General features: G+C 43.2%; 2 protein-coding genes across 2 annotated transcripts; one reads left to right on the top strand and one right to left on the bottom strand.

Annotated features, from left to right (window-relative positions):
* Positions 1-5,301: 5,301 nt before the first annotated feature.
* On the bottom strand, positions 5,302-100,981 carry ZDHHC2 (zDHHC palmitoyltransferase 2). Its single transcript, XM_088478745.1, has 13 exons — positions 100,750-100,981; positions 74,505-74,531; positions 62,017-62,111; positions 55,489-55,609; positions 52,939-53,008; positions 51,916-51,948; positions 47,178-47,298; positions 36,782-36,914; positions 30,574-30,700; positions 24,099-24,191; positions 21,408-21,520; positions 7,779-7,850; positions 5,302-5,741 (listed from the first exon to the last, which is right to left on the bottom strand). The coding sequence occupies exons 1-12, from the start codon at positions 100,874-100,876 to the stop codon at positions 7,810-7,812; spliced, it is 1,101 nt and encodes a 366-aa protein (XP_088334871.1). The 5' UTR covers positions 100,877-100,981; the 3' UTR covers positions 5,302-5,741; positions 7,779-7,809.
* On the top strand, positions 10,752-11,810 carry LOC148517370 (lamina-associated polypeptide 2, isoforms alpha/zeta-like). Its single transcript, XM_088478781.1, has one exon. The coding sequence runs from the start codon at positions 10,752-10,754 to the stop codon at positions 11,808-11,810; it is 1,059 nt and encodes a 352-aa protein (XP_088334907.1).
* Positions 100,982-104,769: the final 3,788 nt, after the last annotated feature.

Below are 104,769 nucleotides of genomic sequence, written 5' to 3'. Positions count from 1 at the left end.
ATTTTTCTGTTCAGGAACACTGCATATCACCCATTTGTGGGCAGACTCATCACTAATTTAGAGTCCAGTTACTCAAACCCCAATACTCCAATGCGCAAGTACAGTTGCTAAACTTGTTCTATTTGTCTAAACCAGTGGTTCTCAAGCTTGGTCCTCAGGGCTTCACACAGTTCATGTTTTCCAGGTCACCCAGCAGGAGCACAGGTGTATTAATTACTCACTGACATATTTTAAAAGATCCACAGGTGGAACTAATTATTTCACTTGCGATTCTATGAGGAGACCTGGAAAACATGCACTGTTTGGGGTCCTGAGGACCGAGTTTGAGAACCTGTGGTCTAAACTAAATATTACTATTGGAAAGATGCCCAGATTAAAAAAAAATAAAAAAATCCTGTAACCAAACAAAAAGTCAGCAATGTTTTTGTTACACACGTCTCTTTGATTTACTTTTGCATGTTACGAATTATCAGTGACCCAGTATATTGAAATTGGCAAATTAGTCTCCGTATAGTAAGTCTCAGTCAGTATGCTAATCAATGTCCCAGCCGCTGATTGAGAGTAGGTTCACCATCTTCCTGCTTTCACAGCGCAACACCTGTATGCAGTGCAGAGGGGTCCTGCTCATGACAAACTTCCTGTGTGCTCATGGGAATTGTAGTTTTCTAGAGAGTAATTAATAGTAAAGAAGAGAGAAATGAATGCAGGAGTAGGAAACCATTAAGAGTCCTCTACAGGGGGTAAATTTACTAAGAATTGTGTCTGTCCGAGTTAGCATTCCCGTAGGAGTTTCCCTGAGTTTCAAACATGAAGATTTACTAAAGGCAAACACGGGTGTAAAAACACAAATCTATCTGCAAAACATGGCTGAACAAACAAATAGAAGTCAATACAAACTCCATAGACAGGAATAAAACACAGAGATTTGCCAAGAATCTGGTCTACAAACACGATCGTAAATGGTACGAACTCGGGCCAAACTAGAAGTTTAAAATAGACCCCCTCCTCAGCAGCGTGTTGAAAGCAGTGATCTGTGCAGTGCTCCTGTATTCTATACAGTAATTAAAGTGTTAAAAAAGGTGTGGGCCTCCGCACCACCCCCAAAACCATATCCAGTACTGGACCACTGAGCCTGTGCCGGTAGAGGAAATCGTGGGAGAAAACAACTAGGGTCCCCCTATTTTCCTATAACCACCCGTCAGGTTCAGCCTGGTGCTGGTAATTGCACAGCAGGGGGACACAAAGCGTTCTCCACCCCCTGGTTGCGGTGTGCAGGGGTATTGGTTTAAATCAAGTAATAACATTGTTCTTCACAGTGGGACTTCTAGTCCCAGCCAGACTGCCCTGCAGCACTTGTAGAACCACAAGTGCCAGAAGGCCGCTGGTTCCTGTATCCCCACTTTTTTTTTTTTAAACCACAATACACACACGCTAAATGTTTTGCTACCTACTCCATGGTGCTGGCCGGTCTTCTTCTACATGTAGGCATCTTGTGGCTTCGCCAGGTAGAAGTTCAAGGTCTTCTTAAAACAAAATAATGGAAATTTGCCCAGGCTGAAAGGTCCATGGCTAGCTATGAATTTAGTGGTGGACGCCACACATTTTTATTTACATATTAAGTATTTAATTGCTTTTTAGACTAAGAGCCTGATTTAGCTTTGGGAATAGAGTAAGATATAGCAAGTAACTGTGCATCTTGTTACATCTTCCCCACCTGCAGTGCAGCATGGTTTTACCATGTTCAGAGAGATTAGTTGTGGGAGGGACATGTCCAAACTGACATCTAAATTGCACTTAAAAATAAAGTTGTGCAGTATTGTGGGCTACATGTAAAAGCAGCCAGTATTTACCATACATGCACAAACAATGTATGTATGATTACGACATCGTAATCGTACCATCTTTCCCAATCCCCTGCAGTGCCTACACTGAACGATCATTCAGTGTAGGCACCATCCATCATCCCCGAACATGGTCAATCTGACGTTATCGCCAGATTGACCGGCATGTTCGGGCGATGACTGATGTTGGAAACGACCAGCAGGAGCGCACATCGTTGGTCGTTTCTGACATTTTGATGCCCGATTAGTGAACGATTGCACGATTACGATGTTGCAATCGCTCTGTGTAATCGGGTAGTGGATACCCGCCATAACTATATTCCCAAAGCTGAATCAGACTCTAAAGACCCCCATACATCTGCAATGGATCGCCGCAATATAGCGATAGTGCAACAGGGCATTGCAGGATCGCTGAAATCTAACAAGTTGGATTTCACAGATATGCCGATCGCGATCAAAAAATTAGTCATTGGCAGGTTGTGAAATTCAACATGTAGAATTTCACCGATGACGGATCGCGGAACATCAATGGTCGCCAGTCAGCGTTTCCGATCCCATCGCGACGATACGTCGCAGATGTATGGGGATCTTTAGATCATAGTGATCTGTGCAGTGCTTCTCCCAAACTCGCTTGCATCAGGCAGGTCTATTGTCTGGTCGCTTTTGTTTTTAATTTTTTCGTCGATTTCTAAAGGTGCATACACACACAACAATTTTTTGAACGATTATCGTTAACAATATCGTTTATCGTTCAAAAAATCGCTCACTTTCTGAGTTAAAATGATGAACGATTATCGTTCATGCACGTTCACATTTGTAGTTCAGTCAAACTGACCAACTCAACGATTTTCATAAAGGGAATATGCAAAAATTGTTTGTAGTTTAAAAAAATAGTTCATTACACTTTAAAAAATCTGACAGAAAATCGTTGGTAAAAAAATCGTTGTGTGTGTATGCAGCTTAACCGTTAGTATAACTCCGGTTTCTATTGTAGTCTACTGAATGTAAAAGCATTGATGGTTGTTCTAAAGTCGAATTTTTGGTCGATTTGATGTCGACTTTAATTTAAGCAGATTTGCAAAATCACAGAAAAATTATCAAAAATCAACCTTTATTGATTTATACTGATTGGAACTAATGCTTTGGAGACAGATGTATGTTTGTAGGTATGAATGTGTGCGGGTATGTGTGTTGAACATGGTAGCACAGGGCTAATTAGCAGGGGTAAGAGGCAAGTCTAGATTGGCAAGGTTTCATTAATGGCATTTGGAGGATCTATAAAAGGCGAGCCTGATGGTGTGTCACAGTACGAGGGCTGATTGAAAAGTAATGAGACTGCCTCTGTTTTTCTGTCCCATAGGTAGACGTGGCAACGCTATGCTGGTTATTTTGAAGCTCATACATCAATGTGTCTGAAACCTGTGGTTGGACTGCAGTAATCTTTGTTTGGTCACAGCAAGTGTAAGATTTTTGTACGTTTTGTCATGGCGGATGAGGAAGACGTGTCCGGGAGATTACCTCAGAGATGTGTGATTGAATTTTGTGTTAAACTTGGAAAAAGCGGAAATGAAACACATGAAATGTTACGGCAAGCATACGATGGGGAAACAATTAGCCGTGCTGCAATAGTTCGATGGTAGAAGCACTTCAAAGAGGGTTACTGACTGACTAAGCGCATTCTGGGAGACCATCCACCGAGGTTACAGATATCAACATTGGCAAAGCTGCGGAGATGTAGCAAAATGACAGAAGTTTAATGTTATGCAAACTTTTGGCTTCACTTGGCATCTCATTTGAATGGGTTCAGCATATTCTGACAAAGGAACTGAAAATGCATTGTGTATGTGCCAGGTGGGTACCCGGGAATCTCACAGTAGATCAGATGCGACGAGTTGAATCGTGCAAGAACACTGTTGGAATGTTGGAAAGGATACCGTATTCCTAACATTGATTGTGACGTGTGACAAATCATGGATTCATCATTATGATCTGGAATCCAAACAACAGTCCAGTGTATGGAAACGTGCAAATTCGCCTCTGCCAAAAACATTCTGTGTGATTCCTTTGGCGTGTAAAGTCATGCTTCTGCTGTTCTTTGATGTACACAGTATGATCCTACAGTACTGGGCTCCCCGTGGACAGACAATTAATGGTGACTACTATGCAAATGTCCTGAAAACCCATTTGTGTGGAGCCATGAGGAAGAAAAGACCACATTTGCTGGAGAAACAGAGTTTTTTGCACCAAGACAATGCTCAACCGCATGTTGCTGCTGTAGCACTGGCAGCACTGACTGAAATTAATGGGGCAGTACTGGAACACCCTCCATATAGCCCGGACCTAGCACCCTGTGATTTCTGGGTGTTCCCAAACCTGAAATAACAACTGCACGGAAAGAAATTCTCAACAGATGATGGGGTGAAAAATGTCACAGCTGCAACACTAACAGTGATGACACAACACAGTCTTCTGTACGTCTTTGAATCGTTGAAACGCTGCAAAAAATGTATAGAATGTGAAGGACGTTACTGTGAAAAAGAAAAATGCTCAGATCCTGTGGAGTCATCTGATTCTGAATAAAAAAAAAAGCAGTCTCATTACTTTTCAATCAGCCCACGTACGTACGTACGTACGTACGTACGTACGAATGTGTTGCTATGCTTAGCAGTAGGGAAACATTGGCACTTAGTGTGCACATTAGGTTCGTCATGCTGAAATTTTTATCAGCACTGTATTGGTTTAGTTTATAGATAAATGAACACAGGCAGTGGGACGATCATTCCCTAACTATTTTACTGAATTTGGAATGGTTTTAAAAAATATTAGTGCTCTAAACCCATTCGGACGTAACCTACAGCGGAGACGCATCACATTCATGGCTCCTTCCCTAGGATGAATCACATGAATAAGGCACAACTGCAGCTAATGATTACATCTCACCAGATTCTGGTTAGGGAACTATCCCCAGGGGCGTTGAGAGCCGTGCTGGGCCCGGGGCCTAATCGTGGGAGTATTGGCAACTCCCCCTTAGGATAAATTTTTGCAGTGCCACACTGCGGAGCTGTGAGCCCCTCAGCCCAGCGCAAAGCCATGGTGGGGTGTGCTCAATGTGATCACTCCCCCTCCCCCCACAGGCACAGGAGATGACCGAGCAGTCTCCCAATGCAGCCCAGTACACAGCAGCGTGTGCTGGGCTGCTGTGATGTAAGAGGGAGAGAGGGGGCGCCAGGCCCCTCTAGCAAGCTCGAGCCTGGGTAACTAGTACCCCCACCCCCTCTTGGCACCTCTGTCTCTCCCCACAGTCACACACTAGGGGAACACAATACAAACTTTTAGTTTCCGCAATGAACCATGTATATTTTGTGTTTGATGTTGTCTGAATCCTTCATGAAACGTCTTTAAACAAATAAATTCTGACAAACTTAAATAGGAAATAGAGAAAATAAACTTTCGAACTCAGTGGGTGTTAATGTTATTTAATGAGATCTTCAATAATATTTAATTGGCCTCATTAATTTATATACTGTTTGCTTTTACATACAAAATATGTTGCCATCAATCTGCTTTTCAAAAAGAAGTGATTTGCATTCAGGAATTATATAAGAATCTCTTCTGGGAAGAGGAATGATGATAATGCTTGTTTGTGCTATAATATCATAAAGACGGTCAAAGTACAACCTTACATTGCATACAACACAGGACTGCCAAGTGTTTACTACAAAGATTCCTCCTCCTTCCATTATGTCACATAAACACCACAGCCTCCTCGCACCCATTATGTCACATAAACACCACAGCCTCCTCGCACGGTCACATTCCCTGGTGTTGGTACAGATGTAAAGCTAGCCAATGAGAGCATGACTTCCTCTGCAGATGGACATCTGTACATGGACCTCGAGCCTGCAGCAGGAACAGAAGTAAGAGCACACTGATTGGTCAGTACTGCTTGTGATGAGGGTGTACTACAATTTATTATTACTATGCAAACACACTGTAACCATGTTTTATGCTAAACAGAGCACCCTAATTTCCATTACAGAATTGCTTACATGGAGTCCCACACCTAAGGGTGGGTACACACTTGCATCATATTGGCCCGATTTGCTGTACTGGAACGACAAATTGGGCAATTCGTGGAGTGTGTATGCCCGATTGCGCGCTCCCGCAGGTCGTATACGATATTGTGTGAGTGGCTGAGCTGTACGGCAAAGCACACGATATCGCATGCGGCGCAGGGCATATTAATGAGGGATGGAACGACACACATTCTTCTGTCATTCATTATATCTTCTAATGTGTGCCGGAAATCGCCCCCAACCAACAACTAAAGGCCACTATACACTACACGATATTGGTAACGATTTGGCTGATTCCGACGCATCGTTCATATCGTGCAGTGTGTATGCACTACATCGTGTAGTGCGCGCTCCCGTGGGGTTGTCAGCTGCATCGCCTGATCAGTTGCACATGCAGTAAAATCAGGCGTTGCAGCTGACAATCCCATGCAGCGGGGGCCGGTATGTCGGGCACCAGATCGTCCAGTGTGGACAGACGATATTTTGGCCCGTTGGCACTGGGGTCATGAGTCGCATCGCTGGGTACACAGTCGTTTAGTGTGTAACCAGCTTAAGAGGCTTGTTTCAAATTATTGCTAGTGATCCCACAGCCTTTTTCACTAACCGTTTACACATTACACAATTATAGATATAATAGTATTTGCAGAAAAGGTGATGCTTTACAGACATAGGGCCTGGCTCAGAGGTGCACACAAGGCGACATCTGTGGATCAGAGCGATTTGTAGTTATACTGTGTATGCGGAAAGTTACATTACAGATGGTGGCTGCAGTGAGGACTTGTGCGCAGTGTGATTGACAGTTGGAGCTTTTGCCGGAGGTAACCGGGGATGGGGATATCAAACACAGAAACTCTTTTGGGGGCGTGCCTGTGACTATTCGTACGCGGTGGGTGTGGCTTCAGTAGTTTACTTTTGCCGGACATTGTGAGTGATCATAGGTTTGCCCAGACTGATGATGCATCTTTGTATGAAAGCAGCGGATTTCAGAGGCCGCTAGTGGGCGTCTCAATACACATCCCAGTGGCTGCAACATTTGCATATGTGCGAACACCCGCTGTGTATAGGATCACAGACATGACGGTATTTGTGTGCACCTCTGAGTAAGGCCCATATTCAGTAATAAGGCGCCATCAGGACACTTCTGAGAGGTTATCAATTGATTGTTGAGGGTTACAGAGTATTTCAGCAAAACCTTATGATGTTGCATTCCACATTAATAGCATATTTTATTCATTAAACAGTTGCCAGTATATCACCCTGTGCATCATTATTAGTGTGTATCAGGTATACCCGGTCACATTACATAATTATCGATGTTTTCCATAGGTTGTGATACAGGTGAATATAATGTTATATTGTAAAGACAATATCATCACTTTATATACTTCAGCCCTTTATCAGCTACATACTAAGCACATTTTATAGTATAGTTAGTCACAAATAATTACATTAAACACATGCTAATAATTTCTGTAGGGGAAGTTCTGCCCTCATCACATTATGTATGGTCCTTTTAGGGAATTATGTGTCACCTCTTATATAGGACATTGTTGTCTGTGCCTGTGCCCTGCAATAATTGTAATGACCTCCAGGTTCCCAGGTAACCTAAAGCAACACATCTGTGCTATTGTTATCTCTCCTGTTACTGATATGTATCACACTGTACATGGCCTTTCTTCTACCAGACATGGACGGCTTCCATATAGAAGATGGTGAAAGACGTCCATACACACAAGCACATGTACAATGTTTCCTCAACTCGCAGCCTTGTGAGCTGTATGTGTTGGTTTAATATTTACTACAACTATCGAAAATCAAGGCTGATTGATGTGTAAAAAAAATAAATAAATGGTTATCTTACTTTCTTCACAATCTCCAACATTTCCAAACAGCTAGGTTTCCTTCTCTATAGTTAATGCTGGGTTACTCATACCTGCAGGAGAGGAGAGACAGAAAGACATTGGACCAGTAGACCAACGCCATGCACCACATGGATACAATAGTAAATACAGAACAATGATACACTAGAAGAGATAGTCACCAACATTAAATATTCAATGGTAACCTTCTGGCCAAATAGAAGAACAGTAGCAACTGCCAGCCTGACCCTGGTTGTGGAGACTCCAGCACCTGTATACTGGGTCATACAGGAGACTTGTGACTTTCCTTGCTGCTGATACCTGTGTAAGAGCGGCAGCTGGCTGTTGCCCGATCAGTGCTGCAGACACAAGGGGGCTGATGCAGAGTTGGAAGCAAAATGAGGGCAATTTACAAGTGAAGAAGTTGCCCACAAAATAGCATACAGTATTTCCCCCTGTAGCAGAGCTCAAGATGCCTTCCACCTGACATCAGCAGCATAGGCATCTCATTTACATCACGGACACTTATCTCCATTCATTTTATGTGCAACAATTAGGTATCAATTAAAACTACAAAAAATCTCTAACACAGCAGAAACAACCCTGCAGGAAATAAAATAGCTTAACCATGCACACAAGAGCATAATCTGTGTCTGAGAAAGCACCAAGCGGTGTTGGTGGAGCGTTTGCAAGTAGATTGCGAGTGATGACTGTCATCATTATCATCATCCATTATTTTCACCTTTCCCTAAGGACCCGCAAATAATACAGCTTTCCCCAGCATATAGATATCGTTTTCAGTCTGCATGTGTTCTCAATTGTATGAACACGTCCTCACTGTACTTGGCCTTTGTTATAATGTCCCTGTTCTACTCATCCAGGGGCACACAGGTGTAAGGGTATAATTATGGAAATCTGCATGGGCAGAAATGCACCCACTTTTCTCGGTATGCGCAGAATGAATTCACGCAATATACTCTATGCCAAGTGGTACCATACTCACTTTTACTGCCCACTGCGGTCAGAGGATGATCTGTTAAAGACTGCATACTGACCTCAACTATACGAGGATGAGACTGCATACTGACCTCAACTATACGAGGATGAGACTGCATACTGACCTCCACTATACTAGGATGAGACTGCATACTGACCTCCACTGTACTAGGATGAGACTGCATACTGACCTCCACTGTACTAGGATGAGACTGCATACTGACCTCCACTATACGAGGATGAGACTGCATACTGACCTCCACTATACGAGGATGAGACTGCATACTGACCTCCACTATACGAGGATGAGACTGCATACTGACCTCCACTGTACTAGGATGAGACTGCATACTGACCTCCACTATACGAGGATGAGACTGCATACTGACCTCCACTATACGAGGATGAGACTGCATACTGACCTCCACTATAGGAGGATGAGACTGCATACTGACCTCCACTATACGAGGATGAGACTGCATACTGACCTCCACTATACGAGGATGAGACTGCATACTGACCTCCACTATACGAGGATGAGACTGCATACTGACCTCAACTATACGAAGATGAGACTGCATACTGACCTCCACTATACTAGGAATGATACTGCATACTGACCTCCACTGTACTAGGATGAGACTGCATACTGACCTCCACTATACGAGGATGAGACTGCATACTGACCTCCACTATACGAGGATGAGACTGCATACTGACCTCCACTATACGAGGATGAGACTGCATACTGACCTCCACTATACGAGGATGAGACTGCATACTGACCTCCACTATACGAGGATGAGACTGCATACTGACCTCCACTATACGAGGATAATACTGCATGCTGACCTCCACTATACGAGGATGAGACTGCATACTGACCTCCACTATACGAGGATGAGACTGCATACTGACCTCCACTATACGAGGATAATACTGCATGCTGACCTCCACTATACGAGGATGAGACTGCATACTGACCTCCACTATACTGTATGTGGATGAGACTGCATACTAACCTCCACTAGACGAGTATGATCTGTTACAGACTGCATACTACCCTCCACTATTCCACTTTTCTCCTTCATCCACTAGGGGACACTGGAGTCTCAATACAATGAGGTATAGGAGTGGGTTAACTGGGATCTGGCACCTTAAAAAAAAAAAAAAAAAAACTAACAGTAGCTAGCTCCTCCCCCTCCATACCCCCCGCCCCCCCCCCCCCCCCCCCCCCCCCAGGCCAGTCTAAAAAAGTGTGCCCTGGGAGCTGGACGTTGATCTCCCGTTTAGGGCTTATTTTAATAGAAAGAATGACCTCCAATCAGCAGGAGGATGGACAGGCAGCCCACTGCCCCTGCCTGTCTACACCGATGGATGCTGCACAAAGGTTTGCGCTGAGGTCTCCTGCTACAGAGACCTCAGTCTCTGGGGAACCCAGATACGCGCTGGTTGCAGCGCTCGTAGCGGGTTCCCATAGCACATGCCCGCCGCCGGCAGCATAGGCAGGGTCAAGGTTAGTGTCATCTGGCTCCCTGGTTAGCAGAGGAGCCAGGACTTTATAATAGGCGGGCATTTCACAGTTGCCGCTCGCGCGGAAGGCGCCATAGCGGGGGGGCGGAGCCTAAGTTTTTTCTTATGCTTCTGCCTCCCATCAGCCTCAGCGCTTCTAAAGAACGCTGAGGGGCCATTTTGGAGCACTACTAAGTGAAGGAGCAGGCTGTGTCTGGAGTCAGGCTAGTACTCAGTTATCAGCCCTTGCTATTATTGTTGCAGCGTTATTCAACTAGCGCTGTACAGGCTCCTTCTCAGTCAGTCATAGGTGCGATTGTGATTACTGCTGTCGTTTTTTTCTGTGTGTGTGTGGTAACAGTAATGTCTACCAAGGGGTCTAAGGCAGCCCAAAATGCCTTTTCCTGCAAGACTTGTGGGGAAAAATTCACACAGGGACAGCCTAATGCTTACTGTGTGATAATTGCATGTCTCAGCCTCAGGACTCTGTTAGTGTGAGCCAGCCTATGTGGTCGGATCAATTAACATCAGTTATATCCAACCTGTCATCTGAGTTGGAAGTAGCTCGCAGAGACAGGGAGAGGCTGAATCAGACAGCAGCTGAACCAGATTGGGCCCGATCTCTAGCAAGATCGGTAGAGGGTCTTACAAAAGCAATGTCCCAGGCTCCCTCTGCATCTACTCAGGTCCTTAGTAAAAGGTTGATTCATAATCCCCTACATTGGGATGAATCAGATGAAGAGGATGTTCAGGACCAAGAGGAGGGGGAAGTGCAGGAGGAAGAGGTTCAGATTACTGAGGAAATTGAACCTGCTTCACAAGGGGTAGAGGCCTTGATTACAGCAGTACGACAGGTGTTACATGTGGAGGAGGTAGAGGTAACTGCAAAACCGTCTATTTTTGGTAAAAGGGTTAAGCAGTCCGTTACCTTTCCAGCATCGGAGGAGCTGGATGATATTCTCTCTATTGCATGGAAACACCCAGATAAGAGATTTCAAATGAACAAGAAATATCTCTCTTATTACCCCTTTCCGCAGGACAGTAGGAGATTGTGTGAAACTCCTCCTGTGGTAGACCCATCAGTAGCCCGTCTTTCTAAAAAGACAGTACTTCCAGTGCCGGGTGCTGTTGCTTTAAAAGAGACCTCGGACAGGAAGCTGGAACAGACATTAAAATCTCTATACACTGTAGCAGGGGTTTTGATGCGTCCGGCTCAAGTCTACTGTTGGGTGAACAAAGCCATTGAAAATTGGGCTTTGCAGCTAGCGGAAGGGATTCGGTCCGGTGCACAACCCGATGACCTCATTCAGTTAGCTGAGCAGATTGCAGAGTCAGCTGCATTCCTGGGGGAAGCGTCAAAGGACATTTGCAGTTTATCCGCCAGATCTTCAGCATTGGCTGTGTCAGCTAGAAGGGCTCTGTGGTTGCGTCAGTGGCAAGCAGACGCAGAGTCTAAGAGAGCAGTCGAGGCTCTTCCTTTTACAGGGGAGGTTCTTTTCGGCTCGGAATTAGATAAGTGGATCTAACAAGCTACAGGTGGAAAGTCCACTTATTTACCATCTGCTACCCCTCCTACCAAAAGACCCTCGGCAAGTCCGTCCTTTCGGTACTTTCATGCCCCTGGGAGATTTAGAGGGCGTGCCAGAGGAGGCCCAGCGTTCTCCAGGGGTACCAGAGGCCTGGGTAGAGCATTGTCTGCAGCTGCCTCCAGCTCACTGCAGGATAAAGCAGCTGCAAAGCCTACCGCATGACGTTCTCCCTTCTCATTTGGGGGACCCCAGAGTAGGGGTTCGGTTCCTACGTTTCAAGGACATTTGGAACCAGTCTTGTCAGGACGCCTGGGTTCGGGATGTCATTGTTCAGGGACTAAAGCTGGATTTCAGAATACAGCCTCCCTCTCGTTTTTTCAAGACAGGTTTACATCAGGTTACGGAAAAACGTGTAGCTATCCAGGAGGCAATAGAAAAACTGTTATTGTCTCAGGTAATAGTGAAGGTTCCATCCCACCAGAAATGTCAAGGGTTTTATTCCAGTTTGTTCGTTGTGCCCAAGCCGGACGGCTCCATGGGGCCCATCCTCAATCTCAAGGAATTAAACCCTTATCTGTGAGTCTTCAGATTCAAAATGGAATCTCTCCAATCCGTGATTGCGAGTCTCGAGAAAGACGAGTTTTTAGTGTCCCTCGACATAAAGGATGCTTATCTCCATATACCGATATGGCCCCCTCATCAGGTTTATCTTCGTTTTGCAATACTAGACTCGCATTTTCAATTTCAGGCCCTGCCTTTCGGTCTTTTGTCAGCACCAAGGGTGTTTAAAAAGATTATGGCAGAAATGATGGCCCTGCTGCATCGTCAAGGTATTGTCATTGTTCCGTATTTGGCCAATCTCTTGATAAAGGCCTCGTCACGGGATCGCCTGTTAAAGGACATTCATTTAACGCAGAGTGTTCTCTTACAACACGGATGGATCCTAAATTTCAAGAAATCCTCCCTGATCCCCACCCAACGCCTGCTTTTTCTGGGAATGATACTAGACACAAGGGAATAAAAAGTATTTTTGTCCCAGACCAAGGTTGCCCCCATTCAGCACCTGGTGCGCATGGTTTTACAGCATCGCTGGGTGTCGGTACATCTCTGTATCCGTCTTCTCGGGAAAATGGTAGCATCTTTCGAGGCGATACAATACGCAAGATTTCACGCCCGAACCTTTTCAGTTAGATCTTCTTTCCCAGTGGTCAGGGTCCCACCTGTTTCTACTCAGAGGGTTCTTTTGGCGCCGCAAACACGAACATCCCTCATATGGTGGATGAATCCCTCTCACCTGTTGGCGGGAAGATTTGCGAGGTGGGATTGGATACTCCTCACCACGGACGCAAGCCTAAGAGGGTGGGGAGCAGTGACCCTGGGAAAGCATTTTCAGGGGCTCTGGACTCAACGGGAAGCAAGTCTATCCATAAATGTGCTGGAGTTGAGAGCAGTGTTTTATGCCGTTCAGAAGGCGCAGCCCATATTGAGGGGTCAGGCGATCCGAGTTCAGTCAGACAATGCCACGGCGGTGGCCTATATAAACAAACAAGGCGGCACAAAAAGCAGAGCCGCTATGAGGGAGGTAAGCAGGATTTTGATATGGGCAGAGGAATTTGCAGTAGCAATTTCTGCAATATTCATACCGGGAGTAGAGAACTGGGAGGCCGACTATCTCAGTCGGCAGAACATCCATCCGGGGGAATGGTCCCTGAAGCCTCAGGTGTTCCATCAACTGACTCTGAGGTGGGGCTGTCCGCAAGCCGATCTCATGGCGTCAAGAGTAAATCACCAGTTACCAGTCTTCTACTCCAGGACAAACGATCCTCAAGCTGCGGCGGTGGACGCACAGTCAGCTCCGTGGCCCTTCCATTACATCTACGTCTTCCCTCCGTTTCCTCTCATTCCACGCTTGCTCCAGAGAATCAAGCGAGAAAGAGTCAAGGTACTACTAGTAACACCAGATTGGCCCAGGCGAGCGTGGTACTCGCAAATACAAAATCTGTTAATAGACGAACCTTGGCCCCTACCCCTTCAGGAGGATTTTCTTCTGCAGGGGCCCTTCGTTTATCAGAGCTTACGGCGGCTTCGTTTAATGGCTTGGCTACTGAAAGGGCCGTCCTCAGAAGCAAGGGGATCCTGTCCAGCATGATTCACACTATGCTGCGGGCCAGGAAGGTTGTCACCTCTCAGCATTACGATCGCATATGGAAGGCTTATGTTGTTTGGTGCGAGAGACGGAATTACCCTCCAGCAGTTTTTAGGACATCACGTCTCCTCCTTTTATCTTCAGGCCGGTCTAACAGCGGGCCTTCGTCTAGGTTCCTTAAAGGTACAGATATCTGCATTGTCAATTTTCTTTCAGAGGAAATTGGCCTTGCTTCCAGATGTTCAGACCTTTTTACAAGGAGTCATCAGAATTCAACCTCCTTTCGTACCGCCCACTGCACCTTGGGATTTGGATTTAGTTTTAACGTTCCTTCAGTCTGAAACCTTTGAGCCTTTACACAGGGTAGAAATGAAGTATTTAACCCGGAAGGTGGTTCTGCTGTTGGCGCTCGCCTCAGCAAGTCGAGTGTCGGAGCTCAGTGCCTTATCCTGTCGTCCCCCCTTCCTCATTTTTCATGAGGATAGGGCGGAGTTGCGCACGCAGAAATCCTTTCTTCCCAAGGTAGTGACTGCTTTTCATATAGTGGTCCCGGTTTTCAAAGAAGATTCTCCAAATTCAAAGTTATTGGATGTAGTCAGGGCTCTTAAGATTTACGTGGACCGGACGGCTTCCTTCCGTAAATCTGACGCTTTATTAGGTTTGATTTGGCCCGTCCAGGTTGGCCGGCGTCCAAACAAACCATTTCAAGATGAATTCGCCTGGCTATCAGACAGGCTTATGTGGTGGCTTCCAGACAACCACCTAGTACCATAACCGCTCATTCAACACGCTCGGTAGGTCCTTCATGGGCGGCTGCTCGGGAGGTTTCATTAAATCAACTTTGCAGAGCAGCTACTTGGTCGGGAAAGCATACTTTCCTTAAGTTTTATCGATTTGATACTTTTGCGGCCTCCGCTTCTGAGTTTGGTCGTGCAGTACTGCAGGGTTCTCAGCGCTCTCTCACCCGGGATGTAAGCTCTGGGACGTCCCCATTGTATTGAGACTCCAGTGTCCCCTAGTGGATGAAGGAGAAAATAGGATTTTGGTACTTACCGATAAATCCCTTTCTCCGATTCCACAGGAGACAGTGGACGCCCTCCCTGCGCTGTTCTTTTCTGCAAGATGCTACAGTTGTTGCATTAGGTCGTTTGATTGGTCCGTTACCGTTTTTCTGTCTCCTTCTCCTTACTTCCAGCTCTCCTCGGGCACAGTTATTTTTAGACTGGCTTGGGGGGGTATAGAGGGGGAGGAGCTAGCTAGTTAGTTTTTTTTTTTTTTAAGGTGCCAGCTCCCAGTTAACCCACTCCTATACCCCATTGTATTGAGACTCCAGTGTCCTCTGTGGAATCGGAGAAAGAGATTTATTGGTAAGTACCAAAATCCTATTTTTGGAGTTTACCATTAAATATTTAGTATAATTGGACATCTTTAAAGACTGTAACATTCATCACGACATAAACAGAAATGTGTAATTCTTGTTACAAAGGAATGCATTTACATTTGTGAGGAAAAGTATGACTAAAAAACCAATGACACATATATAAAGCTTTATAACTGCAAAACAAACACAAATAGGTGACATAAATATGTGAAATATATTGTTAAACATATAATTAATTACTAAGATAGAAGGAAAGTGTGGAAGTTCTGACATTAAAGTTGGGAACCAGTATATAACAAGTAAAAAATACATATTTGTGTGTATATTACTCTATACACTTTCACAAATATTAGTGTATTGGATGAGAGAGATGTAAAAACTATTCTCCTGGCACCATTTGCTATCTCCCCAGTACCCTGTCTCCTGACATCTTCCACTTGCCCTTTATACGCTGCCCCCGACACTCTCCCCCCCTCACCTTTTAAAAGAATAAATAAGATATATTATATGGGAGAAACAATAAAACACAGGTCCAGCCAAAACCAGGACAGCTGGAGACCAAAGAGTTCAGATAACACAATTTATTTGTATGAGGGGATCATATCCAGTTGTGTTTTACCTTTACTGAACGTTATACAATTCATTACACAATGTATGGAGGTATTATCAGACAGGTGAGTGCTTAGTTTGAGTATATGGATAGAATTTTAAACTATATTTTAAAGATAAATCTAAATAAAATCTAAAAGCTAAATAAATAAAATAGATTAAATTCCAACCCTAAAACCCAGTATTGCAAAATTGACAACAGTGTAACATTGCCCTTTAAAATGCTCTTAATTACTGCTAAACATACACAATTCATGTATAATATGAATGGTATCCGGATGCTGACTTCACCCTGAATACCAATAAAATGATAATAACAAATTGGTTGTACAGTGTAAGCTAGAAGAACACCATAGGTTTTACTGCCTGTCAGACAAGGAAATGTGTAATTTGGGTGTAAGTGTCCCTTGACTGCAGGACGTCAGTGCTCACCACATGTATTCATTTGTGTGCAGCACAGAGCCGCTAACAATTTCTTCTAGATATCTGATTTTCACACAGAGGCACAAATCATTCTGTGTAAGGTTATTATTAATGCCAGCAGGGACATTAACCACTTCTAGGGCATCCAGGTAACCACTTACTTCCATCCTGATAGACACAGACTAAATACCAGTCTATGACATGTAAAGTACTTGTGCCATTTGGGATGTGCTTTATATTTTAAACAGTAGACACCTACATAAAGTCACATCTTATACCCCTTTTACACCGTAGCTAAAACCCGGGTTATTGCAGGGTTAACCCGGGCAGCTCCCTGGTGTAAAAGGGGAGAGGATTGGATCGCTGGGTTGAGTGACCCGGCAATCCAACCCAGGCAACTAGCAGGGTTTAACATGGGCGTAGCCCGTGAAACCCTGCTGTGAGAACAGCGCACTCCGGGTCACGATGACCTGGAGTGCACTGCTAGCCGGACGATTGGACCGGCTTCAGTGGCGCTTGGTTATGACGTCATCTCCAAGCGACCACTTTCACTCCGGAAAAGCCGGGTCTATGCAGACCCGACTGCGGTGTGAGCGGCGCCGACTCGGGAATATCCCGAGTCGGCGCCGCCAAAATTCCGGGTCTGATCCGGATAGGAACTTTGATCCAGCTCCGGGTCAGACCCGGAATTTAGGTGGAAAAGGGGTATAAGATAGAATAGCATAGCTATTTTAGGATACTGCAGAATATTTTTTTAAATTAAAACTTTTTTTTTGAAATGATACAAAATGACGACTAAATTCTATATAAATGGGTAGTGTTGCTTGTGTGTGACTAGCCATGAGTGACCATCATGAAGTATGGGTGCACAAGCTAAACCTGTGAATTTATTTACAACTGAAACATGATGCAGAATGAAGGTGTTTCCAATGATTTGCTTAGCAAAGCGCTGGCCGGTTGTTTTTGTTTAGCCAGCATAGAAAAGACATGGGCTGGGAGACTGAATAAGTAGCACAATACAGACTGCAGAGCTCTGCACTGCGGAGGTTAAGGTTACACACACGGAAACTAATTAGAGCGCCACAATACTGACATCATGGTATGGCATTACATGCACCCATGACCTTCTGACCCTCTTGCTAGCAACTAAATCCATGACCCAATTTAATAATGGTAGAATTAGAAATAATCAGCCTTTTTATGTTTTACAACTCCACTAATTCAATCAATTAAACATCATGGGAATGATGTCTGTGAGACATACCAATCTCTCCTTCACTGAACAAATGCCTCAATTACAGTTTATCACCTCCCACATAATAATACAGATAATGAGATATTAAACATAAATGATACAAGGTGACTTTATGGGGATATTTCTATCACAGTATATCCTTCCTCTGGCACTGTTGCAGCAGAAATACTCAAAAGTTATAATATGCCCCTAAATATTATGGCATGTGCACCTAAATAATGCCAGTACTACTGCACTTTATCATTTGCTTTATTGTTTTAAATTCCTTAAGCTTATTTCATATGTAAAGTAACAGAGTAATACCACTTTCAGACCAGCCGGGGCTTTGAACCCTGCTTTTTGCTGGATCATTTAGCACAGGTTGGACCCGGATCACAGCGCCAACACCCATTTCACACTGCACCTTGGTCTCGGGTTATTCCCGGGTCGACCCCTTTCACACAGAACCCGTGTCAGCCCTGCCAAATGTGTGAGTCATTAGAAGTGGACGTTTTGTTACAGGCTCACAAAGATGAGTCATGAAAAGTAGGTGTCAGCACTCCTGAACCACCAATGAGATACTTCTACTTTAACCCGAGTTGAATAACTCTGAAATGGGCACCCGAGGCCTGGCGTACCTGAAGATATCTGTAAAATATCTGTAAACTGTACAGTGAGGAAAATAATTTTCCAGTTTCAGTTGTTAAATGTTTTAAGTTAGTTATATTGATAAATCTGACAGGGTACTAACAGCAAAAGTTCAACCAGAACATGGCGCATTGAAATTTTCCCATCTAAACTAGTCTACTATTACCCCATAATGGAGTGTCCCGATTGTACTCCTGGCCCACTAAGAAACCATGCATCAATGACCAAATTTCTGCTGCCTGATTGAGAAAGGTATGATTATCCGGGCTTTTTACCCACAAGGAGGAACTACCTCATTGTACATCCCGTTTGTTCACCCAGAAAGCCGGCCAGGGTTACCCCTTGGGAACTAGTCATCCATTCAATCACATGCGACAATTGTGTTGCCAAGTATAGTAGTATGATCGCAAATTGGGAAGGCAACCTACCATTCTCTTTGGTCTCCATAATGTGCCTAATTTGACTCTGGCTCTCATATCATTCCAAACAAAAGAAAAATAATTTTATTGTTAATTTGAAATATATGACTGGGAATATATACCGGAGAGTGCTGTAAAATATCGAGGTATTTGGGTTGTAGGATCATTTTAAAACAAAGTTATCCTGCCATTTACTGTGAGCTACAATTTCTTCCACAAATGTGGTCTAATAAGTATTTAAAACGACCAGACCAACCTGACCTCTTAGCTTCATATGCATCGCATTGCGAGTGCGCGAACCAGTGCAAAAGATCGGGAAGCGTTCGCTCATTGCGCATAGACTGCCCAGCTGAATGAGTGACAGGAGAAGCCGTTTGTGGGTGGTGACGGGCAGGCCGCTAGAAACGGGGGAGTGGAGGTGCGAACGCAGGCGTGCCTGAGTGTCTCAATGCCATTTCAGAGGCGTGCATAATTAAAAGGAAGCGTCATAGTACTCGTCACCTGGCTGTTTTTTACACTCATGTGATCGCAGTGCTTGCGGTAGGGTATAGTCAACCTCAAGCGCTGCATTCGCTTCTGATGGTACCCGATGTACCGATGATTGCATACTCTTCCTGGAGATGACGTGCGCTAGTGGGCGTCTTAAGACAGGCTGGTGGGTGTCTGCATACACAAAGTGACCGCACACCAAGACATAGTGGGCGTGCTTATGCCTTGCCGTCACTTAGTCAAATTTGCATACGCTGGGTGCGAAAGAACGCATCTAGCGAGCGGGTCTGAATGAGCTCCTCTGTTCTATTTTTTCAAATTTGAGAAAAATTTTATTATAGTATGTACCATATTGGTATACTCCTTTTTCTATTATCTGCTTATTTGTTTACTAACTGGGTCGTGTTCTTTCCCTATAATGAGACTTATTTTGAAACATTTACCATATTTTGTGTATTTTCCTTTTGTTGTATGATGTTGGGTATGACAGCCAGCGGTTGAAATACCGACGCCGGCATCTCGATCGTACAGAATCCCGACAGAGTGAAGTAAGTACCTTAACCCACTCCCCCCCTAACCCTCCTTTGGTGGTGCCTAACCCTAACCCACCCTCCCCGCAGCCTAACCCTAACCCTTCCCAGGGAATGCCAAACCCTAAACCTAACCCTCCCCCCATCCCCGGGCTAAGTGTAATACTTACCTGCAGCCTTGCTGTCGGGATGCCAGACGTCGGTATCCTTATATGTTTGGCATTGCGGCACTGGCATTATGCCGGGCATCGGGATCCCGTCTGCCGGCATCTTAAACGTATCCCGTTGTATGATGTCTTCATTTTTGTTATTGAAATTTTTAATAAAAACACTTGATTTAGTCAAATTAGATCAACCCAATTTTTCCAGTTTTATTAAAATTTAAGCAATTCAAGTCCAGTGAATAACACGAGATGGTAAACAGGTAATAGAGAAACTGCTGGAGGTTAAGAAAAAGTTTAGGTTCGCAAAACCTGAAAAATAGTGTAAGTGTCAGAGTTATAAAAAAAAAGGCCTCCTTCAGGGAGCATGTAATGGGTTAAGAATTTACAGCTGTTCTGCAGTCATGAAAATAAATATTTGGTTCATCAAGCCGGGTTTTTGCACGCCATCGTGTAGGCGAAAGGATCCTTCTCAGTGTTTGAGGTTTATTTACTAAGAACTTCCCCGAACAGTATTTGATTTCTATTGTAGAAAGAATGCCAGAAGTGTGTTTGGTGGTTATAACTGGAAAAGATTGCTAGTTTGATGGGTCACAACTGTAGATTATATTTTGTTAAACAAGATAATTTTATGATTACTTTTTTTTTTATCTCCAACTGTTTGTTTGTTCTATGCTTTTATTTCAGAGTACATTGAAACACTAAACTGGAATAAAAACTGGAAAAATCAGGGTGTTCTAAAACTATGTACGAGTAGTGTAGGTCCAGATAAAGATGTTAAGTTGCAAGAAAAAGGACTTCCCTGTGTATGCACGGTAAGGATCTGCCTTGCCATTCAGGCATAATATATTATCATTCAGTCTTGGAGCATTCTGTTGTTTTGGTTGTCAGAATGTACAGTACACAGCCAGCATATTAATAAAGTGAACACCCTGCCCATGTTTCATGTGTTATGTACACATGTTACCTTGGAGCTCCAGTGGCGGAAGTATAAATTTTGCTCTCCCCTGTCAAAACAGTTTCTGGTGATTTTTGTACCCTCTTTGCTATATAATGAATACAATACTGTATGTATTTATTAATTAGTGAAGAGAGAAACTAGACCCTGGTTTTGTAATCAATCCCTTCCTAAGGGCAAGGAGACATTGGTGATTTTTGTACCCTCTTTATTTTTACCATACAGCCAGCCAGAGTCATTCTCTGCTAAACAGCACTGCAGCCCAGCACCCGCCCACGGTCTGCCCGTCCCCGCAGCAGTCCGCCCGAGGTCCTCACCTCTCGCTGATTTAATCGGCACACTGTTGACGGATCTGGTCTTAGCAGTCAGCACCCATGCCGCCGGCCGGTCCTCACAGCAGTCTGTGCGTGACCCGCAGCCTCACCTCACCGCAGGGGCTGCAGGGACTATTGTTACACCTCTGTGTAGCTCTATGTTGTCTCAGTATTATATGTATATTTCATTGATTTTCTTTTCCAATTGTTTTCCATATAATTACAGTTTTAATGTGACGTTATTTCAGGGACATGAATAGTATCCACAAACGGACAGCTTACCAAGTTTCCCCTTGTCACCATTACAGCTGCTCTCAGTCCAGGACTGGGTGTCAGTCAGGAGATGGCTCTTAGACTCACGGAGAGGTTTAGCTGGGAATGGATGGTTCTCAATACTGATAAGGCAAAGGTTAAACTTAAATGTCATGTCACCAAGTATAATGCAATAAGTACATAATAAAATACACATTGAACAGCAGATTTCCAAACGTTGTACATATACAGACATCAAAAGGTAAAATGTACAATATATAATTATCTCCATATGCAGTTAGTTCTACTGTCATAGTAGTGCGCCATTTGGGTCAGTGGTACGCTTTAAGTGCTCGATTCAGACCCGCTTGCTAGATGCGTTCACTCGCTCGTCAGCTAACTAACAGCAAGGCAGGCGATCACACGGCAAGGCATTAGCACGCCCACTAGGTCTTAGCATGCAATCGCATTGTGTATGCAGACGCCCACCAGCCTGTCTTAAGATGCCCACTTGCACACGTCATCTCCAGGAAGTGTATGCAACCATTGGTAACATCGAGTACCATCGGATGCATACGCCGCACCTGTGGTTGACCATACCCTACCGCAAGCACTGCGAGTGATTTAGTGTAAAATTCTGCCAAGTGACGTGTACTATGACGCTGCCTCTTACTTATGCACGCCTCCGAAACTACGTTAAGACGCTCAGGCACGACTGCGTTCACACCTCCACTCCCCCGTTTCATCGGCCAGCCCCTGTCACCACCCACAAACGGCTTCTCCTGTCACTCATTCAGCCAGGCTGTCTATGGGCAGCGAGCGAACGCTTCCCGATCGCTCGGTCTGGTTCGCGCACATGCACTGCGATACACATGCGCAGATTGCAAACATCGGCTGGCTGCGTGTGAACGCATCCTAGCGAGCTTGTCTGAATCGGGCCCTAAGTTCAATTAACTATATTCAAAATATGAGTATTCCTGCCATGGAAATAACTTCATAATCATACATTGCATGTTCACCCCTCTGTAACTGTCTTAAGACCAGTCAGGTAGCTTATCCTCATGTTAGTGCCTGCTGGCACATGTACAATATCTCTGTTCGGCACATGGCATTGCTTGGTGCAGGGCAGGGAGGAGCAGATGCGTAGCTTCATCTTAGCATGACCAGGTATTGAGCTGGACTGGAGCGGTTTCTGGTAGTGGCAGCAGTGGTGCTTTGAGCACCAGCTAGCCAACAGGCATATCCAAATCTGGTGTGACAGCTTGGGGGAGGGGGTGGGGGATTAGCACCATCCCACCAGTCACTGTATTGGGCTACACACAAAAATCCCCACTCACCCCTAAATAAACTGACCCCAATAAGTCTGCATTCCATTATCAGTTGGGGGCTGGGAGCACTTATAGAAAAGTCCACAGCAAACAAACTTTCATACATTTAAAAAATTCGGCATCCAATGAATAAAGCATCTTTTTTTAAAAATTAACCGGTTACATCATTGGATAGATAACAGGAGAGGTATTGCAGTGTTACTAATAGATTTGGAAACTCCCTCTAGCAATCCTGTGTTTGCCCCTGCACATAAAGTAATGGCTGGCATATATCATGCAATGGTACTGTATGGATGCAGTGTAGCATGTGATAGTATAGGTTTCAGAGAGAGGCACAAAAATCACTTTTAAAGCAAAGTCTAATTTGTCCTAAAACATTTCTTCTTTACATACTGGCAATTGGACAGTTCCCTAGATAAGAGGTGGCCAACACGGTCCTCAGGGTTTACATTTTCCATACAATCAAGCTGGTGCACATTCATTACCAAATGTCACAATTTAAAAGATGTGGCACCTTCGTTCATTAGTGACACATTCTAAAGATCCACGGGTGGCTTGGAAAACACGATCTTCAGGCCGCTTGGCCACCCCTGCCCTAGATCATCAACTATATTGTGTTGTTAATGTCTTTTACCCTGTATATTCTGTTTTGTAAGGAAAACATAGAATCCTTTCCTAATGTATGCTTTCTTTATGCTTTTGTTTTGTTGCTTGGTCCAACACGTGGGTTGAAAAAAATGGGTCTTCAGATCCGGTCCCGGTGATTCTCGAGTCCCGGTAATTCTTGGGTCCTAGCATTTTAGCAAACTTACTGCAATTACAATCTTCTAATCTAATTGTTAATCATAACATACAAATTATATTTTAATAAAGATAATGATAAAAATAGTGATAACTTAGCGGGGAATTCAATTAGCCCCGTTAATTTAACAGGGATGAAAAATGGAGATTAACACCCAGAACAATTCAACTCCAGACCTGTTTTTCACACAAGATCCTTTGTAACAGCTGTTAAAAGGGACAAATCATAGAATCCATGACAAGTTCACAGATCTATGCATTAACAGGCTAGTTAACAGGGATTTATTTTCGAGTCTTATCAGACAAAAAAAAAAAAAATCACAGATAAGGGCAGCCTTCGGGGCTAACTGAATAGCCCTGGGGGATCAATTGGCTTGCGGTAAATGACAGCGGTTAATTGAATTCCCCCTTTAATCTGACATAAATAAACAAGTTATCTGCGCAGTTGCTTCTCAAGGAGACAGTGACACTATTGGCTAACCCTATACACTGGGTGTTGTGGCGTTTAAGCGGCACTGTTTTAGTACATGGCTATTTCACGACTACTAAACAAGAAAAGATTAATTTCATGAGAAATAAAAAAAATCCCTACCTTTTTGTTGCTATATTGGTTCCTGTTGGTGTAGATGCTTGTTCTAGATCCTGGTTCACAAGACATGTAGGGAACGAGCAGCCATCACCTAGGCTTCAATTTAAAGAAAAACGTACTTAATAGATCTGTATAAAAAAAGATAACAATATAAACTCTTTATATAACAATGCGCCTAAAAAAAAGCATAAAAGTGAAACGTGATATAAAATCATTAGTGTACTACTGCATCCGGTTTATAGGTAATTATTCTAACCATAAATTCACCCATGAATGCTAGGTATTAAAATATGTACGCAAATATATAAAAACCCTATTATATTAAGTGTTAATAATCTCTAAAGTTTATAGATTCAGGAGACCAGAATAGTTTAAAGATGTAAATATTTGTATAAATCAGAAATATATAACTTAATTTATCTAGCTTACTATAAGTAAAACATCTAACCCAGAAAATCATGAAGCCTGCACTTGATTTTATTATTTCATTACTAATTGTATATTTCTAAATATGTGCACGCTCCTCAATAAAGAAAAAATAAACAAAAAAATAAATCCAACTCACCAAAACTATTGGATTTGAAAAGAATTCTCTGCATGAGTTCTGAACGACTGAACTTATTTAAAACTGAAAAGTTTTATAACCATGAAAAACATCGATCATATTTAAGTAAAAGATAATTAATGTTACACTACCAGCTCAGCCTGTGGGGTTACAACTGCTATAAAATATATTTCTGTTGTGAGAATGTGACTGAATTACAAGTTTAGTAGACACAGTGTTGATTAATAGAACCATACATCCACAGACAATTCTATGGGGGAGATTTATCAAAGCTTGGAGTGGAGAGAGATAAGATAAAGAAGTAACCAATCCACTCATAACTGTCACCTTACAGGCGATGGCCGGGATGCACTAAAGGAAAAATGCGGTAAAAAAAACATTTGCAGGGTTTTTACCGCATTTTCATATGTACTAAACCCCCCCGCCCGATTTTCAATGTGGAGGGTAACACCAGGTTTTTCTGGCGTTACCTTATGTGGAGGGTAACACCAGCCTATGGGCTTCTTACCGTATCCTGCTCCTTTGTCGTCTCTAAGCACCACCTCAACCTCACCTCATCATCGGCGGCTACTTCAGATGAAAATTTGCGTTCAATCATAAGAAGCCGCCGATGTTTGGCCTATATAGGTGGGAAAACGCGTTACAAAGGAGATCTGAATAGCCAGCCGGGTTCATGATAAGCTCTTCATTTTATACAGACTATTTCCAGTGGAGATCCGAACTGCATTGTGGAGATAGTGGCAGTGAGAGATAAGAGGATTAAACGTCTATTACTCCAGACCAGTGGAGGATCTGGAACAGCTATCGCACTATAGAAACCGCTGTGACTGCCAATAAATGTAAGGTATCTTAAAGGAATAATTTTTAATATTGGACTGACAATACTAACCCATATGAGCTGGATATGCTTCACTAAGTGCTGTTATAAGGTAATCATATGAGCTGGATATGATATACTAATCAAATGCCAATATATTATAAGATACCTTAAAGGAGCATTGACAATGCTAACCCATATAAGCTGGATACGTATCACTGATCAAGTGCTATACTAACAAACTTTGTTCATATATTATAACTAGAGGACTTAAATAATGTTCTATTTAGAATAAATTGCCAAATACTCTTATAGCGGTTCTATTCAAATGGACTCTTATATATATATATATATATATATATATATATACACACACACACTGTATATATGTATATATATATATATATATATATATATATATATATGTGTGTGTATTTTTATTGATTTTAGTTATAAGGATAATTCTATATTCTACAGCCAGGTGCATAAATATTGGGACATTGACAGAATTTTCATATTTTGGCCTCTATTCACCACCACAATGGCTTTGAAATGTAACAAACAAGATGTGCTTTAACTGCAGACTTTCAGATTTAATTTGAGGGTAATTACATCCAAATCAGGTGAACGGTGTAGGAATTACAACGGTTTCTATATGTGCCTCCCACTTTTTAAGGGGCCAAAAGTAATGGGACAAACTAAACAATCCTAAATCTAACTTTCACTTTTTAATACTTTGTTGCAAATCCTTTGCTGGCAATTACAGCCTGAAGTCTGGAACGCATAGACATCACCAGACGCTGGGTTTCATCCCTGGTGATGCTCTGTCAGGCCTCTACTGCAAATGTCTTCAGTTCCTGCTTGTTCTTGGGGCATTTTCCCTTCAGTTTTGTCTTCATCAAGTGAAATGCATGCTCAATCGGATTCAGGTCAGGGGATTGACTTGGCCATTGCATAACATTCCACTTTTTAGCCTTAAAAAACTCTTTGGTTGCTTTTGCAGTATGCTTCGGGTCATTGTCCATCTGTACTGTGAAGCGCCGTTCAATGAATTCTGAAGCATTTGACTGAATATGAGCATATAATATTGCCCAAAACACTTCAGAATTCATTGTGCTGCTTTTGTCAGCAGTCACATCATCAATAAATACAAGGGAACCAGTTCCATTGGCAGCCATACATGCCCACACCATGACACTACCACCACCATGCTTCACTGATGAGGTGGTATGTTTTGGATCATGAGCAGTTCCTTTCCTTCTCCATACTCTTCTCTTCCCATCTCCCTGGTACAAGTTGATCTTTGTCTCATCTGTCCATAGGATGTTGTTCCAGAACTGTAATGGCTTTTTTAGATGTTGTTTGGCAAACTCTAATCTGGTCTTCCTGTTTTTGAGGCTCACCAATGGTTTACATCTTGTGGTGAACCCTCTATATTCACTCTTGTGAAGTCTTCTCTTGATTGTTGACTTTGACACATATACACCTACCTCCTGGAGAGTGTTCTTGATTTGGCCAAATGTTGTGAAGGGGTTTTTCTTCACCAGGGAAATAATTCTTCTGTCATCCTCCACAGTTGTTTTCCATGGTCTTCCGGGTGTTTTGGTGTTCCTAAGCTCTCCGATGCGTTCTTTCTTTTTAAGAATGTTCCAAACAGTTGATTTGGCCACACCTAATGTTTTTGCTATTTCTCTGATGGGTTTGTTTTGATTTTTCAGCCTAATGATGGCTTGCTTCACTGATAGTGACAGCTCTTTGGATCTCATATTGAGAGTCGACAGCAACTGATTCCAAATGCAAATGTCACACCTAGAATCAACTCCAGACCATTTACCTGCTTAATTGATAATGAAATAATGAGGGAATAGCCCACACCTGTCCATGAAATAGCTTTTGAGTTGATAGTCCCATTACTTAAGGCCCCTTAAAAAGTGGGAGGCACATATAGAAACTGTTGTAATTCCTACACCGTTCACCTGATTGGGATGTAATTACCCTCAAATTAAATCTGAAAGTCTGCAGTTAAAGCACATCTTGTTTGTTTCATTTCAAAGCCATTGTGGTGGTGTCCCAATATTTTTGCACCTGACTGTATGTGTGCATCTTAATAAATTGTCTGTTATTAATTTGTGTTTGAGCAGCGCTTATTTTAAAATAATTTGTTTAAATTTTTTGGGGTACATTTTGAGCAGGTACCCTATAATAGAAGCTGCAGCTCAATGAGAGGTGCAGTCTATGAATTAAGGGCTGGGTAACAATTTATTATAGGAGGAGGAGCCCAGGACTTCCTGCAGAGGTCACCAGCAGGAAGCTCCCGGGGCTAGGAGGGGGAGGAGACCCGCGGAGACCCCCTCACCCGGCGTAAGCAGCTTCGCAAAGGGCAGCTCTTATCGCAAGAGCTGTCCTTTGTGATACTAATCGCATATATTAGTACATACAAGTTTAGTATCGGTGTACTAACCCGCAAGGCTAGTACATCCTGGCCTTTATCTGAAAACTGAAAGTTAGGAGCTGATGGATTGCTACATTTTCTTACTCTATTTTATCTCTCTCCAAGTTTTGCTCGATCTGCTCCTATTTTAAGAATACTCTCCCAGAGAATAATGGTAATTCACATAAGTGTACCTCATGCAATGCTTATGTACTTTGGGCCTGATTCAAACCCGGATGCTATTTCAGCCGCTCGCTGACTAAAATAAAAAATTTAATCATGCGCTTACACTGCGTCGCGTAAAGCCACCCACTAAGTAATAGCGAGCGGCCGCGCTGTGCGCTCGCACCTGTATAAAGACGCCTCTTTGCCACTTGCAACACACGTCATCTCCGGCAGTTGTAGGATTAATCGGGAACATCGAGAGCCATCGGAGCTGCTCGCAGTGCTTGTGGTAGACTTTTCCCACCACAACATTACGAGCAGTTCAGGCTAAAATACAACCCAGTCACGTGTGTAATAACGCTACTTTGCTAATTATGCACACCCATTAAACGCCGTTCTGACGGTTGGGCACGCCTGCGTTCGCACATCCACACCCCAATTTACAAGCACCATCCCCTGTTACCACCCACAAACGGCATTATCTGTCGCTCAAAATAGCGGCCCAACTGCGGGCTACGGGCGAGCAGTTTCCCATCGCAATGACTGATTCGTGCACGCGCATTGCAAATCATACGCATGTGCAGATTGCGAAAAATTGCTCAATGCGAGCGAGCGCAGCATAGCATCCAGGTCTGAATCAGGCCCTTTGTATCTATATTTCAATAGTACAGACACTTTAACAACAACATTGATTTACAGGCCAAAGTAGCAGTCTGAGAGGTAGATGGGAGTAGTTCGGTAGTTCAGGTGTGCTCCTTGATGGGCTATACACCGATATGGAAGATTTTGTTTATGGGTTGGAATCATTTAATTGGGAAGAGGAGCAAAAAGCACAGATGGGATGGGAATGCCCCTTAGTAAGCATTTTTCCACATCAATTTAATGATAACTTGATTCCTACTCATTATCATTGTTAATTAGAAGATTAAAAAAAAAACACTTTTTGCTTTAATATATATCATAGAATGTAATTTTAATAATATAATTGAAATAACGGGAGTATAACTAAATTAAGTCTACAATGTTCTCTTTCGCTCCTCTGTAGTAGGTTGCCATGATTGGAGGGAGGTGTTTCTCTAACATACTGTAGCAGACAGAGAGTGATTGACAGCTAGGCAGACCTTGCCATGTAGAAATGTTCTGTGTAGATAGGTGATTTCATAGACAGGGTCATGGACAGAGCTGTCACAGCAGCTGAAAACATTGTTGTCTCAGCTTAATAACTTGCATCAGATTCCAGTAGGGCATTGTCCTACAGGCGCGGGAGAAATTTCAGCTGTCTATAATTGGAAAGAAAATGCTCTCTAATATTCAATGGCATTCTGTTGACTAGTAGAGCAAGTGCTGACATTGATGACTGTACACCGGAATTTTGCACCACTGTGTACGGCCTGTATCACCGTAAAGCTTGATCTGTGCAAAGTATCACAGAATATTGCTTGTCCCTAGTGTATATTCCAACAATAATATTCTTTTCTTTCTTTCTTTCTTTCTTTCTTTCTTTCTTTCTTTCTTTCTTTCTTTCTTTCTTTCTCTACTATTCTTTTATTCATTTTTATCTTAACTCATGGTGACCATCCGCACCCATGCCCTTGGGTTGAGGAGGTTTTGTTTTATCTAGCCCCACTGCTGCTTAAAATGAAGCTGCAAGGCAAAATCCCCCCAGCAGGAGCTTGTGACTAGAGTCCCAGCACTAGGCTCGTATCTTTCCTATTTCTCCTATTTATTTTTTAGTCATTTTGGTATTTTTACTGGATGTCACTTTAGTAACTACCATTGTGACATGTGGCGGTTATGAGCAGAAGTCAAACACATAGTTTAGTAAAAGTAAACTTTACAACATTACAACATACAATCATTATGTTTAAAGAAGTGCCCAACAAAACAAATGAGGCTTTCTGGTGTCTTTAGGCAATAGGAATCTGCTGCAAACACCTTCTTGGGGACACAATGGCAATGGAGACAACAATGGATGTAATTTTACTGAAAAAAAACCCAAACAAGTAGGGCTCCACAATTGTAAGACAGGATACTTGGAGGCCCATGATAAGCTTCCTTTGGTCATACAAGTCATTAATATTTGCTTTAGAATGTGAAAGGTATTATAACATAGTTTAAATGCTTAAGTTCGCAGGAAAAGTGCTTACGACATCAGCCGCTAAGCATCCGAGCCTCAAGGAGTGTGTGTGGAGCCTCTACACTATACAAGGTACACATAGAGGTGGCCCAGTGATAAACAGGGGTGAGTGATTATAGACAGGAGCCTGCAATGCATTTTTTGGGGATTGGATTTCAAACCCAGTTTCCATAGTCATTGGATCAGCATTTGAAATGGTTGTATTGATAAGTTAAACAAACACAACAGATTTGCCAATGATGAGTTGTGCTCTCATAGAACAAACCATCAGAACATTTTGGATAATTCATTACAAAAAAGCAGATTAGATTTGACTTCTGTAAGGTGGAAATACATTTAAGGTCTAATTCTAAATTACTGTACCTCGTAAACACAGGCAGCAGCCAATATTTTTTCTCATCCCCAAATACCTGTCGCAGGTTTTTGCTAAACCCAAGGCTGAAGCCATTTTTGTCTGTTCCATGTCTGAATATCGGTGATCTGAAAGCCTCTAGTACAAACAGGAGACATGTAGAAAGTTACAATAGTACAACCATTACATGGTACAATGCAGAACTGAAATGAGACACTATGGGGGGAATTCCATTCAGCGTGATAGACGTGATGTGCCGTTCCGCAATGACACATCGCGCCAGCTGGCATTGTAAGTTTTCTTTCTATGGGGTTCGAGGGAATCCTTGCGATGCCCTACCATATGGGCCAATATGTGCCCAGCTGGCAGCACATCACACTTAAATGAATTTCCCCCTATACATGGTAAATAAAATTAGATCAATAAAGACATGCTGCCATATATCTTCAACTTACTTTGTGGACAGTGATAAACAGATAATTTTGCTAATTGTTTAAAAAAAAAGTGACTTATGCATTTTCCCCCATTCGCTGCCTCCCTCTTACTTGTGACAGGCCAATGTTATTACATGCACGTAAGACAATAAGGTTCAGTATTTGTACAGATCTCACTGCTTCAGAAGTCCCAAGAAAACTTTTTTTTGGGATGGGCTTCAAATAGTAAGGTAGGACAGATTGGGACATGTCACAAATAGTCATTTTGGTGTATAAAATAAATATACACGATTAACGGAAAAGTACACCTATCGCCTACACACACTGAAATCAGCCATTATGCTGGCAGAGGCAAGATAATTATATCAACTTTGTGTCACAGGTTCCACAAATCCAGTTCCACTAAACCCAGAATGCTGCAGCAGTCAGCGACTACAGAGATAGCAGCATCTAGGATGCAACAGCTGTAAGTCTCCATCTAGCATGACCTTAACAGCTGACGTTGAAATGTGATGTGTCAAAACTGTTTAAAAGTAAAATAAAAGTTGATCACACATGCAAAATCATCTTGAACAATCTAAAAATAAATATTACAATGGTTTCCAAAACAAAACTCTAAAAAGGTGGATCTCCAGTCATAGACCACCCCCTCAAGTAAGGTAGAGACTTTCCTTCCGTCTTTCCTTACACCATCCTTCCTTAGATCCCTTTTAGGATGAAAGGTTTTTAGTAAGGAGTCTTGTAACTTACGAGTTTAAAATATTTCCTTTTTTATTTAATGTAATACGTAATATTGTCTTACACAAACGTCTCTTCCTTTGAATTTCAGCAGTCTTAGAAATTTTACTGTGCACAGAAAAGTATCCGCACCCTTATCCAAACTACCTTCGCTTCTAACTAATCCTTTCAATGTTACATGCACATAACTTTGTGAACTTTAATTTAAAGCAATTTGTATAGCAGGTTCCTTGGTCCTTAAAGTGTAAATGGAAACAAAAACATTAACAGGCAGATTCAATTAGCTACGAGCTGCCATCGGGGGCCCGCGTTTCGCATTTATTTATGCATTATGGTAAGTAGATTGTGTTCGCACCTTTATCAGGTGCAAGCAGATTCTGCCTTCAGAAGTTACCGCGCCGAAGCTTCCGCAGCTAACTGAATCGGCAAAGGAAAAAGAGGTAACACTTTTAGATATGTTTAGTAACACGTTGGTGCACATGTAATTTAACCCATATACTCAATATTATAAACTGCTGGAAAAAAACTGATCTCTACTAAATTTCCACCTTTTATTTTTAACAGAATCATTCAGCTCCAGAGTCTTATGTGCCAAGAGCAAACCAGTCAGATGTCCGCTAATTTTTTATCATATAGTATCTTATTTTTATGTATACTATACATTTCCCACAAGAGACATTATATATTATTCCTCAGATTATTATGGAACTAACCCCTGATTCAGAGCCGGACGCTCTGACCAGAGCGCTCGCTCTGAATCAGGGCCCACCTCCATAACTATGGAGCGTCCTCCTGGACGCTCATATAGCTGTGGGTCACCACCCACAGCCTATACGAGCGTGCAGGATGATGGTCGCGATAGTCTTGACCATCGCGACCATCGCCAGTGCGAGCAGAAGCCTGCGGTTGAGTTTCTCAACCGCAAGGCCAGGAGTGATTTTGGCTCTATCAGAGCATGCCCCCGGCACGCCCACCAAAGGGGGCGTGCTGTCAATCAACATCGACAGCACGCCCCTTTTGATCTGACACAACGAGCGAAGGAAAGTCCTTCGCTCGTCGCGTCTCGCGCATGCGCACAACGGAGCTCCCTCCGTCGTGCGCATGCGCAGTGCACACCATCGACCCACTTGCGAGCGGACAGCCGCTCGCGAGTGGGTCTGAATCAGGCCCTAAGTTTCATTTATCATAAAAAGTACAAAAACGTAACATACAGTATAACTATGATTACCACTGACTTCCGGGTTACATTGTATTTGGAGCAATGTCAGGCCTTTCAACGAGGAAGAATGGTTTAAAACCACTGCTGAAGCCAAATGACTAACATTGATTCTGCATTATGGGGCTGATTCAGTGTCGAACGCATATGCGACCGTGTCTGTGTCATTCGCCGCTGTAACATTGGCGACTTTATACTATTGCCGCTACTAAGCCCTCACCCGGTGTACAGACGTGCGTCTGAATGTGCAAGGACTGAGACACCCACTTTGAGCCTCTTAAGAGGCTCAAATATCGATTGGTGCCTCTTTAGACACCATCATCGGTTGCACCACCGAAACTTACACCAGCCTTATGTCAGGTGCAGATGAAGCATCTTTGTATGCAACCACTTTTAACAACACTCCCATAAGATGCAGCTTATCCATGAGTCTGAATAGCCCCCCTCCCCCGCTTAATATATTTCAAATAAATTTCAGACACGCTGCTTCTGAATCAGTACTGCGACTGTGTGCTGACAATCAGGACGCATGCAGAGCCATCGAGACAGCCACGTGGCCTGGATATTGAAGGGTGTGTGGCCAAATACGGGAAGCATGGCAACGCCCTCTCCATGAAGAAGTCATGGAAAACACTGACATGAAGCGGTGCTCTGCTCTAAAGGGGCACATTTGACTCCCTCAGAAGCTGGCCTGGGCCCCTGCCGGGCCTCTCCATTACGCCTGAGCCTGGGTAATTAGTGCCAATTCCCCCTTCCCCCCAAGCGCCCCCGGTCGCATGTGCGGTGTAACTTAGAAGCATGCACAGAAGAGAAACATTGCAATACTGTATCCGACTCGGCAGTGCACGTGACTCCGACTCGGCAGTGCACGTGACTCCGACTCGGCAGTGCACGTGACTCCGACTCGGCAGTGCACGTGACTCCGACTCGGCAGTGCACGTGACTCAGACTCGGCAGTGCACGTGACTCAGACTCGGCAGTGCACGTGACTCAGACTCGGCAGTGCACGTGTGCATGTGACTCAGAATCAATACTTGTGTGTTTTTACAGATATTGGTAGGGAGTTATCTACTAAAGATTTATTTTCCCACCTTTTTAAATCAAACAAAATCACTAGAAATGGCCAAAGTAAAAAAATAACAAAAACAGAAATTCATCAGCTCTACTCGCTGTTAAGTGGCAATTTTCTTTAGATTCATGTGGATTGTAGGAATGTCCATTGATTTAAATAAATGTGATTTCGCTAACAATGTTTAAAAAAATCCATTAGTTTCAATGTCACATTAATTTCAATGGAGTTTCAAGTGTGTGTTCTATACGTAGAAATTAAATTGAAATTAATAATAATAAAAAAACATCTTCGGGCTGGCGCTGTGTAAATTAATTAAAAAAGAGCAAAAACAGGTACTGTGGTTGATTGCCAGTAATTCAAGCCTGATAGCTGATCGGAACAGATTCCTTGGAGCGTGGAGATGGACGTGCAAGGACTATCAAACAATCGGATCATCTGGCAATCATCTTGCTACATTATGTGCCTATTTATACAAGGATAATGCTTGCGGCTAACAAGGCTTGATTGGCATAACAACCAATTGGCATCCTGTATGGACTTGAATATTAATTGTTACACTGCATTAATATATGAAAAGAAACTAACCTGCATACTAACTAGCTTGTGGCTAATTCTGACTGCCCTAATCCTACTAATACACAGAGGGCCTGATTCAGACCCGCTCGCAAGCGCTGAGCGCTCACAAGCGGGTCGATGTTGGCCCAGTGCGCATGCGCACGACTGAGCCGGCTCCGTCGTGCGCATGCGCGAGACCCAGATAGAGATGGGCAAGCCGTCGCTCCGGGTCTCGTACGAAAGGGGGCGTGCTGTCGATGGTGAGTGACAGCAAGCCCCCTTTGGTGGGCGTGCCTGCCCAGACGGAGGCGTTCCCATGGGGCCCGCCCCACTGACATCACAAGTCTGATAGAGCCGAAAGCACTCCAGGGCTTGCGGCAACGAGACCCTACCACAAGGGTCTCATCGCAAGCCCGATGGTCGCTATGGTTTTGACCATCGCGACCATCTTCCTGGCCGCTCGCTATAGCTGTGAGTGGTCACCCACAGCTATACGAGCGGCCAAGAGGCCGCTCTAAAAATTAAGAAGGATGGCCCTGACTCAGAGCGAGCGCTCTGTCAGAGCGTCCGGCTCTGAATCAGGGCCAGAAATCCAAGTATACACTGGGAAACGGAATGAAACCTTTTCAGTATTTTTGTGTATTCACAGCCTAATAAATGGTTATTTCTATATACAGATGTATCCACATACATCTATCATCACTACAAGCTTTTCTTTTCGTGCAACTTTTTCTCTTAAAATGCATTTTATTCGCAAAGTCGTGCAAACAGGACGCACAAGCAGCTTCTGCTGATTAAAATTATATGCAGCATGTCTATATTCCGTGTACGACTGCGGTTATATCTGCATGCGAAATGCTACATTACACAGCTACATAACATAGCATTTCGCAAGCAGATCCAGCCGTATTCGCACCACTTTGTGAATAAGATGCATTTAAGGGAAAACGTTGTGCGAAAAGAAGCTTGGCGCTACCGAGCCTCGTAACGGCATGGGGCACCTAGAAGGGATGTAGTTATTATGACGGCGGACGGGTTGCCCGCAGTCGAAATACCGACACCGCAATCCCGCAATGCGGACATAATGCCGATATCCCGATGGACATCAGGATACCGGCGTCGGCATCCCGAGTGCCGGAATCCCGTACGTCCAGACGACGGGTAAGTGTAAAGGTAAGCCGGGGATGGGGGTGATTAATATTAGGCACCCCCAGGGGGATTTAGGATTAGGCACCCGCTCGAAGCTAGTGTTAGCATGCGGGGAGGGGGGGTTAGAGATAGGCACCCCCGGGGGAGGTTAAGGTTTGGCATTTCCCCCCCGGGAGACTTAGATATAGGGTGCCAGAAGGGTTAGATACTTATCTAGTCGTGTTGGGATCTCCTGCTCTCGGGCTTCTGGAGGTGGTATTTGACCGGCGGCTAAAGAGCAGTCAGTATTTCAATACCATTTCCAACTAGAAGGGCTGTCTAACACGCAAGGAGGCTAGATGTATGTGGATATATCTGTATTAATGCAAAATTGTAAACAAATGGATCAATATGATGATATTTTGGGGTTTATATGCACAGCTGTTTTTAATGTGATTCATTGTTTGTTCTTTTTTATATGCTTTAATAATAAATCTCGCTGTTAATTTTGTTGTCAGTCAGTTCTTTCATTACACAATTACTCTACCTATAAAATCAGAATATACAAAGTATATTTACTAATACTGAACAGTACAGAGACTCCTTGTGCATCTCACCTTTCCTTTCCCTATATAACTCTTTGTGACGTGGCATTACATCACTGAGTGGCCGCATACAGTTCTTATAATTGCAAAACACCTGATTATTCTTTTTTTATTATTAAAAAAAGGGGGGAAGTCGGCCACCTAAAATCCTCTTCTAGCCCCAGTGCTATTTTGCAAATTAAAACCTAAGGCTATTTCCTAGGGTCGGTCCTGTTTTCTTTGTGCCACTATTCTTGCTGATTTTGCAGCAATCACCAGTGTCTGACATCAATGAATATATTTTAACGATGACTTCCACAGCGATCTTTCATCGATTGCCAATATATCCATACCTAACACTGAGTATTCCGTCAGTGCAGTGATTCTGCGATGTCTGCCAATTTTGGGGGCAGATTTGAGCAACCTGATTTATAGTCAATTTGCCGCGACTTGTAAGTCCATCGTGTAGAGCCCCCCCCCACTGTGACTTACCTAACGTTGACCGGTTCTTACAGACAAGCCAGCAGTGATAACCAAACAGGGAGGACAAGCTGACAGAGAACATGGCAGCGGCAAAAAATAAAAACATAATGTGGAACTTGGCTTGTGTGTCAGGCAGACCGTTCTGTAATAGGAAGGAGAAGGATGATCAGGCATAGAGAGGGCAGAATAGAAACACATTATCTATTCAGGAATTATGACCTTTTAGACACCGCAGTGAACAAAGGGGAAGCTGCTGAGCAACTAAAGGTCAACATTAGCAAATGTAACATTCCATTGAAGCAGGCAATTAGGACATTAGTTTTAATATTCTGAAAGCAGGTGGTAAATTAGATAAAAATGAAATATAAAATGTGCATTTATAAGAAATCAAGAGAACTTACTGAATTAATTATTCTAAATAATGGATCTCAGTTACAAAGTGCATTATATATATATATATATATATACGCACTGCAAAACACCCTAGTTTTGCTCTTGAGTGCCTGTGGCCGCACTGCACACATCAAGATGCATGCTTCGTATTTAGATATAAGCGCTCAGGTGTGCGGAGAGTCGCGCAGAGATGCACCGATGTCTCCAGGGACATACTACAAAAGTTCAACCTCCTACCAGCTTTAGAACCATAGCTTTCACTGCGTTAAGCTTTTGTGTTTCTCTGGGTTTAGCCTCATGTATTGCTCACATTGATCCTGACACTGAGGGATGAGAGTCTTTATTACTCATTCATGTATTTGCAGCTTTGTATTACACTGGCTAAAGTGGGCCCAGAAAAAGTGTTCATAGGACATTTTAAAAGAAGCACAGTTCAAAAGTAAAGTACTCCGGCAAGAAGAACCTGACAGAGGCTAAATGTACGATGTGATCTTCAATGTTTTTGCTGTTTGCAAAAGAATAATAAAACACTTACGGAGTGTTTATATTGGGCCTGATTCCAAGATTTACGCTATTGCAATCGCAACTACATTCTCTACCGGATCCCATTTGATAAAATTTGCTAATGCCTTCCAAAGCACAGCCGATCATAGGGACGCCCACTGCTGCCTTCTCATATCCATCCGATGACGTACAACCCTGCAAACATCGGGAACATCGGGCAGTCACGCAGCATGTAAGGCAGGTCTGACCAGCCACAAACACTGCAGCTCTCCTGACACGCAGAGAGCTCTCTTGCTGTGAAGGAGATCACAATGGCTAATTTATGCACGCACATGAAATGGCGCTTAAACGGCCCGACACACCTGCGTTTTTCTTACCTCCCCTCCGTTACCACCCCCAAACGCTAACTACCTGTTACTCACTTTGCGAGTGGTTTCTCTGTATGAGCATAATTGCAATGCAATAGCTACGCGCACAAAGCAAACAATCGCTCAATCAGCGTAACTATCGGCTTTGCGAATATCTCTGAATCAGGCCCATAGCTTGATTTAATATAATGTCTCTATTTACTTGGAAGATCAGCCACATGAAAAAAACTATATTTCAATAACACAGTATAATTTCTAAAATATTCTCAAGCTATATAACATTGGGGTGTAGCCCACCTTCGTTTTACTTCCCACAGAGCGTATCCAAATTTTTTTGTACAATAATATAAGAGAGGTAAACCACAGAAGACAGGGCACCTCTTGCTATGATAAGGGGGGCAAGCAGGGCCGGATTATAGGAGGGGCAGACGGGTTAGTCGCCCAGGGGCCTCCACATGTTGCTCCTACCCAGCCCACTCTGAACTCTCCCTGGCCTGGACGGCTCTGTGCAGCATAGCAGTCTCTCTAACGGCAAAAGCCCTCCCACCTACAAACCAGTCCACTGTCTCCGTCTTGCTGTCTGCGAGGGTGGAATGTGATCGGCGCTCAGCTCGCTTGTCTGGCCCCCTGTTCTCCTAGCGTAGGCTGCTGCTGCGTCTGCTAGGTTTCGGCGGCGATAGCCTCTCGGCAGAAGGAAGGTGGCGACCTGGTGCATGATTCTCACAAATCAAGACCACCAGGGTCCTAACAGGTAAAAGCACCGGTGCCCGATTCTTGGCCCTCTCCTGTCTGCGTGTGTCTGCCCTCTGGCCTCCCCCTGCCCATTGCAAGGGCAGCGGCTGTCCAGCCATCAACCTGGCACTGTAAGGTGGCACCTGGCACTATAAGGTGGCACCTAGCTGTCCAGACACCACCCTCCCCGATGGTCTCACTCGCAGTATGCCGATAAAAAAAACTGCTTTACTAAGTACCTGCCTGTCGCGAGTCCTTATTTTTACACCCGTGTTACATCTGATGGCCCGTACAGGGACCTGCACTGCTGTGTCACAGCGCAAACGCCAGACGCCTCCGGCATGGCAAAAAATCTGACAGGGCAGAACATTCGGTATATGTGAGTATTGTTGGTGAACCAGAAAAAACGTGGTTATATTAAGGTCACTGTGTAACTTGCTGTACAAAAACTGTTGTGTGTGTGTATTGAAAAAAAAAGTTACTTTCCTTTTTTTTTTCTACTGAGGTGCTAAAGACATGTCAAATGCTCCAGGTGTTGATTGCATGCTGTGTAATTAAAGCAGCAGCCGGAGCAGTCTCCTATGCCTATGTGGGGAGCGATCACGCTGATCGCGCCCCCCATTGGCTGTGCACCGGGTTGAAGGGCACACAACGCCCTCTTCCCCAGCACGCAGCGGCGCTTCGTGGCACTTCAAAAGATGATTTTATGTCATTTTTCTAAGGGGGCGTGTCCACGTCTCCCTCGATTAGGCCATGCCCCCTGTCACCTGGGCGGCTGTCGGCGGTCGTGACCACAGCTGCTGGACAGCTAAAGAAAATGTCTACCCTACCCAGAGGCGTATACCCGCGTATACCCTACCCAGACGTATACCCTACCCAGAAGCGTATTTACTGATATTTGAGAAGGTGGCACAGTGCTTAAAGTGGCCAGCGGATACTTGGGCTGATAGACTTGCCCCTATCTCACTGGTGAGACTCAGAAAGCCTATGCTGATTTGTCCTCTGCTGATGCGGAGAAATTACCTAGTCAAAAGTGCCATTCTGGTCAGGACTCACTCCTGCTGGGAAAGTGTAGCACTTCCATGAATGGGCCCTATTATCAGGGGTCCTGATTCGGAAGCAGGTTGCAGAACTTGCCATACAGGGGCGGAGTTGGCTCCACCTGGCGGTCTGCACTTCCGCTCAGATTGTGTAGACGGTAGTTATCGACCAGTGCATAAAGAGTATGCAGCGCTGGGTCATACACGCCGATCCTCAGAATCTAGAGGAGTTAGTTATAGTGTTGGAGCGGTATGAGACCGCAAGAAATATGGCATAAAATGCCGAAAAGGAAACCAGGGGATGGGCGTCCCGTTAAATTGGCACCCCACTGGCCTGTGTCCCTGTCTGCCACCCCTACAAGGAAACACCACTGGAGATTCCATGGTCGTCCGCTATGAATGCGGAGAGCCAGGTCATGTAAGGCAGGACTGTCCAAAGAAAACAAAGTATGGTATTGCCAGCATGGGCGCTATATATCCAACTTTCTATACTATGGTACCCCTGGATTCCAGACCCCCATTAATGTGGGAGACTGTTTTGCTGAATGGCCAAGAACTACCGGCAATTATAGCGATAGGGAGTGAGCTAACCCTGATCTCTGAGGCTGTCCTACCCAGGCCAGTAGAGAAAATGCCAGTGGTAGTTAAGGTACTCTGTGTACATGGTTCCACAGAAAACTTCTCCTTTGTGCGAGTGAGCTTCACCATAAAAGGGGGTGCATTTATGAGGCGGTAGCCGCGGTTGGACCTAAGCTCCTTTATCCACTCATATTGGGACGCAATTTCCCAGGATTTGCTTAGCTTTTAAAGGAACCTCAGAGACAAAGCAAGTGTAAAGTCCTTACCTCATAAAGGCCTTACCTCATAAAGTGGAGAAGAGTGGAAGAGCATGACCAGTCCTCTTTGGAGAGGGAATCTCTGGGCAATTCATATCAGAAGAGGATACTTTTACTCCAGACTGGGGTACTTTACCCGAGGAGAGAGATCTGCAACACTTTGCCCGGGTACAGCAAGATAAAAGTACCTTCAAGAATGTTATACCAAATACGGATGACGCCAAGAGTATGCTGGAAACCGCCTTTCCCCAGGTACCAGGGCACCTTTTTAGTTCGCCTGGACCTTCAGATGTCCCGCTGTTGTTAGCAGAACAATGAAAGAAAGCAGAGGTCTTGGTCCACAACAATCAAGATTTGTTTTCTTCCCTGCCGGGACACACTACTTTGGTGGAGCACGACATAAATATACCTGAAGGGGTGGTCTTAAAGCAGCGACCGTATCGCATTCCTGAGGCGCAGTGACAAGCTGTCCAGCAAGAAGTGAAAGAGATGCTTTGACTTGGGTTCATTGAGCAGTCCAGAAGTAGCTGGTCAAGTCCCTTGTCTTGGTTCCAAAGCTGTCAGGAGCAATACATTTTTGTAACCACTTTAGGAGTCTAAATCAAGTTTCCCGATTTGACGCATACCTGCTTCCACGAAAGGCTTAGTAGCTGTTTTATCACAGTCCATTGCGGGCGAGGAAAAGCCGATCCTCTACTTAAGTAGGAAGTTACTACCACAAGAAACAAGATACGCCATAGTTGAGCTAGAATTTTTGACAATAAAGTGGTCAGTAGAAGTCCTGAAGTACTATCTCCTGGGAAGAGAATTTGTCTTGGTCACGGATCATGCACTTCTAATGTGGATGTACCTCAACAAGCCCAGAATGACGCACTGGTTCCTGACCATTCAGCCAGGGCCGGCGCTAGGTGTCTCTGCACCCAGCGCCATCCCGTGCTTCCCCTCTGCCCGCTGCTTCCCTGCGTCCTTCCCTTGACCATAAAATTATACCTACAGAGGGTGGGTGGAGGGCGGGGATTTTCTTGCGATGAACCAGGCACCCCTGTGCGGCTGCACTGACAGAATGTGTCAGGAGCCGGGCCTGCATCCAGCAGTATAAGTTTGTCGTACAGCATCAGCCAGGAGCTCAACATAGAAATGTGGACGCGTTGTCCCGGAAGTTTGAGAAAGCTGAATGGAGACGGCCATCGCGAAAGATGTGCGCTACCCCAGGCATGGAAAGGCGAAAAGGGGGGATGTGTGGTGAGAGGGGTTATCTTTCACCTGAATTGCCCACATTCCTGTGAAGCCTGTGCAGTTTGCAGCAGCAAGGGAGATTTGATACTCCGGGTTTTCACAGTTACACAGGCCCAGCTGCAGTTCATCACTTAGACAGAAAGGGTTTAAAACTCTCATACACCCACTGCTCTGGGCACTGACGCTGACAAGCTCCCAGTTAGTAGGCCAAAATTCTGTAGTGCCAGGGACTGATGGTTTTGGCTATGCTGGAAGAGCATGGCAGACTGTGGCTGCAGGTCATTGCAGCGGACTAATCATTTAGCACTGGGAGTGCTGGGACGTTTACTTTTATTTGTTTATTTATGTTATGTGCCTGTGTGTCCAGGCCAAAGCCTATGTATGCAAAAGTGCAGTGTCTGCTGCCATTGAAGACACTGCTTTACCAAGTACCTGCCTGTCGTGAGTCCTTATTTTCACACCCTGTGTTACATTATATATAATAGCAGCATTGTTCTTTTTTTCATGATCTAGTGTTGCATTTATGACACCTGTTCATTACGTGATTACAGTCTGCTTTTAATTTTCCCATTTATTTTACAATTGTGATAACCTGAGCCTATGATGTTAATTCATTATTATTGAAGTTGAGACACTAGTGGGAAAAGCACAGCCAGCATGGTGAAAGGAGTCAGGCAGGCAGTTACTGTATGGTGTTGTTTTAAATATTCCTTTACAAACACGAGAGGCCCTAAACTGTCAGTCCCACCCACTAACACCCACAAACAGTTAGGACCCTCATTCCTCAGCCACCCTTCCAATAACCATACTTTAAAAGTAATGCATTAACAGCCTCCTCTCCTTTACACATGCTCCTCCTCCCAAATTATATCATTTTCATGAAATCCATCTTTAAAACTTCAAAACACATAGCAGCAGATGGAAGCAGTCACCCTTCTCCCCCTGCTCCTAAATCCATCCACGAGAGTCATGCCAAATTCAGCTTTAATCCTCACCAAATACACAGTAGACAGCAACTGCTGCTGTCACATTACCCCTGATTCATGCACCGCCATGCTACAGGTCAAACAGCTACCAGCATCATGTACTTAACTAATGCCAAATAGTACAGAGCAAGAACAGCCCTATCTGCTATAGCTACTGTTATTGGGACCTGGCACCAGTGCTTGATAGTGAAAAAGCAGGGACAGCACAGTGTGTAAATCAGTTTGGCACTAGACATAACTCCAGACATTATTTTTGGCACCACGCATGGCTTCCATTGGAGCCTGCCCTGCTAGCTGTTTACTGACCTGGAGCTGAACCAAAAAGCTGCCGCATTGGCACATGCAGTCGGACCCAGTTTAGTGAATATACTGCTGGGCATCATCTATGATTATGGTTATGAATTTTGTGACTCTTACCATGTGCCTGCTGGCAACACATTTGTAGGTTTTGGAACAATGCTGGGTAATAATAAGAGAACAATGTATTATTTCTACTAATGCATCTAACATTTTCCCCATAGAGTTTAAATCATATTGGGATCTTCCTGCAAAAAATAAAATAGTTGTTGATTTCACTATGTGCAGTACTGGTCAAAAGTTTTTCAACACCCCCATTTTCCTAGGTTTTATTGAAATGTATGAAGTTTAGTGTCTCAATGTACTCTGAAATTAAAGCATAGAACAAATAAACAATTGGAGGTAAAAAAAGGAAATCACAGAATTATTTTGTTTAACAAAATGTAATCTACTTTTTTGACTCATCAAAGTAACCATCTTTTGCAGATATAATGTCCGAACACACCGGTGGCATTCTTTCTACAATTGAAATCAAATATTGTTCTGGAAGTTCTTCCCAGCACCGATGCAGAAGTCCTTACAAATGTGATGCACTTGTAGGTTGCTTTGCTTTCACCCTTAAGTCGAGTTCATCCCATATCAGCTTGATGGGGTGTAAGTCTGGAGACTATGCTGGCCATTCCATGATTTGGAGCCTACTGTCTTCTTCTTTTCCTCAAAAATAGTTCTAACTTAGCCTGGAGGTTAGTTTTGTGTCTTTATCCTGCTGTAGAATGGACCCTACTAGGTAAAAAACAAAGGGTATTGCATGGAGCTACGGTAAAAATGCAAAAGAGCCCCAGACCACTTCGCTTCCTCCTCCATGTCTGAAACTTGGTGACACAGGGGTTTATTTACGGATTCGGTATGATACACCGCCGGCCGCATGGCCGGCAGTTCAAATCCCGGCAGCGCCAGCCCGACATGGAAGGAAATCCCGACAGTCTAGAAGGAAAGTACTTACTAACCTAACTGTACCCCCTAACCCTCCTTTAGGGTGCCTTTCCCTAACCTCCCCCCTGTGCCTAAACCTAACCCCCCCTTTCCCCGCCGCCTAAACCTAAGTCCCCGGGGGGGGTGCCTAACCCTAACCTTCCCCCGGGGGTGCCTAACCCTAACCCTCCCTCCCCCAGCCTAAACCTAACCTCCCGGGGGGGTGCCTAACCCTAAGTTCCCCCCGGGAACCCTGAACCTAACCCTCCCCCACGGCTGTCCGTGCTCAGCGCCCAGCATCCCTTCAATCGGGATGCCGGGCGCCGGTCTCCCGATGTAGGTTAGTTAACCCTCGCCGGGATTCTGTAGTCTAGATGACGGCGGTCGGCATTGTGACCGCCAGCATCATAAACGTATACCTTATTTACTAAGTAACGACTTTTATAAGCCACTGCCTCCTGGAGTGTTTAACCCAAAAGGGCAATGCTTTTACAAGCAGCATCTTAGTAAATAAACACACTGAGGCACCATCCTTTCTACTCAAGGATGTACAACATTTCTTCGTGGTGAACCAAAGATTTCACATTTTGATGTATCGGTCCATAAGGTCTTCTTCCTATCTTCAGTAGTCCATTGGCAGGGTCTTCATTGCTTGGACAAGTCTTTTTTATTGTTGCAGAACAGCTGTAAGATCTGAATAAGGCCTTTTTTATAACTCTCAAATTTACAGTTTTTGCTAAACTTTTTTTCTTAAATCTGAATTTTAATCATATTTAAGTTTTAAAAATATGAAATAGAGAAGTGGAAGTCACCAGATAAAGAAAATGTTTACGATTGTGGATAAGTAAAAACACAGGAACATATGGTAGTCACACCTCCCAGAGTGGGTAAACTGTGTAATACATTGACTCAATTGCAAACCAAACAAATATATGGCAGGTATGTTCAGAAGTGTGCCTATGAAAGGGGCAACAAAGAATGGCATATAGGGAACATAAAGAAGGGGACAGGATCGCTCTGAGCTGAGAAATAAGGATCCAATTTGGTTTGAGACAAAACGCTGTCTAGAATTAAGTGTGTGACTTGCAGATATCTATGTTACCGGTGAGTTTAAAACAAGAGGTCTGAAAGCCCCTGGGAGGGACCTAGACAGGGTGGTTTACTGAATGCATACCAGGTGTGAGGAGGCAAGGGAAAAGGACTTCTAGGACTTGCCTGCATGTTGAAAAGAGTAAACCCCATGACCCATTTCTGTGTTCATAAATTGAAGCCCTCAGTCTGCATAAGTCTCATACAGGAAGTTTGTCAGCAGCATACAGCAAGGGAGTGTTTCTGTTACAAAGCCCTCGTCCTTCCTCTCTAGAAAGACTGACACCAGGGCCCACCAATGAGAGAGATAGAGGGAAGTAGGGTGGTGCAGCAAGGGGAATTGTGGGAAGTGTGTGAGTACAGTGTGACTCTGGAGGTTGGGGTGGTCTCCTCTCAGTGTCTTTAGACATATAGCAGCTCCGTGTGCCCAGCTACAGCTGTCATTGCTGGCCAGGTAGGGAGAAGACATACAGCAACTCTGTGTGCTCTGCTACAGCTGCCATTGCTGGCCAGGTAGGGAGGAGATATAGAGCAGCTGGAAAAGACTTTACTGAACTCTGAGTGGACTGTATTGATTTAACCCTGCTTACTGTTTGCTGGATTTCTGTGTCTCCATAAATAAAGTTCATCTTGTCTTCATTATAACCTGCTCCACTGTGTGATCTCTGAACCCCAGGATACCCAGGTCACCCGGTATCCTCACACCAGGAACATCACGTCTGGAAAAAAACCTGTGCAATCTGGTATGAATGGATGCTATGATTTTTTCCATTGTGGCCAAATGGCAAACTCTTTTGATAACCATTTGCAGGGATAGAGGATCGGGGGAGCTTCCATTGAGAGCCAATAAGGCATAGAGTATCTGAGTAACTAACTTATCTGTCGGCTTGTCTATGGACACTATTGGGAGCCCCAGGAGGAAGGACCACAAATCTTTAGTGATTGCAACATTGGCGACCTTGCTTACAAGGGTTGCAGTGTCATCCCAGCAGCCAGTGATCTTAGGGCACATCAACCAAATATCGAGGAAATAGCCCACTTCACCACAGCCACTCCAAACATAGAGCAGATGAAGACCCCAATATTTTATGCAATCTGGTAAACACCAGATACCATCTATAATAAACCTTTTTTTTTTAGCTCTAGAAGTGTCTCACTTATCTCTGTACCATTTCAGTTTATTCATTAGACTTGAATTGCTTAAATTTGAATACACACTTGTAATATGAGGGTGTTCTAAAACTTTGCATGTGTAATTGTATTTTGTTAGTTCTTACTTTAAAAGTTAGCAATTGCTATACTGAAATCTCTGAGTTTACCCCCAAAATAACCATAGAAATTGGTGGAACGGCCAGTTCTGCTAAAAGTTACTGTTAAAATAATGGGCGGAAGAATAAGCAAAACAGATTATCTGTAGCTAGATGGAGCTTTATATTAATCGTACAATTAGGCCAGTATATTAACATCTGCTTAAAAACATCTTAATTCTGTTTAATAATTGAGGCTTCATCCTATGTTATCATATAATAATAGTCTGCGTTTTCTAGATAAGTCTTTTTTAGTTCTGCTGTGTGGGAGTTCTGCACTAAGAAGAGAGTTACTGATATAGGACATGACTACTTGATTGCTTTTTGTTACTTTGTTGTAGGGACTGACCTAGCCAAGGGAAAAGTCCGATCCTATGGCAGTGACACAGTCATTGTACCGCAGGGAATGCCTTACTGGAATCATACGTACTTATGCACATTATTTCTATACTCCATTTTCTCTATACACAGTTATTCTGTTTCAGTCCAACAGAGCATTATGAATCAGTCTGGCGAATAATCCAATTTCTTACAAGTCAGTGACGCTCACACAGCCACCGCTGACATGGCACTGCTACACAGAATGGTCTATTGGAAAGCGGAATCAGGATTGGGCAGTTGTTTTATATACTACAAATTACTTACTGTCCAAAACTTGATGAAATACTGTAGATCTGTGGCAACAATAAAAAGGCAGTACAGTAACGAATAGGCCAGGAAGAGTAGGAAAAACTTATAGTTGGAGAAACCAACACAATTGTTCACCCTAAAAAGTAAAATAATTTGATGTAAATATTAGTTAGAAACAGCTGTAAAATGAAAAACAAATATAACCATTCACAGCATATGGCATTGAACACATATATATGTGTTTGGTGGGCACTTTATTACGTACATCTACCTACAGTCTGTCAGTGGAAATAAGATGATAAAATGTAGAACAGCGATCAATTCACAGTTGCTGCACAAAAGCGGCTGTTGGATCTTTTATTTTCCTTGAACCATACCAGGGCTGAAACTAGGATTTTTGTCACCCAGACCAAGGGCAAGACAGCAATTTGACGCCCCCAAAAGTAAAAAAACAAAAAGGGCATTCCCGAAAAGAGTGTGTGGTTTCGTGACATATTATGCCACACAGTAATGCCCTTGCACATTATGCCACACAGTATAATGCCCCTTGCACATTATGCCACACAGTAATGCCCCTTACACTTTATGCCACACAGTAATGTCCCTTTCACATTATGCCACACATTAATGCCCCTTACACATTATGCCACACAGTAATGCCCCTTATAATACATTATGCCACACAGTAATGCCCCTTATAATACATTATGCCACACAGTAATGCCCCTTATAATACATTATATCACACAGTAATGCCCCTTATACATTAGGCCACACAGTAATGCCCCTTACACATTAGGCCCATCCAGAGCAGCCTCTCACACCTCTAGCAGCCTCTTACTCTTCCCTCTCCTCCTCCACCAGTCTCTTACCTTGCCCCATGATGTGCCTGCATCAGCAGATGTTGGTTTGGAGCCGCAGTGGCAGGCAGCTATCTGTAGCCCTTGAGAGACACAGCACTGCAGTCACTCTAACATGGCACCAGTCGCGAGCAATCGGAACTCGCAGACCGGCAGCTGCTGCTGACAGGCTGCTGGTCCGTGAGCTCCTATTAGCTCTAGATCGGCGCCACCTTAGATTGACTGCAGCACTGTGTCACTCTCTCAAGGGCTGCTGCGGGCAGCTCCAAATCAACACCTACAGCCAACCCGGACCCCCTGTCTCCTCGGCACCCCCATCAAGTCTGGCACACAGTGCATGTGCCCCCCTAGCCCCCTCTCCCCCTAGTTGCAGCCCTGATCATACTAGGATTTTCTTATACTTGTGGCTAGGAGTTAAATCTTCCTGAAACTGGTTATTTGCTCTACTGCACTGCTTCCATAAAGGGATATGCCTGATCTGCAGTCATTTTCAGATATCCTGTAGCATTCAAAGGCTATACTATGTGTAGCAAGAACCCTAATGTGTGCCCAGTACTGCCACTACCTGGATGTTATTCGGGTGGTGGCCCAAACTTAAAACCTTACCCTCTCTTCCTCTTGATACTCAGGGCCAGCTTAATGGCGGGTTGAAAAGAGCAGTCACCCTGGCGCCCCCACACATAAGGGGTCCCCACACCGTCTCGGACTTACCAACCAATTAGCTGGTCCCTAACAGCGCTGCTTCTGAATGCACAGCGCATACAGAGCAGCTCTTGAGTCCCTTAAGTGTCAGGTAAAAATGAATGTAAGGGCGACGCCAACAGGTGACCAATCTCTGCGACCAAAGGACAACTAGAGGAGAACTATCTCCAGCGCTGAGAATGGCACTTTCTAGATCAGAACTTCGTTGTGTTTCATGCACATCTTGTCAATGACTCTCCAGAAATGGGAGGTGAGCAATATAGGGCTCTAGAGGAAGTGTCAGCACTTAAGATATAAGTGGTCAAACACCCTCTTACCCAAACAGGAAATATGCGCTGCAATTGGCCAATACGGGATAACCCAACAAAAATAATCAATAATCAAACGATTTATTCGCTAGATTAATGGCCTCATAATACAACTCAATATTGTCAAGGATGAATGAAATTAAAAAAATGTAGACAACAATGGTTAGAGGAATAATTAAAAATACAAACAATTGAAAAATAATTTAAAAACACAATATCATAAAATCAGGCTTAAAAAATAAAGCATATCTCCTTTCTTGGTTATTTCATCAGTTCATTTTTCACATAACTTTCATTTGGGACCCTACGAATTCATTTGTTATTTACGTTTTGCTAATTTTGATTTAAATGCCTTTCAATCTGTACTACCAAATAAAATTTACTTGTGTACAATCCAACCTATGACAACTCAAATAAAATAAAATAAAATCTCCAGGGTGAGTACAAAATCATGGAACGTTCCCATGGTGACAGACTAGAAAAAGATTATGGACTATGAACCATGAGTGCGGCATCACAACCCCATAACTCAACCTGGGACGCACCAACCAAGGGCATGTCATTAGAGCAGGGGTAGTCAATCTCGGTTCTCGAGAGCTACTAACAGTTCATGTTTTCCAGACCACCTAGCTAGTGCACAGGTGTATTCATTAATCACTAACACATTTGAAAAGATCCACAGGTGGAGCTAATTATTTATCTTATGATTCTGTGAGGTGACCTGGAAAACGTGCACTGCTGGTAGCTCTCGAGGACCAGGGTTGGCTACCCCTGTATTAGAGGGATAGCAGGAGTGGCTTACAGTTACCTGAACAAGTCTCTATAGGAAATAACTCCTAACACCCATTGAGGCTTTTAAAAACTGCAAGGGAGGTGGAGGGACTCACAATGGCCATCTTTTTGCCAAAATGAAATAAATAAAATGATCCTGTAAATGTCACAGGCATTATCTGTTGCCCATCAAATAACTTAAGACACATACAAGCATTTTGTTTAATATCATCATTAAGCTGCCAAGTCCATTACTCAATAATATATACAATCATTATTCAGATGACAAGTTTGGATTTCACAATTTGATAAACAGTTCGCATAGCAAGTGTTTTTGCATTGAAAGAAGCATTACAAATATTTCTTCTCAGGGTTACTTTTATGTTCTTTATGTATAGGCAAAAAGCGCTTAATGCTACCACAGATACACTGCTGCACAATCAATCAGCGGGCAGTCAGCTCCATATCACTGATGCTCCTTATGTTTTCAACTTGATGATAATTGCCACAGATGCCTCCTTCACAAATAAACATAAGCGAGTGTGTCTGGCTCTGAATAACAGACATTATTTCCCTCATGACTCACATGATAGAAGTCATGTACCATCGTGCTGTGAGAATCACACAAATAGCAATGTTGCATTCAACAGACATAAAGAGCTCTTTATACTCATCATTGTTTCATCACCATTTCTATAAATGTTATACGCAGCCACAGCATTCTCACATCTTTCCAAATTAGGTGAACGCACATTTCTGTTGCTACAATTGAAACTTGAAGAGAACCTAAGCACCCAGCATCAGTGAAAATGAATCAGCAAAGAATGGCATTGGTATCCACAGCGGTAATACAGGAGTGACTGCTGAGGCTTTGACATGCCTGGCTAAGGTTCTCTACATAAAAAGGTTATGTAAGGGCCCTTGCTCCTGCATTTGCTGACCAAGATGAAGGATTGTAAGACAAACACAAACACAGTCCTGATTTTTACCCTTTAATAGTTTCTCCCATCAGTAAAAGGGTCTCATAGACTGACCTCTGCTGGATTAGCCATACTGTACACATGTGAGACTAAACCTAAAAGATCAGGCTGCTCAGCGCTCAGGTTGCATGGCCAGATATAACAGCGGCACACTTAGGGCCTGATTTAGAGATGTACACTAATACCGCCGCAGCTGCAAAATTGTACACAGCGAAAATCTGCAAATATCGCAGCCGCCGGGATCCATATTAAGACGTCCACCAGCGGTTTCACAAATCCAAGCGAATGTGTACCAAAACGCAGCATCGGGCACAGATCATACGGTCACGCAGAATGGTTTACAGAACTGCGCATGGCAGGGATGGGAAACCTTTTTTCTGCCGAGGGCCATTTTGATAAAAATCACATTATTTATGGGCCCAGTGCAGGCCACGCCCCCTCCGCGCATTGTAATATGGGGCAGGAGCCACAATCTATGGTGATTACAGCAATGTCCGGAGCATCCTGAGGATGCTCCAGGGAGCTGTAAGGGGAGCGGTGTGACACTCTGAGACGTCCTAAGGAGGCTCCTGGCGGCACTGCTGCATAGATTCTGGCTGCAGGGTGCCATTCTAGGCACCCTGCTAGACAAATGAGGCTAGCAGAAAAAGCTCCAAGGACCAGACCAAATGATTCCGAGGGCCCAAAAACGGTTGCGAAACGCCTGCCTTTGGGTTGCCACCTCCCCGTTGCTGCCCACAAACAGGCCCTGCCTACAAATCACTTTGTGAATAAATTGTCACTGCGAGCATCATGGGTAATGGAACCTGACGCAAGCGCATTGTGACATTTGCAGATCACCGATAATGGCTCAGCTGCGTATACATTGGCATTGCGTCCATCTCTGAATCAGTCATGTAGTACAATGAGCCAATGGTAGCATGTAATATCTTACTAAGAGATCCTGATCAGAAATTGATTGGGATCAGCTTTATTTTGGGCCCACACTTAATTTTCAAGCAATTACTGTAGGTGTAAAATAAACCAAGTGACTGTTGCAATTGCTCGGGTGCCTTGAAACTAATTAGCATTGTTAAAGCTATTTAACCATACTTATAATAAACAACAGCAAGTATTTTATGTTGGTACATACCACGGACAATGATGGTCCATTTTCAGTATACACCTACAAGGAACAAAAATGACGCACAATTGACAAAACATTGTGAGAGGGAACTCGTACAGGCAAAATAAATCTAATAGAAGTTGCATTCTCAGATGTAAAAGATAAAACGCAATGGAAATCTCCCTGGAAGAAAACCTAGGTGTCGATACACACAAGTATATGTTTATCATTAACAATAAAATATTACTTCATTTGCACATGACACAATATGGGATCGTGTACCCAACCCCAATATAGTACTACCAGAATTCTGGCCCTTTATATGTAATCACTTTACCAATTACTTGTATTTTCTTCAAAAGAGTTGCAAATATGTTTTTTCTACCTTGTTACTTTTAAAAAGACTCATTTACATATATAAGTGTGAGCAGTATTTTGTCTTGTTGAAAGATAATTTGTGTAGTGCATAGAAGTATATTATAGATTTTCCTTTAGTGAAACTCAATAGCACTTCAGTGTTCCCCTCTAGGTCTTGTCAAGCACACTCAGGCTGGAGGTACAGCTAGGTTTCCTCTCCTGTACAACCCAATTATTTATTGTGACTAATTATGGCGTTCTGGCTTCTGTTTGATTCAAGGAAATCGTCACCAATGAAAGCTGTTAATATGCACACCAGCCAATATACATAACACCATAATATGCACACCAACCGATATACATAACACCATAATATGCACACCAGCCGATATACATAACACCATAATATGCACACCAGCCGATATACATAACACCATAATATGCACACCAGCCGATATACATAACACCATAATATACACACCAGCCGATATACATAACACTATAATATGCACACCAGCCGATATACATAACACCATAATATGCACACCAGCCGATATACATAACACCATAATATGCACACCAGCCGATATACATAACACCATTTACAGAGGCAGATACTGACAGCCTCAGTTCTGCTACCATCTCTCCGGCTTCTAATCTTGTACAAATGATCACAGGAGAAGGGGTTCATACTTATCACAGACAGAGCAGTGATGACAGCGGTCAGGCTTCACAAGCTGGCATCTGTCACAGTATCTGATGGCTGTAAAGAAAAGTCTGTAGTTAAAGTTCATTTGGCAGCAAATTCAATATAAAGATTTTAAAGATTTAAATAGCTTTTGTCACTGTTCAGGATCTTATTATATCCCCACTATCTTTGTTCTGGCAAGTGCTGCCACTGTTTTATGGCAGTATGTTACTAAGTGACAAGGACAGCAGCTCAGAATTCAGAGCATATTATCACTACAAAGTCGCAGTCTTTCATAGGCACTAAAACATTGAAATGGTGCCTGCCCTAAAGTGGGAAATAAAAGATGCTTTGGAAGAACAAAGTATAAAATCCCCTCCCGCCGCCCCCAAAAAAACCAAATGACACATATTAGATTTCAAAAACCTGACACAATTAGTTACCTAAATAAATGTGCTATATGTGAAGGGAAATATATCAGTATGTAAATACTGTCCTCAATTAGATTGATACTGTTTCAGGGGGATCGGTATGAAATACCGCCTGACGCATGTCCGGTGGTGCGAATGCGACACTGGAAGACCAGCAGTGAAGATCCTGACAGGTAAGTATTTTTACTATTCACTAACCTAACCCCACCCCCTAACCCTCCCTTAGGGGTGCCTAACCCTAACCTTCGCCCCCAAGTGCCTAACCCCAACCTCCCCTGTAAGTGCCTAAACCTAACCCCCCCTTCCCCACAGCCTAAACCTAAGTCTTCCGGCGGGGGTGCCTAACCCTAACCCCCCTTCTCCTAGCTTATCCCTAACCCTCCCAGGGGGGGGGGTGCCTAATCCTTAGACCCCCCCCCGGGAGTCCCTAACCCTCACCCCCCCCGCAGCTGTCCGCGCCCGGCTTACCTACGATCAATATGCCGGGCGTCGGGTGCACGGCATAGGGAAAATGACAGACGCCTGTCATTAGACCCTTGCCGAGATTAGACAGTCGGGATGCCAACGGTCGGCATTTAGACGGTCGGCATCCCCACTGCATACCATTTCAGGCACATTGGGGCTGATGGAGAGTGTAAAAGTCACCTATTTGCCTGAAAGCGACTGTGCATGCTCCAGTAATGCTTTTCAATTGCACGTCCAAGGTAGCAGAGACAATCTGCAGGCCCAGTAGAGACAGGGGCGTGGACATATTTAGGGAGGCGCAGCCATGTCCCTTCAAAAAAAAACATTTACAAAAAAACTATGCGTGCTGCCACAAAGCAGCGACATGTGCTGAGGTGGGGGACATTTCTCCTCCTGCATAATTTGCTGTGCCCCTCAGACAATGCTGAGCTTGTGTAATTAGTACCCGCCCTCTCATGGCGCCCCTTCAGTATCTCCAATTACAACTTAAAAGGTGTAACTAGGTTGTAAAGGGGCCTTCTCATGTATGAAAAGTTCAGTGAGGTCCTATTGACACAGCTGCGGGCTAGGGAAAGCTGGATGCAGGTGAAAAGATGCCAGTTTGGAGGCGTATAGGTTGGTTCAAATGCGCAGTGATGGTGGTGACTGGTAGAAAACCAGGCGTATGGATAGATGAAGTAGCATTGCAGGATGCGAATAGCTCTGCATATAGACAAACATTTATTTCATCCAAGCCCCTTTGGAGCAAAGTAACTTACTTGTAACTCTGTATCAGTGCAAATGGAGATGGATCCCTCAGATATCTGCATGCTGAGCATGTGCAGCAGATAACAATCGCACAATGCGCATGCACCATACCACGTACTCAGACATGGGCGGAGACTGAGAGTGCGGATGGGCTGATCTATCCATTGACAGATCTCTCTTTGCAGGAAATAGGTGGTTCTGGGTGGTTACCCTAGAGGAGCACATAACAGAGCCATCTTATGGGAGTGCCGTGGTAGTGCTGTAGGCGTGTAAGCAAACTTCCGAGCTCATTTGGCGTGTGCGGATAGACGGAGATGGGAATCCCGTTTCTGATGGATCATTTGCACCCAGCATGGGGCGGGTGTACGTCTCAATACTACTGATGACAGCTGCAGACAGAAAACAGTGAGCGGAGTGCCCTTCCACATGAAGACGGGAATGTAATTGGCATAGATAGGTGGATACTGGCATTTGCATTAGGTAGTAAGCAGGCTGTGGCAGACATACGGACCAGCAGCCGCAGATGCGTCTGACTCAGGACCACTTTTTGCTCTATGAGGGAAATATTTCAGTGTGCAAAAACTGCCCTCAAGTAGATAAATATAATATAATTACAAACACATTAGGGCTGGCGCAGAGTTGATCATGCGCCCATTTGCGTGAAAGCGCACTGCTTCAGCACTCACAGGTATGGGCGATGCAGAGTCATATACGTTTCAATCCATAACTGCCCTACATATTGGCTATTTAATCTTTATTCCCTGCAAGAGGATCAGAGGCTCTGTAACGCGACTACATTCAGCTTCATCAGATGAAGGGGAATACTGACAACAGGTATCAGATCAGGGAGCCGTCTTACAGCGAGGGGAACATTGATAGCAATTACTAATGAGCTGCAACAACAACATTTACCTCCTGACATTGTCCTGGTATAGACGGGGAGGTCCTTGGCCAGTCTTCTGAGAACTTCCTGCTGTGATTCCCCTCTGGGTTCTCGTTCTATAATCTCTTTGTCAGAATATGAAAGATGAAACTAAAACACAAAAATTAGGTTATTAAAAATATTTCTACTTGTTTAGTAAGGAATCTGATAAAATTATGGTAGCAATTTAGTTGCTGAAAACCTGTCACTGGTACTTAAAGCAGCGATGCAGTGCAGCACCGTTATCTGTTCCGTATATGTTAGATATCGCTGTAATGATTGGTACTGTGCTGTACTGAATGTGTTTTATACAGTGCCGAACTCCACTGACTTCTATGCTAATGATTACAGCAAGGATGTGAGATCTGCATGTTAGAGGGCCATTGCTACACTCTTACTAGGAACTGAACACTTTACTTTGTGACTAGGGACAGATTAATACAAGGTTGCTTGGTAACAGGCAAAGACGCAGAACATTTTGTGTGTCAGAGGCATCAGAAAGTGTCATCTGACAACTATGCTCCATGACCACATTTATTTATACAAGCCGGTGATCACATTACATCTGCTGGCACCACAGAGTACTTCCTACCACTGGGACACAGATCTATATGAACCTAATACACAACAAACATTTTAAATACATTTCATTCACTCAATACATGAATAACTTGTGCACAAGAACAATGAATTGCTACAGTAATTTCTTTAATGCAGTATGGCACACGGGTTATAATATGTGTCTTCCTTCTGGCAGATAGAGCCAGCAAAAGTGAAGGCTTGAAAGCTCAGCGGTTTCTGTTTCTGGCATCTGATTTCCATTTAACAGGCAGAGTAAATATTTAATGCTGCAAGAGCTTTACTAGGCATCTATTTCATTCAACGGGGGATAACTACTCTCAGTATCAATATTCACACTACAGCTTGCCACAGACCTCAGGACACGTCAGGACACTCAGCTCAAAAGTAAACATGTTTCTGTCTTATTTTTTATTATAGCCCTGAAAAAAGTGGCCCAAAAAGAAAAGAGCAAGAACATTGAGAATCACAGCAGAGTGACTCCGTATGGTTATATATGGTTAGGAAATGTCCACAATTCGCTGCATCTTTGTTACGTTACTGCTAGAGGTAAAGCGTAAAGGAGATGGTATAGGCCAACAAGTCGTTGGGAGATATTGTGGCATCCGCCAATTCAGATACGTTGTTGTGATTAGTCTATGTAGTTATATCTTCCCAAACGCTAGTATTGTAATTTGCTGTATCTGCTACAAAAGCAGAACCTCTCTAGATAGGACAAGCAAGGGAAAGGCATTAGACAGTGCCAAATAGGGAAATCTTAGACATATTGTAATGGATCCTTCTATAATTGCCACTACAATGAGATTGCAGTTTCATTAAAATGCTTTATTTAGTACAAATATACCATGCTGGTCTCACTTTGAGACTCTCAAAGAATGGAAGATATGCAGGTGTATTATATGCCCCTATGTTCTGCTAATGTCTAGTTTGCTACCAGCCTGGTACACAGTATTATTTCTTGTATCTCCCCATAGCAGTGGGACAGTAAAAAATTAATTCCCTTGCCGACAGCATGAAGTTACTGTCCAGCACAGTCAGCGCCTCGGCCATGAGCTGAGGTCCATCATGTGCACATATTTGGAACGGCTACAAAGGTCTCCATTTGTGTGTTGCCGAGATGCCATTTCCACTGGTTTTAGACATTGCAGCCAACATTGTATGCAATGCATGCCCAGCAAGCCACTCTCTGCTGATGAACTGACAATAAAAGGTGGCAAAGATCCATTCAGGTATGTCAGTCTGGTAGTGTCTTTCTGCCTGCTTTATGAGTAGACTCTAATCCTGTGTTGACAATGTTGGAACCCTAAAATATTAGACTAAAACATATTTTGACAGATAACTATACACTCATTAAAGACATTAAGGGGTATATTTACTAAAGTGCAGGTTTTTAATAATAGTTAGCATCTGATTGGTTGCTATGGGTAACATCTCCACTTCTAAGAACCCGCACGTTAGTAAATTTACCCCTAAGAGTTCATCCTGACATAGGGCCTGATTCAGCAGCGTACACAATTGCGATCGCAGCTGCGATTTCATATCGAACACAGCTGCGAAAATATGGTAATGCTTGCTAAAGCACAGCCGGCATAGGGACGCTCACTGCTGCCCTCTCATATACGTCCAACCCTCGCTTTTCTGCATATACATCGGTACCATCGACGCACATCGGCCCGTCACGCAGCATTTACACCAGGTCTGACCAGCCGCAGAAACTGCCAGACTCGTCACACACAGTGAGTACTCAAGCTGCGTAGGCAATCTCAGTGGTTAATTTATGCACGCCCATCAAATGGTGTTTAAATGGACAGGCACGCCTACGTTTTTGTGATCACTCCCCTGTCACCACCCCCAAACACTGACAGCCTGTCACTCACTTTGCAATGGGTTGCTTTGTGCGTCCGTAATTGCAATGTGATCACTGATGTTTTTGTTCTGATGGTAGTGTTTTTACCAATTGATGGTGGAGGTCTGATGTTTGCCACCATCTAATGAAAACCATTTGATGGTGTTCCGATGGTTTTTTGTTTTTTAATTTCTGATAGCTGTGCCTCCCCTAGCTCCTTCCTAGCTACTGTGTCTGCATCAGGGCATCTTCCTGGGTTCATTGGAGGCTGTCTCTCACTCTCTGCCTCAGACATGACCCTGACTCCCTCCCCTCCCCTTGCTGCTAAGCAACAGGGCACATTGATATTTCTGATTGGCTCTCACTGATTCAGAGAGCCAATCAGTGTGCAGCTCTCAGCCGTGCAGCAGTAGTCAGTCACTCACACACACGCGACCATCGGGGCTTACGACGAGACCATTGTGGTAGGGTCTCATTCCCGCAAGCCCCAGTGAGCTTCCTGCTCTAAATAGAGCAGGAAGCTGTCCACTAACATCACTGGTGGAGTCAGTGGTGCCTCCCACAAACGGCAGGCGTTCCTTCGGGAATGCCTCCGTTTGTGTAGCCACCCCCCCTGCCCGCCTCCAAAACGGGGAGAGCTGTCAATCACAATCGACAGCCGCCCCGTTTTAGTGCGAGACCCGTAGCGACGGAGCGCCTGTCGCTGGCCGGGTCTCGCGCATGCGCACGCCAGAGGCGGCACATGCGCAGGGGGCAAACATCGACCCGCTCGCGAGCTCATAGCGCTTGCGAGCGGGTCTGAATCAGCCCCTCAGTTCCAGACGCTCTCTTGCTGTTTCAGCACCCTGGATAGCTCCTGTACAGCAGCTTGGTTCAAGATTTTTTTCTGTCACTTGCTTCACTAAAAACGTCACTGCTCGGCTCCCTTTTGTCCCAGATGAGAGGTTCATACACCTAAACCTTCCTCGACCAATGCCATATAGAGTAGTGAAAACCCCATCAAAACCCATCCAGTGGTTCAAGAGATTAGCCCGAACGAACAGGCAGATCCCTAAACAGGGAACTTTATTTTAAATATATATAGAGATTTTATGGGATATATTTACTAAAGTGCAGGTTCTTAGAAGTGGAGATGTTGGTCATAGCAACCAATCAGATTCTAGTTATTATCTTCTAGAAGGTGCTAGATAAATTATAAATACAATCTGATTGGTTGCTATGGGCAATATCTCTACTTCTAAAAACCTGCACTTTAGTAAATATAGCCCTATGTATTTTTACTGTACAATTTTCAGATAAATGGAATATAAGCACCAACATAAGAAGTCAGGAATGGAGTGCTTTGGGTATGACAATTATGCAGCTAGTAATAAGAGGCCCTGCCCAGATTGATTGGAACTGATGTTATCCTCTTCACTGTCTGATCAGCCTTCAGTTTTGATGGACTGGATGATAATTCTTTTAACGAGGGGAGATGCTGTGACTACACGGCACCCAGTCATAAGTATCTTTAAGGTAACAACAGAGATCATTTGCTGGTGGAAAAAGATTGGGCCCTAAATGGTATCATCTGGAATTGAAGTCAAGTTTTCTTCAACCTGATGCTCTTTACTACCCATACAGGGAAGATTTGTGAAGTGACTTGGCTGCTGTTTCTCCCATCTGGAAGATTGTTAAGCTGGGTACACACCTAAGCGATATGTCTGCAGGTGATGGTCGTTCTTACACACTGAACAACCATCATCTGCATGCTGCAGTGGGTCCCGGCGGCCAGGGGATGGGTCGGGGGGCGTGTCCCAGCGGGTGGTGGGCGTGTTCTGCCCCCCTCCCCACTGCTGCCGCTGTGTGTGTACGGGCAGTCTGCAGACCACTCGTACACACCTGCCGATGGACAGATATGTCTGCAGACATATCTGTCCATCGGCTGTGCAGCGCAGCCAATGCGATATGTCGGTGAACGACGTCGTTCAGACATATCGTGGGTACACACTGGCCGACGGGCTGCAGATATATCGGCCGATCAATTGATCGTCCAATATATCGGTCAGTGTGCACCCAGCATTACTCTCCAAGTTGTCACAGACGTCTTTAAGGCCTCACTAATAAGTGTACTTCTCACATGGATGCTCTGTTTTAGAATAAAGCCAGGAATACAAATTCAGTTGCACCAATTCTCCCAGCCATGTCCAGTTTCACCTCATTGTCACGCACACATTTCCTTATGGAAAGTAGCCCGTCCCAGCGATGTGCTCGTAGTGAAGTAGCCGCATCAGCAATCTCTTCACCCCTCTAACGAAACTGCTGCACATGCACGGTCCCCTGGCCACGTATGTGAGGCGGCCATTGCCCGGGAGTGTTCCTCCGGTAAATTTTGCATGGCCCATAGGCTCCAGCGGCTATCGCCATCTTCTAGCTGCCAGGGCCAAACTAGCTTGGTAAATCTGACAACTTCACAAGCCCCATAGAAACTATAGGGGCTGCGGCTGCTGTCGGAAATGGAGGAACTGCAGCAGATATGGGAGATAGCTGCTTCTGTCCCTCCTTCATATATTCAGCTGATACTTAATATTTTAGGGTATCCCCTGAAAACTGGTGTATAATATGCTGCAAATAATTAATGATAAATTGGCCCCATAGACTTTACACTGTATAAAATGCATACATCACCTGTCTGTCTCTCATTCAACAGCTGCATGACAGGCCAACAGCTTCCCATTCTCTCATTATCCATATACATATACATTTAAACAAACAAATTGGGCAGAAATGGCTCTTTAGGGTAATTCCATCTTTAGAAATGCTTAAATTGGAATTGCTTAACATACTGTATTTTGACAGCCGTACGGCGATGTATGATATTGAAAAAGGTGTTGTTAGATTCTATAACAAATGGGAAACTTCCCTCAACTATCTGCCCACTCAGACTTATGAGCAGATTACAAAGGTGTTTGAAAACACCACATGGTCGCTATCATGAAATATATCCTGAACGCACTATAAATGTGGATGACTCCTCCCCTCCCCCCCTTCCCTTCTCCTTTTCCTTCTTTTTCTTTCTTTTCTTTTCACCAATTTCTTTAATTGGACTCAGTTACATGGTGTTTAGTTAAACTGTATAAATTTTGAATAAAATAAAATTTAAATTCATGAGGAACAGGGCAAATATACAATCTTGACTGTATAACCCACTTGTATTGTATTAGCCAACCATATTTATTGCTGTGAATGTAATACTATATATTATTGTCCTTGTCTTGACCTCTCTGAATTCAATAAAAATAGTTTTTAAAAAAAAAACAATTTGGAGCCCTGTGATCTGCAGAAAACCACTTGGCCTTGTTCTTTTATGTGGTTAGGAAACACCTCAATGTCTTCTCATTTAACAGCAGTCGGTGTATTATTGTATATATATCATTTATGAATAATGATTTAATCACATATCCTTCCCAGTAGGTAGTAAGAACAGTCGCAGTTGCCTTGGGAATCAATATTTATAAACATATATACTTAAAATCCATCTATGTAATACTTGATAAATGATTACCCTGCCATTTGTGTTAAATAGAACAGTATTGTACAAATATACAAATACTTTTTCTTTACGTTTAAGCCGAGTGGTTTTGAATACATTTTTATACGTTTTAAAAGAGGAAATGTTTAGAGATTGCTGCCTATCATGCCGTGATGCCTAAAAAACAGAGTTACAAGAAGCTGTAGACAGTTTGCTGTTTACGAGAGAAGCAATCTTTTCTTGCTACATGAAAGGAAACAGATATACAGTACATGCATTGCCTAGGGAAAGGAGAGCTTATATAGGACGTGCAGACAGGGGAAGTGCTTATACAAACAGCAGCCTCAGTGTCATTTCTTCATCAGAGAAGACAAAGCGGATCTGTGCAATACACAGACATGGCTACAGTAAAACGACATTGCAAAAACTGACAAAATGATAAAGTACTTTATTTTCTTAGAAAAAAAATGCAAAATGAAATAAAAACAAACACATCCAGCAACAATGACAATGGCAGATTAACATGTACAACACCCATGTTCATATATAAAATGCTTCAATGTCCCTCATGACCTAACTTACCTCTTTAGCTGGGTTCATTGGCAATGTGAAGATGGTCTTCCAGTAGGACCACACAAACAGAATGACAAAGAAGTGATAAGCTATCAGGCAGAGAACTGAAGAAATACAAAAAAGTTACTTTAGTACAAATGTAAAATTAACTTTTACCACATGCATCTAAGAGGAAATCATCACAACAAATAAACAAACAAATATGTGAATTTCTGTGTGACAATACATAGATACCTGGGGAGATATCTACTAAGATTCGTTTTTGGCAGATTTGGTGTTTTTCTGCGATATTCCCGTGAATTTGTAAATCGGAGATTTACTAAAGTCCAAATCGATGGTAAATCGCAGGTGAAACACAACTTAACACACCGATTCGGCACAATAAACAACTTTCAAAATCATACAACTGTCGATATCTTACTGCTCTCCAACTCCAGTGCAAATTGCCTACAACCAAATCCCCCACAATGAACATGTTTTGTCGGTTTGGGGAATTATTTGTGATGACACCAATCATAAAAACATAGGACATGAATTCCAATTTTGATCGTGTTTAATCAACCACTATTAATTACTGTAATAAAAACACAAATTGGAGGCGCTGTAGCACTGAGCTGAGAATAGGACAATCTATGGCAGCTCAACCACAAGAGAGGTGGCTAGCCTCTATAAATTACCACAGGAAAAAACAAATAAGTGGGAGCGCAATGTGTCAATTAAATAAATAAATAAACCCAGATAGTGAGAATAATAAAAGAGTATAGGGCTCAACTGAATGAAAAAATTCCGCTAAAACTAGTGTAGATAGATGTAATTAACATTTAATAAACATATGACATGTGGACCATATTGGTCAGTAATAAAATAAAAAAGAATGAGTTACTGGAACTCTCGAATTAATGTTCAAAGACATATAAAGCAGATAACACCATATTAAATTCACAATATAATATAAAGACAAAACACACATAGAAACACTTATATATAAAATTGTGGGATGATTCAATCAGTAGATAGACGGCTTCCAGGTAAATGGGAGCAGGATCAACAAACAGAATTGTAGTAGTAAGTCAGGCTCCTTTGAATGTCATATGAGATGAAATAAACACGTATAGAATGTCATAATAGACTCATGTGGATAAAGACACACGTTGAGTGTGTGATTGATATGGCATAGATGAAAGTTTTTGGAGCAAATATTGAATGTACCTGCGCCGGTATGGCGATGAGCATGTAGCGTGGTCAGAGGGCAGTGTCCGGAATGCCGCTCTGCAAATCTGTGCTGTCCGCTTGAAGGATTAAATCCCGTCTAGTGATAGTCAGGCTCTAGCTGCATGCTGACAGTCACAGTGTGGTTATACGATACTGATCTCTGGCTGTGCCGGTCTCTGGTTGTTGCAGATCAGGCTCTGTATTGCCTTTGTGATAGCCGGTCTTGGCTCTCACAACTCCCGTTGTAAAGTGAGCTCACTCAGGGGTATTGGCCCGATGGTGGATGTATGGTACATCTGTTGGTATGTATTAAAAAGGATTCTTGGATATCCACCAGTAAGGTAACTTGTAACCTAACGCGTTTCTCAGCCCAAGTGGGTCTGGCTGTTTCCTCAGAGGTGATAAACCTTACTCCAGAGAACGGGATTGTATAGTGTAGGCAATAAATGTAATTAATATTATTAAAGACAGGTGTGTCTTTGTATTCGTCTCCGCTTGTTAGAGAACCTGGCAGCATTCTTAAAACAACTTAGCACAAATAAAGAAAAGAAAGGAAATGTTTCTTTTAAAAAATAAATTGTTTCTTTTAAAAAAAAGTAATAGATTGTTGCAAAATACAAAGTAACCAAACCTTTTGTATACACATATACCATTTTACACATAAAAAATAGTAAATAATAATTAATAAAATCTAAATCACTTATCATTATTTGTAGAATCATATACCAAGTTCATATATGCTTCGTTATTAATTGAACTGATATAGGTAACAAATAATTAATATGTTTAAATCAAAATTGATAAAATATAAATATAAGATTATATGAAGAATCCTGTTCATATCAGAAATAATTACATGTCACATATGGATCTCAATAATAATAATATTAGTTTGTATAATATAATATTGTAAATCATAGTATATTAATGTACCTATTTTAGTTTTACACGGAACTTCAGTATAGGTGTCTCATATTACACAGAGATCAGATAAATAATATTAAAGATAATAATAATACATAGTTGGAAAAAATGACATATATAAATGAAAATGAAAAGACGTAATTAACGCAGAAGGGCGCGGGCACACCCACCGTGTTGAGATATATTTAAACTCAGCACCGAGGGGATGCCAGCATCGATCTGCGTCTACATATTCGAAAGTAAAAAATCCCTCCTTCATGTTATATCTTCAGATTTGAACTCGATCCATCCGCAGGGATCTGGGGTCTAGATCGAGAAGAAATTCATCAGACATTATTAAGTTCTACAGCGTCATTGAGGCCAGACGGAGTAAGGGTGTTTAGTTTAAATATCCAATATGCTTCTCGTTTGCATAGGGATTTGTATCTATCTCCGCCTCTTGGAGTTGGATTTATTTTTTCAAAGGCCCTTACTTTAACACTTTTATTATCAAAGTTTTTTGAACAGTTATTTACATGTTGTGAGAGACTATGTAACTTGAAACCTTTTAGAATATTACGTCTATGCTCTAGAAACTTTGTGTTAAACTCCGGGTAGTTCTACCGATATATTGAATCCCACATTTACACTGTATCATATATATCACATATTGTGATCTACAATTCAGAAAACCGGTAACATCAAAGCTCTCATGTGTATTGAAGGAAGTGAATTTCGTGCAGTTTTCCGTATATTGACATGTGATGCATTTATCGTGACCACACTTAAAAAAACCTTTTGGTTTAGATGGTAGCCAATTTGAACAAATTGTAGTGTCCTTGCTGGTAAACAGACTTGGGGCTAGTTTTTGTTTAAGATTCATAGCTTTCCTAAAAATGAATTTACTTTTCTGTGGAAGTGAGGAGTTTAAAAATTTATCATGTAACAGAATGTGTGAGTTTTTTTTAATAATATCAGTTATTTTATTCGCAGCTGAATTATATAGTGTAATGAAAGATAACGTTTTGTCTGTTACTTGTAAATCGTTTGTTCTGGTCCTTCCAGTTGATTTGGGATTTGTTTTATGTAAAAGTGTAGATCTCTTAGAGTTCTGTGCCTCATTTAAGGCTTTATCTAAAATATGTTTAGGGTAACCTTTATTGATGAAAGCTAGATACATATCTTTACTTTGTTGAATGAATGTTAAATCATTTGAACAGTTTCTCCTCAGCCTAAGAAATTGATCTTTGGGTATATTATTTTTCCATGGTCTATAATGGCTACTGTTATAATGAAGATAATTTTGACAATCCACTTTTTTAATGTAAGTGGATGATTGGAGTTTACCAGCAGAGACACATATATTAATATCTAGAAAATTGATGGTTTCGAAATCATAATTGTGAGTAAACTTTAACCCAAAAGTATTCTTATTCAAATATGTAACAAAGTCAATCAGTGCATTAACAGTGCCGTCCCAAACAATAAAAATATCGTCAATGTATCTTCCATAAAGGACCAAGTTCGCTCCGAAACGTCCAGTCCACACATGGTGCTCTTCGAAGAGGCCCATGTATAGATTGGCGTAACTCGGAGCGAACTTGGTCCCCATGGCTGTACCCCGTGTTTGTAAATAAAATTGGGCATCAAATGAAAAGAAATTGTGTTCTAAAATAAACCTTATAGAAGATAGTAAGAAATTACGTGTTTCCTCCTTCAATCCTGTATCTACACTTAAATAGTGATTAATAGCAAGCAATCCAAACTCATGTGGTATATTTGTGTATAGTGATTCAACATCACATGTTAATAGAATGTAAGTGTCTTTCCATATAATAGTATCTATAATTTGTAGAAATTGAGTAGTATCTTTTATATAGGATGGAAGGAAGGAAACATATTTTTGTAGATGTGTGTCTACATAGGAAGATAGATTAGTTGTAAGAGAGCCAATGCCCGAAATAATGGGGCGTCCTGGTGGGGTGTCCACTGGATACAGGATTGAAGGAGGAAACACGTAATTTCTTATACATTGATGATATTTGTATTATTTGGGATGGCACTGTAATGCACTGATTGACTATATAATTCAGCTGCGAATAAAATAACTGATATTATTCAAAAAAACTCACACATTCTGTTACATGATAAAATTTTAAACTCCTCACTTCCACAGAAAAGTCATTTTTAGGAAAGCTATGAATCTTAAACAAAAACTAGCCCCAAATCTGTTTACCAGCAAGGACACTACAATTTGTTCAAATTGGCTACCATCTAAACCAAAAGGTTTTTTAAGTGTGGTCACGATAAATGCATCACATGTCAATATACGGAAAACTGCACGAAATTCACTTCCTTCAATACACATGAGAGCTTTGATGTTACCGGTTTTCTGAATTGTAGATCACAATATGTGATATATATGATACAGTGTAAATGTGGGATTCAATATATCGGTAGAACTACCCGGAGTTTACACACAAGGTTTCTAGAGCATAGACGTAATATTCTAAAAGGTTTCAAGTTACATAGTCTCTCACAACATGTAAATAACTGTTCAAAAAACTTTAATAATAAAAGTGTTAAAGTAATGGCCATTGAAAAAATTAATCCAACTCCAAGAGGCGGAGATAGATACAAATCCCTATGCAGACAAGAAGCATATTGGATATTTAAACTAAACACCCTTACTCCGTCAATGACACTGTAGAACTTAATAATATCTGATGAATTTCTTCTCGATCTAGACCGCAGATCCCTGCGGATGGATCGAGTTCAAATCTGAAGATATAACATGAAGGAGGGATTTTTTACTTTCGAATATGTAGACGCAGATCGATGCTGGCATCCCCTCGGTGCTGAGTTTAAATATATCTCAACACGGTGGGTGTGCCTGCGCCCTTCTGCGTTAATTACGTCTTTTCATTTTCATTTATATATGTCATTTTTTCCAACTATGTATTATTATTATCTTTAATATTATTTATCTGATCTCTGTGTAATATGAGACACCTATACTGAAGTTCCGTGTAAAACTAAAATAGGTACATTAATATACTATGATTTACAATATTATATTATACAAACTGATATTATTATTATTGAGATCCATATGTGACATGTAAATATTTCTGATATGAACAGGATTCTTCATATAATCTTATATTTATATTTTATCATGTTTGATTTAAACATATTAATTATTTGTTACCTATATCAGTTCAATTAATAACGAAGCATATATGAACTTGGTATATGATTCTACAAATAATGATAAGTGATTTAGATTTTATTAATTATTATTTACTATTTTTTATGTGTAAAATGGTATATGTGTATACAAAAGGTTTTGTTACTTTGTATTTTGCAACAATCTATTACTTTTTTTTTAAAAGAAACAATTTATTTTTTAAAAGAAACATTTCCTTTCTTTTCTTTATTTGTGCTAAGTTGTTTTAAGAATGCTGCCAGGTTCTCTAACAAGCGGAGACGAATACAAAGACACACCTGTCTTTAATTACATTAATTACATTTATTGCCTACACTATAAAATCCCATTCTCTGGAGTAAGGTTTATCACCTCTGAGGAAACAGCCAGACACACTTAGGCTGAGAAACGCGTTAGTTTACAAGTTACCTTACTGGTGGATATCCAAGAATCCTTTTTAATACATACCAACAGATGTACCATACATCCACCATCGGGCCAATACCCCTGAGTGAGCTCACTTTACAACGGGAGTTGTGAGAGCCAAGACCGGCTATCACTAAGGCAATACAGAGCCTGATCTGCAACAACCAGAGACCGGCACAGCCAGAGATAAGTATCGTATAACCACACTGTGACTGTCAGCATGCAGCTAGAGCATGACTATCACTAGACGGGATTTAATACTTCAAGCGGACAGCACAGATTTGCAGAGCGGCATTCCAGACACTGCCCTCTGACCACGCTACATGCTCATCGCCATACCGGCGCAGGTACATTCAATATTTGCTCCCAAAACTTTCATCTATGCCGTATCAATCACACACTCAACGTGTGTCTTTATCCACATGAGTCTACTATGACATTCTATACATGTTTATTTCATCTCATATGACATTCAAAGGAGCCTGACTTACTACTACAATTCTGTTTGTTGATCCTGCTCCCATTTACCTGGAAGCTGTCTATCTACTGATTGAATCATCCCACAATTTTATATATAAGTGTTTCTATGTGTGTTTTGTCTTTATATTATATTGTGAATTTAATATGGTGTTATCTGCTTTATATGTCTTTGAACATTAATTCGAGAATTCCAGTAACTCATTCTTTTTTATTTTATTACTGACCAATATGGTCCACATGTCATATGTCTATTAAATGTTAATTACATCTATCTACACTAGTTTTAGCGGAATTTTTTCATTCAGTTGAGCCTTATACTCTTTTATTATTCTCACTATCTGGGTTTATTTATTTATTTAATTGACACATTGCGCTCCCACTTATTTGTTTTTTCACTATTAATTACATTCGTCTTCCAATATATCTATGGTTTGTGAAGTCCATCAAATTGTTCCTTTGTCTACTGAATTCAACTGAACTCGAACATGAACTAAATCGATGAGTATCACAATCGGTTTAAAAACGACAGTCAAACACGCTGCTTAGTAAATTTGTGGTTTTGATCTATAAACGTTCCAGTAATGTCCAGCAATGCAGGTTTGACGGCAAACGTGAAGTAGAAATGTAATAGTTCTGGTATGGAAAATGTAATTGAATGAAATTTGATAGTATTGTAATTGAAGCAGCCCCATCTATACCCTGAGAACTGCTATAACCAATCTTACTACATCAGTGTTGGTATGTAATGTGCATTCTGGTGCCAAACATGAGGCTCACCACACAACAAACATGGAGCAAATTATGAGATAAAATGTGTAGGTAGTCATTGGTGCTGTCCATCGGCTGAAGATGGTACAGAATGTCGACATGGTCAGAATGTCGACATGGATGTTATGTCGCCATGTCAAATGTCATAACGGTTTTAGATGATTCGAGCACTACCCTAACCCTAACATGACTGTCGACACTGTCTGTCGATATTCGCAATGTTGAAATTATGTCCATTTCGACAAATGTCGACATACTGAATGTGGACAGTGAGACCATGCTGACATTCTAATGACAACATTGTGAATGTCGCCATTATGACTACATACATACCTTTGCAGATTCATCAGACTGTGGCTTATTTGGAGGGAATTTATAACACTGAAAACCCTGCTAATGTGTAAGCTACCAAGCTGCTTCTGCTAGATAATGTCATGCTGTTCAGCCCATCTGAACTTACAGTGGTCGGCTGCTTTCAGATGACATTATTTACTGCCATTTATAAGCTCTTCTGTAACTGTAGCCAAACAGACTGCTTTATCTTACTATATTTTTATGTGTCTTTATGGCGGTAGGCATTATGGGCCTGATTCAGACATGCTCGCATGTTGCTGCCGCTCGCATCCTGCGTTTGCTAATTTTTAAAATTGCCGTCATGGGATGCGATCACTCGACAAGACAAAAGCACACCCACTTTGGCTGTGCGGGCGATCGCTCTCCGTATGCAGCCGCCCATCAGAGTATGCAGAGCCGCCCACTAGCGCATGTCATCTCCTGGAAGTGTCTTAAAACATTTGGTACATCGAGCACCATCGAAAGCTAACGCAGCACTTGCGGTTGCCTTACCCTACCGCAATCACTGCGAGGACGTCAGTGTAAAAAACAGCCATGTGACGTGAACTATGACGCTGCCTGTTAATTATGCACGCCTTAAAAACGACGTTGAAACACTTAGGCACACCTGCGTTCGCACCTCCACTCTCCCATTTTTAATGGACTGCCCATGTTACCACCCACAAACGGCCTCTCCTGTCACTCACTCTGCTGGGCTGTCTTTGCTGGGCGAGCGTGCAGTATGAGATCGCAATGTGTAGTTCGCGTGTATCTGCTATAGCTAGGTAGTTGTATAGTACAGCATGTTTTTATGTTAACTTTCTGGTTGCAGTTGAAATGAACGTATGACTCCTGTGCTCTAAATAAAAGAAGTGATTCCCAACAGCTGATGATTTTTAATTAATAAGTGAGCATGGGAATTGTATGTATAAGTGAGCATGGGAATTGTATGTATAAGTGAGCATGGGAATTGTATGTATAAGTGAGCATGGGAATTGTATGTATAAGTGAGCATGGGAATTGTATGTATAAGTGAGCATGGGAATTGTATGTATAAGTGAGCATGGGAATTGTATGTATAAGTGAGCATGGGAATTGTATGTGGGCATTCTCCCAAAGTGTTGCTTATTCTTAAGTATTGTTGAATTGCTAGGTTCCCTGGGACCTACAATTGGAGCAGAGCTACTGCAGCTGTGCAAGAAATTGTTGTAAACATCCCAAGTGGCAGCTCCTGTGTGCAACAGTCATCACTAGGATGCAACAGAAGGCACCAGCACTGGAACGTATATGTTAATGTCAACCTTTCACTTGTAACAGGGTATCTAAATACCATTCATTTCAGGCCTACAAGGGTATTTATGCTAGTCTATGTTTTACTCAAAGGGAATCTAAACCTAATACAGAAGTGAACTTGAATGTGAGATTATTGCCTTTGTATTCATTTATTTTTCTATGCAGCCAAGTGCCATTTATTCTTCATCAGGTCTACAGCGTACTGTGTACTTCAGGCTAGTAAGCGTGTACATTTTATTGCATTTGGACAGCTTGCCATTGAATGTTCATCAAGGAATACAATGCATCGTGCTTTTCCTTGGCAGCTTTTCTGTTGGCTCTGATTTGTTTCTAGTTGATATGGGAGACAGGTCCAAGAATTTAAATGTCTTCTATTAAAGTAGATTGCTAAATTAAGTCTATAACAGTTCACCAGGACTGAAAATGCCTTTTCAAAAAATAAAGTGTTAAAATGCCATCATCACAATAAAACTGATGACTGAATTGTAAATCACATTATATGACACAGTATTAAATGATCAACATTATGGAGAGGACACGTATTACCCACTGTTATCATGTATTTACTGTTCTCCCCCATAATCCCAATCCTTGTACAGCGCAGAAGTCCTGGTCCCCGATAACTTCTGTATGCAGCAGTTTTGCACCACATGAGAATACAGCATTTTGCATCTAATACCTAGAATGACTCATTTATCTCAGCATTTCAGCATCTTACCAAATGAAGTGTCAAAATAGCAGAAATATGTTTCACAGTCAATTGAAAAACAAGAACCTGCAAGACAGCTGTTACCCATGCTTTAAGTGTTATACCCAGATTCACAAGAACCATCCTGTAGTAAGTAATAATTCTGCAGCATCTGGTCATGGACATTACAGAATCTCACTTAATAGCCTGCAGGCAGGGAAATCACCAGAGCTGTTCATAGTGAGATGGTTAGACACATCCGTCCATTTGGAAGACAGAAAAGGAAATGTGAATGTATGAAACTGCAAAACTGCAACCTCACACTGCAAATGTTATGCTCATACTGTATAAAGCATGCCCATTTATGTGCAAATGCCCCCATTTGTATGTGTACTGTAATTGTATGGTCTTAGCTTGTTAAAGTGTCAGCGACTGGAGAAGTGCATAGTGTCAGCGTTTCTCGCATAAAGCAGGCTAAGCGCCAGAAAGTGCCTTATTAATAATCCGTAAAGTGAGACTACGTATTACGGGGAAACTATGCATACTAGGATTACTAGGTGGCAATTACAGTACCTGCTTTTACACAACCATGGAGGTGCTGTCCTGCACTTTCAAAAGAATTCTGTGTTCACAAATCAGATACACTTTATATGCAAAAGCTGTTTCCGCATGGTTTAGGCATATTTTAGTATCGGGACTATTTAAGAAAATAGAATGTAAGAGATATATCCTAGGTTAGGAAAACTGACACAGAATACAGCAGTCCTCCTAATTCTAATGCTCGACCAGGATGAGCCCAATTTTGACTCAGGCGTGAACAGAACAATCTGTAGCTAATGAGATTGCCAGCCCAGGGACTATGGACCTCATTCAGAGTCGGTCGTAAGCATCCGATGTTTCCAAACAACGCATGCATACGGTTAGTTGTGCGCATGTGCGTACGAGGCTTTGCGATCCAAAATGCTGTCGAAATGCACGGCTTACGAGCAGGAAGTGGCTTCCGAGAGTTGATTGACATGAAAGGCCGTTTGTGGGTGTTGATGGGGGTGGTGGTCTAAAAACGCAGGCGTTCCTCACCGTTTTCAGGGCGTTTTAGGGGCGTACATAAATTACCTGCTACGACCGACATAGAAAGCCGGAAGTAGTAAAACGTCACTCTGCAAGCAGGTTAGAGGCCTGGCTGATCGTGAGGTTGGGTATGTGCTCTCTCAAGCCCCAGAGTACAAATTGATACTATCAAATGTGACTGATGTTATGTTTGATCTTTCTATTTTGTGCCACACGATGCAATCAGCTAATAATCGATTGTTGTAGCTATTAACCCTGCTAATTGGCTTGTAATTGATTCAGTTGCGTTTGCATTAGCGAATAATAAGAATAAATAAATTTATAAATAAAAGCTGGTAACAAGCTGATCGAAAGAGCATGGAAACATGACATGTGGGCATCAACACAACACAAGCGGCTGCAACCATCAGAAGAAAATTAACATACAGTGACTGACAAAGATTGACTCGATCGCTAGCTGCTATAACTCGCTAGCTAGAGGAGGTGCAAATTCCCATATGTGCTCGCCGTCTCGCAAAGTATCTGCACAGACACTGAGGTATGTACTGTGATGCTGCATTTCTTGTTGTCTCATAAACTCTCATAGGCAACCAAAACTAAAATGTCTGCACCTTCAGTAAAGTAACAGAGAAGACAATAGGACTGAACAGCAAACTCAGGGGCTCATTAGAGTTGGGCATTAGTCAATGTTGTTTACATAAATTACACATTTCCATATTGCCTGTACGCACAATAATGCACACATATATACATATCTAGCTATTATGCGTATTGCTGACTTGTGCAGCATGGACTCAAGAGGAAATAACAAAATAGTCAGGTGACAACAAGATTGTGTTAACAAAATTCACTATATATACATATTATATTCAAATATTTACTCAATAGCAGCTATAATTACTTAGTCTAATACTTTGTATCACTCTGACTGATTAGGTACAATCTCAGACCAATACTTCTCTCATCAGTTGTCCGATGCCTAGAGCATGACATCAGAAAGCAGAAAGGAACATCTGAGTAACGTATCACTCACTCTTTATTTTCAGAGGGTATAACTGTCCCCCCATGTCACACCTCTCATCAATGGCCTTTGGACTAAATAAGTAGTGGTAGAACTGGGAGTATCGGTTCTTTTCCCTCGCTTTTCTGATATTTCTTCTCTATTTGGTTGACACAAATTTGTTATTACGAATTTGCACATAATGTAATATATTGCCATCTTTGGATGTTCAATAAATACTCTCACACTATTGTATTTTTCTCATTGAGTGGTGACTAGCTCAGATAACCGGTCCTTTCACTGCACGTTCTATGCACAAGTAAGACGTCCGGGGATTTGAGACTTATTCTGAGAAACGTACCATTCACTCTTTATATTCCAAGGGTCAACGCATGTTACTAGCTCTTATGTTCTCACAGATGACCTAGGCCAAGTGGTAGCTATTTGAGTTATTGGCAGCAATCTTGTTGTCACCTGACTATTTTGTTATTTCCTCTTGAGGTTATCAAGGAATGCCATGTGATGCTTCTATATATTGAATACTGACTGTATATACCATTATGACATTATGATTGGTTTGGATATGGTATGAATATTATTCCACTTGATATTTCGCCAGGTGCTGATTTAACAAATCTATATACTCTATCAACTTTGAATTGTTAGAAATTAGAGCTTATTGCTCTGCTCACGCAGCTATTTGCTCTTTACTGGTAACTGATTATATATCCATAAGGAGTTGTCCATCTTGTCTTACTGTATGTATGTACCCAATATATGTGTATGTCTAGTTATACCTTGTGGTATATCATAAGCATTTTTTCTATTTACATTTATCGACACTGGATCTTCCCATCAAGTTCAGATCTCAGAACGAGTTGTCCGTGAAAGATCCGCGAAAGATGGCGTTTTACGTCGTTCTGAGATCAAGCAAAAACCGAACCGCTCATCTCTAATATAAAGCATGTAAACAATGAGTAATAACAATAATCTGAAATGTCCAGAAGGGGAATAATATAAAATCAGTAATATATGTAGTAAAAAGGCAGATATAGGCAGATGTGACTTAAAGGGATAATAATAATAACAATAATAATAATAATAATAATAAAACTCACCTTTCTCTCCGAGATTTCCCATGGACACTGTAAAGATAAAAAAATAAACAGCGTCTGCGTCAGTCCCTGGATAAAAATATTCATTTACTTTGCCAAAACATATTTGCCAGCATTTGAAACCAATATACAGGCACTCTTTATGTTGTATATAGACTATTCCCATACAGACGCATGACATTAGGGGGCTGATTCTTTGTTGGAAGCAAAGTAAAAAAAAAATAAAAGGAGTAACTTTACACCTTGGCAAAACCACGTTCCACTACAACGGGGGCAGATATACATTTTCAGAGAGAGGTGTGTGTTCAAATCTAAATTGCAGTATAAATATAAAGCTGTCCAGCATTTGTGGGCTACAGATGTGTCCTAACTGTATCCTCAAACCCAGCCAAATAGCCCTGTGCCTTGTCCCTCAGTATATTTTACAGAATTTGCATCTGTTTCATACTGCTAATGTGATAACTGCACAAAGTACACATACACTGTACACACATAAATAATGCGATAACTGCACAAAGTACACATACACTGTACACACTGCTAATACGATAACTGATGGCTTAATTAGTACCTCAGTCAATTTGATTTAACCACCTGTGCTCAACCATGAAAAAACAAACATTTAAGGCAACATTTATGTGTCAGTAATCTAAGTAGGTCATCACGGAACCCTAACATTGCATGTTTTCAAAGTATCCTCGGGAATAATTAGTATCACCTTTACATCTATTGTGTTAGTCAATTAACACACCTGTGTTCCAGTTAGAAGATCTGAAAAACATGCACTGTTGGGGTTCAACAAGGACCGGATTTGAGAAACACTGGACTAGTCGAGTGATCATATTCTAAACCGGAAATACTTCTGCGGAATTCCACCAAATATGCTTAAAAGGTGTCATTCTCTCCTACACAATTGTGAAGTCTGGAATGTAATATCAATAAGTAATAATATGTTTTTTATATCTTTAGATATATCCTGTTACTAATTTATTAATTTTATAATTCTTTGCAGACAAAGAAGATATGGGGGCAGAGCTGCACGCAGGTCTGTTTAGTGGATAGATCCTGCAATTTTACAGTGAATGTACCAGAGCCGAACACACGCACCTGTGGGTGGTACAGAGATGTACACAACTCAGTAGTTTCTCCGCTGGTGGCTGTATGGCCATAACTGGGAGACAGAGGGGCGTTAGTACACAGGTGAAAGTTTAGTGAGGATGTGCTGTCGGAATTGCCGGCCATGTAGAGATCTAACTGTTATTAGATGGATCACTTGCACCAAGGATAGGACTGATGCAAGTGCATGCTGATAATGATGACATCTATGTAACCTAGCACATGGTAGGGAAGCTGCAGTCACAGAGATGCACAGAACTTGGCAAATGGGCGAATATCTGCATTTTTCTCAGTACTTGTGGGATTAAGGAGCTCATTCAGACCCGCTCGCTAGATGCTATCGCTCAATGGCAAAAAGGGGCCGGATATTTAAATTAAGCGCTCACACTGCGTCGCGTAAGGGCTCCCACTGTGTGTTAGCAAGCTACGGCAAAGTGCACTCGCAAGTGTCTGAAGACGTCCCCTTGCCACTGGCAACACACGTCATCTCCAGGAAATTTATGATTAATCGGGACCAACGTGAGCCATCGGAGCTGCTCGCAGCCCTTGTGGTTGCCTTTCCCCGCCGCAAGCACTGCGATCAGTGTGTGCTGAAATACATGCAGGTGACGTGTTCAATGACGCTACTTGGCTAATTATGCACGCCCTTTAAATGGCATTTTGGCGGACTGACACACCTGCGTTCGCACATCCATTCCCCCAATCACAAGCACCTTCCTCTGTTACCACCCACAAACGGCACTATCTGACTATCTGTCACTCTAAGCAGCGACCTGATAGTGGCTTACGAGCAACCAAAATCATATCGCAACGAATGGCTTGCACACACGCACTGCGAATTTTATGCATGCGCTGATGGGCGAAAATCGCTCAGAGCGAGTGATCACGCATTAGCGGGAGGCTCTGAATCAGGCCCCAAGTCAGGGCAACTTGCATTGAACTCTGCAACATTCCCATAATTTGTACCATATTTGCCGATACTTTGCTAAATTGGGAAGTGCAGAGGGCCTGGCATGGTGGATTACATCATAGTAACTCTGCCACTCGCTGGTCAATGCAGAATTGAGCATGGGGGGGGCATGGGCACTATAGCGTGATTCACTGCCCACTTCAGCCCTGGCGAGCTCCCCAAAATTTGTGAGACTCCCATACATTTCTGGGAAAATAGGTAACACTCGGGGAGAGATGTACCAAAGCTTCAAAAGATTGGAGAAGAGGACAGGTGAAGAATATGCCTGTTCCAACCAATCAACTTCTACATATCATTTTAAAGAAATAACTTGATAAATGCTAGTTAGTTGGTTGCTATGGGCAACTGCACCACGTCCACTCTTTAGAAGGTTTAATACATCTCCTTGTGCGATCTGTACGCTAATGAAAAGTAAACTTGTCCCCATCTCACACACCTACTTGTCTTCTCCCTATTTAGATTGTATGACTAATTTGAGACAGAGAAACATTAAATACATCAAATTAAACATGCTGTTCCAAATGTGCATAACATTTACTAAACGTAACGTACCCATCTGCAGTATGTAAATATTATTTATTCTATACAGGAGTATAATGACGATGCTCAGGGCCGGATTAAGGCTTGTGTGGGACCCTGGGGCAACCAAGTTGTGGGGACCCCTTCCAAGCAACACGAAGCCTTCCCCCCCATATCCAGATAAGAAGCCAATCCCCCCAAGCCACATAAAGCCTACTCCCTCTCACCCTAGAAAGCTCCACATGGTGCCCGCCCCCCCAAGCCACATGGAGCCATTCCCGCCGCTGATAACTCGCCAGAGCTGCTCCTGAGTCCCCTCCTCAATGTCACGGACATGTGTCATGTGACACTGATGAGGGGACTCAGGAGCCACTCTGCGCTGCATGCAGCAGACCAGCCGCGGCCTGCCTGTTCTCAGCAAAGTCACAACGTCCCTATGTGGGGGTCCCTCTGTGTGTGGGGGCCCCGGGGTGACCATCCCTGATGACCCCCCCTTAATATGGCCCTGACGGTGCTGACAAATGGAACCCATCATGTACTTGTTGTTGCTGGTGAAGCAATTGCGCTCGTATGAGGTACAGTAAACCTTAGTGACTATTTTTCTTCCTGGATACCAAATACACCACCTGATTAACCCATTTTTGTCCATCTAATGCTGCTAATCCAAACCTATCTAAAATCAGAGTAGAATAAACCCACTTATTTATTTTAACAGTTTACATTTAGGAGGTTGTTTTCTAATTTTTTTAAAATAAAATTCTCACATATAGGGGCTGATTCTGAGTCGGGCGCTTCTGCAGCGGACTTTCCGTACAGCTACGTCAGTCTGCTTACTAGTTTATGCTAATGTAAGAATCCGCCTTTGTGTACTATGGGGCATATTCAATAGGCTGCGAGAATAGCAAAAAATCCGCACCTGCGAGGTTTTTCCTGCAGGTGCGGGTTTTTTGCTATTCTATTAGGTGCGTGGTTTTTAATTAAATACGCACCGGGAGGTTTTTTCCACGCACCTCCTGAGCAAGCATGATTTTTCCTAAAATTGTTGCTTTTAGGTAAAATCACCAACTCTTGCTCAGACACCCCCGCAGCGCCCCCCTGAGGTCTAATTAAGCAATTGGAAGTATCCAATTAGCTCAATTAGTCCTTAATTATTTATCTCCTGCAGCGCTGTCTTCTTCATCCTGCGTCGGGAAGCGGCTCTTCTGCAGCAGTGGTGAGTATGTCAGTGCATGTGGTGTATGTAAGTATGTGTGTGTGTATATGAGAGTGTGTGCGTGTGTCCCACTGTCACTGTGCCCCTGCAGTGCTAGTGTGGCCCCCCCGGAATGGGCGCTGGGAGAACTACATCTCCCAGCAGCCCTTGCTCCTCCCACCAGCCCTTGGAACTCCTAGCAGCCCCCTCTCCAGTAAGAAGAGAGAGGGGAGGCAGCAGTGAGCCGCGGAGACTACTGGAGATCCCCGGTAAGGTGAGTGTTTTTTTTTTTTTCAGTTATAAATACGCGCCACAGGGTTTTCAGAACTGAAAACCCCGCGACCAGTATTTTTGGAACTGAATACCGCGGGTATCGGCAGCACGCATACCCGCGGTATTTCTAAATTGGGCTCAAGGTATTTACCTCGTGCCCCTATATATCAGTGTGACACTATGTAGAAGCCTAACCTGCGCACTGTTATTGCATCAGGCGTCATCATGGTATGGGGTTAAGATCTTTGCACCCAGCATACACCAGCCCCATGCTGGGTGCAAAGATCCAGCTGAAGCAGATATCCCATTTCCATCCGCTCGCTACGATCGCACAAGGAAGTTGGCTTATAAAATCATGACACCACCGTGACACAGAAGAGTTCTATGCGATTGCATGGTCACCGCCCAGAACCACTCATTTAATAGAGAGTGTGGCCCATCGCCAGACAGATCAATCTGTACACACAAACAATTATTCAAAAATACAAAGGGAGCCACAAGTGACAAATTAATGGCTTTTTCTATGTTTAAATGAAAGGAAAACAACTGCAATCAAAATAAATGTATTTAATGATTTTTGCTAGACAATGTAACTACTCATTGATACATTGTGTTCTGGTCTTTGACTAATGCGCTCCAACACAAGGATACACAATCTACTGAAGTATTATAAATGATACAAGATTAACTTGGCTATCTCTCTATGTAAAAAAAAAATGGATTGTATATACATATATAAATATATATACACTGTATGTACTTTGTGTGTGTATATATATATAAAATGTGTGATCATACAAGACAAATTTATTCTAAGACACATGCACATACATTATCTTTAATATATCCACAGGCACTAAAAAATAAAATAAAACTTAACACATATTAGTCTGCCATCACACAGGTCTGCGAAAATTAAGGTATTGAAAGCTTTTTAATAATACTTTTATATTCTTAATTATAGTCCTGTGTACATCAAGAAATAGTATATTAAAAAAAATTACCACATCACATTTACCTATAAGGGGTTAGAAGTTTGACATATTTATTGTGAAATACGAAGAAGTGTAGATGATATCACTGTGATTTTTTTCTTAATTCCATAATAAAATAACACTAAAATCAAACAATAATAGAAACAAAACCATAATTATTGAAAAAAATTGTTAATATCTTGGGGTTTTTTTTCTTCAAACTTCGTTTTGTTGCTTTTTGCTTATAAGCTTTTTCTGTGTCGTCTCTGTGTACCATCCAGCAGTGGTCAGTCAGCCATCATGCTGATGTCCCAACAACCCCTATATCTTCTTTCTACATCTTTAACGTCTTGGTGGAACCATTCACCCTGTTCTTCACTGTAGTCTCCGAGATTATTCGGGAAATGCTAAATATGCGAATTCAAAAAATGTACCTTTAAACTTCTGTAACTATTAAGCATTTCCCTGACAATTTCTTTGTAGTTTGAATCCTTGACATTGCCTAAAAATTTTTAAATCATTTGAACTGTATGAGTGGTGTGTACTGTATATGTACTGTGTGTGTAGTGTGTACTGTGTGTGTATGTGTTGGTAGGCAGGGGTTAAAATAAGCCGGCACAGGGCAAAACTGTGTTGCATCTGTTGTATTTGGTTCCACCTTCGCCACCTCACCTTGTAGTTGTTGTGTATGTGCAATGTTCCTTTAGACAGTATGGGGTTTAGGCCCCTTGTAAATTTCAACTCCAGGACCATGTGGACCTTAATCTGGCACTGGGCGGGGGGAAGTTTTATGACGAGAACTGAATTGCAATGTTCTATACTACCGACTGAATTAATTTAAGACAATGTTTTAGAATAAATGTAGGCAGAATATATTTATTACTTTAAAGAATATGGAAAAAATAACTTATTCATAAATACACCTTTTGCAGAAAAACGTGATGTGATATGCAAAATCGGGAGTCATTTTCATGTTCAGAAGCCAAAAATCTATAAGTATCACATAAATTAATTAAAAAAGCTTTTTCATCGCAGACCTGTGTTATTAAAAAATAAAAATAACTACCTAAAATATAAATGTAGGGTAAAACATTTAAAGAATGATAAACAAAATCTTATGAAATAAACATATACATATAATAACCACATTTAAAATTCTAAAAAAATGTAGTGCATTAATATGTTCAAACTACTAAACCAATTTGTAGTCATTCACAGCATTAACAAGACTGCTGCACAGGTGTGTCTATGTGTGCACCACCAAATGAAGCAATGTTTGTACAGTCATCTAATTTTTTTCTATGTGTTTGGATTGTAAGGAAATGTCATAAGCAGAGACGCATATCTTGTGAATGTACATAAATCTTTGAAGACACACAAGAATTTACATTGATTTTAGAGTCCTTGGCCCAGAAAAATATGTCAGGATTGCAAACTGGTATCAGGAACGCAGGGTAATGCACAGGCATAGGTAACAGACTGTCATAATTGCACTTGGATTGCAGAGTGTCAGGAACTCGAGAATACTCACAGTCAGCAGTTTCAGAACTCAGGATTTCACACTGATAGCAGCATGCTAAGAACTCAGAATTGCACACTGGCAGCAACATGCCTGGATCTCAGTATGACATTTTTGATTGCAAAGTTGCAGGAACACAAGTTATCATGAACAGGACTGAGGGCTTTATTCAGAGGCGGCCGTACGGTCTACGACCGCACGGCCGCTTCGATGTTTGTCTATTGCGCATGCGCACGAGGGAGCCGGCTCCTTTGTGCGCATGCGTGAGACCCGCTACGACCGACAGCGCCGGTCGTAGCGGGTCTCTTTCCAAAGGGGGCGAGCTGTCGATGTTGATTGACAGCTCGCCCCGTTTGGAAGGCGGCCCGGGGGGGTGGCAGCCCAAACGGAGGCGTTCCCATGGGAACGCCTGCCGTTTGGGGGAGGCCCCACTGACATCACTAGTGATGTCAGTGGAGAGCTTCCGGCTCTGACAGAGCCAGAAGCTCTCCGGGCTTACGACAAATGAGACCCTGCCCTAGGGTCTCGTCGTAAGCCACGATGGTCGCGATGGTCAATAACCATCGCGACCATCACCCTAGCAGTCGTTAGAGCTGTGGGTGTTAACCCACAGCCTAACGACCGAAACAGAGGCGGCCGGTCAGGATGCAAGCGGCCGCCCAGTTTCTGAGCGACCGCTTGCATCCTCCGACCGCCTCTGAATGAGGGCCTGAATCACCAGAACAACTGAAGTCCTGTAGCATAAGCTCAACAATGATCTGGCTAAACTTTTAAAGTCAAGCACCAGGTGAAGCTTATTATCTGGTGAGGAATGCAGCAGGTTTGGTCAACTGCTGCATAGCTGGAACAGCAGAAATCCATAATAAAGTAAATTCTGGTTGAAATTCGGTATTACAATGACAATCTCCACAGTCAGCAGGGACAAGAGTTTCAATCCTTGACATATTAGGACTTCTGTAATCAACCTCATTTACCCATAACAGTCAATTAAATTAGATATGCAGTTAAATCCCAATTTTAAGAATTTGCTTGCACAACAAAATGTATTAAAGTGTATCTGTCACTAGTTTGAGGATAGTTGTTTATTAAATTGTGTGTTCTATATTAAAGGTGCTCTCCAGGCAAAATGGAGACAGATGGGTAATATTTTTCTAAGACATTTAAAAGGCATTATGTAATATATTTAAAAAAAAAAAAACTAATTCCCATGCAGAACTTCAGAACTTTCTGAATTCATGCCAAGAAAACAGCTTTAATGTAATATATTGTATAATGTAATCTATCTCCTTGTGACACTTCTCTCAAAATTAAATACTAGGAAAAGGTGGTTTGCAGCAAATTTTTGGGTGAAAAATTAGATTGCGTTATATTATTATGTCAGTGTTTAGTTCAGAATTTTTTTTAATTGAAAATTAGCAGATAAACCTCAAAAGGTGAGATGCCAGAGGTGCCCAGTCGTGATATCCAATGAATAGCTAAAATTGACTTGCAGCACAATGGGGCTGATGCCGAGTTTGAACGCATTTGAATTCAAAATGCAGATGTAAAATATAGTCACAAAAAAGTAGGGGTGTCCTTGGGTCCTCCCTCCCAAACACCCTTATGTTGTATAAACAGGACATGCACACTTTAACAAACCAATCATTTCAGCGCCAGGGTCTGCCACACGACTGTGGCTGAAATGATTGGTTCGTTTGGGCCCCCACAAAACAAGCTGGCAATTAATCTGTCCCTGCACAAACTGGTTCTACGGAGGCAAGATGTCGTCCTCATCCTCCTCATCCAGCGATTCTTCACCCTCTTCAATGTTGTGTACATCCTCATCCTCACAGAGTATTAATTCGTCCCCACTGGAATCCACCACCACAGGTCCCTCTGTACGTTCTGGAGGCTGGTCTCCCTGGAAGAGTTGATAATTCATTTTTATGAACATCATCTTCTCCACATTTTGTGGAAGCAGCCTCCTACGCCTTTCGCTGACAAGGCTCCCGACTGCACTAAACTCTCTTTCGGAGTACACACTGGAGGGGGGCAACTCAGGTAAAATAGAGCCAGTTTGTACAGGGGCCTCCAAATTGCCTCTTTTTCCTGCCAGTACAGGTATGGACTGTCTGACATCCCTACTTGGATGCTGTCACCAATGTAATCCTCCACCATTCTGTCAGTGGTGACAGTATCATATGCAGTGACAGTAGACATGTCAGAAATTGTTGGCACGTCCTTCAGTCCGGACCAGGTGTCCAAACCAGCCCTTGACTTATGACACAGACGCACGCTTGGCGCTGCTGCTGTGTTGATGCACGTGCGGCTACTGCGCATACATTTCGCACACAAACAGAAAAAAAAGAATTGTTTATTTTTTGTGGAGTGCACTTTGGGGGTTACACCACCCTTTAACAGACTTATGGGACACAGGCGCACGCTTGGCGCTGCTCCTTTGTTGATGCACGTACAGTGCACACAATTCACAAACACAGAAGAAAATGTTTTATTTTTGTTGGAGTGCACTTTGGGGGTTACACCACCCTTTAACAGACAAGACGCACGCTTGTCGCTGCTGCTTTGAGGATGCAGGTGCGGCTACAGCCCACACAATTCACAAAGACAGAAAATAAAAGAAGAATTTTTTATTCTTTGTGGAGCGCACTTTGGGGGTTACACCACCCTTTAACAGACAGACGCACGCTTGGCGCTGCTGCTTTGAGGATGCAGGTGCGGCTACTGCGCATACATTTCACACACAAACACAGAAAAAAATATTATTTTATTTTTGTTGGAGCGCATTTTGGGGGTTACACCACCCTTTGACAGACGCACGCTTGTCGCTGCTGCTTTGAGGATGCAGGTGCGGCTACTGCGCATACATTTCACACACAAACAGAAAAAAAGAAGATTATTTTATTTTTGTTGGAGCGCACTTTGGGGGTTACACCACCCTTTAACAGACAGACGCATGCTTGGCGCTGCTGCTTTGAGGATGCAGGTGCGGCTACAGCCCACACAATTCACAAAGACAGAAAAAAAATAATTTTTTATTTTTTGTGGAGTGCACTTTGGGGGTTACACCACCCTTTAACAGACAGATGCACGCTTGGCGCTGCTGCTTTGAGGATGCACGTATAGTGCACACAATTCACAAACACAGAAGAAAATGTTTTTTTTTGTTGGAGTGCACTTTGGGGGCTTACACCACCCTTTAAGAGATGAGCCAGCCGGCCCTTTATTTATGGGACACAGGCGTACGCTTGGCGCTGCTCCTTTGTTGATGCACGTGCAGTCACAGTGCACACAATTCACAAACACAGAAAATTATTTTTTATTTTGTTTGGAGTGCACTTTTAGGGTTACACCACCCTTTAACAGACGAGCCAGCCGGCCCTTTACTTATGACACAGGCGCACGCTTGGCGCTACTTTGTTGATGCACGTGCGGCCACAGTGCACACAATTCACAAACACAGAAAATAATTTTTTATTTTGTTTGGAGTGCACTTTGGGGGTTACAGCACCCTTTAACAGACAAGCCAGTGGCCCTTTACTTATGGGATACAGGCGCATGCTTGGCGCTGCTCCTTTGTTGATGCACGTGCAGCCACAGTGCACACAATTCACAAACACTGAAAATAAAGTTTTTATTTTGTTTGGAGTGCTCTTTGGGGGTTACAGCACCCTTTAACGGTCAAGCCAGCCGGCCCTTTACTTATAACACAGGCGCACGCTTGGCGTTACTTTGTTGATGCACGTGCGGCTACTGCGCACACAATTCACAAATACAAAAAAAATATTATTTTTTTTTGGAGTGCACTTTGGGGGTTACAGCACCCTTTAACCGACAAGCCAGCCGGCCCTTGATTTATGACACAGGCGCACGCTTGGCGCTACTTTGTTGATGCACGTGCGGCTACTGCGCACACAATTCACAAACACAGAAAAAAAAAAAAATGTTTGGAGTGCACTATGGGGGAGCGCCCCTGATGCACAGATCACCCCCTGGACAACACTACAGCACCCCTCTAGGACTACAGCCTTTATGGGACACTGCACAACACAGTTCAGCCAGCCCCTATAGACTTTGGAGTGGGCACAGCCCCTATGGACAACTGAATGCACAACACAGCCCAGCCAGCCCCTATGACAGCAGCACAACACAGCCCAGTAAGCCCCTATGGACTGAGTGGACAAAGGCCCTATGGACAACAGCAGCACAACACAGCCCAGCCAGCCCTAGCTCCCACCCTCCCTCTTCACTGTAGACAGCCGGAGTGAGAAATGGCGTCGACGCGGGGACCTTTTATAGAATCCAAAACCCACGAGATCCGGAAGGCGGGATGATGACATTTTGCCTCGATTTCAGAACCGAGTCAGGCGGGAAAAGTCGAGCCTGACTTGGATACGACTCGGATCGGGGGGGCTCGGGGGGGTTCGGATTTCAGAAATCCGAACCCGCTCATCCCTACAAAAAAGACGCAGTTACTTATATATTCTCGCACGTATCTCAAGTAGAGTTTAAGATACATGATTGGTCAGAGTGTGAGAAAGTCACTTTGATATGTTAGCAGCTGTAAAAATCAACGTGGGATTTAGCTGCAATGAATTACAGTAGAACCTCAATTATCTGTGGTAAATGAAAGTAGAGAGTGCCTGGATAATCACAAATGGGTGAGGTACGGAATCCCAGCGGTTGGGATGCCAGCGGTCAGAACACCAGTGGCATCCTGACAGTCAGAATCCCGACCCAATTAGGTAAGTGTCCTAACTCTAACCCACCTTTCCTGCAGCCTCTCCCTAACCTTCCCCCTGTAGCATAACCCTAATCCTCTACCCCACAGCCTAACCCTAATTCCTCCCCCCCCCCCCCGCAGCCTAAACCCACACTCCTCCCTGAGCCAGCCATTACCCTTTGACCTAACCCTCCCCCAACCCTAATACTTACCGACTGCTGTCGGGATTCTGGCGCCGGTATTCTGAGCGCCGACATCCCGACCGCCGGGATGGCAACTACATTCCTCAAAAATATATGTACACTCTCTACTATACTGTAAAGTGGAAAGAAAATGTAAGTGAACACTTTGGATTTCTGCATAAATTTGTCATAAAAAAATGTTAACGTGATCCCAGATCATTGGGGTTCTAGTGTACATTTATTGATACAATTTACAAATACATTCCACTGTGGTTAAACCCCAATTTCAGCAGCTTTCTCACACTATGCAACATTTTTCCTTAATTAAAATCATCAATAAAGAAGAGGGTCCCCATTCATGGGTTTAGGTGAATAATACATTGGTAAAAGAGGGATTGAGATATACTTGCCAAATCTCCCTAATTGTCAGGGAGACTCCCTGAAATAGTAGCAATCTCCCTGACTCCATGAAGAGCTAGCATTCTCCCTGATTGCACCTTACCCCCATTACGTAGTGGTTATGTAAATAAATATATGTACATTAAATGGTATCATATGTATCATTTCTCTGCATTGGTTATAATGTACAATGATCTCTATGGCTACATGCATTTTCTGAAAACTATCGGCGTGTTTTTATCGACAAGTAGATCTTACTAACTGCTATGGGGCTCATTTACATTTGTTTGTAAGTCGATTTTATGGCATGCCTCTCATATGTAGCAGGACACGCCCACTTTACAGCCGCGCTCATAGGTGTTGCTTTCACAATCTCCCTGAAAAACTTTTTCAAAAGTAGGTAAATATGGATTGAGGGTGTCTTTATTTATGTAATTAAAATACTTTTCAAGGTGTCAAGAAAGTCCATTTTGAACTGTGATCTCATCTTCCTGGAACATACCCTCTGTTAATTAATCTGTTTTACTAACTGATCAAATGCTCTCTCCCCCTGCACCAGCTGATTCAGTGTCTTCTATTAAAGGCAATAACTTTAAAGGTCTGCAAAGGCTTTGCTATGCTTCTTCAAGCCTGCATGTTAAGCATGTCATCTAAAGCGTGAAGACTTCTAAGTGGAGCTTCAACTAGATTTGGACTGATCTATGGACCACTCTACAAATTCACAGATGTTATTTATTGACTCAACTTTTGGTATTTACCCTTTTATGTCTAATTTCCACATATTGCTTATCTTGCACATTGCTCATCTTGCTCACTGTAACCAAGATGACTGCCCCACCTGCTATTCTTATGGGTAATATGATTTTGTAAAGGTCGTATATCTCGATTTAGTATTCTGTGGCCCCTGCATTATGTAAACTATGTAATGTGCCCAAGATGGCAGCCTCACATGGTACCTTGTGGATAGAATGAATAATCCTTGGAACTGATGACCCAAAATGGCTCCCTCACCTTAATATTATGTCCATGGTTTCTGTATTTTCTGCAAAATCTAAACCCCTGTATTATGTTCATGGGTTCTGTAATGTACGAAAAAGTGCAGAAAAGCGCTATATCAATACATTTGCTATTGCTATTAATAATAATAATAATAATAATAATAATAATAATAGTATTATTATTATTATTATTATTATTATTAACAAATATTGCCTCATTTATTCTATTATCATTATTCTATAATCATGCATTGTCTTTCCATTGCTATTCATACCTCACCTTTGACTCTATACTATTTATTTCCATTATCATTTCTCTACCTTCCTTACTCTTATATCCACTGTGAAATGCCCAGGATCCTATCCTCCTCTTGCCACTGACCCTACTATCCTCCCTTCCTAACCTCTATTACATCTAAGGTTACACTAAGGTTACATTAACAATATTCTGGGACTGCATAGACCACAACAAGGTTTACTACACCCAGGCTCCATATCACCATGACCTTCACACCCCTGGACCTCTGCATCATGGCCAGCTCAAAATTAAAGTGTGGCTTTGGCCTAGCTTGGTCTGTCACTCTACCACCTTGCCCCAAGATCTTTGTGTTGACTAACATGACAATAGTTAGTTCAGCCTGCCCTACTGCAACTTGGACTGCCCAGCTCCCACCACCCCCCCTGCACTGCTTCCATGTATCTGTTATGCTTTGTTCTTCCCACACTACATGTCACATTTCTATGAATTGCTTCCTCTTCCATGAGTAGGATGAAAAACATGTGGAATTGATGATTCTTTGGTTTATTCTATTTTGTATGTCACTTTTGAATTCTGTATTTTGTATGCTGCTTTTTGTATTTCCGTATGGATCACTTCTCCATGTATTTCTTTTCCCATTCAGTGCAACCTATGTAGCGTGCCCTGCCTTACCTGGTATACTTGTTCTTTATTTGTAGTCCCCCAATGTGTATCTCATCTCCAGGTATTACCTATCCCGCCTATTGTAATCTATATCAGTGTTCTCCCCAGAATTTTCTTCCAACCGGGTGGCAACCAAAAGTAGCCATGTGGGGGCCTTCGCAATTATGCGTGCGCCGGGAAATGGGGCATCTCCCTTACCAATCCAGCCCGACAGGTCTCAGGCTGCTCTCCCACTGGCTCTCTGTCAAAAGTGCCCATTATACGGTATACAATCGGGAAACCGGCTGCTGGATAATACCAGCAGCCGGCTTCCCGACTGTCATATCCCGGCGAGGGTGAAATGCCGGGCGTCTAGATGTAGACGCCTGACATTTCCCCTATGCCAGGAGACCTGGGGGGGACTTAGGGTTAGGCAACCCCCCGGGAGGGTTAGGGTTAGGCTAGGGGGAGGGAGGGTTAGGGTTGGGCACCCCAGGGGGAGGGTTAGGGTTAGGCACCCCCGGGGGGACTTAGGATTAGGCACCCCCCCGGGGGACTTCGGTTTAGGCAGCGGGGAAGGGGGCGTTAGGGTTAGGCATGCGCGAGACCCGGCTAGCGACGGGGTAGCCGTCGCTCCGTGTCTCGCACCAAAGGGGGTGTGCTGTCGATGTTGATTGACAGCACGCCCCCTTTGGTGGGCGTGCCGGGGGCGTGGCTGCCAGACGGAGGCGTTCCCATGGGAACGCCTACCGTCTGAAGCCGGCCCCACTGACCACCCACAGCTATAGCGAGCGGCCAGGAAGATGGTCATCGGGCTTGCGATGAGACCCTTGTGGTAGGGTCTCGTTGCCGCAAGCCCCAGAGAGATTTCGGCTCTCGCAGAGCCGAAATCTCTCCCACTGACATCACTCGTGATGTCAGTGGGGCCGCCACCAAACGGAGGCATTCACATGGGAACGCCTCCGTTTGGGCAGCCACTCCCCCGGGCCGCCCACCAAAGGGGGCGTGCTGTCACTCAACATCGACAGCATGCCCCCTTTTTTTACGAGACCCAGAGCGACGGTTTGCCCGTCGCTATCTGGGTCTCGCACATGCGCACGACAGAGCCGGCTCCGTCGTGCGCATGCGCACTGGGCCACCATCGACCCGCTTGCGAGCACATAGCGCTCGCGAGCGGGTCTGAATTAGGCCCAGTATTCACTGGAAAGCTGTCAATTTTGCCCCAAGAACAAGCAGTGGTAACTGGCACCAGTACCAAGACAAACGTTTACAATTACATGAAATTATGCAAAGGTATGTTGAGACAGCCACCACAAAGAGCCAGCAGCACTGGGTAAAAATACAGCCATATAAGTGTCATATGTAAGTACGGGATAGTTATCCAGTATACAGTTTATAACCGGAAGCTTTCATTACTTTGCAACATCATACCTAAAATCTACTAAAACACATTAAAAATGATGTCTTACTCCTAAATGTCCCCAGTAAAGGTATTACCCTTTTATTAAAATATTTAGCAGCTCCCTGCACCAGTAGTTAGAGGAGGCAAGCAGTGATCATAGCACCAGCTACTTCTATCCTTTTTTGGATCAGGTATTTGGATAATTGCTGTCTGCACCAGTGGAAGTAGATAGGTAAAAAAAAACACTAATCCCACTACATGAGGAGAGCTCAAAATATGTTTTCTTTTTTTTATCACATACAAGACACTTATGGTCTGATTCAAAGATGTACATGAAACCAATGCCTTGCGTACATCTCTTATTGTTGGAGGTCTGCACATGGCAGAACAGATCCCGCGTGATCGCTCACAGTCCCCCCTTAGCTGCAGTATTACTGACATGCTGCGGCGTTTGGGGGGGTGGATAAAAGGTGCCCCCGTTTTGGAGTTGTGCCAAGTTCAGGGTCTGCATCATTGGATGCAATCTTCCTGGAGGACACGGCTGTCCAATTCCAATACCCATGTTTAGTAAGATTCAGCTTAATCAGCCTGCCCAAAGCAGAAACCATCATAGCCATCAATCTGCAGCGTTTGCAGACACAGCACTCGGATCACAGATGCGTACAGGAGGTCTATTTCTTACACCTCCTGCTGCGGCTGCGCAATACCGTCCACATCTGAACCAGGCCCTTAGCTCATTAGGTAACCAAGTTAAAACACAACTTTGTCATCAGTTTCTGTGAGTGTTGGGAAGGCTTTCCCAGGGGCGTAGCAAGGGTGGTTCTAGTGGAGCTTCTGCTCCAGGCACCTGCTCTGGCCAGGGTGCTGGAGAGGAGCCATCCGACTGGGGTGTGGATCACCAGCTGCTGAGCTGCCCTAAAGCACAATAAAGAGATCAGTGCCTCCAGAAAGGGGGCATGGTGTGGGTGGAGTGGTGCTTGGGGCTCCGCCCACACCACGCCCCACAGTATGGAGGCACTGATCTGTTTATGTGCTTCAGGCTAAGCTCAGCAGTAGGTGATCCGCCCCCCCCCCCCTTCCCCCTACCCGGTCGGATGGCTGCTCTCCGGCGCCCTGCAACAGTCAAGTGGGGGGAGGAGAAAGGTAAGGTGGGATATCTGTGCATGTGAAGGAAGGTGTTTGTGGGGGTTGGTTTGTGTGAGGAGGTTGAGATCTGCATGTGTGTGTGAAGGAGGGGCTATCTGAGTGAGGGTGGAGAGAGCTGTATGTGGGGATCCCAGTGAATGGGGACAGCTGTGTGTGTTGGGGGGTGGCTGAGTGAGGGGGGGAGAGATATGTGAGGGTAGGGGGAGAGCTGTGGGGGGGTGGGTTCCCAGTGAGGACGAATCTGAGTAATGGGGGAGTGCTGTTGTGTGTGGGGGAGTCTGAGTGAGGGGGAGATCTGAGTGGGTCGAGGATTGTGTGTGTTTGAGGGGAGGAGAGCTGAGTAGGTGGGAAGAGCTGGGTGTGTGGGGGGATATGTGTGAGGGCGAGATCTGAGTTTCAGGGGAAAGCTGTATGTGTGTGGGAGGGGGGGAATCTGAGTGAAGGGGGAGAGCTGTTTGGGAAATGTATATAATATGTATTTATACATACATTAATATGGAGCCTGAGGCTGTATTTTGCGTAGGACCTTGTGGGGTCTTAATCCGGCTCCAGAGTAGAAGGGAGGAGGGGGTGGAGCCATGGGCAATAACAAAGAGGGAGGAGGAGGAGGTCCCCTCCCAGCAATACCAACAGGTTTTCCTCCAGTTCACCTTTGTAGTGTGTCCCACCTACCACCCTGGCCCTTACGTCAGTCAGCCTGCCTGGTTCGTACAGAGGAGGAGAGATCATGGCAGCTGTGTCCATGCTGCTGAGGGAAAGCCTGAGCCAGGTGCTGCTGCCCCTGAGAGCCTGGGTAGCGGCACCCATGACTGGAAGGAGCCTGAGCGGTGAGTCTGGTGAGGTCATGCCTGACTGCTCTGACTCCACATGCCAAGAAGGGGCACTAATGTTTATTTTTATTTCCCTTTCATTTGCCCCTACGTGCTGGATACCTGGCACACTGAAGGGGGGCGAGCGCAGTAGCACACACATGCTCCAAGCGCCATGGCTACACGCTACGCCCCTGGGCGTTTACAGCACTCCCAGTGGAAGTAATAAAACAGTGGTGTGCCATTACTGTAGTCATTTCTGTTGCATGACCTCTCTGGACAATAGGATCAATGGAGTTAGATTCTTACCATTTGTCTGATAATGAGCTGATGGAGATAATAATCTTTAGTAATGATTTTGCACATCTTTCCAGCATATGACCAAAAAAAATCTCCTTTGCATTCTGAGACATTTAAGAATCACTTCAACAATCCATGGGAAGAGGAAACACTGATAAAGACAACCAACCTCCATGGGTTTTTTGGGGGGCAAGACCTCACACCTCATTGTCACCTCTGTTTATATGATATGATCACAATACATAAAAGTGACAGCTTTACATAAAAAGTAAGTATAAAAAATGTGAAACAAAAATAAAAGTAATGTGTAAGAAACTATAACAGTACCAGATGTCTTATATAACCATGAATCATTCAACAGCTGTGAGTATAATCCGACACTTTCAGGATAAATACTGGATTAGTCACATCACCAAGGTTAAATGTATAATTACGTGAAAGCATTTATCTTCAAAAAGCATCTTCTGAATCCATGCTACAATCCCAAATGAAAAAAGTCACAGAGTGTACATACAGTACAAACAATCAAAGCACTGACATTTTTCCGAACACTATTCTTAATATTCTGTTTAGGTTTTCATTAGGGTAAAACAACAACTACAGTAGCAATATATAAAACTAGAATACAAATGTAAGTGGTCTATTAGCATTTTCTAACTTATATATCCACAGAAGTGGCGGACATGTTTAGGGCTAAATCACTGACAATGGGAATGAAACCTATTATTTCACAAGAAACCAGTGATGTCACTGGGGTAATTCAGACCAAATACTCAACTATACTGATTCTGACTATGCCTACAAGACTCAAGCTTAACTCTTTCATTTGTCTACTTTAATCAAGCTCTCACCCCTAGGTACACTGATGATCTGCTCGATCAGTCTATTTGTGGGTCAATCAGCTAATCAAAGAACAGGGGCTCCTTTCTTACTTCACTTTACTGTGTCATTCCAGATCCAGTTTGTTAATCAAGCAATCAAACAGCCTAAACTGGTGAATTTACCTGTAAATAGAGCAAAACCCAATGTAACAGTAAAGCCTCAATTATCTTCTTATTAGCCCGCAAAGATGATGCTATCTATCATTATAAGCCTTGGTATATCCCGGCGCCCAAGCACATACCCCAATCTTAAAGCCGTTTACTGTATGACGCCTACACAGACTGATAACTGCTATAATCAGAAAGGCTGTCCAACTTCCTCAGCATGTTAGGTTCCTCAGTTTCCAAATTAATCTATTCATCATTGCATTTCTCAGCCACTGTTCTATTTATAATCTCTGGAATAAGCATCCTTGCTTCCAATTTATTCCACAGCCAATGCCCACTGAATTTTCCCCCAATATGTTTACATCATGACATTGTTGCTAATTGCCTGTTTTCTTCTCTCATTCCTTTCCCTCTGCCTTTTTTGTTTTACATTTTTCAACCATAAGTTTGATGACTGTAGATGCAGGACATATCAATGGCTTCCAAACAGGACAACCAACCAGAAACCTCTGCAATTACAGTCAATTAAACTACCACAGTTCAAGGCAGCAAACCTGGAACCATTTAATTGTTCAGCTCTCTTGGAAACAAGGTAGGTGGAACATCAATAATGTAATTGCGAATTGTTGCATAAGTTATGCCAGTAGTGACCCGCTGGAACACTGCTGCTCTATAGAGGGCACCTTGATCAGCGGATACCAAAGTAGACATGTCTTCAGACTTGGCACAGAAACATATGTAATGTCACCCAGAGGAGGGGAGGGGTGCGGCGGCTGAGTATAGAGAAAGAATGTTCTGATTTATATATTGAAATCTGATATAGCAGTGGAGTGAAACTTGGAAAAAAAAACAATAGGCTTTATTATATTATGGAAGAAATGTCTCTTTAGCGCTGACTTATCCAATAATAGATAGTTAAAACTTCAAAGTGCTGTTTGAGCAATAGAAAAAGATAATTACTCACCATTTACGGTGCTATTATTTTGGGAGTAAGGTTTCCAATGGGATGATGTCCCTCACAGGACGGGGGGAGGCCAGTGGTGTCATGTGGTCCTGTCCAGGAGCTATTGGTGTCAGTAATTAGTATTATTAGTAATCAGCCAATAAGGTGGCTCACACTCCAATTGTAGTACGGATTTGAGTACAGTTGTGTGGATTTTGACAAGGAGTAGTTTTGCTCTTTAGTTATGGTATAGTTATGCTGTGATTTATTTGAGGTTTATCTCTATGCCAGTGATTCCCAACCTCGGTCCTCAAGGCACACTAACAGTCCTGGTTTTAGTGATATCCATGCTTAAGCACAATTAATTAATGAGGTTTAGATCCATCCATTCCTTGACTTGCAACAGAGGTACAATCTCTGGGTAACATGGGGTCATGGGTTTGAGCTTTGGTTTCTATGGTGGAACTCACTGAAGATGGCACAGCAGCTATACTCCGCGGGGTGGTAGCCACGGGATACTCTGAGGTGGTTAACACAGGCAGCACAAAATCCGTAGGCACAGCTGAGTACCCAAAGTGTGTGAGTTTGGTAGCGCGCAACAAGGTGCACAGATGTGTTGGCACTGTTTGCAAAGCAGGTATAGTGTGATGAAAGGCATGGATGTGTTGGTACTGTTTGTACAGCACGTAGCTTGTAAAAAGGTACAAGGAGATGTTGGCACTGTTGAAACAGAGTGTGGCATGCAATGAGATACACAAAGGTGTCGGCACTGTTTGAACAGTGCGTAGCATGTAATGACATACACTAATGCGTTTGGATTATGGGAATAGCACGTAGCATGCAATGAGATGCACAGCTGTGTTGGCACTGTGGGAACAGCGCATAGCTTGCAATGAGAAGCGCAGAGCAGATGCAATAACCCCGGAGCTCAAAACGGGACAGCGAATGTATCAGAGTACACACTTATACATAGATCATTCATAATGCAAACAGGTGAAATTGGCACAACCAAATACACTGGCACAGAGTCTAAAGACCCCCACCCGACTTCACAAGGAATCCCCACAAGAGATTATGGACTTTACTCAGTAAGAACCTAGGCCACGGCCCAGTGCAGTTGGTTCCCACTGTGAAAGCAACAGAATTCTTAGCTGTTATGAGGATGGAACACATCGATGGAAATGCGGGTATGGATGTGCTGCTGTCGAGGAGACAGAACACAGGAGTTGAAACAACGCTGGAAGCAAACTATACTGGAAAGTATAGTTCTGAAGCAGGATCATCTATGAAAACATAGTTGATACTCAGGCACTGTAGAAATGCAATGAGCAGGTTTATATAGTGCTGGCTCATGGGAAATTCCCTGTATGAGTCATTAGTGCTGGAGGTTAGTGGTAACACCTGATAGAGGTGTTATGTCATCTCTAGCCTGAGGCTGAACCCAGCTGGGTTATGTTAAGGATTTTAATTGAGAAGTCAACCAATTAGTAACCTGCTGAGTGTTGGAGGCAGGCCAGTGATGTCTAGGGGGTAAATTTACTAAAGTGAGAGTTTTTAGAAGTGAGTTTAAAAAGCGATGTTGCCCAAAGCAAACAAATAAGATTTTACTTAACATGTAACTAGCACCTTCTAGAAGATAATAGCTAGAATCTGATTGGTTGCTATGGGCAACATCACTTTTAAAACTCACTTCAGTAAATTTACCCCTAACAGGGGTATTCAATATGGGTGCGATAACATCGTTTTTGCGTTAATATCGGAGCTATGACATCATTATCGCAGGTTTTAGTTTTACACTGTATTCAATATCAAAGACTTATCGCAGTTTTGAACAGTCTTTGATAAAAAACGGGGATAACTTTTCACCATTGAATAGGTGTCGAAAAAAGTGCAGAATTGGGGTTTAGGGGTGCAGGCTTAAAAAAAATACCCTGCACCCCTGGGACTGACATTTAAAAAAGAACTGTGTCAAAAAAAGTATAAAAAATTGGGGTGAAAAAAAAAAAAGGGAAACAATTGTTTAAAAATAGGGAAATAGGTTCAGGGCTATTCTGCAAGTATGCGGCAGGTGTTTTGAAGAATAGAATTATAGCGGCAGGTGCACAAATGCAGAATTTTTAAAAACTTACTTTAAGGACATCAAAATATGCTAGTACCCATTTTCATGTACCCCAAATTTGATGGGACCACTTAAAAAAACGAAAACATTAACCTAAGTGCTCTCCTGCATCACTTCTTCAATGTCGGGAAAAAAACACCTGCTGCGGCTATTTAAATCCCCGACTTTCAATTAAAGGCTAAAACGGGGGTACCCATAGTGTTCCCCCATGTTTTTACAACTTTAGGGGGGTCTTACAATTATTTAATGGAAAAATGTGTAACTTTACACAAATCCAACTTCGGAGTTTCCCGTTTTCGTTAATTTTATATTGAATACGGGGATAAGCGGGAGCGCGCACCATACTTTAACACAGGAAAAAACTCCGATATGAAACATTAACTTCGACAGTGAAGTTAACGTTTCATATTGAATACCCCTCTAAGTCTGCTGGTACTTACAGATCAGGGCACTACATGTGCAGAGTTTGTATGTATCCCCATGTTTGTGTAGGCATGTTCGAGATGATCTGATTTCCTACCATTGTCCAAAAACATAGCGGTATATCAATTGACTTCTGACAAAATGATCTTAATATATGTGTGTATGATGTGTGTATGTTTATGTGGGTAGAGAAGTTACACTGTAAGCGCTAACAAAGCAGGTACAGATGTGAATGATTCAGCATTCTCTGGAAAGCAATGAATAATATGGTGGCACCATACAAGTAAACAATACTAATGATATGCAACACATAACTGGCAATGGGGGGAATTCAATTCAAAGCGATGTTGAATAGCCATGCGAGGGAGCTCCCAAAGCTATTCAAATCAATGTGATTGTTTGGGCGGGCTAAAGGATTTCTTCTTGCACCTTCCTGGGGATGCGAGGAGAAATCCGACAAAAGTGCCGACTCCGTGGCTGTTTGCCAGCTTAGCACGGCGCTAACAGCATCACGGCCGGCACTTTAGTCGGAGAATGCCGGTTCTCGCGACTATACACCCATGTTAAGTCACGAGAACCCCGGCATTCTCCGACTTAACAGCGCGCTGAATTCAATAGCTACGGGAGCTCCCTCCCGGGGCCATTCAGCATCGCACTGAACTGAATTCCGTCCACTGAGGCTGGTATCTCAAACAAATATTGTTGGCAAATATGTTTTTTTTTTCTTCCAGAGACTGGGAGCTATCAAATCCTGCTATGGGGGTGGAAAACCAGAACCACAACTGATAATACGTAATCCCTATTGCATAAGGTCGAGGTGCCAACGCTCTCTGGTCAATCTCTAGTAAATTACCATAAAGGAGCAGATATTTTAATAGCAGAAATACATTGTCAGGCTTCAGTTAACCAACATGCAATTAGCGATTAGCGGTATAGTCATGTCCTAAAATAAGGAAGCCCTTCAACAAATATTGTTGGCTGTCACAAAGTATTCTGCCATGTAGAAATAACTTGTCTATTAGCTCTCATTTCCTTTCATGCTTCTACATTCATTTCATATGTCCATATACTGCATATAGAGAATCCAGTGGCAACCTGTACTCAGTCAGACACATTTACAAACAACTAATCATTTATGTATCACTGATATCACAATATCTCACAACTGACTTTTTTTTTTACAATGTACAAGCAGAAACTTTATCAGCTAAACGCAGAACCCTTTATTTTACATTTCCATGCAAGACATTTATAAAAAGTACATAGTGCTACTTTATCTTGGACATACTACAGTATGTAAGCTTTCTAGTGAATCAGGTGGGCTAAACACATTGACTATGGCAGGATAATTGGACAATAAAATATATATAAAAATTTAGTTTATATATAGATTATCTAAAATACATAAAGTAAATATACATAAATTTATACATATTACTCTTATTCCGCCTCTAAAATTAATCTTACTCCATCTCTCTTCCATCTATTTCATTTTCTCAATCTGGCAACTTTCCCCTCTTTCTCTCCCTTGTCCCCTCTTCTATTCCCCCATTCTTCTCTCCTGCTACTCTCATTCTTGCCTGCTCTGTCTTGCACCTTTTCCTCCTCTCGCTCTCCTGCCCCACTGTATCTGTGTTTGTTTCTCTCTTGCCCCTCTTATTCTTCTCCCTCCTTTCTTTTTTTTAGACTTCAGTACAACCGCCTATTCAGGACTGTCTTCAGTCCTATCAGTTATTGACTTACGGAGCAGACACTGGCTGTGAGGCTCGTGGAGCATGTCACTGCACTGTCCTGCAAGTGTGTGCACAGCAGACCTAACATGCACATGCACACCTGGATTGTGTTTTTAAACTTTGCATAGGGCTAGTGTTGTCATTATGTATCTGCTTTGGAGGGGGGGGGGGGTGGACAGTGTGTGTAGAAGTTTTCTTATTATTTATAAGATTCAGCAGGAGGCTTGTGCCGTGTATATTGAGTCCGACATGCACATGTGCTCACCAACATGATGACATCATTTTTATCAGCACTTGATTTTATTTTATAGATTATTCTTAACATTACCTTTTCCTTTTCAATTTTACTATTGTAAATGTTGGGACATCCCTGCTTTTTCTATTTTATAGAATGTTTTTTCTTTCTGTATGTGGCCTCTGCATCCCTGTATGTCTTTTTCCTTTCTTATGTTGTTGTTGTAATTTTGGCATCTTGAAAATAATGGGCAGGTTGTGAGATTGAAAACTGTCATAAATGAATAGGTTGCACCCATCAAAATATGTACATGTCCAGTGTGTGATGTCTTGAATGTGAATAGTTGGTAGGGTACACAGTTTAGATTAGAGGTGTAGTAAAGGGTTTTCTAATACACCGATGTAAAATACATGTTGTGGACGGTAGTTTGTCTTACAAGCTATAATGTTATAGAACATATTGTAATCAATTGTATAATCCTTACATTTTATTTCTGCAATATTATCCACGAGAATGAAGATTTATTCCTCTAATTTATTTATTATTCATATAAAGTCTTATGAATCTATTAAAAAACGCAATCTCAAACACGACATGCGTGCCATCTAACGGCTTATATAGAATCTTTAGGAGACTGTACATGTGTGTTACGCACGTGTGTAAAGAGTGACAGAGGGGACAGGCATCACCACTGAAATCTGGTAAGCCATGTTCTGAACTTTAAATGGAGAAAAAAAGTAGAGTCCAGGAAATCTTAAAATTTGAATGTGGAAACACTGCTGGCGGGAGTGGGTAGAGTTCAGACCAATTGTCATTAACTGCCAACATGATGACATTTTTTATCAGCACTTGATTTTATTATATAGACTAGTATGTTCCTCCCTCCCCCCTCCCCTCCCTGCATATTCTGGTTAGCTCCCGACCTTGCTGTGTCTCACTCCTTCACTCTGTCCCCTCAGTGGTAGCCATTGGTAAGGAGTGCACTCCAACTCCCACTACGCATGTCTGACTTAGGACAGAGCATAGGGCATTATAATACAAGATTAGACATGATATCTGGATTGATTATGTTTCTGTGAATGTATGGGTTCGGGACCTGATTCAGAGATGTTAGCAATGGTGATTTTTTATGCAGATCGAGCAATTGTTTGCCATTGCGCATGCATATTAGCTGTACTGGTCACACCTAGTGATTGGTTTGCAATTGCGCACACGCACAGAGTACCCATTCGCAAAGTGAGTGACAGGTAGTCAGCATTTGGGGGAGGTAAGGGGGGGTGGTTAGAAAAACTGGTGTGTCTTACCTTTTAAACGATGTTACATGGGCGTGCATAAATAAGCCATTGCAATCTCCTACGCAGTATGAGACCTCTCTGCATGTCAGGAGAGCCTCTGTATTTGACACAGGTCTGACCTTCCGCAAGACTTGCATTTCTGGCCAATTTGCGTCAATGTTACCGTTATTTACGCAGGTAAGTGACGTCGCACGCAGATGAGAAGGCAGCAGTGGGTATTCCTATGATCTGGTAACTTTGGAACTATTAGCATATTTTCACAGCTGCGATAGCATTAGTGTCCATCTCTGAATCAGGCCTTCTGTCTGTTCTATATAGTGCAAAAATATATAAGGAACAGTCTGTAGACCAAATAAGCATTGAAGAATTGCCAGGTCAATACACACATAAGAAATAACATCCAAAATATTGCTGTTTTGGGATATTATGAGCAAAATCTTTAAATATTAGGAATAGAATAAGCAATACTGATGTGCCATAACGGTATACTACAACACCAGGTAAATATGTATGTAAGAGGTATGGTATGGTATATGGTACATGGTACGTTCACTTTGCAGTTTGGGAGGCTGCAGCTTGCTAATGATCCTATATAACTGACACTGCACCACTATATAACTTACTCACATTAGTACAGGGGGGGCATTCATAACATGAGGACAGGAAGCCGACAGGCGTGTGAGGGTTTTCTTGTTTGTTTTACTGTATTTCTGCTGTGAATTGTAACTGGGTAAGTATAGGGTGTGTTTATTTTGCCAGTAATTAAACATAATAGTACAATAATCTGCATTTCTAAATAACATAACATTTTCAAAGAGCAAAAACGTCACCTACACTTTGTCAAGACCATTACTCTCCTCAGCAGTACACCTTACATCTGCATTATACTGTCCTATACTGTATACTACCTGTGCTGTGCCTGCCTGGCACAAGTCACTGACTGCTGGCAAAGGTCTCATGTGTCTGACTTCTAACACTACAGCCAGGAGTGACTGCTGACTCTCTCTCTCTCTCTCTCTCTCTGAGAGAGAGCCATGTTCTATAGTACCCAGCATTGCCATCTCTGCATTACATGTGTGTGAAGGGCTCACCTATACACAGCTGGATGACATAAGCGTAGTAGGACCAGCAGACGATGATGGTGATGAAAAGCACCGGTATCCAGTACAAGCACCTTCTGCACCTCCGCTTAATGTTGCTGGGGCCCGACGGCGCCATGACCAGGGTGGGGGCCTCTTCATGGGCAGGGGAAGGGCAAGGTCTGTCACCTGCTGTCTCCTCAGTCAGTGTGGTCAGGTACCAGTGCTGGGCAATGCAGGGGCAGCGGTGCTGCAGGCTGGGACTGTGTATGTTTATGTCTGTGTGTCCGGGCTCCTCCCCCCGCCCAGTCCTCCCGCTTCCCTCTCACATACACCAGGCTGCAGTAGCAGCCCCTAATATGTACTCATCACATGCCAGGCAGTCACTGGAACTAGTGCCAATCACTGCCCAGTCCTCCCTGTTTCTCTCTCCCATACACCAGCCTGCAGTAGCAGCCCCTCATATGTGCTCATCACATGCCAGGCAGTCACTGCAACTAGTGCCAATCACTGCCCAGTCCTCCATGCTTCTCTCTCCCATACACCAGCCTGCAGTAGTAGCCCAACATATGTACTCATCACATGCCAGGCAGTCACTGCAACTGGTGCCAATCACTGCCCAGTCCTCCCTGCTTCTCTCTCCCATACACCAGCCTGCACTAGTAGCCCCACATATGTACTCATCACATGCCAGGCAGTCACTGCAACTGGTGCCAATCACTGCCCAGCCCTCCCTGCTTCTCTCTCCCATACACCAGCCTGCAGTAGCAGCCCCTCATATGTACTCATCACATGCCAGGCAGTCACTGCAACTGGTGCCAATCACTGCCCAGCCCTCCCTGCTTCTCTCTCCCATACACCAGCCTGCAGTAGCAGCCCCTCATATGTACTCATCACATGCCAGGAAGTCACTGCAACTAGTGCCAATCACTGCCCAGTCCTCCCTGTTTCTCTCTCCCATACACCAGCCTGCAGTAGTAGCCCCACATATGTACTCATCACATTCCAGGCAGTCACTGCAACTAGTGCCACTCACTGCCTAGTCCTTCCTGCTTTTCTCTCCCATACACCAGGCTGCAGCAGCAGTCCCTCATATGTTCTCATCACATGCCAGGCAGTCACTGCAACTAGTGCCAACCACTGCCTAGTCCTTCCTGCTTCCTTCTCCCATACACCAGCCTGCAGCAGCCCCTCATATGTTCTCATCACATGCCAGGCATGTTCATGCAACTAGTGCCAATTGGTGCTCAGTACCATCTGCTACCTTCTCTACCACAGACCAGGCTGCATATGCCAGGCAGTCACTGCAACTAGCCCTCCCTGCCACAAACCACCTACTGTATGCCATAGCATCACCATATTCATAAATAATCATATGCAATGTGCGTAGCTTACTCAGCCTGGCACTGTTCATTATGTCTGTTGCAATGCACACAGGCCCTGATTCAGAGCCGGACACTCTGAAAGAGAGCTCACTCTGAATCTGGGCGTTTTGTTTTTTTGTTCGGCCTCCTGGTCGCTCGCATAGCTGTGGGTGACCACCCACAGCTATTGCGAGCGGCCAGGATGATGGTCAAGACCATCGTGACCATCGGGCTTGCGACAAGACCCTTGTGGTAGGGTCTCGTGGCCGCAAGCCCCATAGAGCTTCTGGCTCTAATAGAGCCGGAAGATCTCCCACTGACATCACTTGTGATGTTAGTGGGGCCGCCCACAAATGGCAGGCGTTCGCTTGGGAACGCCTCCGTTTGTGAAGCAACCCCCGGCCACGTCTACCAAACGGGGCGAGCTGTCAATCACTATCGACAGCTAGCCCCCTTTGGTGCGAGTCCCGTCGCTAGCCGGGTCTCACTCATGCGCACGACGGAGCCGGCTCTGTCGTGCGCATGCCCAGTGGGCAAACATCGACCCGGTTGCGAGCGCTCAGCGCTTGGGACCGGGTCTGAATCAGGCCCACAGTTCAGTGGTGTGAGGTTTAAGTGCTGTTATATTATACTGTATATCACAACTTGTCCAAAAACATTTTCACCCCTTAAGGGTTGTATCAATGGACATTCTGAACTCCAGCGTTGTTTTTCCTCGCACAGTGCTAGCGTTTGTAACGCACAATTGCTCCCCTGTTTACACTTTGAAATTAATAGACACGTTGGCACACAGCAACTTTACAGCTTAATCTATTGTATACCTCCCACATGTCAAGCTATTGATGGACAGTCCAGATATGAGGGTCTTTTCATCTATCCTCAATATATCTCTGCCCTGATCCATCCGGTGGTTGGTGAGCTATGGGCCTGATTCAGAGAGGTATGCCATCACAGCTGTGATTCCGTACACAGAGCTGTGCGAAAATATGCAAATGTTGTAGGCTCAGGGCAATGTATTTAGACGCCCACATGCGGCTTTGCAAACCCAAGCATCTGTGTACAGACTCAGCATCGGTCCTAGATCCTTCGATAATTGGACTCCTGAGCATCTCTATGCTCTATGGCCGTGCAGAATGGGCGTATGTAATGTGACGCTGTAGCCACTTTCACTGCATACAGGATCGCTGACAGGGGCGTCTCAAGAGAGGAGGGGGCCCGTGTGCACTCCCCATGCGGGGCCCCCTCCTCTGTGGCCGGTAGCCGACTGACGCGGCTAGCCAGCCACCGGAGCCTTAGTAGACTCCGGGCACTAGAGTGTGCCCAGAATCTACTGCGCATGCGCAGAACGCCGGAAAATGGCAGTGGCGGCCATTTTCCCGGTATTCTGTGCATGCGCAGTAGACTCCGAGCACACTCTAGTGCCCGGAGTCTACTGCGTATGCGCAGAACACTGGAAAAACGGCCGCGACGGCCATTTTCCGGTATTCTGAGCAGCCCAGACACCCGCCGTGGGACCGCGGACAGGTAAGTATTAAATAATATGGGTGCAGTGTGTGCGGTGCGGGGCCCATGTGCCCCGCACACTCTGCACCCATTATAGATATGCCACTGATCGCAGACATAGGTTGCGACAGGCCATGAAATCGGTTGCGACAGACGTGTTTTCTTTGCCGCCACTCCCCGCTACCTCCCACAAACTGACTGTCAATCACACACGGCAGTAAATAGTCACTGCGAACATCTACGGCAATGTACCTTGATGCGTGCACAGCACTACTCAGACACATGCGCAGATTGACGATAATCACTGCGTATTTTGCTGCAGTGCGACTCCGTCTTTTTATAATTAAATTCAGTAATTTTAATTGTTTTTATAATAACATAAACAAAGCAATTACACATATATTGACTCCATTACAAATTATGACTGATACAGAATCAATAGAGATCAAAAACATGAAACAGAGGGCCTGATTCAGACCCGCTCGCGAGCGCTGAGCGCTCACAAGCGGGTCGATGGTGGCCCAGTGCGCATGCGTACGACGCGCATGCGCGAGACCCGGATAGCGACGGCCAAGCCGTTGCTCCGGGTCTCGTACCAAAGGGGGCGTGCTGTCGATGTTGAGTGACAGCACGCCCCCTTTGGTGGGCGGGCCGGGGGGGTGGCTACCCAGACGGTGGTGTACCCATGGGAACACCTACCGTCTGGGGCCGGCCCCACTGACATCTGTTTGAGCCGAAAGCACTCTTGGGCTTGTGGCAATGAGACCCTACCGCAAGGGTCTCGTCGCAAGCCCGATGGTCGCGATGGTCTAGCTATACGAGCGGCCAGGAGGCCGCTCTAAAAAAACAGAGCGCCCGCCTCTGAATCAGGAACAGATTACGCATACTGTTTTTCAGGTACAGAACAAGTTACATAGCCATTGACTCACAGAATAAAATTCCCAATAGAGAATTTAAGATAACCCAACAACAAATGATAATGGCAGACATAGTAAAGCATACGATATGCAAAGATAAATACAATCAGGCAATAAATATAGGTAAAAACAAATAAGCAATATAGCAAGATATAGAGAGCACCACACAGTATATCAATAAACAATAAGAGCCCACAGGCGCCATATGAGCTTGCATACCAAATATGAAATAGAAATGACCAGTACTA

This window comes from Taudactylus pleione, unplaced genomic scaffold (assembly GCF_031769625.1).
Source record: "Taudactylus pleione unplaced genomic scaffold, aTauple2 ptg000218l, whole genome shotgun sequence".
Classification (NCBI taxonomy): Eukaryota; Metazoa; Chordata; class Amphibia; order Anura; family Myobatrachidae; genus Taudactylus; species Taudactylus pleione.
This window is presented reverse-complemented; position numbering and strand designations above follow the sequence as displayed.

What these genes read in the sequence shown, in the direction of transcription:
- LOC148517370 (XM_088478781.1), top strand. Translation starts at nt 10,752, where the DNA reads ATGTCTCAGCCTCAGGACTCTGTTAGTGTGAGCCAGCCTATGTGGTCG.
- ZDHHC2 (XM_088478745.1), bottom strand. Translation starts at nt 100,876, where the DNA reads ATGGCGCCGTCGGGCCCCAGCAACATTAAGCGGAGGTGCAGAAGGTGC. An exon ending in TAAGAACCGGTCAACGTTAG is followed by an intron (nt 30,701 to 36,781) that starts GTAAGTCACAGT and finishes TGTTTGTACTAG; the next exon opens with AGGCTTTCAGATCACCGATA. An exon ending in TGGTGACAAGGGGAAACTTG is followed by an intron (nt 7,851 to 21,407) that starts GTAAGCTGTCCG and finishes CCTCTCCTGCAG; the next exon opens with GTATGAGTAACCCAGCATTA.